Here is a 141740-nt window from a genome sequence, read left to right as displayed (position 1 = left end):
AAGAGAGCAGGGGGAATCCCTGTTCCAGTCAGCCAGCTCCCAAAGCCTTCACTGCTTCCCTGCTCTTGGCTGACCTGGAGCCTATTGGCCAGCCTTAACTCAGAACCTCCAAGACACCCAGGATACCCCAAGAGCACTGTGCCAGTCCCTACTTACCCCCAGGTCTCTCTCTTGGACCCACCAAGTAGGAGTCAGGAAGAGATGGTCTGCTGTGGGGACAATACTGCTTCAACCAGGCTCATGAGTCTCCCAGTTCATCAGCCTGCTTGTAGGTAATTGGGAAGGACACAGCTCACCACTCCTGCCTTTGTGGAAGACTTTACAGGAGGGCGAGCCATACCACATACTCTGTATGGCACCAACAACTCCTCTTTGCAGGGTGTCAAAGAGAACTCAAAAATACCCTCTTACACTTTACCATAGGACCATCCCTAGTCCATACCTCCACTCCCAGAAAGCTGGGCTCAACCTAATTGAGTCAACAGGAAAAGAGGAGGCTGGCCCTGAAGGTGGTCCAGTCAGTGCCAATGCTCCAGCCACAGCCTTTGTCACCTCACAGGCCCTAGTAACAGCAATCCACTCTCCCCTGAAGGTCAGGACCTCAACCCTGAGAGGACCTCATGTCCTACCCTGCCCCCACTCCACATGCTGCCAGAACACAATATCCCAAGGGGATCTGCACTCCACCCCCACAGCACAAATAGATGTCTGTCTGTGCAGGAAGAAGCCCCTGTGGTGTGGTGGTTCAGGCAACATCTTGGGCGGTGCCCACAGAATCTGGGGTGCAGTTGCAGCCTGGCTTGCTTAGTTCAAGCCTGTGGGTTCCGGCTGGCCTAAGTGCAAAGGAGAGCTTCTTGGCTGTACTCTGGCTTCTGAATGTTCTTTCTCCTCCACCCTGTGGCTTGGATGCCTCCAGACAGGCACAGCTCAGAGCAGGACTTAGAGGCAGCATCCATCCTTCCTCAGTGCTGGATCTGGGATGCTCAGGCTCTAGAGTCTTTCCAGGCCTAGTACTCCTAGAACACCTGTCCCCCTCCCCCAAGTCTGGGGTGTTTTGTCCAAGCTCCAAGACCTTTCAGCATCACTTAGAATCTGAATCTGATTTTGGTCTCAGAGGCATGTGCGAACTCTAAGTTGGACCTTCCCATCCTGAGCAACAAGAACACCTCTTCCCAAGGCCCTGCAGTGCTGTTCATGAACACAAGGATAGCTCTGTCACCTCTGGGCACAGCTGTCCAGAGAACCCAGACTCAGCAGGGCCAGCAGCAGCCTACCCAACTTCCTCAGTCATGACCACCCCCACTCCCCAGGAACAGGGAGCTTTCTCCCCTCGGAAATGAAACTCCTGAACCATCTGCCACAGATTCCAAAGGGGCCAGAGAACAGCAAGGACGTCCCTCCTCTGCTCTCTCTGGGCCCAGAAATCCAAGCTGCTCAGTCCTGCCAGCATATCCAGTGGCCTGGCCTCAGAGGCCCCAGAAACCACATAGTCCAGGAAAGCCAGGACTTGCCAGGTCACACAGCCCTAGGAAGCTCTGAAAGGGGGAAAGGGGAGATTGGCATATGCCTCTCTCCATCCTTCTCTAAGAAGAGGATATCAACTGGCAGCCTGTGGGAATGAGTTTTCTTTGTCTCTTTGTGGAGCAGGAATCACTTCCTTTGCCTGCCTCCCCAAGGCCAGAGTGAATTGAGTATCTCCACAAGCATTGTCTTACTTAGAGTGTTACTGCTGGGAACAGACACCATGACCAAGGCAACTCTTATAAGGACAACATTTAACTGGGGCTGGCTTATGGGTTCAGAGGCTCATTTCATTATCATCAAGGCAGGAACATGGCAGCATCCAGGTAGGCATGATGCAGGAGGAGCTGAGAGTTCTACGTCTTCATCTAAAGGCTACTAGCAGAATACTGGCTTCCAGACATCCAGGAGGAAGGTCTTAAAGCCCACCCCAACAGTGACACACCTTCTAATAGAGTCACTCCCTGGGCTAAGCATAAACAAAGTGCCACAAGCATCCATCATGGGCACTGAAGCTCCTGAGAGACGCCCCACCCAGTGCAGTGTACGGAAAGCCCAGTGTGGAGGGACAGGATGGCTCTCCCTGCACTCAGGATGCTGTGAGCCAAGGGCTGGTTAGTTCACCAACAAGATACCCAATGGGGATACCCAGGAGGGGGAAGAGAGAGAGAGAGAGAGAGAGAGAGAGAGAGAGAGAGAGAGATTAGAGAACACATTTAGCTCCTTGTTCTGAGAAGGGGCTCCACGGTACAGTCCCTTATTCCACACAGGAGATAAGGAACACCATAATCCATGGAAGGCATGCTCTCTACTATGACCTCAAACATGGCTCATGTTCTGTTAGCCTAGACTCAGCATCCTAGCTAGAGCACCAAGGCATTCTCATCCCCAGGGACTCCTAAGCAAAGACTCAGTCAGGGCCCTGACACTTCCCACACCTGAGCCCATTTAACCACACCTGAGCCCTGTTGGGGCTCAGGACTCCCCATCCTGAAGTTGTTGGGTTCATGCATCCTAACAAAAGGCTTGTGAGCAGAGCTCCATGGATTCAAGCTTCCTGTCAGGGAGGCTCCTTAGTACCTGCCTTCTCTCTTTCCAAGGGCACCACAGATCCTGCTTCCCAATGCCCCTTTGGTTCCCAAGTAGGGAGTTCTTTGCTCGTCTTCGAAGCTGAAGGCAGACACTGACCAAGATAATGGTGTGAAGTATCTGAGTCCCTGGCCTACGGAACACAAGTGTGGCTTCACCTTGAGCCCTGAAAGCAGGCCCAGCCAGACTCAGCCCCAGGCGACCCTTAGACCCCTGACCATCAGCGGCCAGAGACACCTGCGCTGGACCTCGGACTTGCCCGATACTCTGTTCCTATGGTCAGAATGTTTCTGTCCCCTGAATGTACACACTAAAACCTAAAGCTTGATACTACAGTCTTGAGAGCCTTTGGGGATAAGTACATCATGAAAACAGCTCTTATAGAGAGAATTGAAGTCCTCACAAAAGAAGAAAACCAGCTAGAGAAATAGCTCTGTCTGTGAAGTCCTTGCCTTGTTTCCTCAGACACCACCCTCAACTCTGGGCATGATGGTGAACATTTGTATCCTAGCACTGCCAAGATGAAAACAGGTGGATTCTTGGGGCTCATTAACCCACTTGTCAAGGTCCAGGCCAATCTCTCTCTCTCTCTCTCTCTCTCTCTCTCTCTCTCTCTCTCTCTCTCTCTCTCTCACACACACACACACACACACACACACACACCAAAACCAGCCATGGCTGGGGAGATGACTCCAGCTCAGTTGTTAAAGTGAATGCCAAGCAAACATGAGAACCTGAGTTCTGAGAGGACTCCTGCGCTCACTGGACAGTTAGTCTTGCAGGATTCGTGAGCCCCAGGATCATTAAGAGACACTATCTAAAAACACAGTGAAGAGCAATTGGGAGGATACCAAAGGCTGACCTCTAGCTTACACACACACACACACACACACACACACACACACACACGAGAGGGAGAGACAGAGAGTAGACAGAGACAGACAGAGACAGAGAGACAGAGAGAAATAGAGAGCCTCTTTGCATCTTATACCCACGTGAGGGCACAATGCCACACCACCTATGGAAGAGTTGTCCCTCAATGTCATAGGAAATGCAGGATCTGCTTCTGCCTTGTTTGGATTTCAGGGTCAAAGAAGGTTATACTGTCCCTAAGCCATTCGGTCTATGAGATTTTGGTACAACAGCCAGAACAGACTAAGACGGACAGGAGCCTAGAGAAGGCAGAGTGCTTGAAGGTCCCACAACAGGAGTTCTGGGAAAACAGAGGTCACACCAGGCTCCAGAGCATGGAGCATGCTTTGTCTCCAAGGGCTGCACCCTGGCTTAGGCCCAGATATCTCTGGGTCCTGGGCAGAGCATCTGATACTCAGGGCCAGGTCCTACTTCAAGGCAGCCAGAGCCTTCAGTCTTGTTTCCACGCTGGGGTATGTAGGTGCACAGGTGTTCTGCCAAGCATGCTCCATGAACAGCTTCCTCCTTGGCCCATTGGCCCTCTCAGTTTAACCATATCATCAGTGACCTCTACTATCTCCTTCCAGTGCCCTCTACTCCTCCCCCTTGACCCTTGACCGTTGACCCCATCCCACTGCTCACTCACTCAGAACCTCATCACGGGTCCTGTTATCAAAGTATCCTAATACTAAAGTCACCTGCTCCACTGTTGTCCTGACTCACTTGCTCCAACAACACCCCACAGCATCGTGTCCACTCCCTCACCTGACCCAGTTTTCCACACTCAGCCCAGCAGAAGAGATGCTTAAAGGCCTCTCCTCCCATGCCTGCTTCTGCACAGTGCTGCCTGCCATAAAGCCAGGATGCATCCCCCAAGGTAAAAGGCTGCCTGCTCCAAGATCAAGGCAAATGTTCCAGGGTCAGAATGCACGTTCAGGGGAGCACACTCCAGCCCAGGACTGGATGCACTCCTTAACATTAGGCCTTGAGGTCTGTCCAGACAATGAAAGAAGGAACAATCAATGCAGTTCTCCATTTGCAGAGAATCCACACATGCTCCCAACTATACGAGAGAGACCGAGATAGCCCTACCGAGCAGCAAACCTTACTCTTCCCCGACCACTAGGAACAATCTCAGGGCTGGGAAGGCACAGAGTAGGAGGATCTGGGAGAATTTTCCAGATCTCCTCTTTGTCAAAGTAGGGTAGGCCTTGCCACTTCTCTGGGTAAGTCAAGTTCTTACTCTCTAACAGTGAACACTACCAAGGCCATCCTGCCTGTCTCTTCCGTCAGTGCTTTAAGGACCAGTTCTGCTGTGATCCTAAGACCCAACCCAAGGCCAGCTTCCTCCTGCCAGGCACTGCCCCTCACCCTCAGGCAGGACCAGCTGTGTCTATGGGGGAATAAGGGCCTGCAGGGGGGCTGTGGGCAAAGGACAGATGTGCAACAAGAGGGGCATTGTCTACACTCTAATCAGACTTCCAGGAGCTACAGGGGTGGGAACAGCTAGGCAGAGTTCTGAGCTGGAGGCTCCCAAAATAGCCAGGGTGCGGCTGGTGGCCGGGCCGGGCAGCTGACTTCACGCCACAAGCATGCTGGGCAGCCCAGCTGTCTGGGGCCGCACCTGCTTGGCCTGAGCAGAATGCTGCCCTCGGTGGAATGGGAAGAACAGCCTGAGGCCTGGCCACCCACAGCCCAGCTCTTGGCTATGCCCCAGAGGGGCCCTCTAGGCACTTGGAGCACCATGCTACTCCCTGATCCTGTCTACTTGGGCCAGACTCACCCCCTTGACAAGGCTTGGGTCACTCAGAGAAGTGGGCTGTTGTATGTGAAGGTAGATGATGTTCCTCTTGGGACATCTCTGAGGGAAGGAAGAATGATCCACTGAAGGCAGGGTACCATCTGTTCTCCTGGAGTGGGTGAGGTTGTCTCTGTGACTCTGACACTGGCTCAGGAGGCTTAGAAACACTACTGACATTCATCAGGTGATATTTTTATCTCCTTCCTTGATGATGGTTCCTGGGCCCTCCATAATGGCTCCTAGACCACCAGGAGTCACTCACCTCAAGCTGTTCCATTGGCCTCTTCCCTATCCTGGGCTAGAGATAGGTTAAAAAAGTTTCCTGGGGGCGGGGCAGGAAATTGAGTAGCCCTCAGACAAACTCCATTTCTCAGGGCTCCCTCCCCTGGGGGTATCCTGGAGTAATGCCCATGTCTGGATAGTCTGCAAGGGCCAACAACTCATTTTGTCGAGGGATAGGCAAGTGATAACTTCTTTAGCTAAGACTAAGCACAGGGAGGTGATACCCATGGGTCCATCTTGAAAAAGGCAGAACTCCTAACAGAGCCTGGGACTCAGCCTTGCCATGATCAGCTGAGTGACAAATGACAACACACTGTGCAGTCCCCATCTTAACTTTTCTGGTCCAGCGGATCACAAACATATATGACAAAGTTCAGGTAACACAAAGAACATCTTAAGAAATTAAATAATATGTCCCATAGCCTGAGAAACACAATAAAACAATGTCTGCAAAGGAAGCAGATTTGGTTGAATAGGTAAGGCCAGACTTCTGAAGGGCTTTGTGGTTTGACCAAGGAAAAACTACTTTTCTGTTGGGCTAGGCCCTGAGGCCCTCCTGAGTAAGGAGCTCGGTTGTGGGTACCTGCCACACCTCCACATACACACAGCCTCACATGCACAGGAGCATCCTGGGGTGCAGACTCACTAAGACAAACATACCACACACACACACACACACACACACACACACACACACACACACACACACATACACACACACATACACACGGATGCCCAGTCCTGACATCAGAAGGTCAGTGATATCAGGGTCCCTAATCCCATCCTTTGGTTGGCCTTTCCTGGCTCCTCTCCCTCTAAGTGGGATATTACCCCTAGCAGACCCAGTGATGCAGGCCTGGCTGGATCCCCAGCACCTATGCAGAAACCCTCAGGAATGGCCTGAGGCCTGAGGCACCCTACCCCTACCCCCACCCTGCCTCCTTCACTGTCCTTGCTGTCTGTGGGACCCAGTGTTTTGAGGAACCCAATGGTCCCAATGGTACTCTGGCTAATGCCAAATCCAGGCTTTCACTACAAACCACCCCCAATCCTAGAGCCCATAAGGCCTGCATATGCTGTCGCTGCCTACCCCTATCTTGTCCTCCTGGCTGCATGTGTAGCTTTGAGCCCTAGGGTTGAGCTGGTTGAGAGACAGTGGTGACAGGGTTTGGCAGACATCCAGAAATGGCCATGCTGAGTGTGTGTCACATGGAATGCTCTCACAGACCAACCACCTGCATGATCCAGCTGCCTTACAAAGGCAACCAGTATGGCCCAAAATGTCCTCAGAACAATGGTCCTGGACACCAAAGAAGAATGCTACTCTGGCCCCAGGGGTCTGGAGAGGCCCCAGCTAGCACATACTCTGTTGCAGCTGGAACCAAATCCCTAAGGAGTGATATAGCCAGCTACACTGTGGCAGGCTGTCATTTGGAGAAGCTGGTGGGAAGAGACCCACTCAAGCGGCCTCCTGGCCTAATTGTAAGGACTCCTCTGGGCAAATGTCTCACCTCTTGAATTTACAATGTCCTATGAAATGCCTGCAGACCCAGAAAAGGTCAAGGTCTCAGGAGAGGGATCATCAGACTCCGGGACCAAAGAAGCCCTATGGTCCTCTCAGTCAAGATGGTACAGGTGATCGAAGCCCCAAGAGACATCAGGTTTGTCCCTGCCCCTCAGCACAGGGGCAGCTGTCAGAGACCCAGCACCCAAAAGGCTACCAGCTCTCCCCTGGAAAGGAGCATCCCCTACCCGCACACAAGAGCCTCTGGAGGAAAGGTCAGCCCCACAGTGGTCCAGGTTGTATTAAGCTGGGATATACTCCTCTCCACTGGTTTCTGCAAAGAGCTGGTACATGCAGAGTAGATGCTGAGGCTTTCCTGGATGTAACCAGCCCATGGCCTTTAGTCTATGGTACTGACACTCACTTCCCTGGGTCTTTTGAAGGACACACGCTAAGCCCTCAGCAGCTATGAGTCAATGCCTCAGTTTCTTTTAGTGTTCTTTGTATTCAAGGTTACTGCTACCTCCTGAGTCACATGACTCAATAGTTCCAGTTCCATGAAGTCCACTAGAGTGGCTAATGGTGGCCAGCCCACGGTGCCATCCATTTATGGGATGGATCAATAAGCTTGGTCTTTACCTGGATACCTACACCATATGCATCTCTGTTAGTTCTTGGTGCCTTTCAGGCTGTTTTGACTTCTGGATGCTGGAAAAAGAGGTAAGGGCTATTTGTGTGCTATCCTGGTGTCCTTTCATATGCCTGGTTTTGGGGGTGGGTGTATAGACACAGAAAGGTCGAGCTGATCTTTAGTGCCATATAGGAAGCTTTGTGGAACAATTTCCCAAGAGACTTTATCAGCTTGTATTCAGTGAGTGGCAGTCCCTGCTTCTAACATAGCACCATCTGTGTGTCTTTTGGCCAGTTGTGCAGCCCTATGCTGGTAACCAGCTGTATCCCCATAGCGCATCTCCCTGACACCATGAGCCTGGCACCTCTTCTCATGCCTCCGGACATCCGGATCTCTTCTGAAGTGCAAGTCTCAGTGCCGTGCCTGATGCCCTGTTTGGTCACCTGTTGTTTTGTAAATAATCTGAGGTGCTCTTCACGTATTCCAGACCCTGAAGTACATCTGTTCCGGTGCTATGGTTACCTTCTGTTCTGTGCCTTGATGTCACAGATACGGGCTTCTTTCTCCCTCAGCAAGTTCTCATTAAACGTGTCACTCTAGTTCTCAGTGTAAATGGACAGAATGGATGTGTCAAACAGCCCCTGCCCTCTTCAGCTCCCCACAGGATGGAGGCAGCTCAAGTGTCACAGGGGAAGCCCAATGTGGATTCACAAATGCAGCGAGAGCAAGAAGATGTCCAACTGTCAGACAGAAAAGTTGGGAATATTTTAACACAGGACAGCTGCAGGCTGTGTGGCCAGGGGTGGAGTGTGTTGGGGGTAGGGGCAGTGCTCAAGGCTCTATTGCCCCAGATGCCCTTGGTGCTGTGAAGCAGTCCATCACCCACACCCCCTCGGCTCCTTGGGAGGTGTTCAACTCATAGAACCTTCCTGGCATTAGTTCTTAGGGACAAAAAAACCCAAAGACACCACCGTGTGTGCCACAGAGTGCCTCCTGTGTCCCACAACACAAAGTTAGACTCTCTGGCTATACCTCAGCCCTTTGTGAAGCCAATGTGGCTTCTAGACAGTGTGCAACAGTGATGGCAGGAAAGCTGTAGAGAGAGGAGCTGCAGGTAAATGCAGGACAGAGGGTCTTGGAGAGTTCTGCCCGGACTCTCGTCCAGGAAAGGGGAGGGGAAGAAAAGGAACGGGGTTAAATAGAAAGGAAAAAAAGAGGAGGGGGGCTCAACCTTGAGCGTCTTGAATGGTGTGCATAGCACAGACCTCTCTCCAGCAGCATGCGGTGAGCAGTCCCCTGAGAAATTAAAACACCGGCGAAGAGGGCTTCAGGTCAGAATGTCGCCTGCCCTGCATGCCTCATGGCCCCAGCCCCCATTCCTGGACCCAGACCCCAGTGAGAAGAAGAACCTAACACTGCCTATCTGGAGGGGCAGACAACACATGGGAACTGGCGTCTGGAGGACTGATACTAATTAGGAGGGGGAGCCAGACAGGAACCTGAGGGTCTGTGAGCCAGACCTGCAAAGCCAGGAACCACTCAATCCCAGATGCTGCCTCCCACATGCCCCCTCCCTGTTTAGTACCCAGCCACATGCCCCACCCAATTGGCCTCTGCCCCCAAGCCTGCAGAGTGGCCCCGACACCTCCAGCCTGCCAGCAGAAGCTAGGTACAAGACCTGAGCCAACACCAAAGGGGTAAAAAAACCTCTGTGAGAGCTGCTGGGATAGCATCCTCCCAGGGGTGCCCAAGGAAGGCTTGTGGGCCAAAGTTCTTTCTGGGGCAGGCAGCTGAGCACACCGACCCCTGTCTAACCTTGTTCAAACCTGTCTCCACCAAACTCCATAAATCAGAGCCAATGACAGGACAGAACTTTCTGAGGGAAAAGCTGGAAATACATTCATAGTTGAGCAATTAACAGCACGTTTCTCTGGAAGCTGAGAGGCAGGAGCTTCCATCTGGGGACAGGAAGAAGGACCCTTTTGGAGAGGTGCTGACTGAAGCAACTAGTCCTGGGGAGTGGTTGAACTTCCAGAAGTCCTTGGAGATATGATAGTATATATCCCAAACTGGTCTCCAGTTTGCTATATATCCAAGATGGTTTTTAACTTCTGACTCCTTTGTTTGCACTTCCCAAGTGCTGTAATTCCAGGCATGTGCCACATGTATATACGGTGCTGGAAATTGAACCCAGGTGTGTGTGTGTGTGTGTGTGTGTGTGTGTTAAGGAAGCACTATACCAATTAAATCCATATCCCCAATCCTAACCCTCTGCTACATAACAAGTTCAAGGCCAGCCTGAGAAACATGAGACCCACACCCATAACTTTCATCTTTCCCATTCCCCATTCTCTCCTGGTGTCCCAGGGATTTGGATGCCACAGAGAAAATAAAAATTTCAACACTTCCTGGGCCACATGGAATTTTCCATCCCTGTGAACCTGTACCAACCTCGTGTCCACACCAGCCTCGTGGACTGAAGGTGTGGCCTCATAGTCTGTGGTAGACTGAGCCCCTCCTCAGGGCTCAGTGGCCTACTTGGGATGGCCAGAGGCATCACTACAGCTACACCTGACTTGGGTACCAAGCTGTCTTCCTTCATCAGGATGTTCAGAAATGACTCTGTGCCCACAAAGATCCAGAGAACTTCACTAGCCCAATGCAATAAGATGGAAAACATGCCTGCAGTCACGTGGCGTTCTTACACCACTGTGTCATTTCAACTCTGTAACAGGTTCACTTTCTGTCCTCACTGCCAACAGCACTTTTCCCCCCAGCACTTGTGCTTTTTCTGTCAATCACTCAGTTAACCACAAGGAATATCTTAACAAATTCTCAAAAATAAAAATAAATGAATAAAAACTCTTCATGTGAATGCAATTATAGTGCATAAATTATTTCTGGGGTGTGGTTTTTTTTTGTTTTTATTTTTTGTTTTGTTGTTGTTGTTGTTGTTGTTGCTTCATTTCTAAGCACAATGCCTTTTTCCTGGACGTTAGTGTGTGGGATCCTGTAGAGGTTTGGGGTTAGAAAGGGCTAAATGGTCTAGGGCCCTATCCAAAGACAAACCTGTAGGCTGCAAGATCATGTGTAGTGCATGTGACTATATAACTTGTACTTTTTCAATTTATAAAGCACATTTTAAAACCCCAACACACCAGAGTAGATATTGTAGAAACTAAATTTTGGGTGACAGTTAAAATTATAAAATAACAAATACTTCCTTAAATGCTTGTTCAAAAGAACCCTAGGGTGGCTGGGAACACGGCTCAGTGTGTAGAGCATTTGTCTAGCTAGCTCTGGCTACGATGCCCAGCACTGCAGAAAACCAGGTGTAGGGCATGCCTGTGATGCCTTCACTTAGCAGGTAAAAATAGAAATATTGGAAGTTCAAGATCGTCCTTGGAGACACAGTAAGTTCCAGGCCAGCCTGAGTTACTCAAAGCCCTGTCTCAGAACAATAACAAAAGGCAAGCAAATAAAACAGAACTACATAATCTCTAAATCAAAGGATCCACTCCATAGAGGATTCCCTTGGAAAGTAGCAGCAATGTGAACACTAGGTAGAGGAAGGGGAACCCTGACTAACATTGTCCAGGGAAATCGGCTGTCCACAGGTAGTGACTGTCTGCTTGCAGCATCCTGGTGTTCATCCCTGACTGCTCCTGAGGCTTGTCATACCCTCGTCTCCTCCTGCATTCTCTCCTGGCCCTCTGGCTCATCCTCCATCCCTCGAATGGCTACATTGGGCTGACAACCTGAGTTGTACCTTCTGGACCCTGAGATATAGTGGATGACCAAGCAGAATGTCAGTCTCAAAGATGTCATCACCATGAGAGCAGGAACACCGCAGACATCTAGATGGGATCGGGGAGGGGTGAGCAGGTAGACACTACTTGAGAAGGAGCAGAAACATAGTCAGAAGGTCCTCTATGAGCCCTGGGCTGAGCCAGGGGGCATGTTGGCACAAGAAGCAAGGGAATGAATGGGGTCATACTGAGAGGTGACCTCAGATGACTGTCACTAAGCATGGAAAGGCAGGTAGGGAGAGAGAAGAACTGAGGAGACCATAGAGTTCACATGACAAATGCAGCAGAAATCACAGATGACAAGGCCAGAGGAACTTAGGAGGAAAACCACAGTGCCCTAGACTGCTATTAAGTCTAAACATGCTTTAGCCCCTCTGCCACACTAAGACTGTTTCGTGCTCAAAAACGTTTTCTTCCTGCCTCTCCTCAGTTCCCCCACTTGTCCCTAAACCTTACCCTCTGTACCCAGGCTCCATTCATGGTCCGCTTCCTCTGCACTCTCATTCTGTGCCATACTCAATCTGTTGCCCTGACCTGAGCAGGCCGTCATGTGCAGCCCCGGTCCTGACCACACAGCACACACCTCTAAGCAAAATGTTTAGCTGTTCTGGAAGGTGTCTCAGTCACCGTGTGTCAGGAGCCCACCTGACACCCCTACACAGTGAGTGGTGTCACTGTCCTTCCCCATGTTCAAGCTGGAGGGCCTGAAGATACTATAGGATCCCATTTCCTCACCAACTCAAACCCAGCTTCACGGCAAATGTTCTTGCTCTGAGCTCTGTGCAGACTGAAGAGTGCCACCAACTAAGTTCGTGTCCTGAGCCCTGCACCCCCACAAGACTGCGACTGCTCTGAGGTGACGCCAGCCCCTGTCCTGCTGACCCAGACAGAGGAGAAATGAAGAGGGATGGGTCTCCTTTACTCCCTGCCTGCTGAAGCTGGACTGCCAGTATCCTCCTGGCTAGAATCCACAGCACTGGCTCTCTGCTTCTGGGGCCTTTTTGACGGACTGAGCTACACCACAGGCTGCTCCACAACTCCATGAGCCAAGTCTTCACTTTACACATGTACCTCATTGAATCCACACTGTATTGATTGGTGGTCTCCATAGAAACAGGGTCAATAGAAGTTGCATATTCATGAGGGTGTGCCCTCCATGTTTGTGGGATCCATGTCTGTTGAGACAACAAAATGTAAAGAGAAATTTCGTTTGTACTGAACACTTACTGGCTCTTTCATTCCCTAAACAGTAGAAGAGAGTGGGTTTCCATATCTTTACCCTGCGCCAGTATTGAGAATCACCCAGTGATCATGCAAAGTCTACGGAAAGATGGCCCAGGTTCTACCTCAGTCCTCCAGAGGTTTATGTAACATGAGCATCAGAAGACCTTGGAATCCATGGGGAAAGGAATCTTGACACCAGTACCCTGTGGACAGAGAGGATTTCTGGGTCCAATTAGTTCTATTTCTCTTAACAGCCTTGACTAATACAACATACATATTATTGCAAGTGCTGGGAATCCAAACTGCTCTTTATGCTTGCACACACTCTTTGCCCTCTCAGCCCTTTTCCTAACCCTGAAAATTAGCTTTCTTTAATGAGCAAAGGACTTGGAAGACCATTCACAAAGTGGTAGATGAACGTGAATGTGTTAGTCACTCTAGAAATGAGAATATATGTTATATGCTCTCATATATACTTATTATATATAATGAAGCATATTAGTCTCTGGCATATATAGAGAACTGCCACAGCCTAGGAAGCGGCACCTGCCAGTAGTCCTGGCTACTCCCAGAAACCTGAAACTGGAGGATCACCGGAGCCCAAGAGTTCTAGGCCAGCCTGGATAGCAAAGTGACCCTCCTCTCACAAGATCTTTACACAGAACTTTAAAAAGTCAGCAATAAAACAGTATACCACTGTGCGTGCATGCATGCATGTGTGTGTATGTGTACATGCACGCATGTGTGCACAGGTGTGTGTATGCATATGTGTATATGTGTGCCTGTTCACTGGGGGAAGGGGTGTAGAAGATTATAGCTGTATACACAAATGCCAGAGAGAGGTCTGAGTCCCATGTCCTCTCCTGTCACTCTCCACCTTTCTTAGTCTTCAAGTCAGTCTTTCATTGACTTTGGAGCTCACTGACCACTGAGTCCAGTCCTTCTGGGGATCCAGACTCAGGCTCTCATGTTTGTATAATAAGCTCTTTGCCCACCAGAGTCATCTTCCCAAATGTGATGGTTTATATATGCTTGGTTCAGGGAGTGGCACTATTAGGAGGTGTGGCCTTGTTGGAGTAGGTGTGGCCTTTTTGGAGTAGGTATGTCACTGTGGGTGTAGGCTTTAAGACCCTCATCCTAGCTGCCTGGAAGCCAGTATTCTATTAGCAACCTTCAGATGAAGATGTCAGCTCCTCCTGCACTATGCCTGCTAGATGCTGCCATATTCCCACCTTGATGATAATGGACTGAACCTCTGAACCTATAAGACAGTCTCAATTCAATGTGCTGACAGGAGCCTGATATAGCTGTCTCCTTAGAGGTCTGCCAGAGCCTGACATATACAGAGGCAGATGCTCACAGCTAACCATTGAACTGATCACAGGGTTCCCAATGGAGGAGTTAGAGAGAAGACTGAAGAAGCTGAAAGGGTTTGAGGCCCCATGGGGAGAGCAACAATACCAACCAAACAGAGCTCCCAGGATCTAAACTACCAGCCTGGGAGCACATAGGGAGGGACCCATGGCTCCAGCTGTATATGTAGGTGAGGACGGCCTTGTTGGGCATACGTAAGAGAGGAAGTCCTTGGACCTGTGAAGGCTGGATGCCCCAGTGTGGGGGAATTCAAGGGCAAGGAAGTGGGAGTGGGGGGGGGCATCCTTATAGAAGCAGGAGGAGTGGGGGATGTGATAGGGGATTTCTGGGTGGGTGGGGGAATGGTGAAAGGGGAGGACATCTGAAATGTAAATAAAATATCCAATAAAAAATTAATTTCAAAAGAAAAAAGAAAGAAAGAATAAATATTCCAACCAGGCACATAAAAAAGAAAAGAAAAAAAAAAAGACTTGCCTTGGTCATGGTATCTGTTTACAGCAGTAAAACCCTAAGACACCAACTATAAAACTGATTTCCTTTAATGAGCAAAGGATTTGGAAAATCATTCACAATGTGGTGGTGAGCATGAAAGAGTTACTTGCTCCAGAAATGAGAATTATAGACTCCTGTACATACCACCTGTAAAATCAAAAGCTCTGATGATTCTAAGGACCAAGGGGTTAAAGCAGATCAAGGAAAACTCACTTTCTGAGTGTAAAGTCCATACAATTTCTGAGTAGCATCCCAGCTGTGCTTCCAACAGGGAGCATTCCCATCTATGAAGCACATACACATGAGCCCAGATCCCTGTACTATAGACAGCAAGCATCCATTGGCTAGAGTCCAGGAAAAGCTTGCGAGCATTGTGCTTTCACACAAATGAATGCAGCAGTAAAGAACAATCAGGGTCTATCCCGACAAGCCGACAAACCTCACAAACAGCATCTGAGCAAAAGAAGGCAGGATCTGTGCTGCATGATTTGATTGTTGTGACAAATCACCTCAAACAAAGCTGGGCAGTCTCATCTGCCAGGTCACAACAGTAACGTTGAGGGACCAGAGTCCATCTCATGTCTGGATGGTGGTTTCAAGAGCATGCTCACACTCATGGGCTTAAAATGCTTTAAGCTGAACCGTTAGTTTTGTGAACTCAATCTCTACGGTTTTTTTTTTCTCCAATAAAAAGCCAACTGGGTAAACAAACAAACAAACAAACAAACAAAAAACCCATATGCTTGAAAATACTTGTGCTCTCTTAGAACTACAGCGGCAGTGTGTGCAAGGCAGCTCTGAGTCCACAACAGAGACCACAGACAGGTGAGCTCACTTGAGATGCTATAGCCACTGCCTCAGAGGTCTCCTTTGCTTCTGAGTCTCATGTGTGTGTTTCCAATATTTATCAACCCAGTTCCTCAGAGACCAGAGATTCAAAGGTCCCAGAAGAGTCTTGGAGTGCCACCCTTGGCTTTGGAAACACACAATGTAGACACACACACACACACCCCCAAAAAAGTCAGATGCTGAAAGTAAATGTCATCCTCTAAGGACAACTCTGATTTTGGCTCTCTGCTCTGGAGTCACACTCAACATCACTTCAGTTCCTGCACAACAAAAGCATGGTCATGCCAGCCACCTGCTTTCTGCAGCTCTTCAAAAGGGGAGTCCCAGAGATGACTGGGAGGCAGCCCCAGGTGAGAAGCTGAGAGGTGACAAAGTATAGCCACCCATGGGTCTCCAGCATCTCATCCTAACCAAGCTGGGTACCTGAGCAGCCCCCACCCTTGGGGTCAGCTAACTTCTGATCCTCCTACCATTTCCTTTTTTCATGGAAAACTCTCACCAACCAAGAACCATCTTGACAGTCCTCCGGCCTGTACTTGAGAACTGTAGAAGGTCATGTCCTAGGCCAGAGGCTCCTCTATTTGGTACTCAGCCCTGCATTCAAAGCACAGAGCCCAACCCTCTATGGGTGTCATAGAAGCCCCTCTCCTCAGGCCCAGCACCCTGCTTACAATAGGCCCACAGGTAAGTCCTATGCTAGCAATTGAGATCCCTCATGCCCACAATGGGTAGTGCCCTCAAATACCACCTTCCCACCTGGGACTTGCATCTATGCCCCTGGGAGGACATCCTTACCCACTGCAGTGTGGATCTGCCCAGTGGAGGAGTTACTGCTGATGTACTGGTGAATGCTTCATTCTCAGTGGGAGCTAAGTAACTTACGGCAACTGCCAATCTCCATGGGTAGAGACCTCCCCACAGTGGCAGGTTCTAAACCATGCTGTGGAGCAAAAAGCGATACACACCTGTATGCTCTGGAGCCTGCAATGGCTCAGCAGCCGTGGGGGTCACTGTTGTTGGTGATGTTAAGAGGTGAATCTCATGCTGCCTTCTGAACGTGCTGCTTCTCCAGTGTGTCAGGCCCCTTCAGCTGCAAATCCTGTTTCAGCCTCCTATGCAATAGTGCCGTTATTTAGCACATTCTTCCCCAAACAGGGAAAGCCATGACCTCTCAGTGTTTCCGGCCATATATGCTCATGGGTTCCCCATTGTCATCTATCCTGGCTTCCCAGCCTACTCTGAAGGATAGGAAATATAAAAGTTTGAAAAGAAATATGAGTCCTGAAGGGTATTGCCCAAGCTTAGCCTTGAGGATGCGTAACTGTTTTTCTAGCTGAATCTCTTGTCTTTCCCATCTGTAGCCTCAGCCTCTGATCACTGAAGCACACTTTTGCACAGTTCTACACCACAAATAAAAACGCATGCATGTACATGATCCCTGAAACGGTGCCATGCTGTTACTACTGAGAACTACACCAAAGGTTTCCAAGCTTTGCAGTGGCTCAGAACTGTCAAATCCTGTGCAGTCACAGTAGGCAGGTAGATGCCATCCCCAAATTTAATGAGACTATTTGGGTTTCAGGCGCGTCTGAATGTTGTGTCAGAAGAGGGGTGACTCATTCTCCTTACAGTAGCTGAGTCACGAAACCTCCCGTGCCTGCACAGTACCCATGCACTGCTGAGTCATGATGTCCCCAAGTCCCAGAGCTGGAAGTTCAGAAGTCCTGTCCACTGGAGAGAGCCATGCAGGCAGGGACCTCCAGCTTGGAGTGGCCCTATACCTGATACTATAGCCTTCACGAGTGCTGTGGGCCTGGAGAGGATTTGGGAACAATCAACTCCTCTCCAGCCTCCAGAGCCCAAGGCACTTTACTCTCTATAATTGCACACACAGAGATTCTATCAGGCCAGGAAAGGATGTGATGTTGGGAAAGATTTAGCCAGAGGTCCCAAAACTCACCCAGCAGGAGCCAACTGGCACATATCCTACCAGGGTTACCTGGATCCCTTCTTAAAGGTCATAAACAGATGACCTTTCCTAACAGAACCCTTACCCAGCACACAGGCAAGGCTTCCCCAGGCTCTTCCTCAGCTGTGAGGAGACGTGTCTAAAGACAACCAGACCTACAGACCTTCTTCAACGACCACACCCTAGCTGGAACCAACAAAGCCTATCCAGGACAACATCTAACAAGCTGAGGCTGCCTGCCTCCTCAGCAATACAGGAGGCTGAGGCTCACAGAGGTACCCACCCACCACTAGAGCACTTGGCAGGAACAACAACTATGGAGTCAATTACCATTGGCAACCCCAGCTCAGAGCAAAGGATCCAGTGGATCATCCACTGGGCCTTAGATAAAGGACCTGAGAGCTTGTGATGCCATGGGAAACACAAAGACTATGTCAGACAGGTACGTAAGGCAGGATCCATGCCACCTAAGTGCCCATCAAGCTTCAGGTTTGGAGAAAGACCTCAGAGATCAGCTCTCCCTAACTCTGGCCACCAAGAGTCAAGGCTAGGCACAGACTGGGGAAGTATCATGCCAGGGAACACACTGGATGATGGAAGCCAGGGGTAAGTGCCAGACTGAGGGATAAACTTTGACTGAACCATGAGGATATAAACTAGAGACAAATAGGAAAAGGGAAAACTAGGCATCCTGCTCCAGTCTCTGGCCCTGACACCTGCTGATGGAACATAAAGAGATGGTCCAGGAACAGGAGGCTTAGGATAACTCTACAGGGATTAATGGCCTGAAGGGCTTTTGGAGGGAATTTCTAAGAACCACTAGTATATGGAGCTGGCAGAGGAGTCCTTAGTACTAGGCTAATCCTGTGGCACTGGGTGCAATGAGAAGGGCAAAGCACACACAAGAATGTGATCCTCAAGTAGCCAATGCTACCTGAGGCCAGACTGGGCCACCTGCAGGCCATGGGCAATAGAGCAGCAGAGGCCTCAAAGTGCTATATGGGCTGGTCAGAAATGGCATTCCTCCAGCCTCTGGGAGTTCCAACCTCCCTAACTACTCCCATCAAAGCCCCTCATCCCACTTTGCTGACTCCCTCAAAGAATGGTAGATTGGGTGCCCAAGATCATCAATGGGTGACAGACCAGAAGTGTACAGCTGACCCTGTGCACCCCACACTGAAAGACAAGTGTCCACAAGTAATGACGGGGAGTGGCAGGTCTGTTTTCTGTCTCTGATGCCCTGATTTGTTGTATCAAGCCGAGCTGTGACAGAGGATGAGCCAAGTCCTGTCTTCTGAGAGAAATGTTGGCCAGCCCCAGAGAGGCTTCCCAAGTGCATCTAAGCCTGGACCAGCTTCACAGTAAAGAAAGAGCCACAGACTGGGGAAGTATCATGCCAGGGAAGCTCTACCAAAGAAATTAAACCCTCTCCTCCAGTGTCCAGAACAAACCTGAACACTGAGGGGACTTCCAGAAGCTTTGTCTGACTGCAATGATCCCAAAGAAACTGTGTAGTGTCCAAAACTTTGCTCACAGCATTCATCTGATCAGAAGCCAAGGTTGAGTTAGTCACAAATACCGCCAGGATGGCATCTACAAAATGAGAAAGCAGAGTGCGTAAAGCAAAAGAATGCAATATTTGATCACATGACTTTCTGTCTTTGCATATCAGAAGGAAGCTGGCATCTTACACACAATGCATTTGATCCTGGTATTTGGGTTACAGCAGACCTGAGTACCTGGGAGGTACAGAGCAGGAGGACTCCATCTGACATGAAAGAGTTGAACATTCCTGGGTAGACCAGTTGTCCTGCCCAGGTCAGGGGAGATGCCAGCAAGAGGCAAGCTTGTAAAGGAGTCTGAGCCACACCTACAGTACCAGACATTCTCCACCATGGAGAGTCAGCCCTGCTGGCCCCTGCCAAGATCCAGGTTCTAAGAGAGCTGGGTCTGGTGTCTCTGAGCAGGCTTGGAGGCCCCTCCCTCACTCTGCAGTTTGCTTTTGTTTATTGTGCCTTCCAGCTGTGCTGTCTCAACAGCTGTGCTTCCCCACAAACTACCTCAAGGATCTGCAAAGAGAAGGAGCCCCACCAAGAACTAAGGTCTGTCCCAGGGAGAGGCCCTGGGCCAAGAGTCGGAGACTCTTGCTCCTGTTATCCATACATTGCTTCCTTTTTTCCAGCCTCAGTCTCCCTATGTGGGGATTGGAAGCAGTAGAGAGCAAAGAAGTGTCTGAAGAGGAAAAGGGACCTGGCTTTCAGAACAAGCAGGTAAGTTGGGCTGGACCCTGCAACTGCCCTCAGGACAGGCAGGTGTCCTTGTCACTGCCCTCGGGATCCATAGCTGGGAAGGTAGGGGCTTGCTGCCTGCCCAGACAAGGCCCAGCCTGGGAGGTTAGAGGACAGAGACATCAAAGGGGACAGGCTGGAGCTTGGCCAGCTTCTCTCTAATGTCTTCCTGTGAGGCAATAAGCCACAAGCCCCAGGGGAGAGCCCACAGACAGAAAGCAGTCTCCCAAACAGAGTCCTAGTCAGGATCACCTAGGTCCAGGGGAGGTTCAAAGATTCCCCCAGGACTCCAGGGAGGACCTTGGGTTTCTCCAAGCACCAGCCACTGTTTGGCGTGTGGGAGTACACCTCTGTGGGGAGTGGCCAGAGAGAAGCCACAGTTATAAATAACTTGTGCTTCACTTCACTGTAGCTGTATTTGATCTCAGGGGGCCCCATGTATGCAGTCCTTACTCCCCAATCCAAACCTTAACCTATATACAGATATAGGTCCATCCATCTGTGCTTGGTTAACTGTGTTCCCAGACCCTGAGGCTCCACTCACTATTTCCAGACAGTAAGTGAGGGCCTGAGGTTAGATAAGTCTTTGGCCTTTTCACCATGTGCAGAGCCATGTCCTGTGAGCCTAGCACCTGACTCTTTCATAGGCTTCTTTTGCCTTTCGTTGAAAGACTCTCCCTTGGAAGGACTGTAGAGAGATGAAGAGGGGGACGGATTCGTTAGTAGACAGAGTAACCAGAACCTCATCTGAGCTCCCATGGTCCCCGGCAAAGCTGGAAGCAGGCAGCAGGCATGTCAATTAAAAGGAGGTCTGGCTAGAGAGCTAGACACAAGCCTCTGACAGTGACCCCACATGCAGGTGCACCCAGAAAGAGTGCCCCACCTAGAAGCAAGATGGGTGTCTGTCAGCAGCCTTCCTGATAGCAATTGCTGAACAGACAAAACACAGCCTGTGTCACCCATGAATGGCAAGTCACAGGACAGGGACAGACAGTCCTAGGACAGAGTGGAAGAGACACCGGGGTGGCTTGAGAAGCAGGAAATGCCAGGAAATGGTTTCTCTAACCAGAGCCACCAGAAAGGTCAGACATATTCCCCTCCCCAGTACCTCCACCCTTTGTTCCACCCTTCAGAACTGTAGAAGAACAAGCTTGTGTTAACTTAAGCCACTGATTTGGGGGTGCATGTTACAGCAACCCTATAAAACAGTCTCCAGTGAGAACTGGCTAAGATCTCACCATGCTCAGGAAGTGTGGCCAGTTCTCACCCAGGAAGCCAGCAGAGTAGAGGACAGGTAAACATTGCCATAGCTCATTGCATCTCACACTCCTGGGGACAGGGAGGTACATGACCGCTCATCAACAGTGCAAGACTGAGGAACTCTAAAATGCGAACCATAGTCATCTAGATGCAACCCCACCTGTTAGCATTTAAGTTCAGAATAATTAGGGAGATGCTCTCTAGATTGTTTTAGTTTTCAATAAATTATTAGGGAAAAAAAAGCAAAGCAAGATGTGTCTCCTACCTCACAATAAAAGATCCCATAATATACTTTCTGGGCCCAGGGTGTTACCAGGCAGCTGGCTGGGGTTCTCTATCTGGAAGAATTCACAAATGGACAAAGGACAGCTTCATCAGTGTGGAGAGATCTGGGCCTTTGAGGGGCAAGAATAAGAAGTGTTGAGCTGACAGTCTCAGAGGCTTATAGCTCTGGGCCCTGAGAACTACAGGCGCATGGCTTCAGGCTCCAAAGGCCAGAGACTTATATATCTAAGTGCTTATCCAAGAGACCTGTGGCTCTGGGCCTTCACTGTCAGTGTCCCTTTGCTCAGCAGCCAGTGATTTGTGACTTACGGCAATGATGGGCAGCAGGTGATGGGCAGGGCTATGCCCTCAAGCCCTGAGACATTCATCTCCCAAGAGCATCTAGTGCTATGATACTCAGGCCTTGGGTACCAGACACCCTTGTCCCTTGGGATGTAGCAGTGTCCTGTCTAGATTCTTGGTGCCCAGGACCTACAGTCTCTCGACTTGACTCTTCACTGCCTCTACCTTCTCTCTTCTTGTATCATCTTCCCTCATCTGTCTCCATCTCTGACTTTCTGCCCCACAAATCTCTACAGCTACTATTGCTGCTACCCCAGCTGCATCACTACAACTACATGGCTGCTGCTGTAGGTGAGGGCCATGTCTCAACCGGCTCTCCCATGATAAAGGTGACCTTCAGGCCAGAACATCTACTCATAGGCAATCTTTTACTAGGCTTAATGCTACAACATCTGGGCACAGTACAGAAGGGTATCCCTGTACTGTACCAGGCCTAATGCCTCACTCTCTCTTCCTGCTGCCCACAGATCCAGTTGTGGAACTCTCAACTACCTCTCCAGCACCATGTCTCCCTGCATGCTGCCATACTTCCCTCCATGATGACAACCTCCGAATTGTAAGCCAGCCTCGATGAAATATTTTCCTTTCTAAGAGTTGCCTCAGTCTTGGTGTCTCTTTACAACAATAGAAACCCTAACTAAAACAGCAGGTGAGGCTGTTTGGAGCAGTGGTGACTGGAGCAAGGCCTCCTGAGTATGTGTTGTAGAGGAGGCATCCTCTGCAGCTGCTGGGGTTCTAGATGGCATCTCAGATGCCCAAAGTAGCCAGGCTGCCATGCGGACAGCCCATCCAGTAGGTATACAGGAAGGGGCTGCCAGCTGCCATTCAAGGGATAAGACACCCACCCTGAGTGGTGCAGTCATTCACAGAACACCAAAGGGTGTGCACAATGGAGGTGTAACAAAGGCTTAACCCTAAACTAACGTTCTCAGAAACACTTCTCAGTACTTAACCCTCAACAAGCGCCCTTAGGAAGAGTGGGGCTGCCCTGATCTGGCTCAGAGGCACTTTAAGTCATGACTTGCACCCGCCAAGCTGTGGGTTTCCGTCTTGCATGTTAAGAAGACCAGCAATACGTGCTGAACTGTGTTTACATTTGCCCGATTTTGATTGGCTTTGCGGAAACATCACTTACACACCGTGGCGTCTCCATCTTACCACATACCACTTAATGATTTTTAACATATTTACAGTTGCACAACCACAACCTGAATCTGACTTTAAAACACCTTTGTCATCTCAAAAAGAAGCCTTCTGCCATTGCTGATCACTTCTTTCCTACCTGGCTCTAGATGTCCCTTGACTAACCACCTCTGGCTGTTTTGCAGGCATTGCATACAAGTAAAGCCCTGGAAAACCTGGTCTCTGTTAAGTGGCTAGTTTGGTTAGAATTGTCTCAATGCCACATGTATCAGTATCCCATTCCTGGGCATTGGCAGTTCATACTCTAATGTATGAATACAAATTCAGATTGTTCAGGGACCAAATGATTACCACTGGTTACTTTTATGCTGGGCTGTTACAATGTTGCCAATGTTGCATTTGTAGTTTAGGCTTTGAATGGCTACATGCTTCTGTGGCTATGAAGTGTACACCTGCAGAAGTGCTGGGTCACAATGACAGGTCAGAGCACTTTCCAGGTCACATTCCCTCAGAGTTTCTCTGCGCATCACAGGTATCTGCCTCTTTTGAAGGTCCTGAAAGAGGAAGTATCTACATGAACTAGTGTAAAGGCAGGAATGGCCAGGGGGACATCACCAATGGAAATCTAAAGACCTAGAGAGTTTACAGTGTCGCAGACCCACTCATTGACACAGCATCTCTGGTAACCCAAGACCCTTCCAGCCTTTACACAAGACAGTATCCCAGTTCCGCCATCCCACCTACCCAAGGGAAAAGGGACACAGATAACTTACCTGAAGACACTCTCCAAGATAGGCTAATAAGTGCCTGACTTCAGGCCAATGTGGCAGAGGGTACTGTAGGTCCCCAGTGAGGCAGATACAGGAGATGGTGCCCACAACAACAGAATCCAGGGAAGAGAGTTGAGAGACGGGTGCTCAGGACCAAGCCCAGCAAGAGGGAGGAAAGTATCACAGTAAAAGGGGGTTTGACTCACAGGAAGTGTACATTGGGTCCTGGAGGCTATCATACAGTCAACATAGATATGTACCCCCATCTATGATTGTACATCCAAATACAGTCACAATCTACTAGAAACCTAGCCTGTCTTTCTCACCCTCCCCCACTCAGCCCCCAAATTGTGTCCCCAGTAAAAGAGCACACTTAAAACCCTCTTCTTTCTGCATTAGAGATGGAACTCAGGTCCTCACACATGTTAGACAAGCAATAACACTGAGCTACTTTCCCCAGCCCAGGCTCAAACTTCTTCATGGCGCACTCTATGTTAGAAGGCAAACAAAATCCAAACCCTAGGCAATAAGCATCTTTAATCATTCAATGACTTAAACACAGTTTCCAAAAACAATCATGTTGATAAAACTTCTACAAGATAAACTTCAGTGAGAGCAAAATGCAAGAAGAAAAACCATGGCAGCAAGAGTGGCAAGGCACAGTCAACTCGCCCCACTGGAGGAGTGAAATTGATACAGCTGTGGCCAGGTGGCCAGTGCTCTTGCAGACAGGATGTCAGATAGCCCAAGGGTGTGAAACGGTGTGAGTAGAGTTGGGGGAAAGGTGAGGATGGATAGATAATGTTGATTTCATTTTCTCTGTGGTGAGACTATCATTTCCAAGATCTTAAGTCAAGAAGAGATGATAGTATTGAGTGGCCACAAAACATGCATTAAGAAGTCTACTACTAGGCTGGGGATGTAGCTGAGTTAGTTAAGTACTTGCTGAGGGTGGAAGAAGAAGTCCTGGGTTCTAGCCCCAGCACCTCATACACTGGGTGTGATAGCATATGCCTGTAATTCTACGACTCAAAAACTAGAGGCAGAAGAATCAGAGTTTCCAAATCATTCTCACCTATATAGTGAGATCAAAGCTAGCTTGGGATACATGGGGTCCTGTCTCAAAATTAATGAATTAATTAATTAAATTAAAACTGTAGAGACTAAAGAGATGGCTCAGTGCTCTTCCAGAGGACCCAGGTTTGATTCTCAGCATGCACTTGCCAGCTCACAACCATATGTATCCAGTTCCAGGAGATCTGATTCTGTGTTCTGGCCTCAGCTGGCAGCAGGACATTCACATGGTGAACAGACATGAACAGGCAAAGCACCAATACACATAAAATAAAAATCTTTTAAAACTGTAATGGTAATTATAGTCACATAGCAGGAGAGAACGGAGGGAGAAAGAAGAAAAGATAAATGTTCTATTTTCATTGTTGCTCCTAGTAAGAAATCCTGTGGATCCTTGGGGCAGATCCCTGGGGCAGATTCTGACTTGACAGGCTCCTGTCAAGAGCTGGCTTGATGGAATGAGGCATTGGTTCTCACTGAAAGGTTAGAGGTGTGATGAACTAGGGCCAGATGGAAACCTCAGCCATGGAGTTAAGATGCCACAGTCTGACCCAATGTGCAGCGCTGCTTCACAAGGAATCCTGACTTCTACTCACTCAAAACAAAAGTTAAACCTGGTTAGAAACCCAAAAGAAAGCAGTAAAAATAAGACCAGGGTACTTGAGACACTGAGGCTGGAGCACTGCTCAAGCATAGAAACTTAATGTCAGCACACAGCGAGACTTCACCTCTTTAAAAAATAAAAGGAGCTAGGTGTTATGATTCTCACCTTTAATCCCAGCACTTGGGAGGCAGAGGCAAACTGATCTCTGTGAGTGCAAGGCCAGCTTGGTCTATGTAGTGAGTTACAGGACAGCCAGGGCTACATAGAAACCCTGTCTCCCCAAAATGGAGGCGCTTATATTGTCTATTGTGGAGCTAGCAGGTGCAGGTAGGAGAGGGGACAAGAGGCTTTAAAAGTGAACGTGAAGAAATAATACCAGTTCTGTTTTTAGACACTAGACTGCACCTGGAAAGAAACAAAAAAAAAGCAAGTTAATGCTGCTGTAAGCCAGAGGAGAATTTGTGGAGTGACTGAAAACAAAAATCTACGTCTTTACTAAAAGGACAAAAGACAACAAATTTCAGGAGACAAAATGGAAGTCAGGACTCTATTTGAAGTAGCAATAAAATGGAAAAGTCCCAAGAAATGTAAACTTTCAACATGAAGAAAATTGTAAAATATGTTTTTAAGACAGATTTTGAACTAACTAAAAAGGCAAACTAGGCTTGACAGTGTATGCCTATAGTCCCAGCACTTGGGAGTTAAAGGAGAGAGGATCATGAGTTCAAGGTTACCCTCAGCTACATAGCCCATTTAAGGCCAGCCTGAGCTACATGGGACTGTCCTAAAAGGGGGTAGGGAGAGGGAAGATTAGTCAGTGGTGAAGGGCTTGTTATGTAATCATGAGGACCTGAGTTCAAGTCCTAGAACCCAAATAACAATGCTAGGCATAGACACACATATAATTCCAGTGTTGGGGGTGGGATGGGAACAGGCAGACTCCTAGGGCTCACTGGCCAGCTGGCCTAGAAGTCTTCATATTGTGGAAGGAAGTGGAAACCTGGCCTACTCAATGAGTTCCAGGACCCTGTCTGACAAAACAAAGTAGAAAGCTACTGAAGAACATGCCTCAGGTTGACCTCTGGCTTCTATGCACAGAGAGAGAGAGAAAGAGAGAGGGGAGAGAGAGAGAGAGAGAGAGAGAGAGAGAGAGAGAGAGAGAAGAAGAGAGGAGAGAGATGAGAGATGAGAGAGAGAGAGAGAGAGAGAGAGAGAGAGAGAGAGAGAGGAGAAGAGAGGAGAGAGATGAGAGAGAGAGAGAGAGAGAGGCATGCAGACTCAGTATCAGAAATCTATCAGCTTCCTACAATTTTTTTCTAAGACACTGTGGCAGTTAACAATATCAACAAAACATTTCAAGAAGAAAAGCAAACATTTAACTTAAAATTGATTATTAGGTACCATGACTAAAATCCTGTGCTGCTGTGAGATGAGGTGGCCCATCTTCAGCCAAGCTAAAAAGTCCAATGGCAAGCACTCACATACCATCATGCATCTTAGTGAGCGTTTCTACTGCTGTGATAAAACACCTTGACAAAACGCAACCTATGGAGGAGAGCTTACAACTCTCAGGTCACACTCCCCCACAGAGAAGCCAGGGAAGGAACCTGGAGGCAGAACTGAACCACCTCTTATAAAAGTATCTTTTGTTTGCCAATTATAATTGTTGTCTTGGAAGCTTACTGCTAAATAAGCTCACATTTTCTAGTTCTCTCTGAACTCTGGCTGGCTGGTTCAACTCAGCTGTTCTGACTCAAACTCCTCTCCAAACTGACTGATTCAATCTGGCTTCTCTCAGCTTCTCACTGAATTGCTCTGTTGGGCCTCAAACTAACTCTGACAATTTGCTCTAATTTTCTGGTTCCTTCTGCTGACCTGCACTGACTTCCATGAATTCATGAATGAGCTCAGCTCCACAGCCATTACTCACAGCACTGACTCCCAACTGACTCGTCTCTTAAATAGCTTCTCTTTCCTGTGCTATTCTCATGAGGGTTGGGCATACCTTATCTCTGACTCATCCTGTCAAATCTTTCTCTGATTCATCACTTTGTCTGCCCCTCAATTAGACTTCACTTTCAAACACTGCTGCTTCCTTCTACAAACTAATTTTACCTTAAAGATGTATACTAAGGGCATGTCTGTATTCTAGCAGAGGGATTAAAGGTGTGTGGTTTGTCTGCCTTCCAGAGGGATCACACAGACCTAGGTCTTTGGATGTGATCCTCTGCTAGAGAAACTATGTTGCTGGATTGAAATTCCTCTGCAATTTCCTTCTGCAACTGAGGCTACACCTTCACTAATGACCTCTCATGACACTAAGCCTCATCTCTCAATGACCCCTTCATGCCTTCAAAACCAGTACCACCTGGGAAACTCTTACACATTACCAAGTTCAGCTGCCATCATGAGGTACAACCTTGGTCCCCTATGGATCACAAGTTCTGTGTGCTGACCCTGAGGAAACACCTTTCAGAAGGTTTCACCTTAATGATGCTGGTCTTTAGCCACGGCTGACCAATAACCATTAACCCAGAAAAAAAAGTTTAACTTCAGTAGTCCTGATCTCTTGTTAACCACTGCCAATTCTTACAACCCCATCTGACCATATTCTTAATTCAGAATACTGAATGGCTCATATAGAACTTTAAGGGTTCTCAAACTATCCTCTGAGGCTTTACAAGTCATGCCGTTATGCTATTCACAGCTCTCAGTACTCTGATCTTCCAGGATCTAATAGAACAGCCCATTGAACTCTAAGCACTCCAAATTCCAGAGTCCCTCCAGGAACCTATGAAAAACATGGCCAAGTCTGTCATAGAAATATCCCATTCCTCACACCAATTTCTGTAGTAGCTAGAGTTTCTATTGCTGTGATGAAACAACAAGACCCAAAGCAACTTGGGAGAGGTAAAGATTTATTCAACTTACAATTCCCAGGTCACACTCCATCAGTGAGGGAAAACAGGAATCTGGAGGCAGGAACTGATGCAGTGGCCATGGAGGAGTGCTGCTTCCCAAATTTCTTATTGTGGTTTATTTATTCTGCTTTCTTTTACAACCCAGGACCGTGGGATTCTGGGCTAGCACTACCTCCAGTGGGTTGGGCCCTTGAACACACAAGCTTTCCCATGAACCAATCTAGTGGGGGGCATTTTCTCAACTGCGATTTCTGCTTCTCAAATGACTCTAGCTTGTACACGTCAGCTAAATAAATAAATACCTAACCATGATGTCATGTCTGAAACTAAGATGTCTTCATATCATGGCAGGAAGGGGAAATCTTAAATATGTGAAAGGACAGCTAGAAGTCCTGAAGAAGGGCTAGATAGGTCATTCATACCCAACATCAAAAAGTGATAAAATCACTGAAAATAGAACAAATGAGAGAGTCTCCTCTCCCCTGAGGCAATAAGAGAGCTAAGCCTTTCTAGCGGCACTACTAAAGACTTAAAGAGCTCATGCTGGCTGTTAGTGCAAGCCCCTTTGTTTCCCTTCTCGAACATCAAACTTTGGAGGCCAAGGTGACTTGACTCCCCCACTGACAGGTATGAGAGCACTCTATGATTATCAGCCAAGACTGGCTCATACCAGCCTCTGCACTAAATGCCCCCATGATGGTCGTAAGGAAGCTACACTGAGTCTACAGCTGCTTGCTGCCAAAGTGACTGCTTCCAACTGCTTACCCTGGACAAACTTTTGTCACCACAAAAGCATTGTTGAACTCTAAATGACTCGATAGCTATTCTCACTCAGGAAAGAAGCAAGCATTTTTCTCGAGGGCCAGCAAAAGGCTGTGACTGGTGCAAACACAGTCCTGCTGCATAACCTACTCCTACAGCATTTGCATGAAGTTCTACCAGGATCTGTGCAAACACCTTTAACATACCCCCATTCTGACTACACAAGCGGGCTGAGCCTCACTCTGAGAACCAGCCAAGAGACACTCTGGCTGCCTCCAGTTCTAGACTTCTCAAGTGGTCTGTTATTATCCACTTGTGATCTTCACCATTACTAGAATGGGCAGGTCTAGGTAACAAAACGAGAAGCTACATCAGCTTGATCAAAATGGAAACAGTGACATTAGCCGAAAGCTTCAGAGTGGTTAAATCAGAAACACAGGAAGCAACAAAGATAACAAGGGTTGAAGATGAAAGACCGGGGGCCTTGGTCAGTGCATTTGTTCTAGGGATCTTGTGTGATTAAGGGCCAGGGGTCTCAGATAACCTACTCCTGCAAGTTACGACGCTTGTGTGGTACTTAGTTTTTAGTTGTCATTTTGACACAACATAGACTCATCTGGGAAGAGAGTCTCCATAAGGAAGCCTTCTCTGCATCAGGTTGACCTTTGGGCATGTTTCTTAGTTAGGGTATTGTGATGAGATGCCACAGCAACTCTTAGAAGGGAGAACATTTTATTGGGGCTGGTTTACAGTTTTGGAGATTTAGTCTATTATGATCATGGCAGGAAGGAGGCAGCATGCAGGCAGACATGGCGCTGGAGCTGAGAGTTCTACATCTTGATCCACAGGAAGAAGATGGACACTATGCACCACACTGGACATAGCTTGAGCATATATGAGACCTCAAAGCCCACCCCCAAAGTGACATACTTCCTCCAACAAGGCCACACCTCCTAATAGTGCCACTCCCCAAGGGCCAAGCATTCAAATATTTGAGTGTATTGGGGTGAGCATACCAATTCAAAACACTACAGTGTATCTGTGGGGGGTTGTCTTGATGACCTTAAGTGATGTGGGAAAACCCAGCCTGAGAGTGGGCAGAACTACTCCTGGGTTTTAGACGCTGGGCTGTATGGGTAGAGATGACCAGCTGAAGCCAGCAGGCTATGTACTCTTTGCTCTGACTTAAACTATGTCTAGGACTCACTGTTTCAAGCTACTGCTGCTTTGAGTTTGCCTACAACAATGGACTGCAATTTGGAACTGAGCTAAAATATGCCCTTTCTCCTTTGCTAGGTCATTTTATCACAGCAATGGAACATGTGTCACTACCAGCCTGCCCAGCAGCAGTTGCAGGCTCTGCCTGCTGCTGCTGCTGCTGCTGCTGCTGCTGCTGCTGCTGCTGCTGCTGCTGCTGCTGCTGCTGCTCTCCTTCCTCTCACTGCTGACAAACGCTAAAGATTACATAGCTGGAGTTATCCCACAACAATAACCCTCTAATCTGTTGCCTAGAGCCCTAGGTCTCTGGTCTCTAAAGCCTGGAGCAACAGGGTCCTAGCACTCAAGGTTTGTAGCTGTAATCCTCTGGGTTTTCTATTCCAGCACCTAAGCTATCAGGCTTGGTCATAGGACCCAGGATTGTCAACATTGGGACATCCTCTCTTTGCCTCTTCATGATTTCTATCTGAATCCAGTGAAAGCATTCAGGACAGATGACTGGAAACAACCCGAAACACAGTCAAAGAACCACACAAGCATGTTTATATGTCTGGATCCCGGAGTGAGACACTTCCAAACAGGATCAAACCTGTAACCATACCAAAGTGGCCCAGATCAGTGACCTTTACCACTGCTGGGGTGGAAGAAGGCATTGGAGTACATCATTCCCAACCTGGAAGAACAAGACTTTCCTAACCCACCTAGGGGCTCGGGGCAAGATAGCCTATCCAGCCAGAGTTCAAAAGTGACAGGCCCTGGGGAGACAGGAGACAGATTGGGTTCCCTTTGGCAAGGCTGCAAGGCAGAACACTTCTAGTGTAGCAATCTTCAAAGAATGAACCAGAACAGGCAGAAGGGCTGTCAGCCTTACCACAGTCACAGCCTACCCATTGTTACAGCCCCCATGGTCACAGCCTACCCATGCTCACAGACCCTATAGTCATAGACCCTCATGGTCACAACCCCCTTAGGCACAGCTCCCATAGTCCCCTCATGGTCACAAATCCCATGGTTAAAGTTCCCCTTGCCCACAAACCAAAGGGCAGCCTTACCCAGGGCATGAGAGTGACAAATGCCCCGCTCTCTAGAGGTCTATGCCTGAGAGAGCATAAGACCCTGAGATTCTACCAATGTTGCTGCTAGAGCTCTTGCTAACTGTTGTAACATAACACTGGCCCCCGGGAAACATGAGAGTTCAACCCCATGTCTTTGACCTCTGGGCTCATGGAGACTTAGCCCTAGGACAACCCTAACCATTAATAGGAAGCATATGCTCTCCAATTGTCATGACATTTCTGTCCTGCCTGCAGGTACACAACAAATACCATTGCCATGTGTCTGATGCACTTCCAAGCTGGCTGCCCTGTTCTGAGGTTCATGCCTCCCTGGGCTCTCCCCTGAACCTCCACAGCTCATGGGGCTTGGTAGGGCCTGCTCAGCCCTTGCCCGACACCTATTTCTAAACTAGCCCTTATCTTTCCTACGACTGAAGGGGTCCTGAGTGAGTGAGAACCTATGCAGAGCCAGCTTGGTCCTGCCCCAGTCTCAAGCGGCCAGGACGAACAGTGTGTGAGACTCTACGCCCTGACAACACCCTCAGAATCATCCTGAGCCATGACATCCCAAGATCCCCTGTAGAAGCCATGTCCCAGCTATATATATCAGTACCCCAAGGTGACCCTCCCTTTCCCATCCTCACCCTACACTGGTTATATCTCTTGACACAGGGCAAAGGCAGACCGGCTCCCTGCTCTGGTGCACACATGATGACCATTCCCTCCCTCTGGGTCTCAGACTGAGTTGGGGACAAGGAGCAGATGGGAAAGGACAAGGCAGGGGTCTCCACAGCACTCTAGCTTCTGATCAGTGAAATCTGTTCCATGGAGCTCAGGAATCCAGGCCAGTGCAGGGTTGGGCAGTTTTACAAGCAACTTCAGAAGAAGTTGTCCCACGCCCTGGAGGCCCACGTAGGGAGACACTGGCTGTTCCTGCCTGAGACTTCAGATTTGAAGAAAAGCAGAGAGTGAAGAGTATCCAAGCCCGCGGCACAGTTGGGGAAGGAAAAAAAACACTGCTCCATATGGGCCTCCTCCAGTCCATGCCTGTGTCCCTGATATCCTGCCATGGCCTCCAGATCCACTGTGAGGAGTCTTGTTGTCCTCTTGTATCCCGGTGTCTTAAGGAGTCCCAGACATTTGGGCACTGAAGACCTTTCCTTCATCTCCTCAGCACGCCTGTATTCATGGACAGAATTTTACTAACATCTAAATGCCCTCAGGCTACTGTTCCTCAGCTAAGAACAGCTACAGTGAGGAGACACCAGAGGTGCCCTGGGGTCCTGGCCAGGACCACAGTGTGGTAACACCCAGGGCCCATCCCAAGACTCCTTGTCCCATAGCTAAGGTTGTCTTCAGGGCTGTCAGCACCCACCTCAGATTTCGAGCAAAATCAAATCCTTTCTAGAGTTCAGGCAAAAATCTTGTGATTTTTTTTCTTTCAAATAGTCTGGGCTTGGCAAGTCTTGAGCTGTATTTTGCCAAGCCCTCCGCCCTCCTGTAATTTAAAGGAGGGGAAAGAGCACAGGAGACGAAACCACCGTGCATTCCGAGGGAGCCGCGGTCTGCTGCAGCTACTGCCACGGGTCCTCAGAGTTATCCAAGCAGAGGAGGGGCCCCTCCCCCGCTCTGTGGACTGTCAGTTTAGTCTTTTTTTTTTTTTTTTTTAGCTTAATTGGGTTAAGTTGGGTTAGGTAAAGTAGTTTAGTTTAGTTATGGTACGCTAGTTTAGTTTACTTTAGTTGTTTAATTTATACCCATCAACAAGGTGGTCCTAAAGGGAGTTAGCACCCTCCCAGCCCAGGCTATTGTGGCCAGGTGAGGGCTGAAGAGGCCCTGAATATTATGCCTCTAAGTCAGCATGTGGGAACTGTGGGGGAACACAGGTAGACAGAGCAGCCTATAGCAGTTCTTGAAAAGAGGCCCAAACTCTGAGACTGGTTCAGGGTCACTTAACAAATCTTTCCCTGGACCACTTGGCATTGCCCCAAGGAGAAACAGATAAGCAGATGCTACCCCGAAGCCCCAAAGTCTCAGCATCCTTAGAACACAGGAAGAGGCTGAGAACAGAGTGGGCCTTGGGGCACAGAGGGTGCTTGGCCCCGGGACTAGTAGTGTAGGGAAAGGCAGTCAGGAAGGCCGGAGGGTGTGGGAAATTTCTCCAGTGAAACAATGGCTCCAAGCCACAGTCTCCAGCCAGCCTGGACAGCAGGACACCACATGGACAGAGACCTGGCTAGGCTTTGGGGACAGGCAGAGTCCTGAGGTCACTTCCTGTTCCCCCAGCCCACCTGAAGCTGTGCATGCCCTGGTATGACTGCAGTGGGGGATGGTCAGGGCCCTGGGCCATCTGCAGATGGGCACCACACCCTGTGGTTGCTGCTAAGCCACAAGCCCACATGTAATGACAAGGCCGGCCAGCCTGTCCCTGAGGCTCAGAGCCAAGCATCAACAATTCTGAGTAGTGGTTTTCTGCTCTCCCAGCCGGTGGGCAGCCTTCATGTGTACATCTCTGAGAGTAGCTTTCCAAAGTTTAAAAAGGTACGGTGGGGGCTAAGGAGATGGCTCAGTAAAGTGCTCGCCATGTAAGCCTGAAGACCTGAGTTCAACACCCAGCACCCATGAATAAAAGATGGCCATAAAGGATTGAACTAGTAAGCACTGGAGAGGCCTGGAGGAGGATTCTTGGGGCTTGCTGGTCAGCCTGCTCAGTGAGCTAAAATAAACCCTTTCTTCCCCTAAGTTGCTTTTGGTGAAAATGTTTCATTACAGCAATAAAGATGAAATTAGAATAATGACTAACTTTAAAAAAAACTATTATTTTTATATTTGTTGGCTCGGTTTTTGTTTGTTTTACTTTTATGGGTTTTTTTTTTTTTTTTGCCAGTGTAAAAGTTGCCTGGAACAACTTAGGGGACAAACGATGTATTTGGTTCACGGGTTTAGGCTTAAAGTCCATGGTTGCTTTGGTTCTGCTGTTTCTGGGCAAGGGTGAGGTGGAGCATCAGGGCTGGGGCTCTGCTGGAAAAGCAGCGATGCCCACCTCATGGTGACAAAAAGCAGAAAGAGGTCGGAAAGGGAGAGCGTGGTATGCATCTTTCCAAGACAAGCTCCTGGTAACCTGTCTCTCCAACTAAGTCCTGCCTCCTACTTCACCATTTTCCCAACCAAACCATCATGTCATGAACCCATCCGTTGATGAGGTCAGAGCACTTGAGGACAAGTCACTTCTCAAAGCTTAGCTCTAAACACTGTTACCCTGAGAACCAGGCTGAACACATGAACCATGCAGAAAACACCTCATATTTCAAACAGAAGTTGTAAAGAGCACAGTCAAGGCAATCACTGTGTGTGGGTGTAGGTGTGTGTGCATGCATGTGTGCGTCCATGTGCGTGTGCATATGTATGTGTATGTGTGTATGTGTGTATGTGTGCATGTGTGTGTGTATACTCGTGTATGTGTATATGTACATGTATGTGTGTGTGCGCGTGTATGTGTGCGTGTGTGTGCATGCTCATGCATTTGTGTGTGTGTTGCAGTATGCTCACATCTGTGCATGCACTTGTGGAAACCAGGGGACACTCTGGTGTCATTCCTCAGGAATGCCATCCACGTATTTTGAAACATCTCTCATTGGCTTAAAGCTTGCTCATTAGACCAGTTGGGCTGGTCGGTGAGCACCTGCCTGTCTCTGCTTCCCCACTGTTGGGATTACAAGAATGTACCACCATGCTCTGCATTTTAAACATGAGTTCTAGAGTCTGAACTCGGGTCCTGATGCTTGCAAAGTGAGCACTTCACTGACTGAACCATCTTCCCAGCCCAAAGTAGTATAATTTTATAAAAATGAAAAGCATAAATATTTTAAAATTAAAAGTGCATCACGGTAGCTGAGAGACATGTACAAGTCCTGCACAAGATCAAACCAATTAAAATCTCACTGTGGACCAGACTCATGAAGTCCCACCCTGTCTGAGAAGCTGTTGTCATTTGACGTCAGCTGGGGAACAGAGTTAATTTTCTTTAGAGAGGCTACATATGGTCCAGTAAGATGGTCCTACACTCATGCACTTACAGGCAGCACTTGGTGGGAGGGATGGGTAGAAGTAAGATAAGATAAGAAAACGGTATGACATAGATTTGATCAAAACACATTGTATGCAGGTATGAAATTTTCAAATAATAAAAAACGATTGTTCAAAATATAAAAATTGGCAGAGATGACTTAGCAGTTAAGATCACTGGTTGTTCTTCCAGAGAACCCAGGTTTAATTCTCACCACCCACATGGCAGTTCATAACTGTCTGTAACTCCAGTCCCAGAGGATCTGACACCTTCACACACACACACATACAAAGGCAAACACCAATGCACATAAAGCAAAAATAAAATAAATAAATAAATAAATAAATAATTTTTAAAATTAACAAAAATATTCATAAGAGATAAAAAATCATCTTTACAGTCCAAGGTATCATCCACACAGATGTCATGTGATCTGGAACTCGGAAAGTGCAACTTGAAAAATGATTAGCCAGTGTGGTGACTCTGTGGCGATGCTGTGGGTTGCTGCCTCACACTGCAACAATCACACTCTCAGAAGACGGAGGCTTGGGGTGCAGTTCTGCCTCACAAACTCCTGATTGTTTACAACACTTCACTTCTTAAAAGAGATGAGCCAGGAAAATATAATAAGCAGGTCTACACAATGAAAACTGTGAAACTTCATTTAAAAACAATCAAATAAATTAGCCAAAAGGAAAGATTTGACTTGCACAGTGCATTCTGGGGTGCAGACTCGAGTCTTGAGAAGAGGCCAGTTCTCTAAGCAATAATCTATAAATTCAGGGAGATTTCAGACGAGTTTTATGGGATTGACAGGTTGAGGTCAAACTTCATGTGGAAAACATTTGAAAGAAAGGCCAAGACATTTTGGAAAGTATGAAATATATATCCTGTAAAACATGTTATTTAAAGGGCACAGGTTTGGCCCCAGTACATGCACAACAAGAAGAGGGGGAATCTTGAACCGGTGGGACCCAGCATGTGATGCTGGACCAAACACCTGCCAGCATTTCGCACAAGTGTTCTCAGGGAGGGGATGAGACCATCTGTTAGGGCAAACGCTCATGCTCTGATCCTCCCTGGAGGCGCCTGCCTTCACAGACACACCCATAGGTGAACTTTGTTAACTCTCCACCCAGCCAACTGACTGTCAAGCTGCAGCACCACACAGTTCCTGAATTCCACCCATTTCCCACACCCCACAGTTCTTGAGGTCCAGTCATTTTTCCATTGTTTTTGGAGATTCTTAGTCCAATGGTATGACTTCTAAGTTAAGGATCTGAACTTGGTCAGAGTCTTTCTCATATATATATATATATGTATATATATACATATATATATATGTATATATATATATGTATATATATACATATATATATCTTGCAATTTTGTATTAAAATTGCTTTCAAAATCTCTCATAGGAGAGAAGAATTGGGGTTGATTTGTGGCATACTGTGTGTGAACAGTAATTCTATTTATTACTGATAGATACACCAGACTGCTTGGAATTTTGTATGATTTATGCATTTTGCCACAGCCAAGAAACCCATCTAATTTAACATAGTCTAAAGGATGATGATGATTGTTGTTATCATCATCACCACCACCACCATCATCACCATCATCATCATCACTGTTATTCATTCGTGTGTCCATGCCCTCCATGGTGGGTGCATGGTGGTCAGGGGACAGTTGTGGGAGTCAGTCATTTCCTTCTACCTGTGTTCTAGAGATCAAACCTTAGTTATCAGGCAAAATTGCACCATCTTGTCAGGCCAACAGCACTATTTTTAAGGTCAGAAAGTGTATACTTTTGAGATGTTCCAGGAACCCATAGTTAACTTGAGGCTAAAAGGACTTAATTTATCATTTGGTTTGGGGAAGCTATCAATCAATAACCTCAAAGGGTTTTAAACACTTGCCTAAGATCTGGAGTCATTGTGAGACAAACCAAGATGGCAATATTCGAAGTTAAATGACGCTTGAGCAGAGCACTACAAAGAACTTGCATCTTTTATACTTTCCTTCTATGAACAAAGGGCAATTAAAGACAACAGGAAACATAAAAGACTAATAAAATACAAAATCTTCATTGCCTGTGCCAATTGTCTAAAAGATAAAAGACAAAAGCAAAAAATAAACCTCATATTCAAGATCAAACCAAAACTCCAAAAATCCTTGCCCCCTTAACACTGAAAGCTTCAACTGCCCACCGATGTATGTTTGAACTTACTTTTTAATTCTAAATAAATGTTGCTAGCCCTGCCTGGATGCTGCCATGCTCCTACCTTGATGATAACGGACTGACCCTCTGAACCTGTAAGCCAGCTCCAATTAAATGTTGTCCATATAAGAGTTGCCTTGGTCATGGTGTTTGTTCACAGCAGTAAAACCCTAATGAAGACACCACTATTCCCATTTTTACCCAATCAGGTTTGATTTTAGTGTCTTCTTTTGTATTCCATCACCAATTTGCTTTAAGACAAAAGTACTCTTTTTTCTTCTAATTAAAACACATCTTACAGATTTTTTTTCTTATTAAAATTGCATCCTTTCTTTGCACGTGTTAAGTACACAGTCATGCCCACTTCTCCATGGTTTGGTTTGCCCTTTTTGCAGCTACTGAGGAACAACCATGACTATATACATAATGAAAATGTATACAAGCAATCACAGTTTTAAATTGCACGACGTTTTGAATAACAGGAAGAAATCTGATGTTATTGCATTGTGTCTGCCCAGCATGGAAATCTTTCCTTGTGCAGTGTGTCCATGCTTATATACCACCCACCTGCTAGTCACAGCAGTTGAGAGACAGACCATACCTATGAAACTTTTAAGTACAGTGTATTGGGACAGTTGTTCCACTCTGCTATTTGTAACCATTAATCTCTTACCAAACCTAAACTGTAAATAAGCATCACCTCACATTTGTATGCATAAGGAAAACAGCATACGCCGAGATTGCTACTGTCATTGGTTGATTGAAGCCATGCACTGGGGGCTCTTCAAATACTTCCCCAGTTGATGAGGGGCACAACTTGTGATTATTCTTCTTATCCCTATTATTCTGGTACTTTTACTTTCACATATTAATCAGAATTTTAAACCATCAGTAACCTTAATATTTAGTGAAAACTAAGAAGCAGATCTGCCTCTGGGCATGTCTTTGGGGACCATTGACTGTACTAGCAGAGGAGGGATGCTGAGCCCGTGTGGGTGGGATTCCCCAGGCTGTGGAAGTGGAGAAGGACCACTGAACAGCAGCATGCGAGCATCTCTCTCTTTCCTGTCGGTGGATGTGATGTGACAACTGCTTCTGACTCCAGCTGCCTTGGCGTCCCCACCACGACGGACTGTACCTTGGACTGTGAACCAAAATAAACCTTTTCTAGTGTAGATTGCTTTTGCCATTACCATAGCAATAGGAAAAAGAAGCCAAGACACTGTGGAGCTCAGATATCACTAGTTTCTCTACAATAAGAAGCGGGGAAGACGGAATTTAAAAGCACGGAAGATTTTGACAGATACTTTCCCACAGAAGCTGTCTTACACACACCTAAGTTTGATGGCTTAGTTTGAAGTTCTGAGCAGGCCCAAGTTCCCTTATCCTATCTTATTTACTGTATGTGTATGGATATCTTGTCTGAGCGTATGTCTGTGCACCACATGCTTGCAGACAGAGGCCAGAGAGGCCATTGGATCTCCGGGATTGGAGTTACAGACAGTTGTGAGCCACGGTGTGAGTGCTGGGAATTGAACCTAGGTCTTCTTACAAGAGCAGCCAGAGCTCTTAACCACTGAACCATCTCTCTAGCTCCTATGTTATTCTTTCAGTGTGTACTAGAACCAGATGAAGTTACATTGAGCTTGATTTTGCGAGTCAAGCAAGTCCCAGAAGCGTGGCTGCCCAGTAATTCTCTCCAGGCTCCTGTCCAGTGTGCTCTGTGGCCTGGTGTGGCCACAACTTACAATCTTAAGTCATTGGTACAGGCCTAAAACAATGCCATATTGTGAGTAATTTATAAAGCACAGAAGCATTTCTCATGGTTCCAGAGGCTCTGGAGGCCAGGCAATCCAAAATCAAGATGCCCACAGTCTTCCAGGATGGCACCTTGAACACTGTACTTTCTGATGGGAGAGCTACTTTATCCTCACATGACTTAGAGACTGTCACCCCATCCCACAAGACCTTTACATAATGGCACTAATGCCACCACTGAGTCCCAACACTGCTGCCCTAGAGATGGAGTTTCCACATGATTTTCAAAGAGGGACTCAAACCATGTCCCTATGGCAATATGGAAGTACTTTGGGTGTGTGAAAGTCAACCCATCCACTGTGAGCAGACGATTGGAAACTGAGCTAAGGTCTGGGCCCCTCCAGGAGCTTGGCAAGCTTCACTTCAGCTCAGTGGCTCCCTGTTGCTCTCCCTCCCAGTGAGCAACCCAAAGGAACCCTCAGTGTCTTACTCAGAGTACCACCCAAGGCTCCTGAGGGGTGAGAAAGGATGCTGGCCCTGGGCAAGCCTTAGCATCAAGAAGGACAGTGCAGACTGAAGTTAAATTGATCATTAGCTTCTAATGGTGCCTTCTCTGTCAGGAGAGCTGGTTGCACAGAGTGGTAAAGACTGATATTTCTATACCAACTTTTACAAGAAGGAAGAGGAATACTCTCTGACAGTACAGACTTGTAATCCCAGCCCTTGGGAGAATAGGGTAGAAGGGTTGCAAGTTCAAGGCTGCCTGGGCAACTTAAGGAGATCCTTCCTCAAAACAAAAGGGGGAGGGGCTGTGAATACATAGCTCATTGATAGAACAGAAGCCCTAACCTGTACAAAGTGCTGGGTTCAACCTTCAGCACAAAGGAGTTTTGTAGCAGATTGATTGACAGGAGACAGAGGCCAGCTCCTTCTGTCTCCCTCCTCCCTCCCATAGCAAGAAATAGGCTGGCTCACTCTGTTGCCTTCTCCTGCCCTGTAGAATCTGGTTGGTTGTAACAAGTCTTGGTGGACTAGTCTCTTCCTAGGTCACTGGTAGTTGACTCTAGTCTACCCGGAAGCTATTGACTGCATCCCTTGCTTCTAATTGAGGTTCCAGAGGCCTGTTCTACCCCTCAGCTTCTGCTCAGGAAGAAGCCCTGTAGCACTGCAGGGCTTGGGGCTGGGGTGAGGGTGCAGTGGGGAGAGGGTGAGACCTTAGGGCTCTGCACCTTCATTCCTGAGAAACAGCTCTCCTAAGTTTTGGGGAACAGAGAAGTTGCCATGGCATAGCTCTGTTCTGCCAGTCTCTAACTCTGGTATTTCATGCTGGAGCCACTTTGGAAGGATGAGAGTGTTAGCCCTTCATGAAGCTGGCTCCACAGCAGGCTGCCCGAGACTCTGGTCTATCAACTTACCCCTCAGGAACAGCCTGTTCTCTTGGGTTTTACTGGAATAAGATTCGTGTAACAAAGTCACCATAGAACCATTTACGCCGTTGTGGAGAATACCTACTCAGCAACTCTATCCTTTCTCCAGCTGACCTTTTTACCTTTGATGATAAAGCCTTTTCATAGTTTCCGAACACCACCCACCTCCCTGTCGGGGGTGGTTTGCACGACTCTTCTCTGATCCTCTGGGCTTTTTACCTTTCTCGTAACACTCTCTTGGTGCCCAGTTTTTTAATTTTGATGAAGTCGAATGTATCTAATTTTTAAATGTTGTCGCTTGCCCCCAAAAAAATCACAGCCAGGAATCATTTTCTAAATCCAAAATCACAGAGGCTTTCATCTGGGATTTTCTTCTAAGGGCTTTATAATTTTAGCTCTTTGAGGCTTTTGGTCCCTTTCGAGTTAATCTTTGTGCATTGTGTGAGGGAAGTCTAACTTCGTTGTCCCAGACTCGTTTGTTAAAGGGACTTTTCTTTCTTCCATAATGGTCTTGGTATTCTTGTTAACGGCAAATGAACACAGAGGAACACAGATGAGCCCTCAAGGCCATCAGCCTGTACGTCTGTCTCGATGACCATAACTTTGTAGTAAATTTCTGATGTGATTCTCCAGCTTTAAGATGGAGACTTTATTGTGGCTATCCAGGTAACATCCTAGGCCTCTGTCAGGTCTTTAAGCGGCTGGTGCCTGATGTTGTAACACCTCCACCAGTATCCAGTCCACCTTAAGAAGAGAAGCACTTTGGCATGAGGCCCTCAAGAGGAATGAGGCTGCCATATCTGCCTCCTTCTATAAGGACACATTGGCCAGACTATCACTAGAAGCCAAGAGTCGAGGGTCAGGCCAGTTATCAATGCCACCGGTTCCCTCTAAGAAGGGCCACTCCACTTCCTGTACCCACTTTCTCCCTAGCAAGAGGTTTGAATCAAGGTTAGGGCATACACTCAGGCTTGGCTACTGGCTAGATAACTTCCTGGTTAGGTCTGCCGGAGGCTGTGGGTAACGGCGTCTTGGACTATGGTCATCAACCGGGATAATAATACTGATGATGAGGTACTTCAGTATTATTTTCCTCTCCTCTTCCTGGATTGGCCAGTGTTGCGAGCAATACTCCCACACCCAATTCCATAGCTGGCATCCTCTTCGACCTCAGCTGCATCTACTTGGATGACATCAGTCTCCTTGACCCATCCAGGATCCTGAACTTTCCCCGTATCCCTCACCCCGGTCCCTCAGTGTGGCTACCCTCAAGTAGGCACAGGTCTCCTCTCCTGCAGCACTCACAGAAATTGCAAACCCTTTTGTCTCCCCTCTAAGCATCAAGAAGCTGCCCCACCTGTCCAGGTCCACTGGCCTTGGTTCTTGCTCTCTAGAGACCACCTGGCAAAGGTGCCCTTATAGAGGGGAATACATATGACATATAGTGTTGTAGCTCACCTACTAAGGCTGTACAACCTGCTCTCCAGACCCTTGCAGTGCCTCCCCTTATAACAAGACTCCACCTTGTGGGCTGGTCTCTTCCTGCCTTAGACTAGTGCCTACAGTGCAGACATGAGTCCTGACCCAGTGCAAGCCTGGGTCCTCCTCAGCCTAGTATGCAGCTACCTCTCCAGCCTGTGTCCTGTCAGCAAGGGTTACTGAGGCCACAGCCACCTCACAGCCAGCCTGTGGCTCCTAGTCCCAGATGGAGGCAGATGTCCACCCTTGCCCTCTGCCTTTCCATGGCTGGTAAATGAAGATACCCTGCCTAGTCCCTTTTCCTTGTCCAGCTCAGCTCTGAGGTAACTCTTCCTAGGGATAATCCTGGGAGCAACAGCCAAGAGTCCCAGGATTGTGCCTCACCAGGGTCAGAAATGTCCAGGATAACCATAAAGAAAGCAGGGTCCTCCTTCCACACTGCCCAGAGTGGTTGTGTCTCTACTGAGCTGCCACGTGGCATCTACTTTAGTGTTCTGGCCCTGAGTGAGGTCATTATCTATGGAGGTACACAAAGGTCAGATAGTGACATTGCCCAGGTGATAAGGTAGTGTGTGTGGTGGTTGGGAGGGAGGGTTGTTCTAACTAAACTCAGTTGGTAGATGGCCTTACCCAGAGCAGGCTCAGAGTGCATGTGACTGCCATGGGGACCTGACAGATACCCTGGCCCCAACCCACATACACTGAAGCAATATGGCTAGACTTTTTAAGCTACACTTTAAACAGCAGTGGAGCTCCCAAGGAGTTAGGTGGTGGGTGTTCTGCATGTCAGTGGGCTTCTTCCTAAAGCAAATGGAAGTTCACTGTGGTGGGTGTGGGTGGTGGTGCCAGGCTTAGCCCACCAGACAGCATTCGTCTCCACAGCTACTTACCAGGTACATTCAACTGGCTGTACCCACCTGGTGGTGGTGGCACAAGCCTTTAATCCCAGAATCTTGGAGGCAGAGGCAGCCGGATCTCTGAGTTCTAGGCCAGCCTGGTCTACAGAGAGAGTTCCAAGACTACACAGAGAAACCTACCTCAAAAAATAAAAAAAGGTCTTACCAAAGAAATGGCCTGGGATCCAGGTCAGCTTGAGAGCCATGTCCATCACACAAGAGTGATGAATGCTAGAGAGGCAAGAAGACCTCTGTGCTCTTGGGGTTTCAGGAACTCTGTCTAGATGACTACAAAACACTTTCATTCCAAACCTCTAATGCTGGAAGCACCGTGAAGCCTCACCTATCTCAGGGGAGAAGCTGGAATTTTCAGGATGGGGGTGGGGCAAGAAGAGTATTTGGCTCGGTAGAAATGCCCTTCTAGAGATGTGGACGAGGCTCACTTGTCCACTGCCCCACACACTCAGGGGTCTGACCTTTGCTCTGCAGGCAGAGTCCCTGTAGGCTTCTGATTGATGCTCGCTTTACAAAATGAACAATCAGGCTGCCTGGATTGCAGAAGAATGGTCCAGAAGCTGGCAGCTGTCTAAGTAGAAGAGTTTCATGGGGAGCAGGCAGAAGTCACGCACAGAAAGGAAAGCAGACGAGCCCAGGGGGACAGCCCAGCTCTACTGCCCTGAGATTACTGGCACACTGGTTTCCCTGCACCTGTCAGCCATGTGTAGAGCTTTGTCCAAGCACATCAGACCTGCCTGGGTACTCATGTCTAAGCTTCCTCTCTCCTCAGGGATGTGTCTGGGGATCAGAGCAGCAAAGCAGGAAAACAGTTCCAGGGATACAAGGACAGTTGGGCCCAGAGTTCAGTATATTGGGTCATCTCCTGCTGGGACACTCAGACAGAGACAGAAGTGGGCTTCTGTAGGGGCATAGCTGCAGCCCAGATGGGTGGCCCAACTTTGTCTGAGCAGGCCTTCTTTCAGCTGGCCTGGGTACGGAGACATGCCCAGACTTCCGGCTGATCAAAGGGACCTGGGATTCAGCAGAGCCGAGCAGCTGCCAAAGTGCTGCCTTGATGTGGAGTGCCTGCAGGCAGGGGTTTGGGGCAAGCAAAGGGGTAAGCACAGGTAAGACCACCCTTGAGCAGAATGTGTTTGTGTTGTCTCTGTCCTGCATCCCATGCGTCCCCATGCACCCAAGCCTACACCAGGAGCCCCCAAGTCTTGGAAGCAAGTGAAGCTCTGGAACTCAGGCTTGAGGCTCAGCATCTCTGTACTGAAGACCTGACCTAGGACTAGGAGGATTTTCTGGGGACTTATTTAAGTAAATGGGGAGAACAGCACCCTGCCTTCCAGAGCCCACACAGGGGCAATCTCTGGGGCCTATCTTGGTCTGAGACCCCAGTGTGAAACCCTGAATATCATTCTGACCCAACACAGTAATGAGACTGAATTTCCCCCAGACCTGGAGGGAAAAGGCATAGAACGCTGTAGTTCTTTAGGCAGCAAAAGGTGGGAGGGAGAGCTCTTCTGGTCCATTGTCCAGGCTCTGCAGGGCCACACAGGGTCCTGCTTCCTCCTGGCAGGGATTCTGGTGCCATTTGCTGAGACATCTTTAGAGAGGTGGCTGTGCTGTTGCCTATGCTGCCTCCGTGCTGCCAGCCACCCCTGGGGTCCGCTTTTCTCTCACCAGCCTCCCTATAGCATCTGCGTCTTTCCTCGGGGTGCTGCCTGGGTTGGGCTCCCCAGGCTTTCCATATTTCCCAGGCATCACGCCACCTCCTAAGAGGTCTAAGTGTTGTCACCTGTCTCCTGATCCTAGGCCACGCCTCTGGCCCCTGCTTGCACCACTTTGTACCTGAACAGGTGGCAGTGACTTTGACTAAAAGATGGTCACTAAGCCAGAGAAAACACGGAACATGTTGGCTCCTCCAGCTGGGGGAGGTAGTGTCAAATCACAGGAAAAGGGAGGAGGCCCGTAGGCCTGCTAGGAATCAACAGACCTCCAGCCTGTTCCTATGTCCCTCTGAGTAGTCAGGGCTCAGTACCCTGTCCCCCCCCCATCCCTAGATCCCTTCAGGACTCTTATGGAAGGAAGCTGGGTGCTTGGGGCCAAGCACTCTGTTGGCCCTCTCTCCTTAGCTTCCCACTCTGAAAATAGAAAATAGCTTCAACTGGCTTGAAGGACTGCAGTTCTCCTTTTGATTGGTTTTCTACTCATTCATTTCTACTTTCTGTCTCATAACCATATCACATTTGGGGCAGGCAAGGACCCCCCCAAGGCATCCCCATCTGCTTGGCATACAGTGGTCCCAGCACCTATCCTTCCGAAATCTTTCATTGTAACCCCATTCCCAATTGCCACAGGAGGTAGCCTTAGCCGGGTGAAACCCTGGATTTGACATCCAATGCCCTAGAGGTACCCGTGTCAAGCTATGCCACGGCTCAGCTGAGGGACAGCTAAGCTGTTGCTGTGTTGCCTCATATGTGACTATAACTCTGCAGTCAGGAACACGGGGGCAAGAAAGGCAAGGTCTGCTGCGAGTAGCTCTCATCTCAGGGATAACGATGTTCCAGCGGCCAGCACTTTGAGATTCAAGATCTCCCTCAGCGCAACTGTTACTCTAAAATGTAACCGGTCTCCCTTCTTGGTAGGTTGGGTGGGGTTGGCAAGGAAAGAGGCCGCATGGGTGAGAACAGCCGAACAGAAGAGACACTGGAGGTGGGGTGGGAGTGGGCAGCATCTTCTCTCTGTTCCTCCCAAGATCTTGTCACCTTGACTGCAGGTTCAGCAGAGCCCCCTCTGCCATGATGTCTCCTCAACCCCAGGAACCTAAACAGTTATCTCTTGTTCAGCTTCTTTGCTCTTTATCACCAAGGCTCTGACAGGTCCTGCCTATCCCAAACGGAGAGGGCTGTTTGCCTATGTTCCTCCATGCTCCTTGGCTTAAATTCTGTCTTGGCTATGGGCTGAAATGGTGGCAGATCTTCACGAAGGATCGAGGGACCTCTGTGAACTCTAAAATGGGGGTGGGGAGACAGCTTGTCTCCTGCACATTTGGTATATCCCAAATGCTGTGTTAAGCACTTCCTCCCACCCCCAAAGGAGATGCGGATGCTACACTGTGAGCTGGGCCACTCATGCAGCTGGTGAGTGGTGGACACTCACCATTGGGTCCCAAGTCTATTTCCTTTGAGCCAAGGCTGAGGCAGCTGAGTTAGATCAGGTGCCACCTAGCCAGGTAGACTCTAGGGCAGCAAGAAGAGAAACTTACTTGGCCTTTGTGTGACAAACACATCTAAGGGCCCCTTCCTGGGAGCACCAAGGCCACTTCCACCCCAGGTTGTCAGCCCCAGAAGGGAGGGGAGGCTGCTGGAGACTTACCAGCCCTTACAGCTCCCCTCAGGCTTCCTTAGTCAGCCCCTGGGCTGTTCACCTATGTGCTCCCTCAAGGTTATTGAGACTCCAGTGTGGAGAGGAGCACCCCTCCTGGAGCACTGGCCTGGCTGCCAGGAGAGTGACCTGGGGGAAAGTGCTGTGCTGTTCTTTTGCAGGTACAGTGGTAAGGATTTCCCCAGAGAAGAGAGCCAACCTGTACGGGATCATAGCAAAGGCCATCTCCTAAAGACCTGCCATTGGGGGCCCAGAAATGGCTCAGACACTAAGCCTGCCCCAAGGAACTATCTAGGCTGGTTAAGTCACAAAGTGGCATGCAGTGGTGATGGTGATGGGTCACAGCGGGGGGGGGGGGAGGGAGGGGGGCTTTAACACTTGAGTCAATTCCCAGGCCAGCAAGGAGGCTACACCTAATCTCCAGGCTTGTTGGGGAGGCCAGAGCACAGGAGAGCACAGAAAGCAAGTAGGCGCCCCGGCCCAGCTGTAACTCCACTATTCAAGGTGTCAGGGGCCGAAGTTGGCCTGGCCAGACCAGGTCAATAGGGAGTAGGCTTCAGCATGCAGTGCACGGGGTCCGTGAGTCAGGAGAATTGTTACAGTGCAGGGGTGTGAGGATATCTGCTCCGTTAGACTGGGTTTCCATTGTTACTCTAGAGCCATGACTGCATAGATTAATTGAATCACTTCCCTGGGAGTTAGGACAGGAAACCCACCTCCTAAGGTGGGCAGGCCAACAGTTCAGGAACCCCTGATGGGAGGGACAACCTGAGACGTGAGTGAGTGAGTGATTGGGGGTGGGGGAGTGTTGCCACAAACCTGTAAGCCCCCACTCAGCTGAATCCAAGAGCCCTGCACTTTTTTGTCACATAGGGCTTATCTTACGGTTCTCAACCAAGCAAGCCACTTCTTGCCTTCTTCCCATTTCCAGACTAGGCATCTAGATTCAGTCTAACCTCAGCTATGAAGAAGGGATAGTGCCACTGGCAGCAGCCAAGCAAGAAACTCCAGATCCAGCACCATCATCAGCTCCCAGGTAGGATGCCAGGCACCTTCCTTCTCTCCACATTATCCCTGCAGCTGAGTGACAGTTGGTGGTCTGCCACACCCGGCCTGGAGTTGAGCTGCCCAACTTTTAACTCTCATCCCTCATTCTATCCCTTTTGCCAGAAGTCACCTACCACGCTGCACCCAAGCCCAGACCAGCCTCTGCCCCAGTGCTCGAGCACCTAAGAAGTCACGAAGAGGGAACCGTAACAGCCGCTGGCAATTCGCAACAACTGAAGTCATCTGAGCTGATGATGGCTAGTTTTTTGGCCATTTTCCCGTATTCAGCCCCCTCACCCTCCTCCAAAACACGTCAGACGAGAACTGTAGTCTCGCAGGAGTGGCTAGAAAGGGCAAAAGGAGGTAGGAGTTGTGTGTGTGGGTGTGTGGGGAGGAGGTTGCAGGTGAGCAGGGAAGTGACCGGACAGGGACTGAGTAGTAAAAGCGCTAAGAGAGCAAGCCGGTAAGGTGAAGGATGGAAAGGAGCAAAGGGATGCCGAATTCGGCTGGGGGCGGGGAAGCTCCCGATTGGCCGGCGGAGGACGTGATGTCACGTCCGGCGAGGGAAGCCCTGCCTCAGCTGCCCCCCCCCCAGCCCTGCCCCCGCCCCCACAGGTGGTGCCGCCGCCCTGGGTGCTGGGCTGGGGGGGTGAGCCTTAGGGGACCCCAGACTCGGCCTTTGCACTCCCGACTCCCCCCGCCCCCGCCTCACCCAGGCGACCGAGTACATCGCGTGGGCTGGAAGAGCCTGCACGCCTCTCCCTCTGGAGAGCGAAGGGGCGCCCGGTGCGCCCCGATCGTGCCCCGCCTCGCCCCGCCCCGCCCCGCCCCGCCCGGGCGCTCCCCTCTTCCCGCCCGCGCTCCCCGCCCCTCCCTGCCCCTCTCCGCGGCCGCCGTGGGGCCGGGCGGGCGGCGGGGGAGGCGCCGAGCCGGGACTGCGCGTTCGCCCGCCGCGCTCTGGGCGGCCCGACTGAGCGGCCGGACCTCGCGCCTTGCGCCCCGCGCCGCAGCCGCAGCCGGCTTTTGTTGTCTCCGCCTCCTCGGCTGCCGCCGCCTCTGGACCACGAGCGGCGCGCGCTGGGACCTTGGCTCTGCCCTTCGCGCACACTGAGCTGAGCGGGCCGGCCGGGACCGAGGGAGGTGCGCACGGGCGGCCGGGGAGCCTCGGGCCCCGCCATGGAGCTCCGGGCCCGAGGCTGGTGGCTGCGGTGCGCGGCCGCCGCGCTGGTCGCCTGCGCCCGGGGGGACCCCGCCAGCAAGAGCCGGAGCTGCAGCGAAGTCCGCCAGATCTACGGGGCTAAGGGCTTTAGCCTGAGCGACGTGCCCCAGGCAGAGATCTCGGGTGAGTAAGGGCGCTGCGTCCGGGGGCACCGGACCCTAGCACTCGGGAGTTCTGCTCTGGGCCCCTACCCGCGCCGCAGCTAGCCCCCGGCGCCAGAACCCGCCGCCTTGACTTGGAGTGGCCTCTTGCTTCTCAACTGGTCTATACCCCACGGCCCTTGCCTCCGAGCTCCGATCCGCTCTGTTGCTTCCCAGTTCCCAGTCCCTACGCTCTGGAGTCCCTTCCCCATAGCACTCTGCGCTCCCTTTTGGTTAGGGTTGGAGCTGGGCGTCTTTGGTCCCCGGCTTGGCTCGCTGTGCCGGCGGGGCAACAATCCCAGCTCCGGGACAGCGTGCCTGCCGCCCTTGCGGCGAAGCAAGCGGTAGATCTGGGGCGTTCTGTTGGGGCGCATATCCCGGTTGCACTGGGCTAGGAACTTCTCTTTGCGGACCTCTCCCAGAAGCGTCAAGGGTTCTTTCTGCTTAGGAATTTACGCGGGTCCACAGCAGGAGCCGCCTAGGTGGGATTTATGGGGAGATTCTATACTTCAAGTCTGGGTTCTAAGGAAATGTGAGCCTGTTGTGCGCTTCAGGGGACCCCAGGGCTCGAGGGGATTCCTGCCTAGGAACTTGTGCCCGCCAGCGCCCCTATCCTAGCACACTCGTGGTCTGACCGGGCGCTCGGGGCCGCCTGGAGCTGCGAGCCCAGCTGCAGGTGGTCGGCGTCTTGGATCCCGCCCAGGGGCCTTGTCATCTCTTTGTAAGAAGAGCGGCCCTCCTGGCGGCGGCCTCGGCCCTGCAGCTGCTGAGAGCAGCCCTTCCCCTCCCTTCCCTGCTGCCTCAGGAGCTCTGGGAACCGAATCTTTATGAGCTTGGAGCGCCTATGCAATGTCCTAAGGACCTCCCAAGCCCCAGGCTTTGCTCTTAAATGTGTGGGGAGCTTTCCTGGGTAAGTGCAACACCAGAGCCTTGGTGAGCAGGGAATTTCTGCTGTGGAGTTCTTTTGAAACTGACGACGGGGCTTGTGCAGGCTATAGGCCAAACTCAACTGGTACCATAGATACTCTGAATAAGGAAAGTAAGAGTATTACCCAAAGGGGTGGCCTATGGCTGCAACTTGCTTGGGAATGGTAGTAGATAGCCAGCCACTGTTCCCGGGGAGAGACAGAACCCATAAACACTTTGTTTGGCCCAAGTCTCTTGACTGTCTCCCTCTCAAATGCCCCCAGTACAGGCCTTTTTATGCCTCTCCCTATAGACAGCCCTGCCATTGTCAAAGCCACCTCCTGCAGTTCTCTGGGCGCTGTCCACCCAGTGCCTGGCAGCAGAAGGGGGCAGGTATAGTTTGGTTGGTGCCCTGCTTACTTTATGCCCACCTCCAAACACACAGAAATAGGAACTTCTACCCTGACATCCTTCTATATCTCTTATCCCTGCCAGACTCCAGCTCCCCACACATAGCAGCCCGAGGCCTTCCAGCCTACATCTTCCCTTGGAATGGCTATGCCTGCCCATCTTAATGCCTTCTTGGGGACCTTCGTGAGCTTGTACCCACCCACGACTACTGTGCCCGCATAGGCAGAGACTGGCAAGGGCACCGAGAGGGCAAAATAAAGAAGCAGAGGTGTGGTCCTTCCAGAGAGCCTGGTTCTTACTGCCCTATGGTTGGGGAATGTGGGGGATTAGGAACTCAAGACAAGCAAAATGCTTTGATGTCTGTGACGACAGCCTTGGACGCCCATCCAGCTGGGGTGTGTGGGCACCCTGCAGAATTACAGCAGTCATACTAGTTGGGGCCCAATGTTTGTTCAGAGACACCCTATTTATTGATATGCAAGGCTGGGGCCTGTGTTTTTCCATCATCCCTATTGGTGCACCTCAGAACTGGTGCCACGCTTTTCTGGAACCCCTTGGGCTGCACCTCTACAGCCCTCAGAGTGGGAGAATACCTTCAAGCCCCAGGGCACTGAGGAGAGTGTTGGCATATGGACTGAGAAACAGGGTGACCTCCTAGGATAGCAACAGCCCAAAGGGCAGCCAAGCTCAGGGTCCTGTCTGGTTCTGTGCCACCAGACCTGGATTCTGAGGACCAGGCGCCCTCTGGTGGCCCCTAATGGCACAGTCCTCCCTGGAGCTTTAATGTGATCTCTTTCCTGCAGTCTCCTGTCCAGAATTCCAGAGAGCTCCTACTTATAAGAAATATGGGAATACCCATGGGATAGGTGCCTGCTGAGGTTCTATTGGAGTCACTGTGTGTTTTGGAGAGAGGAAGAGTGGCCCTTCCTGCCCCTGCATCTTAGAGACCAGAAATAGTAGACTTCCCTTTTATCAAACAGTATTATATACGAGACGCTGGCTCCTCACTTAAGGCACTGCTTAGTTTTCTGGATGGCCTTTCCAGGCAACATTGATGACAGCTGTCCCATTCCATAGAGGAGAACCAGCCATGGGAGGCAGCCACTAACTCAGGTGGTGTCCTCCTTCTATGTGATGGCCCTGCCGAGGAGCAAGGTCTGGGTGAGGTTGCTAAGAGCCCACTGATGAATCACAGCCACCATCAAGCAAGTCTGTATTGGCTGGCAGGACTGTTTGGGGCCACGAATGTTACGAAGTGTACCCCATATGGTTAGTTCTATACCAGGGTGTTCCGTTTGGACTCTAGGGTCAGAGACTACCCCTCCCTGGTCTCTGTTGTCAACACAAAGCCTATCCAGGCCACTGCCCCAAGTAGGTTCTCGGTAAACAACTGCAGATGAACATTTGTTTCTTGGCAGCTGTACTGCAGCCTGGAGGTAGAAGGTGGAGATGGCCTTAGCAGTACTCACACAACCCTCCTTAAGGTTTGCAGCCTGGACAGCGTGGGAGCTGGGCATCAGAAGAACTTAGAACTATCAAGCTTCTGTGTCCCAAAGTCACAGTGTTCCTGCCTGCCAACTAGGATGGGCACCTCATACCAGAAACCCACACTGAGTATTCACTAAGCCCCCAACAGGACTCTAGTTCTCTATGTGAGCTCTGGCCTTCTGTACAGTTGTTTGGAATCTGAGGTCCTCGGGCCTGCATGTCCTTCCCTCTCTCTTAGGAGATGTCTGACTTTCTGTAGAAGCCATCCCTCACTTGAGGGCTGTGGCTCTCAGAAGTCACTGGCACATTCGCCACCCTGGACCGAAAGTATCTGAGTGCCCTATTCTGCCCAGGAAGAGATACTTCCTGTGTGGCTCAGCCTGAAGTCCAGGGTGGTCCTCATGCCCTAGTGTGCTGCTCGGAGCTTGACTTTCATCATCCCCAGCACACCGGTCGGGCTTCTGTGTGCCCAAGGGAGCCATGTTCCAGCCCGGCCGTCTGCGTGATGCAATGGCCCGGGTCCTTGCTGTAGCACTGCGGCTCTCATGCTGGACAGGCCATCCTGCTTCTCCATGGAAACTTCCTCTCTTGGGCTCCAGAGGCTTTCTGCAGAGTCAGCACACACTGCACAGGTGATAGTGTCCGTCGGCCGAGAGTGTTCCTAGCGAACTGGGCTCCAAAGAATCATTTTTATAGCTACCCCAGGAGCACTTCATGAGAGAGACTGTGTGAGCCACTGGATAAAAGAGGACATCATGGCCAGAGAGGCCACATACCTTTCTTAGAGCATTGTCTGGCTAATCCCAAAGCCTGTGTTGGCAGCTACTCCTCAGTAAAGCCAGAGCAGACCTCCCTTTCGAGGCTCTGTGTTCTGGAAGCATCACGCTGTCTCAGCCTAGAGACCTGAAGTAGGATTTTGCAGTGCAGGCCTTGTGGGTCTCACAGCTACTCTCTGTTCTCTGATTCTCTACTTTTGGCTCCTTCTTAAAGTCCAGAAATTCTTTTAACTGACACTACACAGACCAGAATGTCTCTTCCCCAGCTCGAGTCCTGTAACAGGGGTGACCCAGAGTGTACACAGAGGTATCCTGACTACTTCCTGTGGGCCGAGGACAGAACTCTCAGATTGTCAATAACTGGGAGAGGCAAGCTGATCTTGATGGGGCCAAGTCCCAAAAGAATAGTAGACAGGCAGATGCCCTGTACACAGGGCTAGCCAAGGAGTATGGTAGGGACTCTGCCGACGATAGTGACCCTCGACTATTAGTGCAAGCCTCTAGTGACAGCCTTACCCTCCACCCAACTCCTGAAGTACTAGGGCTTTACTGTCATGTATGCCAAGCAGCAGAGATGCACTTTAGAGCCAGGTAGGTTCAGTCAGTGTGCAAACACACCTTCATTTATACCATGGGTCCTGTAGTACAGCTGTTACCTGTGGAGTAAGAGGTGGGCTGGGAAAGGTGGACTCATCCTTAAACAAGACTGTCCTCTTCAGGCTGGGTAGGAAGGATCTCAGAGTCTTTCCTATGTCAGAGGCCCACCCCTAAAGTTAAAGACTCTGTCCAGCCCTGACCTACCCTGACAGCCATCTGGAGTTGAATACTGCCCATGTCCTTTAGTGGCTTCAAGCTGTTGCCTCCCGCCTGGAACCCAAACACTTTGCTGATGCTCTGCTTGCGGCCTTTCTTGGTGGTGATTGGGAGCAGGCCTGGGTAGGCACCTGCATTGCTCGAATTCTCCTGCATGAAACAGAGGTCCCCTGGGTTGATATGGTCCTCTCTCCCTTGAACTCAGTTCCCCCCACATACACACACACACCATGAAGAGGCCATTGTTCTGGGTAAGAGCACAGGGCAACCAGGGGTGCCTATATGTCTTACTTGTCTGTCAGCACTCCATGCCAAGGAAGCTCTTGAGTGTGAGGGGGAACACACTGCCACCCCATTGTGTGACAAGCATCCTTGGTGAGTCCCTTAGGAACCAGCTACCCTCAGCTCCTCCATGCTTATGCCTTCAGCATTGTCTCCCACTGGCTTCTCATTGCCCTGGCATCTAACTTCTCCCCCCAGGCCAGACCCTCCTGTGTTCACCCAGGGCCACGTCTGCCACTGCTGTCCCCAATATTCCCTGACAGACATATACACTCCTGCTTTGAGTCTCACCTGAGCAGGTCTTGGGTCCATTCATGTGGTGAACACTCCCAAGTTCCTCCTGTGTGCCAAGCAGGGGACCAGCCCTGGAAATTACCAGCATTTTCACTTCCAGAGCCACAGGACCAAAGCAAACAGAAAGACGTATCTGCAGGCATTGCTTCATGGTTGGGGTACTGGGAGCCTGAGACCAGGCACCAGGCAGGGTCTTCCCTTTCTGTAGCAATGGGAGAACCTGAGCCCCGCCCTTCCCAGCATCCTGAGATTTGCTGGTGCCCCTGGTTTATAAACCTACACCTTCATCTTTGCATAGCTTCTCCCATATATCTATCTCCAAACTCCTTATAAAAATACCACTTGTCTTGGATTAGGACCCACTCATATGCTCTTAATAGTTAATGTCTGCAGAGATCTTGCATTCAATAAAATCACACTCTTGAGTTTGGGGAGGGGGGTGTCATACTTGCATGTACGAGTTTTTGGGACCCAGCGAGGGAAGACCCCATGATTTCCACATCTCATTCTCCGTGCTGGTTCGGCATGATCTGTCTGGCTATAGAAATCCTGGGCTCTCTGTTTCATTCAGTCACACCTCTCCCCACCTGCCCCTTACCTTGCCTACCTGAAGCCCTCTCAGCAGAGCTTCTCCCTGTGGCTGACCCCTGACCCCTGACTCCTGACCCCTGCCATCCCAAAAGATCTTCCTTCCATGTCAGGTGGCAGGCCAGGGTTTTCTTGCTCATATGCCAGGTCTGACAATGCTCCCTCAGTGGCCAGAGCTGTAACTGCTAGCCAGTGACACATCTCTGTGGTATGTCACAGAACCAGGATTGTAGTCTGAAGACCCCTGGCTGGCAGTCAGTGGCACCAGTGTACCTCAGACAGACCACCTGTGGACAGAAGAGTCAAGCCAGATGGGAGGCTCAACCCTAGGACAGATTTTCAAGAAAAGCGGAGAGCAAGGAGCAGGGACAGACTGGGTGTGGTGGGAAGCCCCAAGCATGCCAAGCAGGCCGTCTCCCTCGGGGCGAAGGCCAGCCAAACAGGCTGCTGCTCACTTGCACAAAATGCTCCCTAGATTCTGAGGACTTGGCCAGGTGACAGGGCAGCCCCTGGGGCTCCGTCAATCGTGCTCCCTGGCCATCTGCCCAATCCCATCCCCCACACCCACACCGGGAAGCCAGGGCCAGGACAGAGAGCAAGCCCTCTGTGGACTGAACCTGGAGGCCAGGGCCAGAAAGTCAGCGTGTCATGTCTTTGTGTGGGCACTACAGGTGGATGAGGCGGGCTCAGTTGGCCCCTGGCCAATGCTAGGGCCTGTGTCTAGGTGACCCAGAAAGGAAGCCCTGTAAGATGCCTAGGAGAGAAATGTTCCAGAGCTGCTGGTAGACAGAGCACTGCTCAGCATGGACCTGGGAAACTGAGTCCCAGAGATTAAGCCAGGGTAGATCCTCACCAGGGGGTCTGCTACCCTAAATGGTTTCTGTTTATATTCTGAGTAAGCCAGCCATCCCAGCCCAGAGTTGACAAGTGCCTGTGTGGGTCCCAGCTGATGGTACTAACCTGAACACTCACACTGCCTTATTTAAACATAGGAGACCTGTAAGTAACCCTGTCTCATAGGCGCTGAAATGTGCCCAAGCTGCAAGGGTGAGACCATAGGGCAGAGATCTAGTTCTCAAGCCACCCACAGACTCCCTCAGGTGCAAGAAGGGGCAGAGGACTAAGGCATCAGAGGCCAGCACTGGAAGGATTAGGAGAGGGTGTCCTAAAGGGCCATCTGAGGACACATCATCTTGGCTAGCTGGCTGAGGGGACAGAAATGTAAGCTCGGCCCATCCTCAGCTGGCCACACCCAGGTAGATCTCTTAAGGTTAGAGCTGGCCTTTCATTGGTCACAGATGCCTGAGCCAAGCTGGCCAGGCTGGAAGACCTTTTTCCTTTAGTCCCTGACTCAACATGTTTAAAATTTAGTGAGAAATTGAGTCTGGGCTTCCAGACCTTCCCAAACTCAATAGTCCCCAGACTACAGTGGCCGTAAGCCCACTGGCCTCTAGTGAGGATGGTGTGTTTGAGTAGCAACACTGCCAGATGTGGGGCAGGAGGGTGCTGATGAGGCCTTCAACAGATGGCCCACCTTCCCATAAGCCGTTCCGGCTTACTGTAGCCTCAGAAACACCTTCAGAAGTATTCCCAACCACGAAAGATAGCTGTTCAGCATATCCCACACTGTGATCTGTGGGTGGCCATTCTTCCTGTTGTGTCTGGGGAATCTCCATTGTCTGTGGCTACACTATTTGTGGTCCTCAGAATACAATCCCAAGGTGAACTGTGGTGACGTCTGAGTGTGTCCTCAAGCATCGTGGCCACAAGTGCCCACCAGAGGCTCTGGGGGCTACAGGGACTACATCCCACCCACCTGTGACCATCTGTTAGTCTCTGGGGAGAAAGCTGATGCCACCTGCTGCTGAGGTTGGCTCAGGCGTTTACACATCTACAGTTGTCATGGAGCTTGGGACACACCGGACCACACAGTTATCTAGAAGGAGGAGGCTCTTACTAATCCACTGTAATTCTTAGTTACCAAAATCCCTGGTAGTTCATTTCTAACTTCTGCCCCTCCTTCTGGGTACTCTTGTGTGACAGTACCCAGAAATCTCTGTACATCCTGGTATCCTTAGACTCTGTTGGCCCATCGTATCCAGCATGTGTTCACATAGGACTCTGGGCTGGTGGCCATAGGTCAGATACCCTGGGCACGCCCTCTATGAGTGATGTGATAGTCCTAACCAGGATGCACTGTGTGAACCTTTGGCAATGCACTGTTCCTAGCAATTAGTGGGTGCTGTGTTTAGCCTTCTTGCCTGGGAGTTCTTAGGATCTTCCACAAACACCAGCAGCACCAGAAGAAGCACTCAAGTGGGAGCTGTAGGTCACCAGAGTCAGGGGGACCTTGGGTGGGGAGAGGAAGTGGAGTTGGATCCAAACGGCTTAAAAATAGTCATTAAAAGGGTAGTGCAAGCCAGGGGTCCTTACAGGAACACAAATGAAGCTCAGAGTTCAGGAATGTGGGTAAGGTGGCTGACTCCCAGACAGGCTGGGAACAATAGGACCTGGGACTTGACCAGTGTAGAAACCACTAATATTTTCCATCTCCCTTTACTTTTGTAGCAGATAGCTTGGAATGTGGCACAGTTAACATAAGTTTGAAACTCAAATGAACAGTAAACCAGCTACCAGGTCTCATAACATGGTCTGTTCACGGGGAAGGGCATATCACTGTGTTCTGCACTATTCTGACAAATGCTCATTGAGTTTTGTGGGAAATAGAGTCGAGCTCCTCGGGTTGAAGTGGCCTCTGTAGCCTTCTTAGTTCATGCTTCCAAACTAAAGTCATTCCTGAAGAATTGACAGCCTCCACCAGAAGGCACTGAGGCTCAGAACAGACCCCAAGCTGGTCTGTGACTAAGAGAACCTGCCACTCTGCGGGCTGGGCTTAGAAATGAGTGTGATCACCAGTCTGAAGAGTGGTGACATATGGCAGGGTCACAGGGCCCTTTAAAACCTCCAGAGACTCTGCAGGAGCACCTACTGTGTGCTGGGTGCTGTTCTTGGTGCTGATACATCGCAGCAGACAGAGCGCTCCCAGGCTATGTAGTTGATGGGGTCCTCGAAGGCAGGCAGGTATCAGTTTGCCTCAGCATGGCCTTCCTTGATTCACAACTAAATGTTTCTCAGATCACTTAAAAGTGCAGGGTTGTGGAAATGCAGGGAGACCACTATGATAGCACAACAGATAGAAGTGCTTGCTGCACAAGCCTGAAGACCTGTTTGATCCCCAGAATCCGGGTAAAAACAGGAGAGAACTGACTGCACTTACCCTCTGACCTCCACGTGAGCACAGCCCCCACACATACGCATTCTTAGATACACATACACACACAAGAATAATAAGTGCAGGGAGGGTTACAAGTGTGGCTCAGTGGTGGACCTTTGGCCTAGCACATGCAAGGCCCTGGGTTTTGTCCTCAATACCACGAGGAAAAGAATATGCTGAGAAATAAGGGCATTGGAGCCATGCACCTGCAGAAGTAACCCAGCCCTAGGCTGCACAGGACAAGCCCAGGGCTCCCAGACTAATGTCCTGCTGTGCAGTCCTGGCTTTCTCGTGACATTTTATCAAGGTGGCTTAAGCTCTAGTCACCTGTCCAGTCACAGTATGATGGTCCCAGCCTTCTGTGTTATTTATCTTGTGGGACTCTTGCCTTGGGCTGGGCCCTTAGAGCTTTTCATTGCCTTCAGGAACCTGTCTTTGTTTCCTACAAAACTCACCAAGATATATAGCCGAAGCCAAGAACATCAGAGTAGCAAAGTCTAGCTTAGTGTTGAAAGAGCCAGAGAGAAGTCATGTAAAAGGAACTAGAAGGTAGGCGAGCAGGCCTTCAACCGGGTGGGAGGTAGGGATGAAGGGTCAACTGTTACAATATGGCTGAACCTCTGGGCAAAAGCCTGCGGCTGGTGATGAATCCCAGGACCTAAAGCCAGAGAATGGTCTAGTCACAGGGTTAGGGCTAGATGGGTTAAGAAGGATAGGGTATAATAGCTACTTGTTGCTGCTGCAAGAAACTGACAAGGCAATTGAAGGAAGTTATTTTGTAAATATATTTACAGTTCAAGGTGCCATCCATCAGGATTGGGAAGATGCAGTGGGAGGAGCTGGTTACATTGTATCCACCATCAAGAGGCAGCTGGTACATGCTGGTGGTCAGCTTGCTTTGTCTTAGTTTTGTTTTCTTGCAGCACTGAGGATTTGTCTTAGGTTATTACTAAGATTAAACACCCTGTAACAACTTGGGAAGGAGTTTGTTTTGGCTTACAACCCTCAGGTCACACTCTTGCAAAGAGGTCAGGAACTCAAACAGGGCAGGAACTTGGAGGCAGGAGCTGACGCAGAAGCCATAAGGAGTGCTGCTTAGGGCTTGCTCCTCAAGGCTTTCTGATACATGCTTTCTGATAGCTCAGAGGCGACACCACCGCCCACAGTGGACTAGACCCTCCTACATCAATCACTAATTTGAAAAATGCACTCTAGGCCTTGGCAATAGGCCATTCTTATGGAAGCATTTCTCAACTGAGATTCCCTTTCTCTCAAATGACTTATCTTGTGTCATGTTGGCATAATACTAACCAGGACAGGATCAAACCCACAGCCTATGTATGCTAGGCAAGTATTCTACCACTGAACCACATCTCCAGCCCCCTTATTCCCTTTTTATTCAGTCTGAGACTGAACCCCAAGAGATACCACTACACATGTCAGATGGGTCTCCTCACTTCAACTCAATCTAGAAACTTCCCCACAGGCCTGCCCAGAAGTTTATCTTCTAGATGATTCAAAACCCTGTCAAATTGATGTATTAACCAACACAGGGGTGATAGTTATACCAATGGCTGCAAATGTAGTGGCCTGTCTCCAGAGCAGGGCAGGGCTGGAAGACAGCTCTGTGAATCCAGTGTTGGGTGCCTTAGCCTGTATCTCCTCCTTGGAGTAGCACTCCTTGAGCTGCCCTGGAAGACACAGTCCATTGTGGGTGTCAGGATGCATCAAGTTCTATTCCCAGGCCTCCAGAGCTTCTGTCTGGCAGATTGGGCAGTCTGGGGTTAGTGTGGTGGCATTGGAGCCATGAAAAGTGGAGACTAGAAGGCACGTGGATGGATGCTCTTAGACTGTTTGTGCTGTGTGCAGTGGCACCGTGACACTGAACTCAGAAGGAATGTTGCGTTGGGCTGTTGGAGAAAGTCATACCATTGGCTGAGAACCACCTCAGGAGAGTAACCTGCTCAGTGGCCATTAGCTAGCAGTGAACCTAGCACTGAGAAATATCCTCACAGAATCCAAGCCTGATCCGTTGGACCTAGCTAATCCACCCAGTTCAAGAGCCAGCTCTGCCCTCACTTGGCTGGATGACTGTGGGATGGCTGCTATACCTCTGTATGTGTTCTATGCCGCTTCAGAGGAGCTCCTGGGGAACAGAGAGGCCCGTTTCTGTACGGTGCAGTTTTCTCCAGGCAGGCTGTGAGGGACAGAACCTCAGTTAGAGAGGCCAGCATCCAGGGAAGCTGAAGAGCCACAGGGCAGAGAAACCCTAGCCAGTGTCCCACAGTGCTCCCTTCTGAAGTCATGTCAGCCACTCAGCTACTGCTCACTGGTCCTATCATGGAAAGCCAGGAATTGCAAGGAGGACAGTGTTCCCAGGATACATCAGTGTAGAGACAGGGCTGTGTTGGTGGCAGGCAACAGTCACTCTCAGGGATGCTGATGAAAAGTGGAAGCTGACTGTTAGAACGGAAGCCAAGGGGAGGTGAGGGATGGGAACACCACAGGCTCAGGAAAGGCAGGAGGGAACAGGGGAGTGTCATAGGACCAGCTTCTTGCCAGGCCTGGGCAGGTAGCAGCTAATCAGTGAGGCCTTCTATGTTCTGGATCCCAGATCTTGACACAGTTCTGATGCTCTGTTGGGGAAGCATTTCTCCTTCCTTCAACTGTCTACCTCCAGGGATCTAAGATGCCCTGAGCCCTTCGCATACAGAACCGTGTCACTGGATCCCTATATCCCTCCACTTGCCAGCAATCACTGGCAAGAGCCTGAATCTGAATGTAGACAAGGTGGGGCCCAGACACCTCAGAAGATACCTGTGTGAGCATCCCTGAGAAGTGAACTGAGGAGGCAGAGACTGGTTCCATGATTCCACCTGCTCCTAGAGTACAGAGGGTGAGTCTGAGCTTTGGGGAATAGGACCTGTACAAATGACAGTGACAAAACCCTGCTGGGTAGGAGTCCCAGGAGTGCTTGGTGGGGTTGGGAGGAGCCTTTCTGAGATGGGTTGTGAGACTTTCACCAATAACCGGATGGATGGCCTCCCAGCAGGGCCTTGCAAGCACTTGCCAGCAGCCTGAAGTCTCATCTTCAGAAAGCTTGGCCAGGACCAGACAGGAACTTTGCTGACCAGGGCAATAGCAACATCTGACTCCAGCAAGGTCCATTGAGTCCTGATTTTACAGATGAGGGTTCATCTGTGTCCCTAGGACTACTGCTGGGTTGCATGAGAGCTCCAGAGGACTCTCACACCAGCCAAGCCTGGGCCAGGAGAAGGAGTTCAGCACTGGCCCAGGATCTGATGTGGGTGAGTCACATCACTGCTGGGAACCTCGGTCATCCCCGTTGAACTGTGTGCTTGTGGGTGGATGCCCACCAGTGATAGTGACTTCAGTTAGATCACATCCCATGCCATAGTTAGGGTTTCTATTACTTCAACAAAACACCATGACCAAAAAGCAAGTTAGGGAGGAAAGGGTTTATTCTGCGAATACTTCTGTGTTACTCCTCATCATTGAAAGAAGTCAGGACAAGAACTTAAACAGGACAGTAACCTGCAGGCAGGAGCTGATGCAGACGTCATGGGGTGCTGCTTACCAGCTTGCTCCCTCATGGCTTGCTCAGCCTGCTTTTTTATAGAACCCAGGACCAGTAGTCCAAAGGAGGCCCCATCCACAATGTGCCCTCCCCCCTCGATCACTAATTAAGAAAATGCTTTACAGCTGGATCTTCTGGAGGCATTTCCTCAATTGAGGTTCCCTTCTCTCTGATGACTCTCGCTTGTGTCTAGTTGACATAAAACTAGCCAGTATACCCCCACAAAGAACTGCAAGACACAGCTGTGAAAAGGCAAGCCTCCCCAATGGGTAGACAATGACTGGCTTCTCAGCATGGTGTGTTGTCACAAACTGAATCTCTGTCCCTATTAAACACTAATCCCTGTTCTAGTTTTATTTTGTTGCTGTTGTAAAAATACACCGACTAAAAGTAACTTAAGGACAGATCAGATTTGTTTGCCTTACATTTCCAGGATACAGTCCATCACTACAGGGAAATCAGAAGCAGGAACTTGAGACATCTGGACACATCACATCCATAGTAAAGAGCAGAGAGAGGCATATGCACCTACGTTGATAGCTTATTTGCTGTCAACTAGCTTTCTTCACTCTTCCATAGGTCAGGATCGAGCCTAGGGGATGGTGCTGCCTACAGTGGACTGGATCCCACAGACATGCCCACAGGAGAACATGATCTAGATAATTCCTCACTAGAGCTCTCTTCCCAGATGAGTCTGGATTGTATCAACTTGAAAGTCAAAACTAACACACACACACACACACACCCTCCATTCCTCTCCTCAGCTTCTGACATACACAATTTCACTTTTTGTCTCTTGTGGTTCTGACAGTTCTAGGGACCTCACTTAGCTTCTTTCATCGAGCATGATAGCCATCTTACAGCATGTCAGAATTCCCCTTTTGAAGCAGAACAATATTCCATTTTGTAGTTATAGTTTGTCTATTCATTCAAACATCTGTACCTTTTGGCTCTATTTGATACACACACACACACAAACACACACACAATAAAGAAATAAATGCATGTAAAAAAGTGAAATATAACTGCCATCCTCTAATTGTGCTTGCAGGGCGGGCTGGGACCACAGCTAGAAGCTGTATGCATGCCCTTGCTAGGCAGAGGTTCTGTCAGGACAACCCAGCCTAGGGAAGCTGTCCAGACTACTGCCTCTCAGCAAAGCATGTTGACTCCTGCTGTGGTCTTTGCCTTCCACCCAGGAATTCCCCTGGGATGGGAATCTTGGGTGGCAAGCACTGCTTACATGGCCATCCCCAGCCACTGACCTTGGGCATGTCGATTTGACTCTCTGTATGCTATCAAGGTCAGTGACAGACAAACTGTAGAGATGAAGTGATTCTAACCCTGAACCCTTGTTTGTGTGGCGCTGACCATGCTGTGTTTCCTTGTGGGTGGGAACTCCTCTCCCAGGTTTCCCTTACACCACAGGTTGCTAGCTGATCTGCCTCTTGGGCCTGCTTGGAGGAAGAAGGTCTGGGTTGGTTATAGCAGTGGCCTTGTTCCAGAAATGTCCACACTGGGCTAAGATGCCCTGCCTATTATATTTTATATGTATTTTAACATGAGAGCTAGTATGGTTGCTGGGTAGACCTAAAAGAAAGGAAGTGGAGATTCCTGGGTAAGGGGAGGTAAGCAAACCTTGCAGGGAGGTAGGGGATATGCCCAGGAGGATGGCTGCCAGGCCAGTAGGAACAGCTGGTCAGGCAGCCGGTGGCCTGGTGCTTTTTGCCTCCGTCCTGGTTGGGTTATAGCATCTCTTTACCACCTCTGCCAGTTTAGAATTTACAGGGCTGAGCCAGTGCCTGTACTGTGCCTCTTTGTTCCATGTAGACACGTCTGAGGAAGTAGGACCAGTCTGTCATATATATCTCCTCAGCTGCTCTGTGGCCCAGAAAGGGCCCAGAAGTGGACTGGTGGGCCAGCTAGAAGAGAAAACAGTGTAGAGCCCCAGGACAGTTGGCACGAGCCCTCCCTTTTATATCTTCCTGCCTAAGTAGCCACCCTGTCCCCACGTGGGTGTGAAGAAGAGAGCAGGGTTGCGGTTCACTGCTTGGGTGATGAAACACCACAAGCTCTGAGTGGGCTCTGCCCTGCAGCCAATTCAGAAGGCTGTGGTCTTGGTAGACATGAACACAAGGTCCTCTTCATCTCTAATGTGTACCAAGAAACCATGGACACTAGGGCAAGACCTCTAGCCCCTTTCACCATGTTGAGGCACCTCCTACCTGCCATTCACTGGTGAGGTGGCCTGAGCAGGGAATAGGCAGTTCAGAGGGCATCCATTTGGGAGTCTTCTGGATCCAAAGCCCCTTGGTGGATCAGCTGCTTACCCAGCAGATTCCTGTGTCCCCAGTGGTGTGACTGACTAGGAAGGCTGAGGGGACCTGTCCATTTCAAGGAGGAAATGTGAGTAGGTGGCTTTCCACAACTGGAATCAAAGGCTGGAAAGAGGATGATGGTCAACAGAGTTGGGGAGCTGCCCTTGTCCCAGGAGGGCCAGGAGCATAGATGGAGGGCAGGCCGGGTGGCATTTGGAGCTAGGTTGGCTGGTATGGCTAAGAGAAACGTGTCAGAAAACTGGAAGCAGGGACTTGTGGGGATGGGTCCAAAGGGCAGGGGGTAATAGGAAGGACTGAGAGACTACGGTGACCTTTGTCCAGACAGCAGCGGAGATCTGGTGTTCTTCCGGAGAGGGACCCCCTCAATGCACTTAGCTGTCTCTCCGGAAGAGAAGTCTGACCATCCATGGTCCTCTCTTGCTAGCCCCAGTTCTTGATGAGTGTGTGCCCTGCTGAGGCCAATAAGCCAGAGCGCCCGCTGCACCCCACCCCCACCTCTGGGCTGGGGCTGGCAGAAGAGGCAGAGGCCTGATCCACAAGTCTTCAGAAATGCCAGCCCAATGGGGTGGGGGGTCCACAGGCGCCTACTGTTTCCAAGGAGACGGGGGGGGGGGGCGGGGGGCGGTGCTGACGCACCAGTGAAGGCTGCAGGAGAAGGTGCGTCCCAGGGAGCAGCCTTCAGCTATGTGCACTAGTGAGACTGCCACTGCCCTGCACCACGCCGGCGCCCCCAGCCCAGCCTCATCTTGGCCTTTCCTGCTGAGTTCTGCTGCTCTGCGTTTGCCAGCTTTACTGGCGCTGGAATCGCGCTTGCTATCCGGAGTGCATCCTCAGCTGGGGACACCATTGGAGCGGCTATGGGGAAGAGGGTTCTAAGGCCAGGAGGGTGCCCACTAAACTGGTACCAGGCTAAGTCTGCTAGGCACCATCTCCATCATCCATCTCTGTGCTTTCATCTCTCATCTTCAGCTGTACCCACACTACAGCCCATCTCCAGCTCATCCCCTTCCCATCAAGGGCTTGGTCACCAGCCCTGATGTCCTCATGTCTCTCAGCTCCCACCTCCATCCCATCCCCCATCTCCCTGAAGTTGTCCTGCACCATCCTGGATACCCCATTCCTCCCTCTGCACCCCCTCAGGCTGCCTCAAGTCCCCCTTCCTCTACTGAACCCATCCCCCCCTTTCACCCTCCGCCCCCGCCGCCGCCGCCGCCACAGCCTCAGCAAGCTTTTCTCCCTCCTTTTCTGCCGCGCCCACTGCGGCAAGCCCCTTCCCCGCCAATCACATCGCCCTCTCTCTCCTCCCTCCATCTCCTGCTTGCCGCAGCCCCCCTCCAAGTGCCCCCCTCTGCCTGCTGCAGCGCTCGGCACTCCGCACCAGCCGCGCCCACTGCACCAGCGCCCCCTCCTCACTGCGGCGGCGCCAGAGCAGGCGCCTGCATCTGCAGCTCTGGCTTATCTTACGGGCTCCAGCTGCACAGAACCATCCCTGTTGCGGAGGAGACAGCGGTGGGAGCTGCAGGTGTTGCCCAGGCTTTGTTCGCCCAGGGCCTGGCCTGATGCTGGAGAGGCAGCTGGCTGGAGCCCTTGCCTACCTGGAGATGACCCCTCCCACCGAGTTCATAGAAGTGCCAGCAGCTGATGCCCCCCCAGTTAGGGGTCCCCGTTCGTGATGGAGGTTCTTCTTGGTGATGTTGTCATTTGGGTAAAATGGAGGCAGGGGCTTGGGGATCATGAAGGAATCCAGGAGGGTGGAAAGTATTGGGTGTGTAGGGGGAGGACTGTGCCCGATGCTTCTCGAATTTCAGAGATGGAGTTGAACTGTCCTCCTTCAGGTGTGACCCTCGGGGACTAGACAGGTTTGTTCGGGAGTAGGCAGTAAGGAAAGCCCCCTGGAGCCTGGGCAGTGAGTAGTCACTCAGGAAGTTGGGCCATTTGCTCCAGGCTGTCACATGCTGGAGACCCTCACTCAGCCTCTGGGGCTGGAAAACCCAGGAGCCCAGAAGGCTTCTTTACTTTTCCTGCCCCATCAGTCAACAGAAAGGCCTATTCTAGGAGCCAGCAGCTGGGTAGGGGAGGGTGGCCGATGCCTCTTTCCTGTGGTGCTGAGAGTTAGCTTCTGTAGGTTCGTACACTCCCCAATGCCGGCTGGAGTGTTTTAGGGGCCGTGAGGGAAGCTGGCTTTCCATTCCGCATCCCCTGTGAGTACAGGAAGCTTCTGAAGGGATGGGCTGGGGGGGGGGGGTAGCATGACTCTGCATTATCTTGAGAAGGGTGGAGGGTTTCAAGGCATTGGGTCCCTGAGGTGTCAGGGGAGGTCAGGTCAGAGGTGTCTCTGCTAAAGCCCTGGAGTGACTGTGGATGATGACCAAGATGGATGGTGCCTCTGTGAGGGAGGAGCAGGAGCTGTAGCTGTCAGCAGGTGGCAGGAGGGTGTAACCCTGAAAGGTAGGAAGCCACAGGCTGCTGTCTGCTCTGGAGAATAGTAAGGGTTGGGGGGTGGGGTGGGGGTGCCGGCAGCCGGATATGGGAAGAGGTAAATGAACAGTGGCTGACCATGGGTTTGCTGCAATGGGGTGCCATGCTGGGTGTCACAAGAAGCAGGGGCTTTGGAATTTGGGAGGCTTTGGGGTAGGGGACAAGGCTTAGAAAAGGGACTAAGGTGGGGGAAACCTGCCATGAACCCACTTCCCCCAAATAAATCCTGAGAGCGCCAGGGGAGGGCAGTGCCCCAAAAACCCAGGAGGGAAAGATCTGGAAAAATGAAACAATCTGTGATAGAAATGGGCGGAGTCAGTGGGGAACAATACTGTCCTGCCCCTCCGCCCCCACCCACCTTCAGGGCTGGGAAGGAGGAAGCTTCTGGTGGGCTCATCCCTTTGAGGTAGAAAACGACATTTCTCCTGGGAGAGAAGGTTACGTTCCTGGAAGTGTAGAGAGCTTTGCAGAGCCTGCCTTTGGTGTTCTGATGTTGAACATCTTCCGTTCCAGTCTCAGCTGAGCTGGGGCTCAGCACGTATCTAAAAAACCTCCTGTCTTTGGCCCTCAGCAAGCAGCTCTGCCCTGCATGGGCTTCTGGGCAGCCTGGCCCAGCCTGCCCGGGGCCCTCAGGCCGGTGCCCGGGCTCTGGCTCCGTGTCTTCACTCCCGTGTTTGTCCGAGGAGGGAGGGAGGGACGGGGGCGGTGCTGGGGCAACTGGAACAGCGCGCAGGTTGCCGGGCTGGCTGGGTGAGGTGGCCAGGCAGAGCCAGGGGACTACAGGGGAGGCCGTTGGGTGGGGTTGTTCATAGTAGCTGGCCAAGAGTTTCATGGGTCCCATTCATTCAGAAGCTGCCATGGAGTGGGGCAAGTTTCTGTTTCTGAGTGTGTGTCCTTATTTAACTTCTTCCTGTTTCAGCTTTGTTCTTCTGTCTATGTGGTGAGGGGTGGCAACTGGGACCACCAAGATGGAGAAAGATATCAGAGGAGCAGGAACCATGGGAGGGGCCAGCAAGTCTGTGCCCACCTGTCTCTTGCCAGTGCTCTGTTGTGCAACCTGGTCCTCAATTTTCCCACCTGAAACCTTTGGCTTGTACACATGGCTTTGCCCCAAATGCCCTATCCCAGCTGAGCCCAGGATGTCCCCATACTGATACCTGCAGCCTCCATCACCAGACCTTCTTCCTGGCTCACTGCTGGAGTTGGGCATGGGTCCTTCTCTACAACGCCCCCCCCCCCATCATTCCTCCTCAAACAGAAGTGACCCCTTAAATCCTCAAAGAGAGAGATGTGGGCTGTATCATCTCAGCCCAGCAGGCCGTGGCCTGGAGCAAAGCAAATGGAAAGCCCTGCTGGGCCCTGCACCTTGTTGGGCCAGCAGGCTGCTTGCTGATGGATAACCTTCTGCCCAGCCTTCCCTACTCTAGAAGGAAAGGAATCAAATGGATGCAGATGAGGGGGCGGGGCCCGGGCTTGCAGCTCCCAGCTGTCTGGGCCCCACCCCAGCCCTTTCTTGAGGTTGGGTGCTTGATAATACGTTGGTTCCAGGCCCTGCAGCCCGTGTGAAAGGCAGGTGCCGTGGGCAGGAGAAAGCAGAGTGGTGAGATCGGAGGGTACCAGGTAGGGGAGCTGTGGGAGGGGCACTCAGGCAAAAGGGTGACTCCCTTTTTCTCTTGACTCCTCCAAGCACCCTTGGATTAGAATACAGTTCCTTCTGTCCTTCTACCAGCTGTCCGCCACTGCCCTGCTCTGTGGGCATTGGGGACCCTGAGACCAGGTGGGACTCAGCCTGTGTGGCAGAAAATCCCCACAGGGTTCTGGGATGAAGCACAGCTCCCACACCTCAGTAATCAGGAGGAGGGGCCTCTAGGCCAAGCCCTCAACCTGAGACCTGGGAGAGCAGACCTGAAGGTTGTACCACCTGGGGATGGAGGGGTAGCCTCTAACACCTACCCCAAGGTTCACATCTTCAGGAGCCTTGGCATCTGGGTATATATACCTTCTGTGTCAGGTCAAAGTCACAGAGGCCACATAGTTCCACTCGGCAGCATGTACACACACACACACACACACACACACACACACACACCATCCAGCACACATAAATGCTTGTGCTTACTAAGTGCTAAAGACAAGGATGTGATCATATGACAGGCACTTAATGGTGAATTCAACCTCAAAATCTTCCTTAGTCAGGAATCTCCATTCCCAGTTGGCTTCAGGGGGATGAGGATTCATAGAAACGGGGCCTAGGCCCCCTAACACATAATGGTCTCATTCTGAGGTCGCAGATTCCTGCCCCCACAAACTTCTTGACATGGTGCCCACTCCCCTGTGGCTCAGAGTCCTCCAGCTCTGATGGCAGCCTGCGGTATCAAGTTCTTGAGTTTTTCGCACCCCACCTTTCCCATCCCCTCCTACCTTTCTACCAACCCATCAGCAAGGATAAGGCAAGACAGTCTTTGGTACCCAGGGGCCAGCCCTGGCACCTCCTCTGCGCTTCAGAAACACTGCATCTCACTGGCTCCCCATAATATCAAAGTCAGCATTCCTGCCTGAGAGAAGCTTCTAGAATCCCTGCTGACCCTTGCCTCTTCCCAGACCTTCCACCTAAGGCTGGGCTCCTACCCCTGCCTCTCTGTCTGATCCACCCAGTTCCTGTAGGAGCTAGAGGGCTCTGTCTTCAGGCTCAGAGACAGCAACTGTGACCCTGTGAGAAGGGAGTAGAGCAGACTGGGGTCAGAGGCAGGCCCAGTGAGTCTTGAGTAACTCAGTCCCCCACTGGGACAAAACCCAATCTCCAGGCCTCAGATTCCCTGTAAAAGGTGTTGCTGTAGCCTTGGCAGAAGGTTTCTCCTCCTGTTGAGGTTTTCTTAAGATGTCAGGAGACTCTTCTTGGATATGAAGCTCCCTAGTGTGTGCTGTAAGGGCTCCATGGTGGACACTTTCTGTCTGCAACTGGCAATCGCTACTGTCTTGAGGTACTGCTGCAGTGCCACCAAGGGCTGACAGGTCTGCTCACCAGCCCAGGATAGCTGGTGAGGGAGGGAGTTTCAGCCAGAACACTATGGGGACTAGGAATGTGTCCAGCTGGTGGGAGCCTTAGGCCAGGATTGAAGGGCTTCTGGTTGGGACCCAGTGCCTACACAGAACATGCTTTTCTTCACCCCAGAATGGTACCCAGGGCCCTTGCAGAATGCTGCCACAGGCCCTGCAGAACTTTCATGTAGCACTCCACTCTGTTGTCATCAGTCAGGTGTGGAGCTAGGTATCCTCTGGAACTGGGCTGGGCCAAGAGGAGGCTGGATTTCTTCTTCCTCCCCTGGGCAAAGGCACTTGCCAGGCTTGAAACCCTCTGCCAGGTTTCCAGCTAGGTCGGGGAGCCTCTTCATCTATGTAATGTCTAAGCTGGCTTTCAGGAAGTCCTGCTATGACTCTTGTATTCTTGAGATGCTGGTACTCCTATTCTGAGGCTCAGCCTTCTGATAACTCACGAACACCTGAGGTACCCAATCCCTGAATCTTATCAGGGGCCCTGGGAAATCAGAGACACCAGAGCCCAGCCTTGCCCTGTAGTGTCCCCATCTCTGCCTTCACAAAGGGGGCCTAACCTAAGCTGAGCCCTGTCTTAGGCCGTGCATCTTGGGCCACTTTCCCCCCTCATGTCACCCTTTGCCATCCCATAGGTGAGCACCTGCGAATATGCCCTCAGGGCTACACCTGCTGTACCAGTGAGATGGAAGAGAACCTGGCCAACCACAGCCGGATGGAGCTGGAGACCGCACTCCATGACAGCAGCCGTGCCCTGCAGGCTACACTGGCCACCCAGCTGCATGGCATCGATGGTAAGTGGGGCCCGGAGGGTGGGGACTTGTGTGGGGTAGGACCCAGAGGCTAGGATTTGAATAGTTAATGCTAGAGAAGGGTTTCCCTCTTCCTGCCAGGCTTGAATAGAACAATGAACCCAAGTTGTCCTAGGGAGAATAGGCCTGCCCCTCAGAGGGGAACAGCTGAGCTTAGGGTGCCTCTGTGTCCCAGTTTTCCTCAGGACCTACAGAGGGCTGGCCTGCATCACCTGCATCTTCTGGAGTCCCTGTGGTAGGCCCATGATCCCAGCTTCTATTCCCTAGTCAGGAAGCTCAGACTGAAGGCTGAAAGAGTGCAGGGCCTGCCCTGAGGTGACTACCTCTTGGCCAGGGGCAGAAAGACTCCTGTGTGCTTCAAAAGACTAGGATAACCATGTTTTACCTCATTTATTTATGAACCCCTCATGTGACCTCGCTGTATATGGGCAGAAAACAGCGCCCAGTGATGGAATGCTTCATAGGGACTGTATGGGGCCCTGGAGTCATAAGAGTCCCCTAGAAAGTCCCCTCCATAAGCAGAGAGGTTCACTGACTCCAGAAGGGATACAGGGCCCAGGCAAAGATGTAGTCCCCGAAGCGGAGTGGAGCTGAGAAAATACGAACTGCGAAGCTGAAGAGGGGAAGCATATAGAGCCTGTCTAACCACAGCTGGGCCGTAGCTTCAGGGGTTTAGAAATCCCAGCAGATCAGGGAGCCCTAACCATCTGCAGACTCTGAGACTTGTTGATAAGCCCTCCTTTGTTACTCGGTGTGGGAGGAAGGAGCTGAGCAGTCACAGACCTTGATCTCACTTCCAAAGAGGATGCCTCAATCAGGGCTCCATCCCAGAGATGTGGAGGACAGTGACATTTCCCTGAACCTCAGAATCTACACCACAGATTCACACGTTTCCGCCCTCACCAGAAAGTCTCCATCTGGGGTGCTGGTTTGTAGCAGGGTGGGTTTGCTGGAGAGCAGGAGGAGGAGGAGGGCTGCTTGGGACTGAGGGCATTGGGGTGGAAGAGAGACGGGGCAGTTGGCAGCTTGGCAAGGCTTACTCTGGTTCCTCCCCCACCACCCCCATTACAGTCCCTCTCAGAATCAGTGAATCTCAGCATCTATTGATTCCTAAGGCCTAACTCAGAAATGGCCTCTGGAGCTGGAGTCCACAGGGTCCTATGACCCTAGAGAGGACACTGCTGAATTCTGCACCTCTGGTGAGGAAGGACAGGTCTCTAAGAGCACAAGGGAGCCTCTGCAATATGGTGTCCAGCTTTTATTGACTGCATAAGCAGGTTCTGAAAAGAGGGGTATTCTGTCAAGCCCATGAGTAGATTGGCAGAGAAGCAGAGCCCCCTCAGGGGGTCATTGCCTCTCCTCTGTGCACAGACCACTTCCAGCGCCTGCTGAATGACTCGGAGCGCACACTGCAGGATGCTTTCCCTGGGGCCTTTGGGGACCTGTATACCCAGAACACTCGGGCCTTCCGGGATCTGTACGCTGAGCTGCGCCTCTACTACCGTGGGGCCAACCTGCACCTTGAGGAGACACTGGCCGAGTTCTGGGCACGGCTGCTGGAGCGCCTCTTCAAGCAGCTGCACCCCCAGCTGCTGCTGCCTGATGACTACCTGGACTGCCTGGGCAAGCAGGCAGAGGCACTGCGGCCGTTTGGGGATGCCCCTCGAGAACTGCGCCTGCGGGCCACACGTGCTTTTGTGGCAGCACGCTCCTTCGTGCAGGGCCTGGGTGTGGCCAGTGACGTGGTCCGGAAAGTGGCCCAGGTACAAATACTGCCCAGGGCTCCGAGTAGACGTCTGGGAGTCCCTCATACTGTGCCCTGGGTGCCTGGTATCCCTCACACGCAGCCCTGTCCTGGCTCTTAGGCTCATGGCTACAGCCCATTGCTTACAGTGGGTCCACTTAAAGCTGTCCATTCTTAGACAAATGCCACTGTGGGCAGGGTGGAGAGGGCCATTGGCCTGCTGGGCTCAGGAAACAGGAAACAAGAAAACGATATAGTTGACCCTTGAGCAAATTGAGGCCTCACAGGCAAGCATGGTAGCTCACTGAATGGGACAGCGCATGGCAGACCCACGTGGGGAAGGGTATGGGGGGGGGGGCACCAGCTTTAAACTGCCCCTCCGCCCCCGTCTCTAGCTAGGTGCAGTAAGTCACCTCCCAACCCCTGGGTCTCAGATATCTGCAGCAAAGCCTAGTGACAGCAGTATGCCATAACTGTCCTGGGATGGGACTGTGACTCTAAAATGTATACCTGAGATGGCTTGGGCTAGGAAAGCCCCACAGCCGGTTAGAGCAGAGCCTAGATGTTCTGGCTTGCATCCCAAGCCCTTCACGTTGGGGCTCCCTCAGGGCTAGCTGCTGACCAGCTGCACAAGGACTTCAGGGAGGCTCAGGCTGCCTTTGTTCTCCAGGTACCTCTGGCCCCAGAATGTTCTCGGGCCGTCATGAAGTTGGTCTACTGTGCTCATTGCCGGGGAGTCCCTGGTGCCCGGCCCTGCCCCGACTATTGCCGAAATGTGCTCAAAGGCTGTCTTGCCAACCAGGCCGACCTGGATGCCGAGTGGAGGAACCTCCTGGGTGAGCCTGCCCACCCGCAACCCCCCCCTCCCCCAGGGCTGTCTGGCCTGTCCTTGGTAGCACCATACAGAAGTCCTGGGAGGCAGTAGTCCCTGGTGTGGGCCAAATGAAGGCTTGAAGGCCTGATATAAGTGGGGCTTTGGGGATCAAGGGACACATTTTATTGTCCATATCCCAAGGCATATGGTAGAATAGCTGCTTCAGCGTGCATATACGCCAGCACATAGGTGATAGGTGGCAAACCCATACATGTACATATAAACATATGCAATCTGGCATGTATGTACGCTGCACACAATGGGCCAGTCTGTGTGGTGTGCACAGTCTCCCTGCCCATTACAGGTGTACTTACATGTGCATGTACTGGAATGAGGTGAGTTGACATACACATATGTCAACACTCATGAATCGCTATGTACCTCTGTTGATATGGGGCAAATCAGCATGCATACATGTCAGCACTGGTACATAGCTGGCATGAGCTAGTCAGTATGCTGCTCTGACAGATATGTTGGCACCATGAGCCAATGTGTGCATGCTATCACATCTGTGCTGTATGAAAGAATGCACATGCAGACACACAGTTCATGTGTTCAGGGTCCGGTGTGAAGCACATCTACATGCATACGTATGTAGGCACATGGTGGGCCAGCAGCACCTGCGTGAGCTAACATGAGCTAATATGGAGACGAGCTAGGCAGGAGTGCCAGATGTCCTGTGTGTTCATGGAAACCTCTGTGTGTGGGTATCCACTGTTGATGAATGTTCCGAGTTGCACGTGAGTGTAAGCTGGTTCAGTCAGAATGTGAGCTCATGGGACCCTCTGCTGACCTGTACTTCTGACTGGTGCCGGTGAGACTGTGTATCATTAACATGCACACATGATGTATGTGCATGCGTGTTAACACCTCTACCAGACTCCATGGTACTCATCACTGACAAGTTCTGGGGCCCGTCGGGTTCGGAGAATGTCATTGGCAGTGTGCACATGTGGCTGGCAGAGGCCATCAACGCCCTCCAGGACAACAAGGACACACTCACAGCTAAGGTGTGTGAGGGCTAGGGGTGGGAGGGGGTGAGGGGGGCATGCCACTGTGAGCAGTGAAGGACCTGTCCTCAATGTGGGCCTACCTGGGCCTGAGAAACCCTGCTGTCCCTCCAGAACCCCTTTGGTAACTCCCTAGGTCATCCAGGGCTGCGGAAACCCCAAGGTCAATCCCCATGGCTCAGGGCCTGAGGAAAAGCGTCGCCGTGGTAAACTGGCACTGCAGGAGAAGCCCTCCACAAGTCCTCTGGAAAAGCTGGTAAGTGTACCTCTCTCGGTGGCCACAACATAGCTACATGGAGGGACATAGGCAGCCTGTCCCCAGGCTTCTCAGTGCTCTGTCATCCAACAGGTCTCTGAGGCCAAGACTCAGCTCCGAGATATCCAGGACTTCTGGATCAGCCTCCCAGGGACACTCTGCAGTGAGAAGATGGCCATGAGTTCTGCCAGTGATGACCGCTGCTGGAATGGAATATCCAAGGGCCGGTAGGTGCCCACCGCTGGCCACATCCTCACGAATGCCCAGAGCGTGGGAAACTGACCTGGAGGATCACACGCATTCACCAGCTCCCAGCAGTGAGCACATAGCCCCCACCATGGAGCCTGCATGGGTTGCCAGTGCGTTAGAGGGTCACTTAGAGGTCACTGGCTCTCAGGGTGCAGTGTGCCTTGCTTAGACTCCTTTGCAAAAGCTAATGTAACGAATTGTGGCTCCGGCTACTCTGTTCCAGGTACCTACCTGAGGTGATGGGTGATGGACTGGCCAACCAGATCAACAACCCTGAAGTGGAAGTGGACATCACCAAGCCTGATATGACCATCCGGCAGCAGATCATGCAGCTCAAGATCATGACCAACCGTTTACGTGGCGCCTACGGTGGCAATGACGTGGACTTCCAGGATGCCAGTGAGGCCCGCCAGGGCTAGGGTGGGTTGGGGAGGGATCTGCCCTGCTCAGAAATGGAAGGGTACAAGGCCTCTCCAGACTCCCCTGCCAGGCCCTCAGCCCTTTGCCCTCATGGATGCTGTAGGGGCCCTGTGTCCTTGTAGCACAGCTGAAGCCCAGCTAGGATGTCTATCTGGCTATCATGAAACAGGTGGGAACAGTAGGAACTGTGTCTTTAGGCACAGCAGGCCTCAGACTCCCAGTGTCACCTAGCACTCAGGTGCCCAGGTAGGAAGAGCCTGCCGGAGCCTCCTGTCTTCCCCAGGTGATGACGGCAGTGGCTCTGGCAGCGGAGGCGGATGCCCAGATGACACCTGTGGCCGGAGGGTCAGCAAGAAGAGCTCCAGCTCCCGGACCCCCTTGACCCATGCCCTCCCCGGCCTGTCAGAACAGGAGGGACAGAAGACCTCAGCCGCCACCTGCCCAGAGCCCCACAGCTTCTTCCTGCTCTTCCTCTTCACCTTGGTCCTTGCAGCAGCCAGGCCCAGGTGGCGGTAACTGCCCCCTAACCCCAAGGACTATCTTGGCCAAAACATGCAACAGACCATATTTAATTCCCTTGGCCTTCGAGGTCCAGGGCAGGATAAGGAGACAGTAGCTCTGAGTGCTGGGGCAGGGTGCATGGGGTCCTGGCCTCCTGGGTCTGGCCGCGCCTGTCACCCTAGCTTTTAATTTTCTATCAGGTCAGCTGCGAGCCAGTGTCCCCAAAAGCCATGTATTTCAGGGACCTCAGGGGCACCTCTGGCTGCACACTCCTCCCCTACCTTCCTGCAGCACCCCGGAAGCTCATGAGGCCCACCAGAAGGGTGGCCGTTAGCTACAACCCATCGGAGACCTCAAGTGAGCCTGTGCCTTCCTCTCCTGCCCCTTCCCACTGGGGACTCCCCACCAGACCCCATGGGCCACAGATGTCAGAAATAACTGAGGCCCATCCCGCAGTTCCCCAGGAAGCCTGCAAGGGATGCCAGTATGTCACTGACCAGGCTCTGGCAGGGCCTTCAAGTTTATGCATGAAACCTTCTACTCAGAAGAAGCTCTGCAGCCAGGATCCACACACACACCAGACCAGGACCCTGTGCCACTGTGGAGCTCAGTGAATCTGGTTCTCAAAAAAGACCCACTGTGGGGTTCCTCTAGTGTGAGATGTGTGAGGTGGCAGCTGGCATAGCCACACTAGGCTCAACTCTGCCACACTGTTTGAGGGTATATTCTGTCCCCTCAGATGGGCTCACAAAGACTGGCCTTGGGGGTCCACATGAGGAGCCTCACTTCAGGGGAGTAGCCAGCCACATCTAGGCCCTATCCCAATTAGAAAGGTCACCTGGCCACAGGGATGCTGGGTGGCTGGTGAAACTTCAGCTCAGGGTCAATGGGACTTGGCACTGCAGATCAAGAAGATGCCTGGGCCCCTTCCTGACCCAGGCAGCTCTGCAGGAGCTGGGGGAGCATTGACAGTCAAGGGCTTTTACAGACATGCACATTCAGACCCTCAGTGTCCTTGTCCACTGAACGCTACAGCTCAATCTTCCTTGACAGCAGTGGCGAAGCTCAGGGCACCACGTGGAGTCTGGTAAACTCCTGTGGCCTTGAGACCTGGGGGCACCTGGCTTACCAAGGCTGTCAAGACTCCATCTTACCTTCCAGGGAGGGCCTTGGGGGTGCTGAGTTGCTATATCCAGGAAGACAGTGGTCCTGACATGCAGAAGGCCTGGAAAAAGGCTGCTTACCGCTTTTTTTTTCTTTCTTTCTTTTTGTCACTGGGTTAGAGAGGCCACTGCCAGCACAGCACCAAGGCCTGCCCAGTATTCGGGTTCTCTGGTCCAGGAGAGATCTTCTCCATAGTTGGTCTGTGGATTTCTTGGGCCCATGCCCTGAGCACACTCAGCCAGCCACAGCCCTGCTAGTGACACTTGGGAAGGGCCACCGGGAACCAGACCTGGACTCTGGGATGAGTGCCTAGGTGTCAGGATAGTAGCACCCAAGCTGTGCAGGGCAGCCAGGATAGTGGCCAAGCTACTGTGTCCTTTCTCCATGAGGCTCCCTGTCACTTGGTGCCAGTGGGTAATGTGTGTTCTTTGAGTCCTTGTATGAATTAAAGGCTGGAGACCTACAGTGGGCATGACCTTGTGTAAACTGGTAAGACTGGGTGTGTGTACATGTGAGCATGACATGCATGTGACAGCACAGAGTGGAGCTTGTTGGAAGCGGGTTGAAGATGGGTTGCGCCTGCAGCAAAGTCCTGGGGTTTCCACGAGGTGGCAACCATTGAACATCTCCAAGTCCTGCCGGGGAAGATGCCTGTCTGTGCCAACTGAACATGCCAAAGTTCATGGGAGAAGGAGGCCAGGAGACCAGAGCTAGTCAACCTGTGCGGGCTCCACCAGCCTTCCACCTCTTTAACCCACCTCAATGTACATGCCATTGTCTTAGCCATAGAAAGGTTCTCATTCCTTCTAGGCTGCCTCAGGTACCCAAGAGAGCCATGTGGGGAACAGGGATGTCCTGATACACCAGTCTTTCCCAAGCTATCCTACATCTGCAGAAACGTTCTAAGTAACTTAAGATACTCAGGGCTAGTTCACCTTCACCTCAAGGACCTGCCCCTGTGTACATAATGCCTACCTCCATTGCTAGGAAGCTCACTCAGTAGCCCAGACTCAAAGAAGCCCTGCTCAGCCATGTGGCATGTGTGCTTTAACTGGGAGTTGGAGCCCACACTGTTGCCCAGGTACATTTTACAGTGTTGCCATTCAGTGGGGCCTATGTAAGCACAGGGAACAGGGCCCCACCCCACATGCAACTGGGACACAGCTCCCAGAAGGGAGGCTCCTCCAAAGGGCACAGCTCTGGCTGGGTATTAGATTCCACCCAAGGATACTTGCAGTGCCCAGTCCCAGGGTAGCATCTGTGTCCTCACTCTGCCTTCTGGGAAGTCCTGGGAAGCTCTGGTGTCAGGTAGCCCAGAGTTTTCCCTGGGAGAGGGGAGGGGTGCAGTTCTTTCTCCTTGAGCTACAAGGATAGATAGCTATGGAATGTGGTAGGGGCTCAGTAGGCCCTCCCTGTGGGGAGAGGTGGGCGTGTAGGTGCTCATTGGTGACTGTGGGCAGACACCATGTCAGGCAGTCCAGCAGGCTCTCCTTCTGGACACCTGCTTCTGCTCTGGGTTGTTTTGGGGCTGGACACTCTTAGACACCTGGTTCTTCTGCTCCACATTCTTTTTGCACTGGACACTCTTGGACACCTGGATATTCTTCTTCAGGTTGCTTTTGCACTGGACACTCTTGGACACCTGCTTCCCCAGGTACTTTTCAGTCTGGATTCTGATGGACATCTGGGACATTTGAAGAGCCCTCCCTGCCAGGAAAAGGAGAACACATAAGACAGGTGTCCCACATAGTCAGCAGCCAGGTGCAAGACAGGTCTAGCTCAGTGGCTTCCACAGCCTTGCCCTTCGAGTGCCAGACAAATGCCATGTCAGCCCTTTTCTTCTCTAAGTCCTGCCACAGTGCTCCCCAAGGCGCTTAGCTAGGGAGGGGTTCCTTCTTTGTCATCTCCAGCTCTCAGTCTTCCTTAGGCAAACTCAGGAAGGCTCAGGCATCCTGAACAGCCTAGTGACAGCAGCCAGCGCCCTTGTGAGCATCCCACACAGCTGCCGGCAATCTTGCAAACTAGTGTGGTGCTTTTAGACCCCACACATGCACTCGCCCAAACTCATCCATTCACATGCCTGTACATTTCAAGCCATCAAAGAAGGATGGTTAGAGAGCCAGTGAGGTAACACTGGGTGGGTTGGTAAGGTACTAGGAATCCTAGCAGCAAAGCCGTGGGGCTTGCAGGATGCTTGGCTGAGACACCATGGCTGCGTGGTGAGGAATGGGGACAGTCATTGCCCAGCAGGCTCTCCCTCTGTGGGGAACCCTTCCCAGATGAGGGCAGCCCATGTACACATAACTCAGATGGATCCACAAATGAATTGCCCCAGAGAGTGATGCTTCAGTGACTAAAGACATCCCTTTCATATGTCCCAAAAGGATGAGTGGGAGCACTCATTTCTAGGACAGACCTACTTCTAAAGCTCAATCTAAAATAGCACTGAAGTGAACCAGCCAAAAGTGTGTACGCACTCAGAATGCACAGCATCTGTCTATGCAGTCAACCCAGCCCTCCTGTGTGATGAGATTTTAGGAAGTATGGATTTGAACAGGTTACAGGAACACAGTAGACTGCTAACGTGAACCTCTTTCTGCACAAACATCAAAGTGGGGAGTGTGTGAGTGTTTTACAATCAATGGTACTTATAGGAGATTTCAGACAGACTAAACCCTGGGAGCCGTCATTAAGAGCCTATAGTAAACAGGCAGATTCATGTGCCAGATGCAGCCCTACACCTGTGGTGGAAGCTAGAACTGAGGCCCCAAGTGGTTAAACATCATGGAACAACAAAGTTCTGCTTCTCAGGAGACACCAGGAAAGTGTATGCTGCTTCCTAGGGCCACCCACAAAAGGGCAGTGGCAGATGACGGTGTGTATAATGAACAAATAGAAAAGGCTTGGGCCACCCATAGAAAAGTAATGAAGTTCCCCTTGAGAAAGAGAAGTCAAAAGGCTCCAGAGAGGTAAGCTGAGATTTGTGAATCACAACATGGCAAAACAGTTTGCCACCAGATCCAGTGCCCCGGGAACCAGCCTACAGGCAAACCTAAATGGTCTATCGGTGTTATCAGAGAGAAATGGGAGGAACTGGAAGCTATGTGTTTATGTCAGCCCCTTGTGGATAACCAAAAACAAAGGATTAGACAAGCCCCAGAAGAAGAGGTGACTCAGAAAGTTCATTTAAAGGCACAATAGCCTAAAACTATCCAAGCCTTGGTGTGAGTTAGGTTATCTGGAGCTGTAAAGCTGAAAGCACTCCAAGCAAGATCAACCTGAAGATGAATGCCTGAAACATAGCCAGGCTAAAAGTCAGAGATGAGGAATTGTAAAATCAATGGAGGATCACATACAAGGGGGAGAGAGAGAGAGAGAGAGAGAGAGAGAGAGAGAGAGAGAGAGAGAGAGAGAGAGAGAGAGACAGACAGAGAGAGAGAGAGAGAGAGAGTGTTGGGAGGACATGAAAGGAGTTGGAAGGCAGAGAGGGTGGGGTGGGAGTGATGTAAATTCAGTACTCAAGTATGAACCACAAAATAATTACATGACAATTTAAACTGTACTCAGCACTTAGGAGGCAAAGGCAGGAGGACCAGGAGTTCCTAGGCCAGCATAAGACACACACAGAGCCTGTGAGGCTGGGCCAAGAGGGACCCGATTCTACAGCGTATATGAAATTCATGTCAGCATTGTGTGATGTGTTGGATGAGAGTAGCACCCACATGTGTGAATGCATGGTCCCCACCTGGGGGAGCTGTTTGGGAAGGATTCGAAGGCGTGGCCTTGTTGGCAAGAGGTGGGCTTTGAGATTTAGCTCTTTTCTCTGCCTCGTGTTTGTGGATCAGACGTAAGCTCCTAGCTACTGCTCCAATGCCCCCTGGCCATGATGACCACAGACCCATGCTCTGAAACTGTGAGCCCCATAAATACCTTCTTCTACAAGTTGCTTTGATCATGGACGGTAACTAAGACAACCTTTAAGAACACATGTGGGCTGTCAGAGAACGGATTTAAAGATAGACTGAAGTGTCTCTATCGACCAAACAGATGTCCAGTCCAAATCACAAGGTCACCATATGACCATAAAGGTGGCAACTCACCAAGGACATATAGCAGTTGTAAGCAAATATGCACCTAACATTCATGCACAGAATAGAAAAAACAGACGCTGGCAGGTCTGAGGTGAATGTAAGCAGTAACTTCAACAGCCCAATCCTGTGAGGTGTGAATAATCCAGACAGAACAACATGGAAACAACAAGCTTGAAAAACATTGAAGACCAGGTGCACTAAGTAACATGCACACGGTTATAACCCCGTCCACAGCACAGTGCGTGCACTTGTGTCGCGCATGTCTCGGGCATGTGGACAACTCCAGGACAGGTCACGTGATTAAGACTTTATCAATATCTTTTCTAACCACATAGTATAAAACTAGATGTCAATAATATGAGGAACTTGCAAGATTCACAGGTATGTGGGATGGGAAGAAAACGTTATAAAGGGAGAGAGGGAAGGAGAAGGGAGAAGGGGAGGAGCTAAGAACACAATTTCATCTGTGATAACATAAAAATTAAAAGATTTAAATATAAATATAACAAAATATGTGAAATACAGAAAATTCAAACACACTGACAAGTAAAAAATCATAAGTACACCGGGCAGTGGTGGCACACGCATGCATTTATTCCCAGTGCTTGGGAGGCAGAGGCAGATGGAGCTCTGTGAGTTCGAGACCAGCCTTGTCTATAGAGCGAATTCCAAGACAGCCAGGGATACACAGAGAAACCCTGTCTCAAAAAAAAAAAAAGTCTAAGTAAATAAAAGAATATACCATAATCTGGATTGGGGAATTGAAACACTCCTAAAATGCTGGTACTATTCAAAACAGTCTACTAATTCCATGCAATCCTAAATTCATTCATAGAACAATCCTAAAATTCACATGGGAGCACAAGACACCTTTGAGAGCCAAAGCAGTGTCTGAGAAAGAATACAGAATACAGAGGTGTGGAGCTGTCCTGTTTTCTTTTTGAGCCTGTTACAAAACTAAAGTAATTGAAACAGTAACAGTACCAAGGTAAGGACAGACATGGGATGTGGCTAAGAACATAGGAGAGCCCAGAAATAAGCTCAGTTGTATACATCCAGCTAACCAACAAGGCCAGGTGAACACAGTGGGGAAACGATGCCCTCCACTAAGCAGTGTGGCCTGCAGAGGACTCGTGGCTTCACAGTCAGGGGAAACCAGAATCTGGGAGAAACAGAAGGAACTGCGTGGCCTTCCCAGGCTTCAAGGGAACAAACTAGGGGAAGTCACAGCCCTGTGGCTCCAGCTAGACTATCTGTAGTACAGACCCTGGCCACCTACTCCTCCCCCTCCAGAGAACACAGGAGTTCCCAGGCTTCTACAGAGAACCCCGGTGCCCATGTTCTAGGCTTCCATCTCCACCACAATCCAAGTTCTCTGTTGCCATCCTAGACCCTCTCGGGCCCATCCACAGCTCCTTTGCCTCTACTTCCAAGCTCTGGATGGCCATCTGGTGTAGCCGCTGGCAGCAAGCCCATTCTCCCAGAAGTCCAGGTGTGGAAGGGGGTTGAGAAGAGGTAGCCATCCTTGCAGCTCTCCAGACAGACTCCAGCCCCATCCCCCAGACCTTGCCCTCCCTTGCTACCTCTATTGACTTCCTAGGCTATGTGGAGTCGGAATCCTTCTATATCCATAGCCTGCCAGATCTTGCCTCCCTCAGAGCCCCTCGGACACAACTTGTCCCTATCCTTGCTGGCCTAAGCCATCACATACATGCATCTCATTCCTGGCTCTTCTCCCAAGGAACCCTGTTTACTTCCCCAACTGACCTGAATCTGTGTTCTTGGACTGTGGCAAGACTAATCACTTGCCACACCCCACATCTCACTATCCTGTCCCCTTGCTTGCTTCAGCCTTATTTCCTGTGGGCCCCAGAGGTCTCAGGTGAAAGGCAAGGCACCGTTTACTCAGACTGGAGGGCTAGGGCACCTAAGTCTAGCCCAAAAGAGAACCCAAAATTCCAGGTGAGCTCTGAGAAGGGGTTCTGGGGAGGACAGACACTGGGCCCCATAGGCATTGGCACCTAGAGTGTGGCCTAAGAACCTATCTGGAAGAGGGAAAGAGGGTCTCCAGGGAATCTCCTCGGAAGTCCCTAGTTGCCTCGGCTTCATAAAGTAAGTCAGTCTCTGCCCGCTTTGTCTCCCTTATCTTGCCAGCCCAGCTGACCCCCAGAGTGTTCCGGTAACAGGAGCACACAGACTGGAGCAGAACCACGAGCATCTGGACAATCACTGTGTCCTTTACACATTCAAGTTCCTGGGCAAAGACTGGAAACCATCAGGACGTCAGCTCAGGAGCAGCCTGAAGACAAACCTGTATGTCAGGCAGCACTGAAAAGGCTCTACTCCGCTCATGGAAATCTTCCCCACTTTCCCTGACCCCGGGGTACCTGATGGAGCCACATGAACTCTTTTAAGCACACTGGACCCTAAACTGCATCCTGAACCTCTACTACTCCAGCTCAATGCCCCACCCCCAGCCAGAAAATGCAGGTCCATCTAGTCTGGTGTGACTGCCCAAAGGCCGGCTGGCTGAGTGAGTTACCCTGGGAAAATGCCAACCCTAGAACAAGAGAAGGAAACACATCTCCCAACAGGGATGGAATTTAGATTCAAGGTGGAGGCTCAGCAGATGAGTAGCTAAGGCATGGGGCAGCTAGAGACCACCAGAGACAGAGCAGAGTAGCTATTGGGGTTTGAGGCAGCTCCTGCCTCTGCTGTCCCACTCCTTCCTTGGGACAGCACAGAAGGTTCGGTTAATGGCCACAATACTATGCAGGAGGCCCCTAAGATAGAACAAGTGCTGGTAGCAGGAGCCATAGGATGGCTTTTGAGGTGCTTGGACTTGCTCCTGGAGAGGGCTGGGCTGACGTTTCAGTAAACAGCAGGTATCTGGTAGAGAAGGCCCCTCCTTCCATCTGACCATTTGCAAGCCTCTCCTACTTCGTATGCCACCTGCCCCAGAATACCTACTATATCTACAGATTGCCTAACAGCACTGGGGCCAGCAGCCCTACTGTGGGTGAGGAAGGAGGAGACTCTGCTCTGAGCACCAGCTTTTGGTGTCACCTCCCCTCCTTTCAGTCAGGAGCAGCAGTGGTATAGGACACGGCCACTTTAGAATTGCCTCACTTTCTCTCCTCTTCCTCAGCATGAAAGTACAGGCCTCCAACTGCTCTTGAGTATAAGCCAACCTGATCCCATGGTGAAAGCTAACTGTTCTTCAGGGGTTACCAAGGCCCTGAGGAGATAGAGAGGGCTGCTCCCGGAAAGAAAATAGGTACAATTTCCAGCCCCACCATGGCCCTAGCATCTCACCGCTTCTTCCTAGAGACAACTTTCTGAGCTAAAGGAGGTTTTCTAGACTATATGCCCCAAGGCCACAAAGCCCCTCCTTGCTCTAATGAGCAACATCACCTATGTATATGGTGCCCTACCTCAATTCTACCATCACACAGCAAATGTACTTGGGTGTGCTGGAATGTGAGTCCCCAAGATACAGGGACCAGGCCATCCTGTCCTATGACCCAGAGGGTGAGGGCTCACAACACAGTTGATCTAGAAGACAGCATGCAGCTCTGAGGCTGTGGCTACCAGGAAAAGCACAGATAGGGACCCAGTGAAAGCCACCCAGTGGAGGGAGCATTACAGGAAGCCACAAGGGACCAGAGTATCTCTGGGTGAGGCTAAAGGCAGGATGTGCTGCAATGCCAAGGAGACCACTAGGCTCCAGAGCAGCAAGGTCAGGAGGTGGGGGTTCAAGCACTGGACAGAGAAGCCAGGAACATCTTGCAGGATGGTGAGGAGGGAAGGGATGGGGCTCCAGTGAGCTTTGCTTTTGAAGGCAGAGATAAGCAGACTTCCATGGGTAAGATGGATGTGGAGGCCAGAGTGAAGCCTTCTACCAATCCCATGTGAAGAAAGTAATGGAAGTACAGTCTCATGTCAAACCTGGAGGTCTCAGCACCTCCATGGCTCCCCACTGACCCTCACTGAAACCAATCAACTGCAAAGTCCCTACAAGATCACTGAGTTTGATGACCAAACCCACATTCCATCCAAAAGGGTTCTAGGGAGATATGAGTTGGTTTGTTCATCAGACAGAAAATGTGTCACAACCCAGCAGGTTGAAGCCACATAGCTTAGGGGGAGTCCACTGCAGTACACAGGGAGAGACATGAATGCCAGCCTTCCACCTTGGGGAAAACCCAGAACCTTTCTGTTCCAGGCTGATGATAAAGCCATGGGTCCATCAAACAGTGATATACTAAAATATCTGGGCAAAGTCACCCCTGTTTACAGTCCCATCTGAAGACCACTCCTTCAACTTGTCAGGGACGGATGGATCTGGCAGCATAGTAGAGGTTTTGAGGTGATACAGCTCAGGCTGCAAGAAGCTGCCTCACAGGTGGAAGAGAAAACGGAGTCACTGCCACGGAGGTCTCCATATCAGAGGGTGTGAGAAAGAAAACGAAAGAACATAAACATCACACCAACCAACATGGATGGATGTCACACCATCACTCTGTGGCATTCACCTCCTAGAGCACACTTCAGAACATGGGGAAAGCTTCCTGGAAACCAACAGTGTGTGTGCACATGACCCTTTGCAGATTGAAGGACAAAATGACCTGAGTAACAGTCTGGCACTCGGGCCACCCTCTAAGTGTAGTGACATTGGTCACACACTGATTTCAAAAAGATGGGATCAGAACAATAGAAAACAAGCTTTCGGTCACATTAACTGCCATACTGTTCGAGGTAGGTATCAGTAGAGGGGTGTGTGTGCATGTATTCAAGGCATCCTAGAGTGCTGTGTATGTGCACTGATTAAAATCTAAATATAGCCCCAAAATGTTCAGAACAAACATGGAGATTAGTGTGATTCTCACTATCATCTCCTTTTAAACCATCGGAGGGTGGCTGGAAAAACTGCTCAGTGGTTAGGAGCACTGGCTGCTCTTCCAGGGGACTCAGGTTCAATTCCCAGCAACCACGTAGCAGCTCACGGCTGTCTGCAACTCCAGTTCCAGGAGACGGGTGCCCTCTTCTGGCCACCATAGGCATCAGCCATGTATGTGGTGTACATATAGACATGTAGGCAAAACATTCATACGGAAGATAAAAAAATTTATACAGAGAGAATAAAACACGGTAAGGTTTTCATTTGAAGGCAATGTTGCAGAACAGATACAAATATAAGGTGCCTGTGGCCTTGTTTGGAGTAGGGGATGCTCACACCCTTTGGCATGCATGTGTGTACACATCTGGCTAATCCCTGCATGTCTGGAGAGGTGTGTGCCCATTTGGAAGGACACACAGTGTCACAATGGCCCTCCCTGGTATCAGGGTAGCTATCACTTGCATTTGCTTGCTTTTGCATTCCATGTGGAAGTGCAATAGACAGAATGGAAGTATATCATATACACCGAGGTGCTAGCATGGGCGGCAGCACCCAGCTCCTAAGTCCCCACTAGCACTGGCTCTCTAGGACACGGAGCTAAGCAAGCCGTGGTGACAACTGAACGGGTGCTAAGGGACAGTTCCAGTCACTGCCTCTCAGAAGCCCCTCTTGGAAAGCCACCTATGGCTGAGTTCCATAAAGGGACAGCTTCTTCCTCTGTCCATGGGCTTCCTTGTCCACATACAAAAGGCTTGCTCATCATCTCTGTGAACTTCCACCTTGGAGTCGAAGTCAAAAGTCAGACAGCAATATTGTGCTGCTGTTGGGAGAACGACTGCCCAGCTAGGGTCTCCCCAAGTCCTCGAAGGCTCTATAGTCCCTTTCCCACCTCCTCCTCAGTCCTGTGTCTATCCACTCTGCTCTCTGTCTCATATCTGCCCCAGATACCCTTAGGCCTGTCTACATTTAGGCAAATGTCAGATTCTGCAATCCTCACCACCTGCCTTCCCCTTCTCTCACGAGAAAGCAGGTCTGATTCTCCAGGGCAGGCTTGCCAACCTTAGCCATACCACCTTGCTCCGTCCCCTGTCCCTTTATCCCCATCAGTCCCTGTGATTCCACCTTCACTGTGACCCCATAACATGCCTAGCACATGGCAGACACTCAGCTGATGCACTGCAAGAGAACCCTAGACCCCACATGGAGTTGGAGTCCATGGAAGGAAACTTGACAGCAGAGAATGGCTCTTCCTTGGGATTGGGGAATGCCTGCAACTGGGAAAGCCAGTGAGCCAGGAGCCACCAGTTCCTGCAGTCAGCTCTCTAACAAGGACCCTTGGCCTGCCTGTCTACCAGCCCTTCTACAGAACACAGCCCAGCCCAGGCCCTATGAGAGACCATCGATATGAGCTTAGCTAGCACGGGCAAGGACTCTGGGACTTGGCCCCGGCAATGGCAGAGCAGAGCACAGACTTGAAAACACACTATAGGTCACTTTATTGCCAGGTCAGGAGGATGAGACTGCTGTGAAATGCAGCCGTTGTCGTGCAGACACTTCTTGTGTCAGGCCACTACAGGGTGCAACTCTGGACTCCTCTCCAGGCTCAGCACAAAGCATTGTTCCCTCATAGAGATTCTGCCACCCTCCAAACCGAACCTTCCGAGCGCGGTACTGGATGGATTAGAGGAGGCATGAGGAGGGGTAAGGATGTCTAACTCTTGGGCCTGAGCAAGAGACTCAAGAGGTAGGTGAGCCTAGACTATCCCTAGGAGGCCAGGCGCAGGAGCAGTAGCAACTCAGCCTTGCTACCAAGACCAAAATGCCACTCTCCCTATGCCTCCCCAATGCTACAGGGGGCAAGGAGAGGCCTCCCACCTCACTTGGCTATGGCCTGCAAGCAGCCCTCCCTATGCTTGCCTCAGTGCTTGAAAGTGCTGCCTGCAGCAAGAGGAAGTGTCTGCTATGGTCACCCTTCAAAGACAACTCCCCAGCCCTGTTCCAAGATCTGCATGCATGCTTGCACACATACACGCAGTCATGCACACACACAACCACCCATACAGTCACAGCTGTAAATTCTGGAAAAACATGAAGCTGAGGGCTTTCAAGGAGATGGTGATTCTCTCTCACATCCTCCCAACACAACAACAACTTTGTTCTGAGAACCAGTAGGCCCCTCACCAGCCCATCCCAACATGGCACCCAACCTACCCAAGGCCATGATGTCATTGCAGTCTTTTTTATGGAACTCAGCCCAGGCCTTGGTCTTGCAGTACTTGCTACAGGTCAGGATCCCGTAGCATCGGGGACAAGGTGACAGGCGGACCCCAATGGAGCGGCCACACTGGTAGCAAAACTTGTAAAAGGGAAGGCTGGAAACAAAATCCCAAAGTCAGGTCTGTGCACACCCCTGAACTCCTGAGACACTCATGCCCACCCATTCCACCAGGCAGGGCAGCCACCACAGATCAATAGAAGACTTGATGTCTCCACCCAGGAGGGTCTCCACATGGTTATTCTGAACAGTTAATGCACACTGAGCCAAGCCTTTGGGCCCACCACAGGTTCCATAGACACTGCTCAGACAACAATCCAACATGGCAACTGGGGGCAGCTTACAAATCCCAGGGAAATGGGCTGCAGGGATGGGTCAGCTACTTGAGCGCAGACCTCAGAGCTCAGGTTTGGGGTGACATGACACCAGCCTCCTCCATCACCCTCTTTATCCCTGTCCTGTCCTTCAGAATGCATGGGTCCTTCCCAGAGGCTACATGGATGACTACAGAGACTCCCTTGCAAGAGGATGGCAGAGGTTTCCTGGAAAATCAGTGGGTGAGATAGGTTGTTCTCTGTCCTGGGAGGTGGCCACCACCCTCCTGAGGATGTGGAGCTCAACTGTGGGCCACCCAGTTGACAACCAGACAGCCCAGCTCAACTGAGTGTGTCCTGAGACTCCAACTGTGAGTCTCATTCTGGTGGGAGCCTGTGCCCGTGGCCTGAGATGCCCGGCCAAGGCTAGGCTATTCAGGACAGAGAGAGAAGGTGGCCCTGCAGGGGCTGTAGGGCCTGAGGCCACAGCACTCACGACTGCTTCTCCACGGGCGGGGTCTTAGCTTGGCCAGAACCTCTCTTCTTCAGCCTGTGGCAGGGAGCCAGCTCTGCTGCAGAGAGAGATGAATAAGCACCCGGTCATCAGGGAAATGTGGCAGCTCAGCGAGGGGCCCTCACCCATGGCCGTCATGTTCCTGCATAAGGCTTGCCCACCTGCAGCCCTACATCCTGCCTTCACTACACACTTCCATTCAGGATTTGCATTGCCATGCCACTAAAGGCTACCAGGCAGCCTCGCCAGCTCACAGGTTCTCTGAAGGAGCTGCCCTGATGGCCTCCTGCTTTTCCCGGAAGTCCTGATTATGTTTCCTTACCCTTCTTCAGAAGCCAGCTGCTACCTGCTTAGAAGCCGAAGTGTGCAATGGTCTACAGTGGTGGCTGACCTCATCGGCTTTTTGGTGGGATTTCAAAATCGCCTAGGAGACAAACCTCGCAGCATGTTGCTGAGGGCATATCTAGACAAGCTTAACTGACATGGCTCCACCAATCCTGAACATATATGGCACTATCCCGGAGGATAGTGGCCCAGAGTAGATGAGATAGCAGCTGAGCCCCAGCATTCCTCTCTCTCTCTCTCTCTCTCTCTCTCTCTCTCTCTCTCTCTCTCCCTCCCTCCCTCCCTCCCTCCCTCCCTCCCTCCCTCCCTCTCTCTCTCTCTCTCTCTCTCTCCTCTCTCTCTCTCTCTGGAATGAGGATACAAGGTGAAGGGCACTTCCTGTTCCGGTCGCCATGACTTCCCCTTTTGAACAGTAAACCAAAGAAACATTCCCTCAAGTTTGCATGTGTTAGGTGTTTTGCCATCATAACAAGAAAAGGAACAAAATCAGAAAACTGGTGTGGAGAGGCGAGGCTGTTCCTGTGACAAATCTGATCTTGTGGAGCAACTGGCCTTTGGGAGGAATGCTGAAGAGGGGGGAGCTGCAGGACGACCGAGCCCCAGACTGCTGTAAACGGAGCTCACTGGGCCATTCTGGTGGGAGTGCCTCAAGACACATCAACAGTGGGGGCTCCATTCAGGACATTTCTGGGAGGATCAGGACTCTGGGACTTGGACTGGAGCCCATTCAGGTTACGTTCTGGCAAAGAATCTAGCTTCCTTCTGCCCGTGTCTTCAGAAAGTAGGGCTGGCTGAATTCTGAATGTATCGACTTCTTTGGCAGAAGACTCAAGCTGTGGCATGGTCTCTGCTCACTGCTGTTATTCAGATCAACGGTAGAAGGCAGAGAGCTTAGCATGGAGAGCAGACCTGGCACCAGAGAGACTAAGTGTGCTGCAGCAGAACTGGAGGGTGGGGCTATCCAAAGCTTCTGGGAGTCTGCATCGTTCCAGAAAATCCGTAGATGATTAGACACGGAGATGTAGGATTTGGTGTTTGTTTTGTTAACATTTGGTCTCACTTTAGTCTCATCTGTTCTTGCTGTCTGTCTTAGTTACTTTTCCACTGCTGTGGTAAGGCACCATAACCAAGGCAACCTATTGACCAATGTATTTGGGGTTCACATTTTCAAAGAGTTAGTCCATGACCATTATTGCAGCAAATGTGGCATGCAGGCAGGCAGGCAGGCAGGCAGGCAGGCAGGCTGGCAGGCTGGTGAGTAGTGGCTGAGAGCTTACATCTTGAACCATAAGCCTGCAACACAGAGAGCTAACTGGGAATGGCACGGACTTTTGAAAACCTCAAAGCCTGATCCAGTGCCACACCTCCTCTGACAAGGCTATACCCCCAATCCTTCCCAAGTGGTTTCATTAGCTGGGAAAACATTCAAACACATGAGTCTATGGGGGCCATATCATTCAAACCTCCATGCTGTCTTCCATCTGCCCTTTTAGAATGGGGATGCTCACCCCATGCATTATGAGATGAGAACGAGGCTCTAGGGACAACAAGTAGAATGCTGTGATTTAGAAGTGATGCATGGACCAGTGACATGATTCAACAGGCAAAGCACTCTCCACCAAGCCTGAGAACCTGAGCTCAGTCTCTGCTACCCACATGGTAAAAGGAGAGAACAGATTCTTGGCTCTTGTAAATTGTCTTGACACCCACATATGTGGCAAAGCCCACATTCACCCCCTAACATACATGTGCACTCGCGCGTGCACACACACAATTAAATGTAATTTAAAGATTAATAAAACAAAAGTAAAAGGTGATGTGTCTAGGGGTCAGGTTGACACATGATTGTTACAAGTAGAATCGTGATTGTTCATCTTGATAGGCAAGCAGCAGAATTGAGTCACCAAAGAGACAGAGAGGCTTAGCTGACACAGGAAGACCAGTCTCCACTTTGATGTAGGCAGCACCATCCCCTAGGCTGAGGTCCAGACAATGGTATACTTCTCTACCTTAGGAGCTGAGTACCCAGGGCAGAGTATGAGGTCTTCTCAGTTTGCCTCTGCTGCCATGGAATACTGCCCTACCAGCAGGTGGTCAGAGTCCTGGGATCATCAGCAGCGCTGAAACTGAGACTGTACCTCTGTCTTGCAATGGAGGCTCAGTGCAACAGATGAGTCTGTCTTCCGGCCACATGGAAATGCACTCAGCCTAGAGCTTGGATTTTGAAGGAGGCAGCTAGAGACAACATGAGGATTGCTGATCTCTGTGCTTTCTGCAAAGAGGGGCCTCTTGTTGGGGCTTTCTTGGCTGGGCCAGCCTGGAAGTAGATGTCCTGCCTTCCTAAGTCAGCAACAAAAGGAGAGGTAAATCCCAGTTTGACATTCAGTGCTACAGCCTGTTTGCATGGAGCTTAACATATTTTGTTGATTAATCATTCCCTTATGCCTTGTACAATCTTTAGATGACTTGAAGAAACCTTAAATAGTGGGATGTTGCATTTTTGCTTTGTTTGGGGGAAGTTTTAGTTGTCCTGGGTCTGCAGACAATACCAGGTTACCATGTCAAAGGCAGATGCTAATCGGTTATTTTATAAGAGCTAAATCTATAATATAAAGAATGGGAGGAGGAGGAAGAGGAAGAGAACTATGTCTTTGTAGCACAGCTGTCTTCCTTAGTTAAGAGTAATTTCTCCTTAGCTCTGTGGTCAAGAGCACTGGCTTCTTGTCAGCGGCAGCTTTGCTTATACACTGAAGGCCTAAAATCAGCCATAGACCTAAGTCAGCCTGCTAACACAAAGTCTTGGGTCTCTGTGGAAAAACACTGAAACAGATAGCTATAAGATATTGTAAACAAGCAGCTTTGGTGAAAAGTTGCCAATCCTAAGTCGTCATAGACCTGGTAGATAGGTAGGTAGCCTTGATGGATAGTACCAACTTAGATAAGGACAAGTGAACCATAGGCAGAGTCATAGTGACCTGTCCCCTGAAGTTCACCCAGCTGATACTCTGTTCTGGAAGATATCTGTACTCCCCCTGAACACCTATGCTCCTGTGTCATCCCCTTCCCCCACATTCTGCCTTTTTGTGTATATAACCCCTGTGTGAAAAAGTAAAATTTATGGTTTGATCAGCCTATAGACAAGCTGTGATTCTTTGCATTCACCTGTCCCCCATCTTCTCTTTCAGGTGACCTTCCTGGACCTCTGTTTAATACCCTGCTGGCCAGGACAGCTTCTCTTCCAGAGAGCTCGAGTTCAGTTGCCAGCACCCAAATGGCAATTCTAGGTCCAAGGAAACTGCCACCCTCCTCTGGCCTCTCTGAGCACCAGGTACACAAGTGGTGCACAAACAATATATACAAACAAAACAATCATACACATCAAAAACTTTAAAGAGAGTTTGTTAAAACAAGAGTCATGTCTGATGAGAAGTCAAGTATTGGTTTCTGGATTCCTTTGCACTTAGATTTCTTGGGCTTTATCCTCTAGACTGGATGATTAGCACTTTCAGTGCTGGCCTGGTCACTTCCCTAGTTTCAGAAGTGTGCCTGGGCCTTAAAATGACCTATCAGAGTGAGTTCATCACTTTGCAGCTATTGAGGGGAAAGTCCCCAAGACTAATGCTGAGGCTTGTTTAGAACTCAGGGATGCTGCTATGCCCTCATTTCTCCTAGTTCTCTCCAGTAGGAAGCCATCCTGTAGTTCAGCCCAAGGCACCAGTAGATCGGTACCCAAGTGCATCTCAACACTCGGCCTGACCTGGTCCATGTGCTATTGAGAATGAGTCTGTTTCTTTGCAGAAGCTTATGCTTTTCATCATGGTGCCAAGGCTCTGGAAACAGAGTGAGGAATGGCAAACCTCTCCAGGGGTGACATCCCCACTCCAGGATCCTCTCAGTGATGGAAAGGAGAGGTTGCATGGCCAGGTCTTCTCAGATGGGCCCCCTGCCTATGAGCTGTTGAGGGGATCAGACACCCAGCATTCTCAGTGGTATCCTATCCAAGGCTTAACCTGGGTCCCACAGTGAGATCCACATATGGATAGAGGCAACGCCTTCCACTCACAGCAGCCACAGCTCGGCCTCCACACTCTCCATTTACTTCCAGATGGGTCCTTTGCTCATGTCAGGGTAAGTTAGTTTGTGTGGGCAGAGACAAAAGTACAGAATAGTTCGTGGCTGTGTATGTGTGTGTGTGTGTGTGTGTGTGTGTGTGTGTGTGTGTGTGTGTGTGTGTGTGCACTATGTAGGTTCTAGGCATGAATGTGGAGTTTAAGAGTGGGAATGTGAGTAGTGTGTGTAGGAGGGTGCTAGTGTGCGTAAGAGAGGATGGTAGTCCAGGGTGTGAGAATGAGTGTGTAGACGGCTGTGTGTAAGTGTGGGCATGTAACCGGGAACTATTTGTGGAAGAACAGGGGCAGGTGGATGTGAGTGTGGGTGTTGGGGAGGATAGGCATGTGTAGAGGGTCCAGGATTTGGGGCTATGAGTGTGTGGCTGGCTAGGCATGTATGCAGCAAGCCGATGCAGCTGGAGGGTAGGAGTGGGTTACTCTGTAGGGGAAAGAGCTGATTGAGCATAATTGTGGCCATGAGGAGGAGGTAGAGGTTGGTACATGCAGGGATAGGTGTGCATAAGTGAACCCTACATGTTTTGGTGGTGGGTATTGGGGTGTATATGGGTATCATTTGGAGTGTGTAGAGGTAGGGTGTAGGGTGCAGGCAGGGATTCCCATGTTGCCATTTCATGTGGGTGGATGGGTGTGTGCTGGGCACAGTGTGAGCGAGGGCATCTGTGGGCATAAGGATGCAATGCAGGGGGCGACTGGGAGGCTGTGATAGGGAGGTGAATGGTGGGCACGTGTGTGGGAATTGGTCGGTACAGGGAGGATTGTGGTTTGATGAGACTGAGAGAGTGAGACCGTCAGGACCATTGTCAGGTGGGGAGGGGATGGTCAGATGTGGGTGAGCAGATGTAGGCCTGGCAAATGGGGGTGTTGGGTAAGAATGGAGCTATGGGACGCACCCTGACGAGCCTCACCCACCTCTCTTGCTCAGGTACAGCGCCTTCATGTCCAGCTGGCTTTCCTTGTTGAGGACGGCAAGCCGCAATTGCAAGCCCAAGTATTCTAGCAGCCTTTTCCGAGCCATGAATATCTCCCGCTCTGCGGGCATCAGAGCATGAAAGGGACAGTGGGCAATCTTCCGGTCCTGTGACAGAGTACAGTGTCACTATGAGTCCTTGGGGCTGCCATTCACCAGCCAGCCTCATTCAATGGTCGCTGAGGACTTCCAGCCACCCCACCCCACACTAAAGAGTGACTGAGTAATAAGAAGGCCACCTCTCTGTCCTCTGAAATGTGACTGTGAGGATACCTGCTGACAGGTGCCCAAACCACATGTTCACCATCATGAGGTCTTCTGCCCTGGAAGACCAGGCTTGACTGTGGGCTCCTAGTTTTATCCAAGAGAAGCCGTGTCTCAGAGGGGTCCTGCTCAGAACAAAGCCACACCTGGTAGAACTTGAAGTAGCCGTAGTCAACTGCCGTGCCCACAGCTGTCCTTTCTCCTTGCACAAGTGTCACGGGATTTAGGACATCTGCCCCGTAGCTAATGAGCCGGTCAATCTGAAGAACACAGAATCTGTCAAGCACACAAGGCCACTGGAGGGGTGACAGAAGCCACCTTCAACATGGGGCTGTGCAGGGCAGTTCCACATGTGACTACATCATGAGGTGAGTGGCTCCTGGTTCCTGTGAACATACTTGACAGCTGAAAGGCAGCCAAAGGAGAATACAGTTGCCCAGAAGGGCTGTGGTTCCCTACCTTCTACATGGTGGCCATCCCCCATGTGTGTGAAAAAGTCAGAGGCAAATAGGTTAGACAGACTTGGCCTCGTCCTGAGATGCCATTCCCTGGAAAGCCCTCTCTGACTCCATTCATGGTCATGGTAGCATCAAAAATCATGATGGTTAAGAAATAGGGACACCCCTTTGCTCACTGAGGGATGAGTGGATAAACAGAAGGTGGCACACACACAGTAGAGTGTCAGTCAACCTTCAAAAGCTATATCCAGCTTACCCAACCGAGCAGCCCCCTCTGCCAGCATGCCTGGTGGTACAACTGCTCCAGGGTGACCTCCTGGAACCCTTGCAGAGCCACAACTTAACCTGTGCATTTAATTGTGTGAGATGCAGCCTGAGAGTTGTCAGAGTTCACGGTGAGGACCGGAGTCCAACAAAAGGGATCCTGACAGCTGAAGTTGACTACCAAGTAAAATCAGGAGGGGATGGAGAGCAGCAGCTTGTGGACTAGACATGCCTTTTGTTCAATAAATTCCAGCTGGGTGTGGTGGTGGACAGCTGTAATTCCAGCACTTAGGAGGCTGAGGCAAAAGATTACAAGTTTGAAGCTGGGAGGGGCGCTACAGAACAAGGCCTTGTCTTACTAGGAAAAAAAAAAAAACACCTTAAATAAATTGCACTTGGACTTTGTGGAAAGGTATGAACAGGCTGTCTGCTTTCTTAGCTTATTTCATTAACACGGGTCATAAACCCTGGGTTGCAAGAAGCCTGCAGTGCGCACACAGATCCGCTGGGTCCAGACACCGTCGATAGCTCAATGCTATCTCATTTCCCAAGCACTGTGGGGGGGTGGGGGGTGCTGGATGTTGTGTCCCCTAGCCTACTTTAGTCACTGGCATGATCTTAGGATGACCCAGCCTACCCAACTCTGAACCCAGCAGGGTTACATCCCCCTACCTCTTCCCCAGCATCCTCCCATGCTTCCCCTTACCAGGGCAATCTTGTTGTCAGTGGTCCTCTGCTGTTCATAGACCAGGTCACACACAACACACAGGGCAGTGCCCAAGCCTTTGGTCAGAGGCAAATTGGGGTCAGCTCCCTGGGACAGGAGCTCCTTCACAACCTGGACACACAGACAAATTCCTCAGCAATCATATTCCTGGGTACTACCCATAGGTCCCACCACAGGGAAGGTGACAGGTAGGGAGGGTCATGGATGAGCGAGCTCCTGAGAGAGAAGTTGCAGTTCCACCCAGGGCCTGGTTCTGACACTATTTTGGTGTACATACTGCTCTGATGGGTATTGTTCCTGCCTCACTTTCTAGCCTGGGACAGAGTGTGGCTCGGGGCCAGGTACACACTGCTGGCCAGGAACACATCCTGCCTGCCCGCTTTGGCCGCTGCTCCCCAATTCTCCTTTTTCTCAACAAAATTCACCAGTATCTAAAAACAGTGCTGCCTGCTGCTTTAGGTCCTGACTCTCCCAGCTACAATGTGCGTATGAGGCAGGGGCCGGGGGTCCTCAAACCAGAGACTATTCAAAACCTACTGCTTATAGTGGTGCCCACAGAAGGTGCTCAGTAAGCGAACGTTAAATGAAGGGAAGGATGGGTGAGAGGTTGGGATGAGTAGGCCCCTGGTAACCTGGATGGATGAGTAATTGGGTCGGTGAGAGAGAGCGGGCTGGGTAGCTCTATGGCTAGATTGACAGGTAGGTGGCTGGATGGCAGAGTGAGTAGGAGATTGGGTAGATGAACCAGTAGATGGAAAAGTGACACAGCAAACCCAGTGGCGGATTGGAGGAAGGGGGTCAGAGGAGGCAGAAACAGCACAGTTGCCTGGTGCCTGTGTACACAGGAGCTGTGGGCACAAGAGGCAGGGGCCCAAGGCAGGTGCTGAGCGTTCAGATGCGGGGGAATCAGTGCATGGGTGCAGATAGGCTCACCAGGTCATTCCCACTGGCAATGGACAGGGAGAGCGGGGAGTGGCCACTCCACAGTGTGTTTGGATTCGCTCTGTGGGACAGAAGGAGCCGCACTATGTCTCTGGCACACTGCAGGAAGAAAGGCAGAAGCACATGACGTCAGAGGTACCACCCCCAGGAGCCTGTATGTGCTGTCAATAACACAACTGGCACTTTTAAAACTGGGCCAAACCACTCAACTGTCCGCTCCTTGCACCAGCACCACTTAAGCAAAGACTCCAAACAGGGACGTGGGGGAGGGGAGATGGAGGAGCTTCAGTCAGATTCCAAATGCTCATTCCCAGGAAGAAAACAGGAAAGGCACTGGTGAATAAACTGCAGGACGTATGCTCTCAAAGGACGGAGGACAGTGACGCTAACATGGCCACACAGAAGGCCCTGGCCTGACAGGGATAATGGAGGGAAGTTTCTTTGGCTGGGATTACTTGTGGGCCTCTTCGTCCAGCCCTGGGTGGCTGGTGATCTCTCTGTTCCCATGGCTGCCAGGACTACTCTCTAGTTGCCCTGCATGCTCTGAGGCCACTTCACCCTCAGGACGTGACAGACTCAAGAAGCTAGGACCAATCTCCTTCCCCAGGCCCTTTCTCTGCAGCTTCAGCGACTAGACTGAGGAGATGCCAGAAATCTGTGGAAGGGTTCAAAGTGTCTCCATCTTCTTTGGAGACTGTAGGTAGGATAGCTAGACTATTGCAGCTCCTGTGCCATCATCCATGGGCTCTGACCTCTGTGTGCCCTCACCACTGATGTCCCCAGGACCTAATGATAGTGCCATACTAGTATCTCCTGCCTGTCTTCCCATAGCTTCCAAATCTGAAATACACGTGAGTGTGAAGGTATTCATTCAGGCCCAGGCCTCACACTGGCCAGAGCCTTGGTCAGCCAGCCTTCTTGAAACCTCCCAGTCCCCGTTCTCAGCATGGGTTCCCAGCTGCCCTCTGGGGTTCTAGTGAGAATGGTGGGACCCCATGCCTAGCTCCTTCTCTTCCCTCTAAGGAAGCTTTGATCTGATGCGCCAGTTGCTGCCTCTTCCCCCCAAAAAATTACCTATGATCCTGCATTTGTACCCTGGAACTCCCCTCCTTCCAGCCTCCCAATTCCCTGACCTTGCCCTGGCTACTCGGTCTCCTCTGGGCACTTCCTAAACAGGCCTTGCTCAGCACGAATCCCAAGGTGCATGGGAGCTACGTGGCTACAGGGCAGTGAGGCAAGAGGATGACTGGGGGTTGGGAGTCCCTGGGTCCCAAGTATGTCAGACCCAAGTGCAAAAAAGATTTCACATGGCACCTTGGGCCAAACAAGATGTGGGTCCATGCATGGCCAGAGAGCATGTCAGTGCAGGAGCTACACACAGGCTCTTTTCATGGTTTCCATTCACGTTCCTACAGAGTCCGCCTCCATTTGGAAAAGGGTAGATTTGGGAAATCCACTACAGCAGCTTCAGAAGCCAAGATGACAATGGGGGGCCTATTCACACCAGACCTGCCATCTCCTACTCAGGTCTACCACAGAGACCAAGGTGCCCAGCGTGCACAATACCAATTACTCATACGTGTAGATATATGGGCGCACGCATCTCAACTTATAGGTGAACCATATAGACACACATCACATCACATCACATCACATCACATTTGAACGCAGCTCTTGCCTACGGTCTCTCATGTAGCAACCCTCAGGCTCAGGACTCAGCCCCTCCCTTCCCCCACTGGGACAACAGAGCCAACCCAGGTCAGGGCCCTCGTGGCTGCTAACCTTCTTGTTGTCCTCTCTCTCGCAGGCCACGTGCAAAGCAGTGCGACCACCCTCCTCTGGGATGAGTGTGTGCTTGGAATAGTAGTTCTTGGGTGGGCCTGGCTCATTGTTGAGCTTCAGGCTTGAGGGTAGGAGATCAACCTGGGATAAACAAAAGGCTTGAGGCAGGTCCTGTGTGTCCCTCTCCCCAGCCTGCCTACTTGCAGATGATAAATGTGGACTAGCTCCCCCCAACCCTCCACTCATAGGCCTTGGAATTCTCCAAGTCGCTGGGAATCCCACAGCACTCAAAACACCCTCTAGACTCACAGGCAAGCACTACCAAGCCTGTTTTGTTATGGTGGTAGCGGTGCTTTGTATTGTTTTTGTGTTGTTGTTGTGTGGTACCCAGGGCTTTCTGCATACTAGGAAACCCCTCTACCACTGGAGCTACATTCCCAGCCCCTCCTACTTTTGGAGACAGGATCTCTCTATGGAACTTATTATGCAGACTATGCTAGCAGTCACAAAGATCTACCCACCTCTGCCTCCTGAGTATTAGAAACTAAAGGCTGGCTACATCCATGCCTGGCTACATCCCCAGCCCTTAATCAATTGTTTCTGCCTGTATGTCAGCCCTACTTCCTCCCATGGCCACAGCTGGGTGCTGATCCACCAGACCTGCCCACACCAGGAGGGGCCGTGGCCAGGAGCATAGTGATTAGAGCATACATAAGTTGTTTTTTATCACCCCATGCTCCTTTGTCAGTAGGCACAGCTATAGGTCCACACAGAACCGCACCTTGCCACCTTTGTATACGTAGTCTTGGTCCGCTGCCCTGGCATCCACATTAGTGACTGCATGCAACAGCAGCTCAGTGATCTTCACACCCTCCTCCCCAGGAAGTGAGGCTGCGATGTGGAGCGGGGTCAGGGACTGCAGCTGCAGAGGAAGCATGGTAAGGGTGAGACCCAATCTGCAGCCAGGCAGCAAGGTCAGATTAGGGTTAATGTCAGGGTCTTTGTACCTGAGCAGATGAGAGGATGCATACACTACCGCAACAGTTTCAGGTAACCAGGTAACCACAACAACATCTCCTTCACACCGGCCTCATGGGTGCAAGACAAGAAGGCTCAGGAGGGCATGAACAACAAATAGACTGAATGTTTTCAATGTGCCATGTAACCCTCAGGTGTCCATGTAACCCGCAGGCACCCAGGTAACCCACAGGCATCCAGGGCCACAGCTGTGAATGCGTGACTTGAACCCAGTTGACTTTAGGCCACCTACCACTGTCTTCTAAGAGTAACACCTCCCTGTCCCTGCCAGGCCCTGGCTCAGATAACCACCACCCTCCTGACCAGCCTTCTGATTCTCCCTCCCCACAGTGTCCCTCTCCCCACTATTTGAAGATGGTCCCTGATGGACTGTCTCTGAGCTCCAGCAGCTCACAGTCATGGGGAACCCTGCTCTCAGAGGGAATGCCAGCAGCTGAGAGAAACCGGTCAGAGTAGCCAGGCTAAGGCTAGGAAGATATGCCCCGCTTGTCCCCAGCCCAGTGTCCTCACTCAGATAGCCCAGTATGACCTCACTCAGATAGGAAAGTGTCCCTGGAGAAAAGCAGCTGGAGAACACCCCCACACACACACATACACACACACACTGAAGGCAGGGTGTGGTTAGCCTGAAAAGCAGAAAGAGCCCACCGCGAGGGGATGTGTTGCATAGGGGAATATTCCAACACTGGAACCTGGAGAGGTAGCATTAGCTCTACACAGCACACAGCCTGGGGCAAACTCCTGCTGCTGCCAAGATCTGAACCACAGAGTTTAGACAAAGGGACAAAGTACAGCTGATACCACTGAGCCACGGGGAGGTGATAATCTTTACCCCGGCTCACAGGGCGGCCCAACAAGGGACACTGGGGTCAGAAGGGAAGCCTAGTACCACCTTGACCTTCTCCCTAGGGCACAGGGCCCGGGTGACTACCAGGGACATTGGGAGTTGAGGTAGTGTGACTTCTGTGCCTGAGGAAGCTGTGGCATGGGGATGAACAAGGTTTAGACAAACTGAGCCCTGAACCCCAGGAAGTCCAAGAACCTCTGTAGCAGCTGAGTTTCTGTCTCAGTGTGCCAGCACCACAGGCAGGTTTATGAATCGAGAGTGATGCGCTTGTCAGACATGTTTCCCGAGAGGTGAGCCTAGCTCAAATGGGAAGTAGCTGGTGCCTGCGAGTGCTGAACAGGCCACTGGCTTCCACAGTGGGCAGCAACAGTGCAAGACAGAAGGCACACAGACCTTAGTCAAAAGGAGACATGGAAGCAGACAGGTGGGCAGGAAACCCAGGTTTGGTTTTGGCTGGCTGGATTTGCTGGACTAAAGGGATTCAAACACAGTTTGCTTCAGTTCTTCCCGTCTTCCCAAATAAACCCGATGCTATTGTGTACGAGGGTGGGTCTGGCTTTGGCTTCCCCTCCTAAGCCCTTGTCTTACCCTTATTTCAGACACAGGAAAGGGAAAGCATTAGAAAACTAGACATGTCATGGTGCACTGTGAGAAATAGCACCCCCTTAGAACCATGTCTGCTGACGCCATGAAACCTCAGTGGTAGGCCACCTCCCTCCTGTGGTGTTGCCAACACCTCACACACCAGGTTTAAAGGAGAGTGAAGCAACTCTACCACCAGCTCTGGGGAGCTATGGGATTCTGTGAAGAGGGTATTGGGAGTCTGTGTGTGTCCTACATCCATCTTGCTGCTGACAAGAGGTGGCCGCTGACACCTACCTGTGGAGGATACTGAATATCCGTCTGGGCCCCACTCATCAGTAGCAGCCTCACCCCTTCCACATCCCCAGCCTTCACGGCGAGAAACAGAGCCTGCATGGGCACTTGACACAGGTTAGGATCGGCACCTCTACGTAGCAGCAATGTGATGGTCATCCAACGGTTTCTGCGTCTGTAGGGACCAGGAAAGCGGGGTCACGGGATGGAGGGACAGGACTCTCTAAGCAAGGAATGAGGGGTGCTGATAGCACAGACACACTGCACCCCAGTACCTAGTCTCTCTCGAAAATATCCAAGGACAGCCTACCCAAAGAGGCCCTGTCCCCTGGGAGGCTCAGAAGCATAGCTAACAACAAACCTCCCTGTGTGGAACCGCAGCCAGCCTCTGCTGTGATCCTGCAGTTCTTCAGCCAAGAATCGGTCATGAGATGGGCACTAGCTCCTCCAAGGGTGGGTGCCAGACAGTGAGGTGGATGCATGTACACACACACAAACTGACCATGTGTTGAGAATGCAGCTCTTTCTGACAGTGCCCTTATGAGGATGCTGTCTTAGGGTTTCTTTTAGTGTGACAAACACTATGACAAAAAGCAACTTGGGAAGGAAAGGGTTTATTTTATCTTACCCTTCCAGGTTCATCATTGAGGGAAGTAAGGGTAAGGGCTCAAGCAGGGCAGAAACCTTGAAGCAGAAGCTGATGCCGAGGCCATGGAGGAGGGTTGCTTACTGTCTCTCTCCCCATGGCTTGTTCAACCTGCTTTCCTATACAACCCAAGACCACCAGCCCAGGGGTGACACCACCTTTAATGAGCTGGGCCCTTTCACATCAACCATCACACTCCAGGCTTGCCCACGGCCCAATCTTTTAGGGGCATTTTCTCAGTTGGGGTCCTCTCCTCCCAAATGACTCTAGCTTGTATCAAGTTGACATAAGACCAGCCATCATAGATTCAAGGAAACGGCTCCTAATGGTGGCAGAGCGCTGTGATGGGTACCCACTGAATACAGCTCATCCTGGAAGCCTCACCCCTTCCACATCCTCCACCCCTGTCATAGAGTATCAGTGACTTACTCGGCCATGGTCTGTGCCATCTTCCTCACGGTCCCTTTGTACGGGAAGCAGGGTGACTGCAGCAATGAACTGTAGGCTTGAGCACTCTTCTCCAGGATGTCCCTTGAGACATTGATAGTGTAGTTTCGCAGGCACTTGGTTGACTCGAAGTTTGTGTCAACGCTGTACAAGGTGCTAGCATCCACATTTTCTGTGGCGTCCTCCGGCTCTTTCTCCACATCAGGGCTGACAGTCTTCACTGGGGAGACATCTTGCTTGTGAAGCATGTTGTTGGACTCTGGGCTTGGCATAGAGACCAGGGAGTCATCTAGGCTGCTTGAGGGGTGCAGAGATGTCTTTACTTCCTCTCCACCCAGTAAGGGCATGCCCGTATCATAGAGATAATCTATGTTTGGATCCACAAACAAGAATGAAATTTTGGGGGTGACCAAGGTTTTAGGAGATTCCTATGACAAAGCACCAAAAAAGGTCTCATTAGAAGGTGGAATGGGAGCTCTTCTCTCCATAGCAGCCCCAGGAAGAACCTGAGTGGTGGCTGGGGTTCCTTCACAGTCTACACACTCTTGCAGGGGCAGGGATGAGGCTGCCCCATACCAGAAGTAAGCTGCCACTTCTCAGGGCTCACAATGCCACCTGTGCCTCCTGAGCCTACAAAATGTGCTCTATCTAGAACCGGGTATTGCTGTAGAAGCCAAGGAGGAGCTGCTGGCGAGACAGCCCCATCTTGTTCTTTCGTGCACACAGGGCAGAGCCTGTATCGCACGCTTCATTCTAAATAAAACTACATCATTAAAATTAGTTTCACCACTTTCTCTTTTTAATATGACTACTAAAACAATTGTAATTATATACCTGTGGCTTGAGTTGCAGCTTAAATTATATTTCTGTCCAGTGGTGTTGGTTCTCCTGTCCTCTGTCCTCAGGCCCCTGGGCTCTCAAAGAGAAGTCCCTGGCCTGATGGCCTCCACAGTGCTAGAAGTCTGTTAGACATGTGGATTCTCTGCCCCTTCCCTAGCTGCACTGCCCTTTCCAGCATGTTGGAGTAGGGAGACATGTCTCAGACCCCAGGCTGCTGTGCGTGTGGTTCATAGGGAACACACACCCCTTGGTCTCCATGACATGGCTCAGGATGCCTCTGGGAATTTCCAGGCACTCTCTTCTGACCCCCTTCCCCATGAGCCTTGTCTTTCCATTCCCTACATATGGCCCTGGTTCACACATCAGGGAGGGGGCTGTGGCCATTTAGGTAGGAAGACAGTAGGATGTATGGCAGACGATGGTGCTGCGGTGGTCAGCGGAGGCTGACCTGAAGCAGGGTCCTCTCAGCAATGTTGGGATGGAAGGATTTGCTGGGGTAATACTGGAGGAAACACATGCTGAGGGGTGTGATGCCCTCATCCGAGCGCTTGTTCACATCAGCCCCGTAATCCAGGAGAAGGTTCACAATGTCGAGGTGAGAATGCATCTGGAGAGCGGCAAGGACAGACTCGTGAATATAGGAGCTAGCCCTCAGCAGATAGGAAGGCCGCCTGCCATCCATGCTGCCCCCCACCCATGGCTGCAATATAGCAGGACATACACAATACTCATGCTTGGCCCTGGTGAAGGGACACTCAGGTATGGGATAGAAAAATGAATGGATCACTCTCAGGCTGCCTCCTTTTGGCCTTGAACATTACAACTGGGTAAGTGGGGTTTTGCTTAGCAGCTCCTGTCACAGTCCCTGTTAGAGTGGGCCATCCGAGGCAACCCACAGGCCAATGCTCCTATACAAAAAGGACTTACAGCTGCAGCAGCAAGCACAGTGTAGCCTTTGGAGTCAGCCACATCAGCACAGGCAAGGTTGTCTCTCAAGATTCCAAAAATCCAGTTATAGTCCCCTTCCTCAGCCTTCATGATCATCTTCTTGGAAATCTGCTCCTTGGGGCCACTGGGCCCAAACTTGCTACGGTTCCCCTCCAGGATGGCAGCTATGTTCCAGCTGGTGTGAGCATCCTTGTTCCTGGCAATACAACAGGCTTCATTGGTATTAGACTAGAATCTGGATAGCCCAATACCTTCCATGAGAAAGAGCCCAAGAGGAGCTACCTTCCTCCACCCCTCATTCCTCTGACACCCCTACCTCCAGAATTCTCCTTCCAGCCTTGGGCTCTCTTTTCTCTACCACTTCTTTATTACCCTGAGCCCTGATGGCTGCACTCCCAGTTAGTTACAATCAGGATGGAGTGGAGACACTTTATCTAGAGATAAAGTGTTCAGGCTAAGTTCTACCCAGCAAGAACTACAACTAAACCTTATGCATGTCTGACTCCTCTGGCTCACTCCAGGTTTGCTGGGAGATCTGCTCTCAACAGCAGGGCCCTGGGTGAGAAGAGAGCTGGGGGAATACACATGGCCCCACTGCTCAGAGCCAGGAACACACATTCCACCTTTCTACTCATTTGCTTTCTGTTGGAATACAGAATAGCATGGCCCCTAGCCCAGGGTTATCACACAACAATGAAGCTCCCTGTGTGCCCAGAATGCCATTTACAATCAAGAACTCATGGGTTTATTCAGTCAATAGTTGTCATTGGTTATGAGCACAGTTGATGGCTGCACCATGGATGGATGGCATAGGTGGATAGATGGGTGGGTAAGTGGGTGAATGGAGAGAGTAAGTAGATATGTGTGTGGGTTGGATGGATGGATGGATGCATGGGGGAATTCATGGATGCATGGGGAATGCATGGATGCATAGGTGAATGCATGGACGCATGGGGAAATGCATGGGTGGAATGGACTGGAAGATGGGTACAGCAGTGTAGATGGCGAGGATAAGTGGGTGCATAGAATGAATAGATGGGTGGATACATGTAAGGGTGGTTGTACCGGTGAAAGGATGGATGAGTGGGTGGATGAATGAATTGATTGATGGATCAATGAAGGTGTATAGGTGGGTGGGTGGATGGATAGATGGATGGATGAGTGGGTGGATGAATGAATTGATCAGTGAGTCAATGAAGTAGGTATATAGGTAGATGGATGGATGAATAGATGAATGAGTAGATGGACGAGTAGATGGATGAATAGATGGATGAGTACATGGATGAGTAGATGGATGAGTAGATGGATGAGTAGATAGATGAGTAGATGGATGAATAGATGGATGAGTAGATGGATGAATAGATGGATGAGTACATGGATGAGTAGATGGATGAGTAGATGGATGAGTAGATAGATGAGTAGATGGATGAATAGATGGATGAGTAGATGGATGAGTAGATGGATGAGTAGATAGATGAGTAGATGGATGAGTAGATAGATGAGTAGATGGATGAGTAGATGGATGGATAGATGGATGAGTAGATGGATGAGTAGATGGATGAGTAGATGGATGGGTAGATGGATGGGTAGATGGATGGGTAGATGGATGAGTAGATGGATGAGTAGATGGATGAGTAGATGGATGAGTAGATGGATGAGTAGATGGATGAGTAGATGGATGAGTAGATAGATGAGTAGATGGATGAGTAGATGGATGAGTAGATAGATGAGTAGATGGATGAGTAGATGGATGAGTAGATAGATGAATAGATAAATGGAAAAGTCATTTGTGCCCATCAAATTAATTCTAAAATGTCCACTGGCATCTGAGGGTCATGTTTAAGGATGCAAGGATAATAGAAGGTACTTGAGTATTTTAACTTTTAAGGTTAACAGTTTTCCCCAGGTGGGTGCTGACTTTCCCAGCATACTCTCTATACCCCAGGGTGAGGTATGGGGGGGGATCTTCAGAGATGGTAGGGCAGTACAAGCAAGCTTTCATGGCTTTCCTTGGTAAGGTCAAAGGTCTAATCAGTTTGCAGGCCCCATTCTTTCCCTGCACTCCACCCTTGGTTCTATGTCAGATCCTTCATTAACAAGGGTTGGAAATAGCTATCTCTTCTGTCATGTTGGGGTGCACAGGGACTTAACTCACAGAACCTCTCATAGCAGACAGGAACCTCGCCTTAAGGCACACAAGCTCTGGCCTACTGTGAAGGGAAGATACACATGTCCAAAAGCCAAGGTTTAACCTCAGGTATCTGCTCAGGAGTTTGTCCTAAGTCTGCTCTAGTTCTGAGACACAGATGCCTAACCTCTCTGCCTGACTCCCTACCCTCAGGGCACCTGTCTAGTCTCATAGCACAGGAAGGGCTGTTGAAGTCACTAAAGCAAATACTGTGTATTCATGTTCATCCAACAAGCAATACTGAAAGGTACTCAGGCCCTTAGCAGGGCCCCCGCCCCCATCCCCACAATGGAGAACATCAGAACCCTTCCCAAAGGGGATCCCTATTCAGTGAGGGGACAAAAATGAAGATCACCTGAACTTGTAAGTTTGCTTCTGGATTTTGACCAACAAAGGAGTCTCATTTGTTATAAACCAGGGTTCTTCATCCTCAATGAATGGAGGGATCTCGTTCATGAAGATGCGGTCATCTAGTTCTTTGCGCAGGGAGTCGGTCATGGGCAGGTGACTGTTGTCGGTGGAATAGACGTGCATCTCTGGAGGCAGCTTTAGGTCATCATTCAGGAGATACTGTTTATAGTCATAGAAGAAGGGGTCCTGCTCCTCAGAAAGATCCAAGTCTACCTTCTCCTCATCTGAGAGACTGATTCTCTGTCTCGAGCTTGTGAGGAAGGCCATGAATTCTGGGTAGTTTAACAAGGAGAAGCTGCCGGGGACCCTTGTGCACAGCTTGAGGAGGTACTCACGAAACCACAGTCCAACATCCTGACTACCGTCAGGGTAGGTCTCGATGCCTGGCCCGTACCTCTGGTCATCTTTATACAGTCCCTACAAGGGAAGCCCACAGGGCCAGGAGAGACACTCAGTCGAGCTTTCTACTAGGTGAGTTCCCTAAAAGCAGCAGAAGAAAATGTATGCCTAGGAGATGTACTCACACACTCCACACACGCTGAGGTGTGAGGTATGCTAGGCACTCGGAGGGAACGAGGTCATCTTGCTCAGACAGAATGCAGATGTGTGGAGAGGGTGCTGTGACAAGTTGGGAGACAAAGGGACCGGTTGGGAACAGCCTCTCTCGGGTGAGAACATGACCAAGCTGAGCTGAGGCTGTGATGGGGACCTGTGGGGATGTTCATTTCCTAGAGACCTCTGCAGCCCTGGAGTTATCTGCTAGACAGGCAGTTTTTCCCTACATGCATCTGTCCTTAGGAGGACAAGGAAGTGGCTGCCTGCTTTGATGCACTCTGAACATTCAAAACCTTTTTATTGGTTGACTTCAGATAGCATCCTTCAGAAAAGCTAACTAAGAATCAGCCCCACCCATCTGTCATTCTAATTCACTTTAGCCCTACAGTAGACTTTGCTCCTCGAGACCCTAACCCCCTCTCAGAGTATGTAGCTCTGCCTTTTTCCTGACTTAGAGATGCGCGTGTTCATGGGTGCATGCATGGAAAGGAGCCTACCAGTGGGAATTTGCATCAGCCTTCCCTCTCTCACTCAACTAGCCGAGGAAGACATTGCTTCAAAGAGTGCTCCTCACTCACTGAAAGTAGCAAACTCCCTCTGCTCTGACTGACAGGCTGTGCTCACTGGTTTGCTCTCATGAAGAGATAAACCCAGCACCCATGGGTCTGAGCCAAGAGGGAGAGGACAGGAGAGAACAAACGCAGAGTGGAGAAGAGAACAAAGAGGAGAGGAGAGGGACTGCCCTTTGCTTTCTATGATCTCCCAAGGGGCAGTTCAATGTCTAGGCCTTTCCAAATGCTTCCACCCTGCCTGCCTTGGGTATATACACAAGAAAACAGTGAGCTGTGGTCTGCTGCAGGGGTCAGAGGTCAAAGTAAAGTCCTAGCTTCCCAAAAGGCATGCGTCTTCTAAACTGGCATCAAAAAAAAAAAAAAAAAAATGCCTGGAGGTCACCAGGTAGTCAAAGGAGATAGGTGGTCTGTAGGCTCGATGGGCCTAGCAAGGAGGTAGCACCTTCTCTGGAGCTCAGGAGACACTTAGGAAGCTGCAAGAGCAAGTGGGCCAGGAAGAGAAACTGGAAAGCCAAGGAAGACAAGGGTTAGAAGGAAAGAGGCACTACAGGGAGGAAAAGCTGTCTCGCGTGTGTGTGTGTGTGTGTGTGTGTGTGTGTGTGTGTGTGTGTGTCCCACAGGTGCTCTTGCTCAAGACCCAGCAGCTCTGCTGGTAGAAAACAACTTAAGATAATCCAAGTGTCACTGATGTTACAAGTTAACACCTCACCACACAACAGGCTTGTATTCCCAGCTACTCCAGGGCTGAGGCAAGAGGGACTACACAGTCAAGGTGAAGCTTTATTGCAGAGTGAGTTCAAGGTCAGCCGGGGTGAGTCAGTAAGACCCTCTCTCAAAATATAAACCTAATAGGAGGACGGTGTGTAGCTCACTGGCACAGCACTTGCCTAGTACACACAAGTCCTAGCTTAATGCTAATTGCATTACGTTTATTCTTCAAAGGATATGGTTGAGGAAAGACACCACAGGGCTGAGGGCTGTTTTTAAATTGTATCACTGATAAACACTCATAAGACAGAATTAGCATAAAGAGATCTTTAACCATAGTAACATAAACACTTAACATATGAACACTAAACATACAAGCAGACAATTCACCCCAAAAGATATACAGACAACAAACAAGAATGAGACAGAATCGGCATCACCTGCCACCAAGGTGCTCCAAGTCCACATCACAGGAGATGCCACAATGTGCCCACAAGAACACTAATGTTGAAAAGACCAACTGCCGTGTGCTAAGGGAAATCTGGAGTCACGGCAGCATCCTTGTATTAGTGGCTGAAATGGCATGGCCACTTTGTGAAGCAGCTTGGCAGGATCTTATGAAACTGATTGTATACTTACCATTATAACTGATTGCACACTTACCATTGTAACTCATTGCACACTTACCATTGTAAGTAGCATCCTCACTCTTAGGTAATTATAAGAATAAACACACACTCATGCCTGCATGAAGACTAAGAGACAACTGTTCTTAGCGGTTTACAGTAACCAAAAATTCCAAAGATCTCAAAAGACTATCTATTGGTGAATTCAAAGCAAGCAAACAAAACAACAGCAAAACCATGTGATATCCACATAGTGAAACACTTCTCTATAATAAAACCAAGTGGAACACAGAAACACATGAGTCTCAAAAGAATAGCACCCTAAACAATAGAAAGCAGACCGGAAGTACTACATAGAACATACAGTCTGATTCCACTTATAAGAATGTATAGAACAATGTAAAAAACAACAACAACAACAAAACATGCATCTCCTGATATGCTGCCAAAAATATAGAAATGTGTGCTTTCCATAGTTATTAAAACAGCATATAACTCAAAATAGAAAAATGGAGTTGAAATAGTCTAAACTCAGTCTTGCATTTTTCAAACCGAGACCGTATCCGGTACTGTAAGGTTGCGGGAGTCCTAAAAGGATAGAGGGAGCAATGTTTTTTAAGTAATCGTCAGAGCGAGATGATTTTTTTCAATATTCTGCCAATCCAAATGAAGGTCAGAAGAGAGAAAGGGGAATGTTGGCTAGTGGGGTCAGCACAGCACCCACCAGGCAGTCATCCCAAATGTGTGTCTACTAACACCAATGTACTTTGTCAAAAGCAGATAAGAAACCGTGAGCTAAACATATAGTCTTAAATTTTCTAATAGCCACATTACAACAAGTAAAAACTTGGATAAAATTCTAATTTTTTTTTCAAGACAGGGTCTCATATATCCCAGGCTCGTCTTGAAATAAGTGGCCAGGAATGAGCTTAAACTGCTGGTCCTCCTGACAGGATCTCGTAGATTGCAGGCATGCAGTGCCACACTGGTCTATGCCATGCTGGTGATCATACTCGGAGCTTTGAGGGTGCTCCAAAAGCACTCTACCAAACAGGCTACATCTCCTGTCCTGAGGTGGAGTTCATTGTACTATAGTATTTGTATTTAGTTCAGTCTTTCCAAAGTATCACTTTTAAATACCTGATGGTTAACGCTCTTCAGATATTTTGCTTTGGTGTTTTTTGTGTGTGTGATCTGAAAAAAAAAAAATCTTTGTGATCTGATCTGTAGGAGCTGAGGGTGTAGCTCAGGAGAGCATAATCCTAGCATGTGTATGGCCCTGGGCTCCATGCCAGCACTGCCAAAATTATTTAAAATTTTGGTGACAGACACAGCCCAGTGAAAATAATTTCCCAAATGTTTATAACTTTATTAACATTAAAATAGACTTTGCGCCGGGCTGTGGTGGTGCACGCCTTTAATCCCAGCACTTGGGAGGCAGAAGCAGGCGGATTTCTGAGTTCGAGGCCAGCCTGGTCTACAGAGTGAGTTCCAGGACAGCCAAGGCTATACAGAGAAACCTTGTCTCAAAAAAAACAAACAAAAAATAAATAAATAAAATAAAATTAGACTTTGGGTTAAGAAACAGTAAAGAGGGTTTTTGTTTGTTTTTGAGACTAAGTCTCTCTATATAGCTCTGTCTGTCCTAGTGCTTGCTATATAGACCAGGCTAGCTTTCAATTTGTAGAGATCTACCGGCCTCTACCTCCCAAGTGCTGAGACTAAACCCGGCCTGAAGCAATTATTTTTAAAAAGGGTATATCAGTTTATTATAATAAAAGGGCATAAAACAAGTACCAGGGACATATAAATCTAAAATTCTACCTAGAAGAGAAACAACACGGTCTCAAAATAATAAAGCTGAAGCTGTAAGGAGTCATTTTAAATTTCTTCAATGGCGCTGAGACATTCTAACTTACCAAGCTTAACCACTAGCAGAGTCAACAGACAAATAATAATAAATAAAAAACAAAACCTTTATATTCAACTTAAGATAACACAGACAGCAAATGCACACGAGTCAGGAAAACACTGTGGTCAGCAGCTGCTGGAAGGAATGCATTTAGAAGTTGGCCTTGGCCCTCTGCACACAGATTACAGTTGTGCAGCCTGCTCTTCCTGTAAGACTCCTAACAGTGAGCTCAGGGGCTGTCTGCTTTAGGGACCTTTTCCTCCTCAGTCGCCTCATTCAGCCTCAATATGAAGGAAGTACCTACTCTTGCTGCAATTTGATATGCAATGGTTAGTGGACATCCATGGGAGACCTGCCCCCTGCCCCCCCTTTTTTTTAAAGAAAAATGGAGGAGTGAATGGGGAGGAGCAGAGGGGAGGTGGGGATGAAGGACTTGGGGGAGAGGAAGGAGGGGAAACTGTGGTCCTGCAGTCTTCAGCATGGAGAGAGAGGAAAGAGAAAGAGAATTTATTTTTTTAAAAAGGCAGGTAGAGAGACTTGCTATGCAAACCTAATGGCCAGAGGTCCATTCTCTGAACCAATGTAAATGTAGAAGCAACTCTACAAAGTTGTTCTCTGACCTCCACATGAACAAACATTTAAAAAACAAAAAACGGAACACTAAAAAGTCAGCCATACTGGGGGCGAGGGGCATGTAGATAGATAAAGGCTTGTAACCGTAGCTATTTGGGAAGCTGGGCAGGCAGATTGCAAAGTTGAGACCTGCCTGGGTTACCTGGTGAGTTCAGGGCCAGTCTGTGCGGTTTGATCAGACTCTCAGAATGAGTAAAAAGGGGACTCGGAATGTAGCAAGGATCCCAAGGATGCAGACTGCCATCCTGCATCCATTGGTCAGGACAAACATCATAGAAGGGGAGCATTCAGACACATGGCCCTCAGACTACACTTAGTTTTCCCAGGGAAATGAAAACATGCATCTACTGTTTACATGCACACACAAAAATCAACTAAATGTGTGTGGACAGCAGTTTTATTCACAGATCAACCCAAACAGGAAACAGTCTAAAGGTCTTTCAGTTAGACTGTGGTGATGGTAGAAACTTCAGTAACCAAAGAAATGACAGGAACACAGCCATGGAGCTGGATCTGCCCTGCAGGCCAAAAGGAAGACACAGAATGGCTCTGCAGGGCTCCACCTTGTGGCCTCTCTTGCAAAGGCCCAATTACAGGCAGTAGCCGTGGCTAATCGGAGGGAACACTTATACTACATAGGCGTGGGGTATGGGTATGAGTGAGGGAATCACTCAGAACCCGTAGCACACAAACCTACACTTACTGAAACTTTCAAAACTCCCTAATGATAGAGTGCATATGATTGTAAATTATATGCAATAAATTAAGGGGTGGAAGGGCATGTGTATTTTTCCCTCCAGGGTAAAAATGGCAAATTTTAAATAATATGTATCAGAAAGAACCATTTCATATGTTAAAAATAAATATTCATGGTACTTTTAATCCAAAAGATACATAACTTGATAACATCTCTCTGGGAGGATATAGATGCACTCTCGTTTTTTATGTAGATCCTTATTATTGGTAGTATTATAGTCACTAAAATGAGATAGCTACTTCTGTCTTAAATTTTCCAGAGCCTAAATATCTTTTTCTCTAGTGTCCTAGATAATAGCTGCACCCACTCCTCACCTAAACACACAAAGGCCCCTCCAGACATAACCACACTGTGGTACTACCTTCCCATGAGCACACAGAGCCCCACTCCTCACATGTGTGTTCACACAGCAGCCTTTCCCCTCACATAAACACATGGTAACCCTGCTCCTCAGGTGAACACACAACAGCCAGACCCTCGTGAACACACGGGCGGTCCCACCTATCATGTGATGACGGGATCTCCTCACCTGGAATAACGTTGTTTTCGTGTACATGGTGCCGTAGCCTTCTCGTTGGCTGAGATAAAATGTGCCTGTGAAGCTGGAGCCATCCGGCCACATGTAGGTGCCCACGCCATGGTAATGGTCCCGGTAAAACTGCCCACGGTAGGTCTGTGGAGAAGAGGGGGTCTGTCAGCCTCCTATCTAGGAGAAGCCATTACCTTTGGAACCCCGACCCTTGTAGCTAACTGCTAAGCCAGGCTACAACACCTGGTTGAATGAGGACCACAGGGCTTCGGCAGGCCTTTTGCTAGCCCAGACACAAGACTTCTTTTAGTCCAGGTGGCCAATGTGATAACTGGCATTGGTCACTCAGAATATCCAGAGAGGTCTCCAGGCAGCCAGACTGAGTTCGCCTTCCCTACCCTCTGCTGTGGGTTAGACTAGCGTGGCCGGCACCCACCCTAGGTTTGGCAGAACCCTCCCATCCTAGGAGTCCTGACCCCACCCTAATGAGCTTTCCATCAGGTAACAGTGGCCAGGCTGGCTGGAGGATGCTTGCTGCTAGGGGACCCTGAGCCTGGCTGAGAACAAGTTAGGGTTGATTTATAACTCCTCAGTATTGAGTCCATTGTGAGCCTCTGCCCTTGTCCTGCCTGAGCCCTTCAGGTGAGTATATCAGGTGAGTATATCAAAGGGCATGAGAGAAATGCTCCCACCAGAAAGAGTAGATGGCCACAGCATGCCTGCCTCTGTCCTGCCCCAGGCCTAGATCAACATAGCCTCCTGACTGGAGCTGGGCTCATAGGGCTTTAGAAACAAGGCTGAAAAATCCCTGTTCCTTCTCCTGTTTCTTGAACAAATGGGAGAGACTAGATGCTGAAGGAAGGACTGGACCAGGTAACTCTAGTCTCAGGCACCAAGTTACCAAGTTAGAGAAACTGTGCCTTGCCACAGGCAGAGCCACACATGGAACAAAGGAATAGAAGAGGAGCCCACGACTCCCCAGATGCCATGAGCAGCACCAGACTGGAAAGGCTGCAGCGCCAGGGCTTCTGGGCTGCCCTAGACATAGATAATAGAAAAACAGAACAAGCAGAAGTCTTCAAAGCACTGCTTCCCTGCTGACCTCACCAGGCTTCAGACACACTGCATTCCCTTTTGTTACACACTGAGCCATCTTACCCACTGAGAGCAGAAAGCACAGACGAATTTGGCCATGGGCCCAGTTTTGGGTCCCTGCCTCCAAGAAGTCTCCACTTAGGTCCTGGACATAGCCTAGAGGTCCTAGGTGTATTTCCATTTTATAGTTAAGAGCATCCTTTGCCATCATTTTAATCTTAAACAGCAGCCAATTTCAGCAAGAAAAATACATGAGTCTCTGCAGAAATTTGAAGTTTTAAACCATTTTGCTCTCCTGGAAGGAACTTACTACTGTTGTTTTGCCAGATCCATATATTGTTAAGCCACCTTCTGACTATTTGTATGCATACATTAGTGCTGCTGCCCTCGACCTCGGCCAGAAAAGCTGCTGCTGCTGCTGCTGCTGCTGCTGCTGCTGCTGCTGCTGCTGCTGCTGCTGCTGCTGCTTCTTTTCTTCTTCTTCTTCTCCTCTTCCTCCTCCTCCTCCTCCTCCTCCTCCTCCTCCTCCTCCTCCTCCTCCTCCTCTTCCTCCTCCTCCTTCTCCTCCTCCTCTTCCTCCTCCTCCTCCTCCTCCTCCTCTTCTTCTTCTTCTTCTTCTTCTTCTTCTTCTTCTTCTTCTTCTTCTTCTTCTTCTTCTTTTCTCCTCCTTTCTCCTTTTTCTCCTTTTCTCCTTTTTTCTCCTTTTCTCCTTTTTTTCTCCTTTTTCTCCTTTTTTCTCCTTTTCTCTCCTTTTCTCTTTCTCCTTTTTTCTCCTTTTTCTCCTTTTTTCTCTTTTTTCTCCTTTTTTCTCCTTTTCTCCTTTTCTCCTTCTCTTTCTTCTTCTGCAGTGGGCAGTAGTCAGTGCAGAGATTTATAGCTTGTCAAAACACTGAGAATAAGTGGTTGATAAGTGCTCAGTCCTAAGTGGGATGCCTGTATCTGTCGCCCACTCCCAAGACCCAGGGAACATTATAGAAGAAGTGGGGAAGGACTGTGAGAACTAGAGGCTGGGATGGAGATCTGTAAAATATTGGTTTCGGGCATGCCATGGGGGCTGTACTCCTGAACTCATAGTGTCTGTGGCTACCCACACAAGACCTGCATAATATCCCAGTGCCCCAGTCCTAGCTGAGGAACTACTTATTGGCAGTTAGTGACTGCTGAGGATGAGAAAGTCAATTTTCTTCCAGGTAGTGGCTGCTGGCAGGTTGTCCTATGCTCCATTGGAGAGCCACACACCCATGTAAATATGAGGAACACTAATTGCACTCAGTGAACAGCTTTAAAAAAGAGAGAGGGGACGTTAAGACGGGAAGGGGACATGTTGGGGGGGTTGAAGGCAGTGGAGAGTGGGCTAAATGTGATCAAGACAAACTGCATACAGGTATGAAACTGTCAAAGAATAAATAAGAACATTGTAAACAATAAAACATTCACCCAGAGTAAAAAACTATCTTCTTCAGCCATGTCTTCCCAGGCCCCACAATGTGATGTGGAACTGTGCAGAGAACTCTCTGGAATTCTGTAGAAAGTCTTAGTTCTGTCCTGTGGGTCACTTAAAAGGTCCACAACACCTGCTTCCAGAAGAGAGGGCCCTACTGAAGCTGCCTACCTCGCCCGTGGGCCAAGAAAACTCGCCATATCCAAGCTTCATGTTGAGTCCGAACTCCCCTTTGTAAACACAGCCATCATGCCACTCCTGAACCCCTTGGATGACCTTCATGTCCTGCTCTCCCATTGTGATTTCAGACTCCTCCTCATCCTCTCTGAGATCCTCTACATGGCCCCTAGAAAGACAGAAAGCAAAGGAGGAGCAATGAGGAATGCTGGAAGTCACTCTGCACGGAGCGCCACCACCCCATCTCACGTCACTCTTCAGGTAGCCCCAAGGCTCCAGATTTCCTCAAAGGGAAACTGAGGCATGCAGGATGCAATGATTGCACAGGAAATGAACTGAGAAGGAAAGGCACAAACTGACAACAGTAAATGCGCCCACCCCTGAGATAGGACCAGTCAGCCCCTCTAGCTATAACCAGATGGATGTACCTACAACATAGTCCTCTCTTCTGAGCTGGCAGGACCAGCCCCAGGCTGGGCAAGAAACAGACACTGAAACACACACGTAGACCCAGGAAAGATCTGAGGATAACTGAAGGAGTCGCAAACTGAAGGACACATGGACAAATGCAGAATTCAAGTATGGTACAAGGAAGAGGTATGCCCAAGGCAGGCTTGGCTCACTCTCCACTTTGTGTTGATCTCAGCCTAAATCCACTCTCCTTTCAGACTCCTCTCAGCTCTTGTTGGATGCTATGTGCTGATGCCTCTGCTCTGGAGACCCATCCCAATGTCTGGCTGGTCGATAGGCTGGCAGCACACAACATAGAATCCCTCAGATCCCGTGATGGTTGACCTTGGTTGTCAACTACAACTGGAATCAACTAAAACCCAAGTAGTTGGGCACACCTGTGAAAGATTTTTCTGGACTGGATCATCTGAAGAGAGAAGATTCTCCATAAATCCGGGCTGCACCATCTGGTTGCAGCCTATATAAAAAGGACATGGGAGGAGAAAAGCTTTTGGTTTTGCCTGCTTGCCCTCACTCTTGAGGGCAAGTTCATCTATCGTGCTGCTGAGGCATTGCTTCACTGTTGTTAGAATCTATTTCTTTGGTATTACAACAAAGACTAAAGATCAGCTGAAACATCTAACCTGTGGTCTGAACAACTACCAGATTCTTGACCTTTCTTTCAGGAGACAGCAATTGTTAGACTATCACAACCTGTAGGCCACTTTAATACATCACATATATCAAATATAAATATAAATATATATATATATATGATGTATTTCTAAATATATATTACATATTATGTATTTTGTGTTATATAGTATATATGACAAAATATACTGTACTCTGTCAATTCCGTTCTGTTAAAAAAAAAAAAAGTCTGACTAACAAACCCCTGACCCAGCACACCAGTGAGATCCCAAGAGCTTATAAAGTGTCTGAACCTAAGTTCTGCATCTGCCCAATAAAGAAAGGCTCCTACTGTGAGAAGATGGAATATTTGGTGTATTATATTATTTCTGTATCATTATACAGAAAGAAGCCAGGAAGGACAGATACTCAAACTATCATGAGAATGCAGAAGGCACTGTTGTAGGCTTTGTAAATTCTTTCCTTTTCCCCAGTCCAACAGGTCTTCCCGTGGCACCAGCCTGCCTCAGACTTAATATGCGGCCTATGGTGATCTTGAACTTCAATCTTCCTGCCTCTGCCTCCCAGGTGTGGAAGTGCAGCCACTCACTGCCATGACAGGTTTGTGCTAATCTGGAGGGGTTGAACCCAGTGCATGCTAGACAAACACTACAACTAAGCCACATCCCCAGCCCTCAGTTGGAATTCTATCCTGAACACCAGTAGGTCAGAAATGTCCTTCCTATGAGTAAGTGATCCAAGTGAGGTGATTAGGTTGGGCCCTAGGACAGGAGGACTAGTTCTCATAAGAAGGACACCTTCTTTTGGGCATAGAGACATACAAATGGGAGAAGAAATGCATAGAAGGAGGTCAATACAAGCCAGGGAGAGATCCCTGAAAGAGCATCAGGCCTGAGGCCCTTTACTCTTGGGCTTCTGCCTCCAGCATTGTGTGAGGGTGGAGCCTGTATTGCACCATCTAACCTTGGTACTTTTCTTTTAACAGAGATATTAACAAAGTGAGACCTGGCCTGAAGTTCCTTCTTCCCAACTCGATACAAGGACCACTTGGCTAACTTTTGGAAAGGTCTGTCAATAAGAGGAAAGAAAGGGAACGTTTTTCCTGAAAAAGAAAAAATTGTGAAGTCAATCAAGAAAATCGGACTATAACTGAGAGAGCTGTGAAGGCCAGTGAAAAGGCATTGGAGATGGGCAGCTGGCACAGAAGGGACCCAGTCACCTGGCTCTGCCACTTCCAGCTGCTCATCCTAGCTGGGCTCCGCATGGTTTAGTTTCCTCATCTGTGAGACAGACACTGTGTGAGTCTGCTGGGCAGCTACCACAACCATCTGGTTCTAGGGGCTGGAGGACCGAGGTCCAGGTATCAGTGCATTTGAGTTCATGAAGCCTTGCTTCCTAGAACATTGTGGATGCGAGCTCGGGTCAGCAGAGAAAAAGGCAGGGGAGGGGGGAGGCAGAGCTCTAGACTTGTCTCTCTTCTTGTAAGAACTCTAGTCCTACCATGAGGCTCCACTCTCCTGACCTCATCTGAAGTTAATGACCTTCCCAAGTCTAGCCTCCAAGCACCATCGGATTGGGATTCAAGTGTCAACATGAATTTGGAGTTACATAAGCATTCAACCCCAGCCCCTTGCAGGGGCAAGCATGCTAAGTGCTGTGTAGGTAGGGGTCTGCTGAGGTTCGACCCCAACAGCCCCTACAATTAACAACAGAGTAGTGAAGGAGCTGTGCTGCTAACCAGATGGTACGAAGCCATTCCTTCAGTCGCCTGGAAGTGGATTCTGTTGACAACCCCAAGAACAGGCATGGAATACCAGCTACCACTTATGTATCCTTTTTTCCTTGGATCGGTATAATATTGAGAGTTTTCTCTTTCCAGAGACTAGGCTAGGGAGGGTAAAAGTACCTTTAGGAATGTAGTCATAGTAGTAGCTACAATAGCAGTAACAGTAATAAGAGTAGTGTTGCAGGCAGGGTCTCACTATATAGACCTAGATGGCTGGATTACCTTACATAGGCCAGGCTGGCCTTAAACTGATAGAGATCTCATCTGTCTCCCCAATGTAAAGTAGGGTTCTACCATACCAGGTTCCTTTTTTAGGGAATTTTTAAGGACTGTCCCAATATTAAATTCCAGCTGTGGTGCTTGACCCCGTGGTGCTGATTACACCTTCCTGCCAGCGAGTCCCCCTGCACCTTCTGGAGAAGGAGGTGTAGCTCTTCACAGAATCCTGGCTCTCAGTGTCAACAGACCGACCACTTTGCCCCTCCAGACCTCTGGAGCTGAAAGTTTTCGAGCCTTGGGAGTCCGGGGTAACAACGGAATGAACTTCTTCCATTATCTCTCTTCTTCAAACCTAGAAACAAATCTGTGGTCACAATTCGCCCTCAGGACCGTGGACAGTGGCAGCTAGGGGACCTGCCCGCTGCCCTACTCAGATTATCGTGACCCTCTTCAGAGTCTTCTAGTAGACCCCTCTAGCTCCTGAGGGCTCACTGGCCTTCAGGGGCCAGGGTTCCCTGGCCTTCCCAGGAGTGATCGCCACTGCAAGAGCCGTCAAGACCGTGTGGGATCTAGCTTCACCCACTGACCTCAGGGTCACCCTCAGCAGAAAGAAACCTTGGTCTAAACCACACCAAGCGTCTCAGAACAGCGAAGCATCTCAGAGTAATGGGGTAAACCCAGTACAAGAGTGCGTCAGGTTGCCGTGGAGACCGCCACGCCCAGCTACAGCCAATCCGAGCCAAGTTGTGCTGACTCCTCCCTTCATTCCCCCATTCAGACCCGCCCCTGCGTAAACCTCCCTAACTGGCCAGTTCACTAATCGAGCTGCATTGCCTCTGGCCTGTGTCAGACACCACCAATCCCTGAGCTGGGAAAGCTGGCTCTGCCACCGCTAATACTCAAGTCCTTCTGTGGGTGCTGGCTCAACATGTCAGATCCTCTGTGAACTAGCCTCTGGGCCAGAAGCTACCATCACTCGTGAGGAGGAAGCTGTGGGGAAGACTCTGGAGCCTTTTTGTTAAGGCCATCTGATTGCCAAGTTCAACTTTATGCAGTGGGTACATGCAGCCTGATCCTGACAGAGGGAGAGACCTTAAGGAGAGGGGCCTTCAGGACAGAATTGCAGACAGGATGCACAGGAGTACATATCCAGAGGCACAGTGAGTGGCTAGATACCAGTGTGCTGAGAGGTCCCATGGGCTTTAGGATGCAGATAGTGAGACTGGGCCAAAAGACATGATATGCCAAAATTGTATTTATATTTATAAATGCATACATGGGCACTAAGCATACAAAAGTCAAGAAGCTATATTTCCACAGTTTGTCATACATGTTCCCCAAGCATAGTAGTGAATTTATCCCAGCACTTAGGAGGCTGAAGCAGGAAAATCACTCCAAGTTAAAAGCCAGCCTGGACCAGAGTGAGACCTTGCATCTTCCCAGTGTCCCATTCCTCCCCGAAGATATTCAAAAGGAATCTTTTCATAATATGTTAACATTCATTAAAAAAAAACCTAGTAACACTAGCTTTTTAAATTTGGGGGATTGGTAAACTTGGCAGATTCCAGGGATTGATGGTTGGAAACTGATCTCAGGCCAACTTGCTTTCAGCAAATTAGCAGCTTTCGTTGCCAAAATGGGTGTCTGCAAACATGAAGGTGCCTACTGAGCCACCGCTGTTGCTAAAGAATTCAGTGAATCACAGGCTGGGAATGAGGCTTTTCTACTAAAACTGTTAAAGACTGGAAAGCTAGCAAGGAAAATTACTGCAAATCTCAAATTAGACCTGATTTTGACATTTGGAAGCAATGGTGAGAAAAGTGGAATTCTGAAAGGACTCTGCCTCAATTGCCTAGAAGGTGATTTTAGGGTCTCACAAAACTGGAAGATAAACAGTGCAGGGTGCCACTGATGTGTACCCATCAATTGGCCCAAGCCCAAAACTGTCATCAGAAAAAGCACATAAATATATGTGACATGTGCTAAGTGAAAAATGTTATTGTTTAAAGTGGGACGGGGGGTGGGGGGGGGATGAAGAAATGGCTCAGCAGTTAAGAGCACCGACTTCCAGAGGTCCTGAGTTCAATTCCCAGCAACCACATGGTGGCTCACAACCGTCTGTAATGGGATCTGATGCTCTCTTCTGGCGTGTCTGAAGACAGCTACAGTGTACTCATACATAAAAAAAAATAATCTTTAAAAATAAATAAACAAATAAATAAAGTGTGTGTGTGTGTGTGTGTGTGTGTGTGTGTGTGTGTGTGTGTGTGTGTGTGTGTCTGTGATCACCCCTGCTGCTTTGGCCCTTTGAATTTAAATAACTTAAGACTGATCAAATGGTGCATGAAAACGTCAGCATATTTGGAGCCACAGAAGGGCGCGGTAAAGGCAGACTTTCTGGGACTACCCCAGCTTTTCTGATTCAACCTATCTTCAGCAGGCCTGAGAAGCAGCACCTGTGGGCAGTTCCCATATGCTGCTGCTGCAGGAATGTGGTCCGCACTCAGGACTATTGAGTGGTGTGAAGGACAATAGGCCCTCAAAATCCAGACTGAAGGCAGAACAGCAGGGCTGTGCTACACAGAACTATGCTGTCCCATGTGTCCTCTTCAGGGCTTAAATTTTTAACTTTCAACCCACAATAAGACTGTTTAAGACAGCAACACATTATCCCAAGACCCCTTGTATATTGTGGCAAAACAAAGCTCAGAAAAGGTTCATAAAGAGTTTACTCCTACATGTATATACCCAATAGTTCGTGTATTCTGTTCTTTTCACTGTTTCTATTGAAAAATAAGAATGTGGTCATGATCCACTGAACCAATTTGTCGACTCACACAAATGGTCAATCAGCACAACTTGGCAGAGTCAGGACTCATCTCCAGAAAACCACAGCTTCAGAAAGTATATCCCAGCTACCCCGGGGAGAGCCCAGAGGTAGACAGGCTTGGTAAGCAGCACATGAGCTCGGTAGAGTTGAGCGTGAGATATGAGATCAGAGACTTTGGAACAATACCCCCCTTCAGTACCCTCTTGGAAAGCATGTGGGGAAATCTCAGAATTGGATTCCAAGTCTGGTTCGATTCAATGGTCCCATCCCAAACTCTAGCGACTGTTCCTCCCAATCCCCCTGCCTTTACCCAAAGTTGGCTTCATTGCTGGCCACTGGATAGGACAGAAAAGACTTTCAAACCCCTCCTCATTCCCATTATCCCAATCCCATTCCTCAGGACATCTGTGGCGGTTTGAGTAAGAATGCTTCCCATAGACTCATGTTTGAATGGCTGATTGCCAGTTGCTGGAATTGTCTGAAAAGGATGAGGTGTGGTCTGGTTGGGAAAGTAGTTTCAAAAGCACTTCATATTCCCATTTAGCTCACGCACACTCTGTGGTTGTGTGTGTGAGTATGTGTGTGTGCGCACGCGGGTGTGCACTCAGGGACAATCAGACACTGAGACCACAGAGAGCTGGAATGTTACAAGTCCAGAGTTAAATGATTGTAGGCTCTCGTTAGCGCCCCCTAATGGCCATGCATTGCTCACATCTTTCTGACAAACCACAACATTCCTCTGGAGCTAAGGGAAGCGGGTTCCCCTCTACCAAAGGAGCCATTTCCTTATGACTATCAGAATAGGCGAATGGTTATCCTTGGTGCCTAGCAGCACAGCAAAGCACATGCTGGCCTCCAGGCTCCCTCATTATCGCAAGTATTTTTACACATTTCAGAGACCATGCTTGTTGGGTTTTATAAAAAGGAAAGAATGAACCAGAATATGTTTGATAAAGACTAGGTATGGTGAGGTGGAAGAAGGTGCCTCTGCAGGCCCAGCCCTTCCCCCTGAGGTACCAGACACATGATGGGTATAGTATAGAGTTTATTTAGGACATGGGAAGGCAGGTTGAAGATGTAGAAACAGAGAAAGGCAGAGAAAGACAGAGATAAATAGAGAGAAAAGAGGAATAGAGGCCAGCCAAAAACATGTGGAGAGGGGGAGGGGAATGGGGAGAGAAGGGACAGAGAGGTAAGAGGGTAAGAGAGAAAGGAGGGGACAAACAGCCCCTTTTACACTAAGTCAGGCATACCTGGCTGTTGCCAGGTAACTATTGGGATGGAGCCTAGAAGGAAAGCTAACAATGGTGACATCCTGGCTTTTCTCATCCTGTCCCTTGCCCCAAACTTCCCCAGCTCTTAGGCTTTCTCCCGGATTTCTCATTATCCTTAGAACCCTACTGTGTCAGCTATGTTCCCTCTTTTTGCCCCTCTCTCAGTCCTTTTCTCTTTTGTCTTTCTCTCTTGCTCTTCCTTCTCTCTTCCCAAGGCCTAGTCCAGTCTGTTGGCCATGCTCTCTCTCTCTCATCTCCTCTTCCTCCTCCTCCTTCTTCTTTCTTCTCTCTCTCTGTGCTCTGAACTCTTCAAGATGACTCTGGCTAGACTCACCCCCATTTCTACAATAAAAACCTTCTGCTGGGCAGTGCTGGTGCACACCTTTAATCCCAACACTAGGGAGGCAGAGGCAGGCAGATCTCTGAGTTTGAGGCCAGACTGGTCTGTAGAGTTGCAGGACAGCTAGGGCTACACAGAGAAATCCTGTTATACCTTCTGTTTAACCTACCTTGGAGCAGGCATATCCTCAATTCGTACACTAAAATCCGTGACTTGAGATAAAACCATTTGGACTGTATTAACAGACTACTAGCTTCCTCCAGCCCCAAAGCTAAGAAATGTCATCAGAGAATATCTGACACCTATATCAAATTTCCCCATTCTGCTGTAACCCACTTACCTAATGTTTCCACTAACATATTTGAAAACTGCCTTACTTTTGTTCTGCATCTATAAATGCTGGTGAAACTTTCTACCCTGGGACAAGCAATTTGGGGCAACCTGAAGCCACATTGCCAGCCATGGCCATTCATACTTAACTCAGTCCCTTCAAGGTTAGAACTGTTTTCTGACCACATATTGCTTTCCTGTTCCAGTAAAGTCAAGTCGGTTCCTTCCTTAGGGGCTCAAAAGGGTAAGATAGTTGCTGGTAAGGCCTCCTCCACCTGGGCTGGCAGCCAGACCCGCCTGACTCCAGATGTGCTTAGCACAAGAGGAGGACCAGGCTACAGGCTACAGTCATGAGCTGGAAGTCACCAAGACCTAATAGTAGGAAGAGAAAGAGTAGGCATTTTTTTTTTTCTTTTTGGCAAGATTACTGAAGATTGGCCGGTGGGGATATAAGGAGTAATTGAAACTGATTTCTGGTTGCAAATTGTAACCATGAAAATGAAACCAAGTTTTCACTATTGTAACAAAATTGAAACTGAAATTAACTAAGTATCTAGGGCTGCAAGATGGTGGTACTTCACAAAAACTATCCTCTAAAATTCTGGACATCAGAAAAAAAATGACTCTCATAGACACTAACGACTTCAATTTCTAATTTTAAAAATTGTTTTGTGAGTGCTTGTGTATATGAAAGGGCAACCCTGTGCAGGTCAGAGGATAACTTGTATGAGTTGGTTCTCTCCTTCCGCTCTGTGGGTTCCAGGAACAGAACTCAGGGTCATCAAGCTTAGCGGAAGTTGGTGCCTTCACTCATGGAGTCAACTCCACAGCCTCACTAAATAATCCTAAATAGCCTTTGGGAAGTCACAGTTCTGACCCAAAAACTAACAAGTAAGTTAAAAAAAAAATCTGGTCCATGAAGACACGAATTCAGTGGTAGTTTTATTGTATAAGAACCATGTTTTTAAAAAGAAAAAAATTGAGGGCGCCAAGAGGCGATTTACTAGAAAGCATTTAACAAAAGGGGATAAAGCTGCAACTGACCTGTGGCCTGCTGTCCTGGGAAGAGGGCCAAACCCTTGGCCCTCACTAAAGACGCTAGTCACCCTTCTAGACCAATGCGGATGACAGGGCCTCCCTGTCTGGCAGCCAGATCGCTAGCTGCCGGCCCTACCCACTGTCAACTCAGCCAATCCGGAGCCGAGGACAGGAAAGGCTCCGCCCAACGAGCTGATGAGGTCGCCTCCTAGTGGCCAGAGCAAGGAACACGCAACTCTCGGCCCCTAGATGACCCCAGGGTCGCAGGGGTCATGGGCACCTCTGAGGCCGCACTGCCGCCGTTCGCGCGCGTCGCCCCCGCGCTCTTCATCGGGAATGCGCGAGCCGCGGGTGCGACGGAGCTGCTGGTGCGCGCGGGCATCACTCTGTGCGTCAATGTCTCCCGACAGCAGCCCGGGCCGCGCGCACCCGGAGTGGCCGAGCTGCGCGTACCCGTGTTCGACGACCCAGCCGAGGACCTGCTGACACACCTGGAGTCCACCTGCGCCGCCATGGAGGCCGCGGTGCGCGACGGCGGCTCCTGCCTCGTGTACTGCAAGAATGGCCGCAGTCGCTCAGCCGCCGTCTGCACCGCCTACCTCATGCGGCACCGCGGTCACAGCCTGGATCGCGCCTTCCAGGTGCGAGCTTCCAGGGGCGGGTCTTCCGGGGTGGGTCCCACAGAGAAGCAGAGTGGTTCTTCCGGGGCGGGCTCCACCCTTCACACTCCGGGCGGAGCTTCTGCACTCTGGATTGTCGGTCGGGTCTCTCACCGTTAGCTCTCTTGATTACAGATGGTGAAGAGCGCCCGCCCGGTAGCCGAGCCCAATTTGGGTTTCTGGGCTCAGCTGCAGAAGTATGAACAGACCCTTCTGGCCCAGGCCATCCTGCCCCGGGAACCCACTGATACAGAGTAAGCTGCACCGTTCAGCTGCTGGGTGACCAAGCGTCTACACTGAAAGGTGTTCCCTCCCTCCTTTTTCTACTAGCAGCTGGCCTCGGGTGTCGCCCCATCTTGACGGTAGTACAGAAGTGTCTACTGAATGGGGGACTTCGTTTATTCATCGGGTTTTGGTCAAATCCGAACTAACACGTTTTAGGTAGAGAAACTGCGTGAAGGATAGAGTTTGGGAAGCCTATGGACAGTTGACAGAGTCCTAGCTGCCTGCTCCAAGGGAGTGCCTGGGTTTGGAGGCAGAACCTCTCTGCTTCCCAAACTTCTGGTCCCTTAGACATGAACATAGAGTCTCCCAGCAGGAGGAATTCATGGGCCCACCATCTTTGACTTACAGCTGCTATGCCCTGGAAGGGAGGCAGTGCAGACAGCGACTGAGGCTGTCCACCTGCCACCTCCCGCCTCATTACTTAACCTGTATCAACACCAACGCCTGACCTGGCGTTGTCAAGTTACATATGCCCTGTGCGCTATCTTCCCCAGCTGGCAGGCAGGCCCATCCATTGCCATCTTGTGTTGATTGCTCTTGTAGTTCAGACACGGCCTTGCTTAGACATCTGTTTCCGTAAGAGCCCTGCAAATGTAGCCACGACTTAAAGAAGTGGGTGAAGAGCAAAGAACAACCTGGGCTACGTGTACATTACAGATGTGTGTCCACTGGTTAATCCGGTGAATAAACAAAGTGAATAAAACCCCCGAGTTGCTATGTATGGTTTCCCGTTTCTGCGCCCTGTTCATGGTCTCTGGGGCCTGAGTGGTTTGTCTGCATCAGCTTCTTCTTGCAGGTCATAGTCTGTCACCACCCAACACAATAGCCCCTGTGTTGCTCCCTGAAGAGCTTAAAGGGTTTGGTCATATCTGCATCTATGCATAAAGACATATTTGGGTCTCCAGGTGGAGGGCTCTCCCTTAGAATGAAGAATGAAGGCTTCTTACTTAGCAGAACTCAAAGTTGAGGGGACACGGGGTACACAGTTCGTGATCAAGACTCTGGGGTGTTAGTAAGCACCACCTTCTCCACCTGCCCCTGCACTTCTGGTTTCTGGCTGTGGTGAACAAGCCATTCGGTGGTCACTGGTTCAAAATGGTCCCCGCCTTGTAGGGAGTACCAGAGCTATGGGGTGAGTGGCTGGCACTACCCATTTCAGGACTGCCGCACAAGCTAGCTAATCTGACCACTGAGCTCTCTCCCCCAGGTCCCTTATGTTTACCCTTTAAAGGAAGCATTACTACTGTCCCCATTCAGCCCCTGAAGCTGCAGTGGCTTGCAAAGAACAGGGCCCCATGACCATGTTTTCATCCAGATTGTGTAGCTGCCCCTGCTCACACCACCTTCCAAGAGGCCACTGCCCTTCCATCAGGGTAGGCCATATCTCCCAGTCTGCTAACTTTGTCACTTAGAGGTGGCAATGGTACAAGGGCCATAATGCCCATGTTGAAAGTTATCTGTGAGGTGTAACTGAAACTTCATGTTTTCAGCAGCTCAGTTCTTGGAGCCATTCAATTGTAGCTTTGATCACATCAAACACTTCACATTTCTGCCTCAGGGACTACAGGACCCTCTCCAAACACTTGGGGCCTTGGGTGTAACACTGATTGTAACCACAAGGGGGCTCTCCGGGTAGCTTATCAGTGTTAGAAGGACAGATTCTTGGGCTGGGCACCATGATGGTGAAGGCATTTGGGGGCTTGGAGTTTGCAGTGTACTGACTCCATAGTGCAAAATGTCCTCTTGGTCTCAAAAGAGCCGCACTGGCTCCTTATATAAATACAGAGGCGCCTGTAGAAGTGGAATAGCTGGATCAAGGCTGCCCTATGCCACAACTTCTGTTTGCAGAAGGAAGTATCACCAAGACAGAAATGATAAGACCCCTAATCTCTGTAGGTAAATTTGGAGACTGGGCTGGGGGACCCCTACAGTTTACATCATTCAGACGAAAGGAACCCAGGCTAACAGGACAGAATACCTTCATAGATAATCTGGTAGACAGACCACTGGACACCTGAAAGTAGTGATAACCTTAACTCTGGGTCCCTTCACTCTTTTTAAACCAGCTGGCTGCACACACTCCATATACAGCCAAGGATGACGGGGGACTATTGATGCTTTTGTCTCTGCCTCCCAAGTGCTGGAATTCCAAGGGCTTTCCATCGAGCCCGGTTTTCCTCCCTTTAATCCTTGCCTCTGAATGATGGCATGAGCCTTGGAGTTCCTGCAGAGTCTGAAATGAGGGCTCCAGGAGTGATCCCATGTACTGCCAGCTAAGAGGGCGCATGGAGACTTGAGGGACCACTGCTAAAAGAAATCATGCTTCCGTGTTCAAGCTGAACCTGTGGCCTGCTCTCCACTTAGCTGTGCCTCTTACCTGTGGAAGGAGGGCTGGATTACTTGACCTACATTTGGGGAGACTGAATCCAAACAGCTGGGCACTCCCCAGAAGTGACACTACAGCCACACTATCAGAGCAGAAGACAGAGTGTGTCTCTCCTGAATATTCCCTGAGCGTTAAAAGTCCCTCTCCTTCAGAATCTGTTCCTGCTTCCTGCCGTTAAATAGCAGGACACCTCTGTTGACACCTTGTGTTGGACAGCTCAACCTTTGAACGGTCTTGTTGGGCTTAAAATGCCCCTGCAGCCCTTACATTGGAGCCTCAAGACAGAACTGCGTTCATCAGTGTATCTTCACTCCACACCTCGACGACAACAAAAAAGCCGATCCTAAAACGTGGTCAGTGCAACTGACAGCTTCTTTTTATGCCTAATTTGAATCTAAATAGCCACACCTGTATGGGCTACGTACTTGACAGCCGCGCATTTCCCCAAGCAGCTTTGCACACCTTGGCTACTGCCCAGGCCAACCGGAGGACTCAGGGGGAACCGCATCAGGGTAATTACAAGAATCGTTCCCGGAGTCTGAGGACCGACTGAAAGAGGTGTCACCTGCGTCCCTGGGAAAGCGACGGTCCGGCCACCATGATTATCCCGCAATCCGTAGCTGCAGCGCGCAGGCTGAGGACGCACAGCCTTCCCGGGCGTCCTGCCTCGCGTTCTGCTCCGCCGCTCACGCCGTCTTGATGCACAGGCCCGGGGCCGTACACAGCGCCCCCGGTGGCTGCCGAGCCCAGCCTGAGCGGGGCGGCGCACGGCGCGGGGCCGGACCGGGCGGCTCCCGGCGCGACTTCCTGTTGTGCCCGCGCCCCGCCGCCACCGCCGCCGCCACCACCACCACCGCCGCCGCCACCGCCGCCGCCGCCACCGCCACCGCCACTACCAGCGCCGCCCCGGCCCTTCGCCCACTGCCCGCGGCCTGCAGCGGCCGCCGCCCATGGATTTCACCTAGCGCCGGTGGTCATGGCGGCGCAGTGCTGCTGCCGCAAGGCGCCCGGCGCCGAAGCCGCGCCCGCCCGCCCGCCGCCGGAGCCGCCGCCCGCCCTGGACGTGGCCTCGGCCTCCAGCGCGCAGCTCTTCCGCCTCCGCCACCTGCAGCTGGGCCTGGAGCTGCGGCCCGAGGCGCGTGAGCTGGCCGGCTGCCTGGTGCTGGAACTGTGCGCGCTGCGGCCCGCGCCCCGCGCGCTCGTGCTCGACGCGCACCCGGCCTTGCGCCTGCACTCGGTCTTGTTCCGCCGCGCCTCCGCCGCCTCCGAGTCGTCCTGCACCTTCTCCTTCCCTGCCCCGGGGTCCGGGCCCCCGCTGCCCGCCTTCGCCGATGCGCCTGGCGCAGAGTCTGCCGGTTGCCCGCTGGCCTTCAGGCTGGACCCGTTCACCGACTATGGCTCCTCTCTGACCGTCACACTGCCTCCCGAGGTGCAGGCGCACCAGCCCTTCCAGGTCATCTTACGCTACACCTCGACCGACGCCCCCGCCGTGAGTCCCGCCCGGGTGGGCATCTGGATTGTGGGTGGTCAGCGGGACTCTGAAAGGCACCCTTCGCTTCACTGCTGGGTCAGATGCACCCTGCTCCTGGAACACCTGCAGAGAGTGAGGGGCAGCCTGGCCCAGGAGTCTGTCTGCCCCAGGTGGCCGTGGTAATTCCCAAATGTTGCCTACAAGTTCTTGGAACCTTTGAGTAAAGCCCCAGGTCCAGGCCCGTTGGACAGTGGAGATACTTAACAGTGTCTTTCTATGGGAAGGGGGAAAACGATGACTTCCCATCTTGTACCTGTATCTGGGTACAAGAGCAGCTTCTGGTGGGGCTCTGCTAAGCCAGCTCTAAGAGTCCAGCGTTGAGGGGTGTTCTAGGAGTGCCTGATAAAGAAGGGCCACCCTGTGACCTGGACCTTCAGAGGGCTTGGGGACACCCAGGTCTGTTCTCTAGAGGTGGAGTGAGTGAGAGACAGTGGGTGACAGACAAGGCCTTGTAAGCTGTGAGGCGTGGCTTTGGGCTCCCTATGCTATATTGTGACATGCTAGGGCAGGTGTGCTCCACCTCTCAGTAGACACACAGGGCTCTGAGCGGGCTTTCTGCACAGGGCACCCTCCATCCCACAGGCCGGATGGAAGAGCGAAGAATGTAAAGCTAGAGTGCTGTGGCAGCAGGGTCAATGGGTTCGCAGAATGGAGCGGGACCTTTGATTCCTGCAGCATGGTTCCTCCCTCCAGCTCCCCAGGTAGTAGAGAGTGCTCATGTGACATCTACCATGGATACATGGTGCACAGGCAGCTCTGCAGGGCCCTTGGAAGGTCCATCTGCCCCCGCCTGTGGAGCCCAAAGGAAGAGGCCAGGAGCCACAAAGGGACAAGTTGACATCTGGGCAGAAAAAGACCAAATGGGGTTCATATCTGTGGGCTTCCTGCACTCTTCTCACGAGCCTGGATTGGGGCCTGCCACCTCTTCCCAGAGTCCCTGTCTGTCATGTGCCTGTAACTAGCCAACAGGTCTCGGCCCTCTGCCTGCTGTGGAAGTGTGGGGCCTCTGCAGATGTTAGGCCTGCTTCTTAGCATGCCAGGTGAAAACTGATGAGTGAGCCACTTCCTGGCTGCCACTTGTGAATGTCTACTGCCATTTGTTTGTTCTGCCATTAACAGCAGAGTGGTGGAAATGGAGCCCTCATTGCTGCAATAGATGAGGCCAGGAGACGAGGGGGCCTGATGTATGGGGGCTGTGGTTGCTCCAGACAGCGCAAGCTGCAGGGTCCTCGTAGTCTGGGTAGCTCCAGGGTAACAGAGCTGACCCATGGAAGCAGATTGGCCTCCAGCCTTAGGCACCTACTGTTGCTCATGAGCGTTGAGGAGCTCAGCACTCGCATCCCGTCTGCCCTGTGCCTAGTGAGGATGCAGGGGGAGTCATCTAGGTTTCCCAGGAGGCCCTGACAGAGGATCCAACTCTAGGGGTGACAGTTTGGAGGTGCTGCAGATTCTAGGGCCCCTCTGCACTTCAGGCCTTCATTTCAACCCCATCAAGAAGTTTTTCTTCCTGCCCTACAGAATCTGAAGTTGGTTAACCCATTCCTTATCCACAAGCCCAACAGCTGCTGTGCCCCTGGGCAAGCGACTCTCACTTCTAAGGCAGTTAGCGGTGTCTGGAAAGGCACCTGGCCTGCTGGAGCCAAGGCATGGTTTTGGAGGTATAGGGCAGAGCCTGGCGGTTCAGTGGAAGGGGAGATGAAAGCGGTGCCACTCAAGTGTAGCTGGTGTAAGCAGGGAGACACTGAAGAAGAGCATCTGGGAGCCTGTCCTCCCACAGTAGATCAAGAAGCCGCTGGCAACAGGATCTACTCCTCCACTCAGGTCTCTGCGTCCCAGACCTCTGGAGGCTGCAATTTAGTAGCTCCCCAGCCGAAAAAGAAAGACACATAGGCAGGTTTGCTGTGAGAGCAGACTGTGCTAGGAAGAGGTCCAGGAATGCTAGCAGACGTCTCACCAGGTCTACCTGGCAAGCAACTCACTCAAGTCTGTGACCTAGTGACAGGCAGCCTCCTGGGTGTGGAGTCTGTGGGGAAGGTATCAGTCTCTGGATCTGTTGGGATGAGAATCTCCCCCAGATCTGGGCTCTGTGGTGTAGACATATCCCCAGGTTTGTGAGGCAAGGCATTACTCCCCTAGTCTTGAGTCTTTGAGAAAGGCATGTCTAGGGTCTGTGCGTAGACAGTCCCCAGATCCTGGGATCTGTGGCATAGTCCTCCCCTCCCTCACCCCAGGTCTGGGGTCTGAAAGCAGGCATCCTGTCTAGGTCTGGGATCTATTGGATGAATAGCTCCCACACATACGAAGTCTGGGCTCTGTAGGGCAAACAGGGTCTGTGGAACAGGAAACCCCACACACTACCTCCCTTCATCTGGGATCTGGAGGTATCATGATAGGCTCTGTCTCCCATGATGACAGTCAGTCTTGACTGCACACACTTGTCCAGTCAGAGAAGTGTTCAGGGTGTTCCCTATTTATGGCGCCTAAGAGGATCCATGGGCCCTTGATAACCGAAGTGAAAAAGTCACTTTGTTTCAACAATTCTGTGGTCCTAGTAGAGGGCAATGGGGGGGCGGGGGGGTGTAGACATTACTTTGTAGCTGGAGCCCTGATGTGGGGGTGGGATCTGACCTGGTCATCTGAAGATTCAGTGTCTCAACAGCCATGGCTGGGAAAGAGGATGGCTAGGCCAGCGACCTTGGCCCTGAGAGGGCAGGCTGCAGGAGAGTGGGAGTGGTGGCGAGGAGAAATTACTGGGACTTGCTCTTTGCGGCAGCCCCTCCCTCTAAGCACTGGCCTCAGAAGCCCTTTCCTTGACACTCCTGTCATATCAGGGCATGTCTAGTCTCCGTTCTAGCCCCACAGACTGACCAGCACTGGGGCTGACTCCCTCTACAGCAATGTAAGGAAACTATGGTTTCCCATGTTTCCCTGTATTCAACCCCAGGTGTTCTGACCATTCCTCCGTGTCTCTTTGGAAGCTCAACTAATACCATGGTAGGCATTTTCCTATTTCCCCAGGCAGCGCGATGTCCTGGGTGAGACAGCTCCAGACATGTGACCTCCTGTCTGGAACTAGGCACACACAAACTAGATTGACAGTTCCTGCCAGGGGAGGGGAGTGTACCAGGTGGGCCTGTAACCGAAGAGCAAGGGCCCTTCCCAGCACCTTGTCCCCAGGCTCTACACCTAGAGCCCTGGGCTAGGTGACAGTATCTGCCTGTGTTTCACCTTGCCTACAGATCTGGTGGCTGGACCCAGAGCTGACCTATGGCAATGCCAAGCCTTTCGTCTTCACCCAGGGCCACTCTGTGTGCAACCGCTCCTTTTTCCCGTGCTTCGATACGCCCGCCGTCAAGTGCACCTACTCAGCCGTTGTCAAGGTCAGGACCACGGTTAGGGTTGTTTCTGCCTCCTTTGGGCATTGTCTGGGGCTGGAGCTTACGGCAGACCTGCAGATGGACTCTGGCCACCCACTTCTGTACTCTTCTTGCCTGCCTAGACTGGGATCCCAGCCGCGTAGTGGGACAGTCGTGCAGAGAAGTCAAACACAGGCCTTATGGAGGCTAGGTAGAGGGACTAGGGTGAAGTGACCAGGGTCCAGCACCAAGGAAGAGATGCTGTCTGATAATTGATTTCCAAGACCTCTAGACCTTCAGGAACTTGGGGGAGATTCTTGAGTTACAGCCAAAACATGGCAGCCTCCAACTGGAGCAGATTTAGGGTTCCAATATGTGGTCCTCTCAAGAAGACATAGTTCCTTGACCCAACCTGTGAGACTATCTGATAAGAATCCGAGGGCTTCCTCTGGGATATGAAATTCCCTGACCTGTGTTGTGGTGGTCACTGCTGGGGGATGAAGGGCTCCCTGATGGGACCATAAGGTCCCCTGTCACAGACGAGGGGGTCCTCTGACCTGAGTTGTGGAGTCCTCTACTAAAAGTGTGGTTCCCTTTCCTGGGCGGTGGTTGTGTGGTAGAGTGCCAACCCTCAGCCTGTCCACTGCAGGCCCCGTTAGGGGTACAGGTGCTGATGAGTGCGACCCGGAGTATGTACGTGGAAGAGGAAGGCCTCTACCACTTCCACATGGAGCACCCAGTACCTGCCTACCTCGTAGCCCTTGTGGCCGGAGACCTCAAGCCAGCGGACATTGGGCCCAGGTAAGGACCCCTCTGCATCCTGCCACACTGTTCTGAGCACCTGGGCCTCAGAAAGAGCCCAGAAGGCGACAGCCCATGCACATGCCTACCATGCCTCTTCACCCACTGTCCTCAGATATAAAACTAACTGACCCATCCAGTGCCCTGCCTAGCAGTCAGTCAGCACTTCTGGAGCTACCACACAACAAGCTCTACCCTCCTGTCCCCACCAGTGCCTTCATTTCATTGACAAAAGGATCAGGGTACAGCAGTTTGTTAAGCAGTTCCCCTACCTGTTGAGGGAAGGACCCCATCCAAGGAACAAAGCCAGACAAGGCAGAGGGGATCCACGGGGTAAGTAAGGTCCAGGCTTTTCTGCCTCAGTCTACCTTCTCTGTTTGTGATAGGAGCCGTGTGTGGGCCGAGCCATGCCTCCTGCCCACAGCCACCAGCAAGCTCTCAGGTGCTGTGGAACAGTGGTTGAGTGCAGCAGAGCGATTATACGGGCCATACATGTGGGGCAGGTATGTCTGTCTGTGGGGCAGGTATGTCTGTCCACTCCTTTTCCTGGCTGGCTATACACTTTCCCCCAGAGAAAGACGTAGGGCAATCTACAAGATTGAGCACTCTTGTCTGAGTTCCCTGTCCTCTGTCTCCTGGAGAGGAAGGGACACTACGGGGCTGGGCTGCCATCCCAGGTGAAGCATACATTTGTGGGCTTGGTGGGTCATGGTCAGAGCCCCTCTGTTCCTCACCCTGCACCTATGGGCACAGATATGACATCGTCTTCCTGCCGCCCTCCTTCCCCATCGTGGCCATGGAGAATCCCTGCCTCACCTTCATCATCTCCTCCATCCTTGAGAGTGATGAGTTCCTGGTGATTGATGTCATCCACGAGGTAGCCCACAGCTGGTTCGGCAATGCTGTCACCAACGCCACATGGGAAGAGATGTGGCTGAGTGAAGGCCTAGCCACCTATGCACAGCGCCGCATCACCACGGAGACCTATGGTATTGTCTGGGGCAGCTATGGCAGGGGTCCTCTTAGGCACCAATTGCAAGGGGCGCAGATCCCTCCCCAGCCTCCAGCCTGACAGCGTCTAACTGTCTCTGGGGCTGGGTGTTGGGTAGAGAGTGGCAGCCCTGCTATAGCCTCCAGCCTCCGTGACCTCCACCTTTACTCTCTGACTCCACTCAGGGGCTGCCTTCACCTGCCTAGAGACAGCCTTCCGCTTGGATGCCCTGCATAGGCAGATGCGGCTTCTTGGGGAAGATAGCCCGGTTAGCAAGTTGCAGGTCAAGCTAGAACCAGGTACTCTCTACTCCAGGCTCACCCCGAGAACCCATGCATGGCATCCCCAGGCCCTCCTTTGCTGCTGTTCACTCGCTTTGCTGAAGCTTCTCTACTTCACCATGCCTGAATTCCTTCCAAGGCCAGCCCGTGTGTCTATAGCCCCAGTGAAAACCTCTCAGGTGCCTCCACCTACCACAGTCCTATAGGGTCTGAGAACTGGTTTCCATGGAGCAGAGCAAACTCCATCTGTGTACTCAGGATGTTGATACTCATGTGAGGGACTGTGGCCCTCCCCCTTGCCCGATCCTCTGTTCTAGACTACTGCCCGAGCCCCGCCATGTAGGACACAAGTGTCAAGCGGCATCCTAGACGAGGTGTTTCCCTGCAGGAGTGAATCCCAGTCACCTGATGAACCTGTTCACCTATGAGAAGGGCTACTGCTTCGTGTACTACCTGTCCCAGCTCTGTGGCGATCCCGAGCGCTTTGACGACTTTCTCCGAGTAAGTATATAGGCCCCACCACCTCCTGTCCAAAACTTCTTCCAGCTGACAGAGTTGTCCTTCTCTGAGGAGAAGGGGACCTGGGGACCAGATTGGGATGTGGCCTGCTGAGGTATTGTCCCCTCCTTCTCCTACCCTTTCAGCAGCAGGGCCTGTGGGCCACCTGGACTGTGATGCACATCTTTAGAAGATGTCCCAGTGTACCAACCCTGCTCTGCCAGAGCTAACCATCCCCAGCCTTCCATACCTGCTAAGGCCATGCCCCTCATCTCACAGGCCTATGTGGAGAAATACAAATTTACAAGTGTGGTGGCCCAGGACCTGCTGGACTCCTTCTTGAGCTTCTTCCCTGAACTGAAGGAGCAGAGCGTGGACTGCCGGGCAGGTGAGACTGCGTACCCTGCTGCAGGCCCAAGGGCCAGGCACTGAACAGCAGTGGTGGCTGGAGAAAAGCCCGTCAACCACTGCGGCACTGTGTGGGGTCTAGGTCAGGATGCCAGGAGAGTAAAGAGTCTACCTCCAGTCTAAAGGATCACAGCATGGAGAAAGGGGCAGGGGCTTCCTGGAGGAGATGGCCCCTAGGCTAAGCAGATCAAGCTAAGCAGCCAGTAGGGAAGGATCGTAAAAAGATCCATGCAAAGATCCTAGGGCAGGCTGTGCAAGGAAGGTGATGGCATTAGTCCCAACTGGCTCACTCTGCTTGTGCGTAGTAGGGGTCTCCTGAGGATCTGAGGGCCTGAACACTAAGGGAAGCACTGGAGGAGCTATCCATGGAAAAATATAGTTTGCTGGAGGGCTTCAAAGTCTAGGAATGGTGACCCTAAGTTTTAGAAGGTATATAAGTGCTCTGGGGGTTGGTGGAGATGCTCAGAGCCTGTGTACTTCACGGAACAGGACAGACAGTGCAGAGCCTTCTCTGCCCCAGTGATATATATAGGACAGGCATGTAGCAGGTAGAGATCCCTTGGTCACCAACCCAAGCTTTCTGGCCTCCCTGTGTCCTTCCTAGGAGCCCTTTCCAGTGGCTCCAAGGGGGAAGGCACAAACTTCTAAGGAACTGCTCATTGTCTTTGAGAACCCTGGGTCCTAGAAGAGACCACCTGCCAGGGATACCTTTTGGGCATGGAGTCTCCCCGGCAGGTTGCTCTGGTGGTCCCTCCCCAGCCTAGGCAGGGACCCCAGGCCTGGTCTTCCTGCAGGGCTGGAGTTCGAGCGCTGGCTCAATGCCACAGGCCCACCACTGGCTGAGCCAGACCTGTCTCAGGGGTCCAGCCTAACCCGGCCTGTGGAAGCCCTTTTCCAGCTGTGGACTGCAGAGCCCCTGGAGCAGGCGGCAGCTTCAGCCAGTGCCATTGACATCTCCAAGTGGAGGACCTTCCAGACAGCACTCTTCCTGGACCGGCTGCTAGATGGATCCCCGTTGCCCCAGGGTGGGTCCCACAGTCAACAGGGTAGCCTGGGAAAGGGATGTGACTCCAGCCCAGCCCTGACCTGCCCACCGCCCCCACAGAGGTGGTGATGAGCCTGTCCAAATGCTACTCATCCCTGCTGGACTCCATGAACGCTGAGATCCGTATCCGCTGGCTGCAGATCGTCGTCCGCAATGACTACTATCCTGATCTTCACAGGGTCCGCCGTTTCCTGGAGAGCCAGGTGCAACTACATGCCCAGCATGACTAGGGGGTGGGGATGGGGGCAGGGTGGAAAGAGACAGCATCCCTACACCTTGCCCAGCCCTTGTAGCCCAAACTCTGAGACAGCCTAGAGGGAGAGGTGAGGGTGAGACTGATAAGGGCACTGTATCATGTGAGTCCAGGCCAAAGCCATCCTGAGCATCTGGGGCACATTTGGATCTGGGTGGTGGAGGGTGCCCAGGGAGCCTTTTAGCGTGACCCAGTGCCTTCCACAGATGTCGCGCATGTACACCATCCCACTGTACGAGGACCTCTGTACCGGTGCCCTCAAGTCCTTCGCACTAGAGGTCTTCTACCAGACACAGGGCCGGCTGCATCCCAACTTGCGCAGAACCATCCAGCAGATCCTGTCCCAGGGGCTAGGCCCCAGTGCTGAGCCCAGTACTGAGCCCAGCACAGAGCTGGGCGGTGCTGAGGCAGACACGAACCCAGACTCGCCAGCCCTGCTGCTCGGGGACGAGGCCCCTAGCAGCACCATCTCTCTCAGGGACGTCAATGTGTCTGCCTAACCTTGATGGTGACTGGCCCTCGACCTCCCAGACACCACGGATTGTGCCTTTAGTGGTCCGGGCCGCCATGACTGCGCCTTGGCTCTGGCCACGAGCTCTGCCCGGGACCATAAACCCCTCCCCAGGCCAGGGGCATGGGGAAAAGGATCTTGTGTCCATTGATGCCCGTGGACCAGGGCCCACCCTGTCCCTGCTCTCTTGCACTGCAGGCCCCAGGGATGGCCTATACGCACTATGCCTCCTGTTTCAACACTGATAGCCATGCCTCACCCTGGAAGCCAGCATCTGCTGACACTGCTCTGGGGACAGTGACCCCAGCAGTCCCACAGCAAAAACCACAATGTGCCTTACGTGTGCCAGAGACCCAGGACACATGGTCCTGGAAATGTGCTTTCCTGCAGAGCCCTATGCCTGGCCCCTGGGCTGGAAAGCCTTGCTTAAAGGACAGAAGACAGAGGGGCAAGGACACAGGCATTCCATCAGTGTGGGGGCAGGAGACAGAGGGAGAGGCTAGACCTCTCAAGCAGGCCTGTCTCTGCACTAGGAGTCCAGGCCCTATAGGTACAGGGAAGGATGGCCTGTCCTTGTGGCAATATGGGTACCATTGGTGCTCTCTGTGCCTGCCTGCTGGGAGAGACACCAGGCTGTGAGCTTCAGCCTGGGACCACTGCAGCAGGAACCATGGTGACTGTCCCATTAAATCTCCACTCTGCAGATCTGACCTCCCTTCCTGTTTGTCACTACCCTGTCTTTTGTACCTACCCAACTGCCAGGGTTAGAGCTGGAAAAGATGAGAATTGGTCATGAGATCATGCTCATAGTATAGACAGACCCAATAGAGTGGGAACCTAACCCTGAAGGCTCAGGTTGGGACAGGGGGTGGCAGGAGAAGGTGGCCCCTTGTTATTCTCAGCTCCTCAATCAGACCTTCAGGACCCTAAAAAAGGATGTTTGTCACCCTCATCCGGACTTTAATCTCTGTGACTCTTATCACACCTCTGCCTCTTATCACTGAGGCACCCAAGCCTCCAGCACTAGAGTTCAATAGAGGTATGAGTTGCAGGGGTTCATGGGAAATACTGAGACTGGACTTCAGCATGGCAAGCTGTGAGGTTAGATGTCTCAGCTAACAAAAGGGAAGCTCCATGTGTCAAGTGGAGCCACTCCTTGTGGTTGCTCAAAGACAAGCTGGTGACAGAGCCACCATTGGGACCATTTGGTACTCTGCAGCCTCCAACTTTGACAGTGTGCAGAGGCATGTCTTTTGTCACAAGCCACTGCCAGACTCAGTCACAGTCAACTTCATACATGGTTACAGGAAATTCTGAGATGAGTAACTCGAAGCCTCCACCCACTCTCCAGCCTCCAGTCACTAAGTGTCCCATTCACCTTCCTTCCCAGGAATCTCTCCTCAGCACAGACAGTCGAACATTCCCTAATCATACACCCCAAATGAGTTCAGAACTTAGGGTCTTCTTTGACAGTGTATGTGCTTAGTGCCCACCACAGCACTACCTGGGGCTCTAGACTATTCAAACCATCCCTCCAAACCAGCACAGGGCAGAGAGAACAACTGCAGAGACACCTGCAGAAGAGAAAGATTACTATTCTCTATTGTGACAGTATCTGACAGAAACAAAGAATAATTTGTTGTTTTAGGCCAAGGCGGCAGCAGGGGCTTGCTGAGATCTTTCAGTACAAGACAGCAGAGATCAGTTCAGAACTACAGGCAAATATGACTGGAAGGCCAGCCCCTAGGGACCTATTTTTACCAGCCAGGCCCTTCTCCTAAAGGCTTCATAGCCTTCAAAATAGCACCATAAACTTGACGGCCAAGTGTTCCACATCTGAGCCTGCACGGGGGGCGAGAGGTATTTTCTGACTTAAAAATATAACAGGCAGCTGGAGGATGCATGGGCAAGAATCCTGTGTATTTCATCAGCGTTGCTCTCTAGCCTAAGGGCCACCATCCAGAAAGCCCACACCTGAAGACATCCATACATCCCTCTTCAATAGCAGAATCTCAACTGTTCCAGCCAAGACTGCTGTCCATTCTGTCATCACCAACTGGTTCTTTGATGATACAAGTTGACACTTTCGTGGTCTCCCAGAGCACTGATTCTAGATGCTCCAGCTGTACCCACAGTGCTCTCCAACCACTACTTAGATTTGTATAATATCAGAAATGACTCCCAGAAATTACTACCTAGGTTTAGGCCATGGTGGCAGGGAAGGACATTCTAGGCTGGGTGCCTGCCTAGAATGCCCTCCTTGATGTCCACCAGCTATGGCTCTGCATGTCATTGGCGGTACAGAGGAGCACACTTTCAGTCACATCCTTGTGATCCTGATCTCCACCTGTGTCCTTCCTCCAGCTGGCAAAGCTGGACCACCTTAGAGTTGCTTCCCTCTAACATCTTGCTAGGACAGCCTGTAGCAGCTACATACAACCAGTATTTCCAGCTTCCTCCACTATACTTACCCTACCCTTCCATACACCGTCTGCCTTCTGAGTCATCACTGGTGAGCCTTAGCTGGTGCTCTGTTCTTACATCCCATGGCAAACCAATACTTCAAACCCCAATGTTTGCTGCTACCAACAGCATAACCCAGTCAATACCACATGCCCAGTGTCCTGTTAGGCAACACCCCTCCTCCCCTGGGGACTTTTGCATAGAGGCTAACTTACACCCCAACCACAATGGTCAGACCCCAAAGAGGGATGGTGAGGGTATGTTGTACTCCCCCTGCCCGGGGCTACCCAGGAATCTGTACCAATGGAGGGGATTTTAAGTGTTTCCAGGCAGTGTGCCAGGGATTAAAAGACATGGAGGGGGTCTTGCCTATAGTGAAAACTCTTGACGGTCATCTCCCATTTCTACTCCCATAGACCACTCTGGCCTGTGCATAGGAGTGTTTAGCAGGTAGTACAAGTTACCACCAGGTCAAAAGGTTAGGGGATATCTGCGTTTTAAGAAAGTAGGCATGAATTAGGCAGGTAGGTACATTGTATCTTTGAGGCTGTGGGTAAAGATTTAAAAAAAAATGGACAAGGGACCTGGAGAGATGGCTCATCAGTTAAGAACACTGGCTTGTCTTCCTAAGACCCAGGTTCCATTCCCAAGTCAACACAGCTACTTGCAACTGTCTGTAACTGCAGTTCCAGGAAATCTGATACCCTTTCTAACCTCTGTAGGTACCAGGCACATGCGGTGCACAGATGTTTATGCAGACCAAGCACTCACACACATAAACTAATTTTAAAAAACATTTTCAGAGACCAGGTTCCTGATAGAAGAGACTGGAATCCACAGAAACCTGAGGCTTCCCTGAGGCGGTGGTGCAAGGAGACAGTGGGTCTGCACATAGTCCCTGTGTTACCTAGAGCCTTTACCTGGATCCTTGGGCCTAACTAATATTTTCTGGGACCCTTTCTATAGGCTGTTTCTTGTGCAGTCTGGAATGGCCATTAGCTCCTCCACAGAGACTTGGAAAGTGTTCTGTGGAACTTCCGGCATAAGGACAAGGCACAACTGAGATCACACACTGGTTAATGCCAACATCGTAAAGGACAATGTGAAACAATCCAAGCTTGCACTCGAGACACAGCTGGGGAACACTGGCAGAGAACGACAGAGCAGACAGCTCAGACAGAAACAGGAGAGGGTGTAAACAGACTACACCAATAGGAACAAGCCCCGTGAAACAGTAACAGCAGCGATGTAAATGCCAGGGACTTGGGACGTTTTTGATTATTGTTTCATACACAGCACACTGGGATTCACGATTGCATTTTCATACTCTATATATTGTACTCACGTGTTACCTTCTCGTGCCCTCCTCCCCACCAACGGATCTCCTCCCATCCCCTCCCTTCCTCGCTCCCTTCTTCCCTTCTTTCTTCAGTCTGCATATTAGAAAAAGGGTTTTGTCTGAGTCTGGCTTCTTTTTATTCTATGTATGTGAGTGTTTGTCTACATGTACGCAGGTCATCTATAAGAGCAAACAGTCTTCTTAACCACTGAGCCATCTCTCCAGCAACCCCCCCCCATCTTATTTCTGTAATCATGATAATCTCTAGTTCTATCAAACTCCCTGTCAAGGACATAGTTTCATAGTTTTCCGTGACTGGTTAATACTACACTATACTTATTTACAGTGTTTCCTTTATCCATTCATCTATTGATGAACATCTAAGACCATAGCTTGGCGTAGTGAACAGTGTGATAATAAGCAGATACATATGTATCTCTGTTGTAGACTGCCTTAGAGTCATTCTGATACCAACCCAGGAGTGGTTTAGCTTGATCCTATAGTAGTTGTATTTTTAATTTTTTGGAGAACTTCAATATTGCTTTCCATGGTAGCTGCACTAGTCTGTATTACTCAGCAATTTTTGTTTTCTTGATTATACTAGCTATTCCGAATGATAGAATTTCAATGTAGTGTGTTG

General features: G+C 50.6%; 4 protein-coding genes across 18 annotated transcripts; 3 read left to right on the top strand and 1 right to left on the bottom strand.

Moving 5' to 3' along the window:
* The first annotated feature begins 48378 nt into the window (after window positions 1-48378).
* Gpc1 (glypican 1) lies at window positions 48379-76618 on the top strand. Its single transcript, XM_034521198.2, has 9 exons — window positions 48379-48808; window positions 69759-69917; window positions 71307-71698; window positions 72350-72515; window positions 73433-73563; window positions 73700-73819; window positions 73913-74046; window positions 74292-74467; window positions 74772-76618. Exons 1-9 carry the CDS (start codon window positions 48643-48645, stop codon window positions 75002-75004), a joined length of 1677 nt encoding a protein of 558 aa, XP_034377089.1. The 5' UTR covers window positions 48379-48642; the 3' UTR covers window positions 75005-76618.
* A 565-nt stretch (window positions 76619-77183) lies between these two features.
* Window positions 77184-128326, bottom strand: Ankmy1 (ankyrin repeat and MYND domain containing 1). Of its 14 annotated transcripts, none has more exons than XM_076914732.1 (18): window positions 128189-128326; window positions 118673-118833; window positions 115367-115541; window positions 112660-112803; window positions 106312-106784; window positions 103748-103964; window positions 103269-103427; window positions 101963-102408; window positions 100891-101062; window positions 98908-99048; window positions 98127-98267; window positions 96336-96443; window positions 95382-95513; window positions 94100-94213; window positions 93632-93797; window positions 88230-88305; window positions 87356-87516; window positions 77184-77860 (listed from the first exon to the last, which is right to left on the bottom strand). In XM_076914732.1, exons 2-18 carry the CDS (start codon window positions 118813-118815, stop codon window positions 77622-77624), a joined length of 3207 nt encoding a protein of 1068 aa, XP_076770847.1. In that variant the 5' UTR covers window positions 118816-118833; window positions 128189-128326; the 3' UTR covers window positions 77184-77621. The 14 variants fall into 14 exon arrangements, with proteins under 14 accessions (XP_076770847.1, XP_076770845.1, XP_076770848.1 ...); XM_076914730.1 differs by having other exon boundaries at window positions 128086-128230; XM_076914733.1 differs by having other exon boundaries at window positions 88230-88302; window positions 128086-128230.
* On the top strand, window positions 124505-125954 carry Dusp28 (dual specificity phosphatase 28). The gene is made up of 2 exons (XM_034521199.2): window positions 124505-124934; window positions 125088-125954. Exons 1-2 carry the CDS (start codon window positions 124566-124568, stop codon window positions 125208-125210), a joined length of 492 nt encoding a protein of 163 aa, XP_034377090.1. The 5' UTR covers window positions 124505-124565; the 3' UTR covers window positions 125211-125954.
* A 108-nt stretch (window positions 128327-128434) lies between the features above and the next one.
* Window positions 128435-138008, top strand: Rnpepl1 (arginyl aminopeptidase like 1). 2 transcript variants are annotated; one of them, XM_034521643.2, is made up of 11 exons: window positions 128436-129112; window positions 132394-132534; window positions 133160-133311; window positions 133698-133814; window positions 134065-134300; window positions 134488-134601; window positions 134972-135084; window positions 135361-135469; window positions 136284-136514; window positions 136595-136737; window positions 136994-138008. In XM_034521643.2, exons 1-11 carry the CDS (start codon window positions 128600-128602, stop codon window positions 137285-137287), a joined length of 2163 nt encoding a protein of 720 aa, XP_034377534.1. In that variant the 5' UTR covers window positions 128436-128599; the 3' UTR covers window positions 137288-138008. The 2 variants fall into 2 exon arrangements, with proteins under 2 accessions (XP_076770857.1, XP_034377534.1); XM_076914742.1 differs by lacking the exon at window positions 134488-134601 and having other exon boundaries at window positions 128435-129112.
* Window positions 138009-141740: the final 3732 nt, after the last annotated feature.

The sequence above is a fragment of the Arvicanthis niloticus genome, chromosome 17, assembly GCF_011762505.2.
Source record: "Arvicanthis niloticus isolate mArvNil1 chromosome 17, mArvNil1.pat.X, whole genome shotgun sequence".
NCBI classification, from domain to species: domain Eukaryota; kingdom Metazoa; phylum Chordata; class Mammalia; order Rodentia; family Muridae; genus Arvicanthis; species Arvicanthis niloticus.
The sequence above is the reverse complement of the archived record's forward strand: the minus strand, read 5'-3'. Positions and strand labels throughout refer to the sequence as shown.

Coding starts and splice junctions, on each gene's coding strand:
- Ankmy1 (XM_076914732.1), bottom strand. CDS start 118,815: ATGGAAGAAGTTCATTCCGTTGTTACCCCGGACTCCCAAGGCTCGAAA. Junction 95,514..96,335: donor TTGCCAGTGGGAATGACCTG/GTGAGCCTATCT, acceptor CTGTGTGTCCAG/GTTGTGAAGGAGCTCCTGTC. Junction 88,306..93,631: donor GCTGTACCTGAGCAAGAGAG/GTGGGTGAGGCT, acceptor CTCTCTCTGCAG/CAGAGCTGGCTCCCTGCCAC.
- Gpc1 (XM_034521198.2), top strand. CDS start 48,643: ATGGAGCTCCGGGCCCGAGGCTGGTGGCTGCGGTGCGCGGCCGCCGCG. Junction 69,918..71,306: donor CCAGCTGCATGGCATCGATG/GTAAGTGGGGCC, acceptor CTCTGTGCACAG/ACCACTTCCAGCGCCTGCTG. Junction 74,047..74,291: donor AATGGAATATCCAAGGGCCG/GTAGGTGCCCAC, acceptor ACTCTGTTCCAG/GTACCTACCTGAGGTGATGG.
- Rnpepl1 (XM_034521643.2), top strand. CDS start 128,600: ATGGCGGCGCAGTGCTGCTGCCGCAAGGCGCCCGGCGCCGAAGCCGCG. Junction 135,085..135,360: donor GCTTTGACGACTTTCTCCGA/GTAAGTATATAG, acceptor CTCATCTCACAG/GCCTATGTGGAGAAATACAA. Junction 136,738..136,993: donor GCCGTTTCCTGGAGAGCCAG/GTGCAACTACAT, acceptor TGCCTTCCACAG/ATGTCGCGCATGTACACCAT.
- Dusp28 (XM_034521199.2), top strand. CDS start 124,566: ATGGGCACCTCTGAGGCCGCACTGCCGCCGTTCGCGCGCGTCGCCCCC. Junction 124,935..125,087: donor GCCTGGATCGCGCCTTCCAG/GTGCGAGCTTCC, acceptor TCTTGATTACAG/ATGGTGAAGAGCGCCCGCCC.